The 113,688-nt window shown below is 40.2% G+C and overlaps 3 protein-coding genes across 3 annotated transcripts; 2 read left to right on the top strand and 1 right to left on the bottom strand.

Annotated features, from left to right (window-relative positions):
- The first annotated feature begins 3,365 nt into the window (after positions 1-3,365).
- On the top strand, positions 3,366-7,338 carry LOC139459900 (gamma-interferon-inducible lysosomal thiol reductase-like). Its single transcript, XM_071241624.1, has 5 exons — positions 3,366-3,454; positions 4,369-4,536; positions 4,708-4,782; positions 4,983-5,090; positions 7,011-7,338. Exons 1-5 carry the CDS (start codon positions 3,383-3,385, stop codon positions 7,272-7,274), a joined length of 687 nt encoding a protein of 228 aa, XP_071097725.1. The 5' UTR covers positions 3,366-3,382; the 3' UTR covers positions 7,275-7,338.
- A 4,974-nt stretch (positions 7,339-12,312) lies between these two features.
- LOC139472896 (dyslexia-associated protein KIAA0319-like protein) lies at positions 12,313-105,444 on the top strand. The gene is made up of 25 exons (XM_071255362.1): positions 12,313-12,357; positions 20,608-20,814; positions 21,425-21,727; positions 45,413-45,658; positions 48,235-48,269; positions 48,476-48,536; positions 61,123-61,221; positions 73,237-73,340; positions 76,683-76,770; positions 77,541-77,630; positions 78,147-78,279; positions 80,293-80,357; positions 80,789-80,949; positions 81,709-81,832; positions 82,400-82,532; positions 85,109-85,260; positions 85,878-86,029; positions 86,478-86,616; positions 87,739-87,809; positions 88,257-88,360; positions 89,244-89,389; positions 89,731-89,853; positions 90,422-90,518; positions 95,434-95,528; positions 95,755-105,444. The coding sequence occupies exons 2-25, from the start codon at positions 20,724-20,726 to the stop codon at positions 95,907-95,909; spliced, it is 2,967 nt and encodes a 988-aa protein (XP_071111463.1). The 5' UTR covers positions 12,313-12,357; positions 20,608-20,723; the 3' UTR covers positions 95,910-105,444.
- A 1,511-nt stretch (positions 105,445-106,955) lies between these two features.
- Positions 106,956-108,688, bottom strand: LOC139459908 (uncharacterized). Its single transcript, XM_071241636.1, has 2 exons — positions 107,782-108,688; positions 106,956-107,227 (listed from the first exon to the last, which is right to left on the bottom strand). The coding sequence occupies exons 1-2, from the start codon at positions 108,686-108,688 to the stop codon at positions 106,956-106,958; spliced, it is 1,179 nt and encodes a 392-aa protein (XP_071097737.1).
- Positions 108,689-113,688: the final 5,000 nt, after the last annotated feature.

Consider the following 113,688-nt stretch of genomic DNA (forward strand, 5'->3'; position numbering starts at 1 on the left):
ATCATTTATGATCTTCTTCAATGCAAGACCCTTTTTGAGAAGTTGTCCACAGCCAATATTTGCATGTAAAAAGAGCACATGCTCACATACATCACTGCCCAGCAGCCGCTTTGATTGCTTCATGCACCAAATCCTGTTCCTTCTTGGGGCTTGCTTGGGTTCTGGTGCCAGGAACAAGTCATGTGCTCCTTTTTCAACATGATGAGGAAGGAGGATAAGCAAATCTGTGTCGTCTCCCACCAGGACAGTGTCTGTTTTTTCTAGCAGATGTCACAGCGTCTTTTTTTGCCAGCTCTCTCCAGTTTGTCAACTAGATAGGCAATAAAGCGCTGTTTATTTTTTGCTTTGTTCAAGAATTCTTCCTTCTGCAATTGAATGACCATTTCCCCCGTGCATCATCATTTTGGGCATTGAAGACAATGTTAGCAGCAGCAATAGTTCAAATACGTGATATAACGTAGAACCTCTTGGTCGGGGTAGCCGATGAAGTATAGCACTACCATCAAGAATGTACTGGACATTTCCAGGTTCTTGTTGTTTCACTTGGAGGGTGTTCCAGATAGCATCAGCAAGGGTTGCTTTCCTCACTTGAAAATAATTCAAACAATGCTGGTGGGTGACTACAGAGTTCATACTTGAACACTGCTGGTAGATAGATCTTGTAGTCTACTGGTGTGACAGTTTATTTCACAGGGAAATGGTCATTCCCTGATTCCTTGATCGAAGAAGAAGCACAAAACTGCAAAAAAACACAAAAAACAAACAACACTGTATTGCCCGTCTGGGTGATAAACTGGAGAGATTTGGGTGCAGTTCGGTACATACAAAACAGGGGAAAATAAACTTGTGTCTTCATGGTGGATGTAAGGAGGAAGGACTGGAAAACTTAAGGCACAAGTGATTTTGTGAGAAGGTGACGAAGAACCTAATACATGTCAGCCACCAACTCTGCCGCCATTGCAACCTCCGCTGCAAGATACCACAGCCCCCATGTCCACTACCAGATAATGGAGTGGAAAGGGTTCAGTATGAATCCATTTGTGGGGATGGCACAGGATAGATGGACGTTGCTTACCAATACAGTGACATCAGCTTGCAACACCTTCAGCACTCCTTGATATCTACTGTAATTTTGAAAAAAAAGACTGTAACACTCAAAGATGCTCTCGGCGGAAATATGGTCTAACTTGCAGTGCAGGGAATACCATGGTACAAGCTGTACCAATAAACAGTTACCAGACTTCTCAGGGGGTGACAAAGACTTTGAGGTGCGTGTGCGTGCGTGTGTGTGTGTGTGTGTGTGTGTGCGTGCGTGCGTGCGTGTGCGTGTGTTTGTTTGTGTGTGTGTGTGTGTGTGTCTGTGTGTATGTGTGTGCGTGTGCGTGTGCGTGCGTGTGTGTGTGTGTATACATATACATATACATATATAATGACCCGGCAACGTCAAGCTACAGCGTTCACCATGTCATTTGTTTCTCTGTTCATGGATCACACAATTATGTAACGGAATGAGCAGTGGATAAAAAGTTTCAGATTTATATCCAAATATTGGTATTTGGTGGCGATATTGAATTTCCGCAAATGAACTACAAGGGAGATAACTCATCAACTTCTTGTGAAACAACTGGTTTGGGTTAATTCTGAGAGGACCTCACATAGGTCATAATTGTTTCCAACATGTATTTACATGAATGAAAACGAAATTTGTTATGGCGTTTATTGTCATGTTGATAAGTAGATTCAGACAATAACAATCAACATTGATATCTAAACTCGCTAAAACGTCATTCTAGAGACACATATTGCTATTTGGTGGTTGTTTTGGATTTATGCAAATGACTGAGTATTCTACATGCATCCTTGGGTCTGTTTACCCCAATATAGAAGTTCAACAATGTATTAATATTCTACGTCTAGCCATCAAACTCTTGGCGGCCGTCTTGGAATGTTTGGTCACCAAGGGCTCTGGTGACGGAGTTTCTATCTAAAAGTGTTAACTATACCTCAGTGAGTTAGTGTGCCAAGTTATTTGCATATAAGTCCTAGCACACTGTTTTAGAGTTAAAAGATTCAACAGTGTAAACACACATTTAGAAAACTTGTCGGACATCTTGAAATTGGCGTCCATCTTGATTTTTTGCAGTATACTCAATAGTCGAAAACGATCAGTAGTTGTGAATATCTTTTTAGAATTATAACATGGCTATTTCGCAATACAACACATGCTTTTTTATCAAAACATTGAACCTCATCTGAAATATGGAAGTTTTATTGATAATTGGTGGCCATATTGGATTATGCAAATTAGACATATTTCTCAAACTAGGACTGCTTGGGACTTTTAGTATGTTGTTTCTACGGCCTTGTAGAAATGCATCGTGGTGAAATAAATTCTGTTGCAATTTGTTCCAAGTGAAACCTTATTTTGCCTGGACTAGATGAGGTTCATCACATCTTCAAAGGAAGCTACGTTAACCAAGAAGGGCGTTTGCCTAAAGAAACGCGAAGGCGAACCCAATCCCAGTCTCTGATATGTAATGAGTGAGTGAGCTTTGGTTTAACGCCAGTTTTATATTTGTAACACAGCATATTAGCTTGGTGAGTGAAGAATGCCCGAATCGATGCAGGCTTCGGTGAAACCCACGAGCTAACAAACTGAATAGTGCTGACAAACTTCGAACCCACAATCATAGGTTTCTAGCATGGCCAAAGGACGAAACTCTGCCCTATGTTATGAGAGTTGGCGAGGGGTCATTCCATCTTCAAATGTAGCAACGTGAACCAAGAAGAACATGTGTATATCCCAAAGCGCTACACACAAAAAAACGGTTCAAAAACGGTTTTATCCAACACCTATCCTTTAAACTACTCCCTAGGGTATTCATGAACTGCTAGATTAATATACATGATAAGATTTGAGCATACATTTTAAGTTTTGAACTATACTACTGAAAAGAAGTTAGAAAACACCCGATTCTTTCATATTGCTAAAATTAATCTGTCACGGCACGTGAATGAATCGGGTGCTCCTTAACTTCTTTTGAGTGGTATATTTAATTCAAAGTTAATTGGGCTGCCAATAAACCAAGCAGGTAAGAATCATGAACATTTTAGCAAACAAATAAATGATTAAATAGATAGTGCCTCATGCTTGCAACCACGAGAGTGATTTTTTTCTGTTAACATTATCATTTTGGAAAACGTAAACTCTGCATAGTTGTCTTGTAATGTCATCATGTCTCATCTTATGACTTGTCAAGACGAACTAAGATAGTCGAAGTTAACTGTGACGACCAAGTCTGAGATAGCCACGGGAACAACCAGGTGCCACGTTATACTTCACCTGCAAGTCTTTACATATCTCAGTACATCAGTGTTTGTCATGATGGCGTGTCGAGGCATTGCAGCGTTATTGGTTTGTGTCGTGGGCGTCACTGCTGCTGATCTGTGTGTGGTAAGTGAATCCTACAAACACTACATTCAGTAGAAGGTTGGAAGCTAGTCACCACATGGAGTCCTATTTACCAGCAATGTCTTCCGCCGCATTCGGCAAGACCCGTGTATACCTATGCCTATCTAAAAATGAAACAATTACGGTGAAACCTTTAACTTGAACATCTTTAAAGGTATTCATCGAATCGTATTAAAAGACTGGAAGACCTGAAGTAACACGTTGCCTGAATATGTCACAGTGGAATCCCCTTTCCCCTTTCTGCACTAAAGGAACCTGTTAAGATCTGGGGTGGAATAGGTCTTCAGCAACCCATGCTTACCGATTAAAGGCCACTATTCTTGTCGTAGAAGGCGACTGACGGGATCGGATGGTCAGGCTCGACGACTTAGTTGATGCATGTCACCGTATCCCAATTATGTGTGGGTACAATGTGTGAAGCCCATTTCTGGTGTCCCCCGCCGTGATATAGCTAGAATATTGCTAAAAGGGGCGTAAACCGCATTCACTCACTCACTCGCTCCCAATTGCGTGGATCGATGCTCATGATGTCAATCACTGGACTGTCTGGTCCAGACTCGATTATTCACAGACCGCCGTCATATAGCTGGAATATTGTTTTGTACCCATGTCGGGAATCGAACCCGAGTTTTCGGCGTGAATAGCACACGCTTTAACCACTAGGCTATCCGGCCGCCCTTATTTAGAAAGAATGAGAAGTACCCAATTTGAAGAGAATTACCTATGTTCTCTGTAAACACAAAAATAACTTCTTAAGTGTCTGAATATTAACGTGATACCAAGGTGGCATTAATTATTCACACTCTGTATTGAATTGTGCATCCGTCAGTGGCTATTTGCATTTTCTGTAAGAGACGTTTGTCTAGCGATAACAGTACATGAACTCTCTGTTTCAGGATTGTCAAGAGGACACTACCACTGCTGAGCCAGTAGACCTTGTTCTGTATTATGAGTCTATGTGCCCCTACTGTCGCGCGTTCATCACCACCCAACTCTACCCTACCTTCACCGCTCTGCCTTCTCGTGTTCTCAATGTCACAATTGTGCCTAACGGCTTTGCCAGGGTAGGTATTTTGTCTTCTTGTGTTCTTGGGGTCACAATAGTTCCCAGCGGTAACGCCAAGGTAGGTATTATGTGACAATAGTATGTGGCAATAAGTTACTAGAATAGTGATGACACTTACAGACAGAAAAATAGCCGAATAACTGCTACTTTACATATTAAACTGTTTCAGGACAGGCATCATAACGGCATCTGGGAGTTCACCTGTCAGCACGGCTCCGAGGAGTGTCTTGGTAACATAATCGCCGTGAGTTGAGAATCTTAATTTTAGATGTCGAATTTCCAAAACGCACGTTTTGTAACTCCTCAATTTTCGATGACATCCTGTGACATTGACATTGTGAAAGAGTAAACCTGGAGGTCAGAATGCATCGTGACATCAGCGTTAATTGGATTTTTTTTTATAGATCTCTTTGGACAAACGGTAACTTTGTATTTTCTTTTCAGTCGTGTGCCCTGAAGCATACCTCGTATAAAGCCAGAGACTACATGCCGTTCATCAACTGTATAGAGGCCAGCACGGTTCATGGTCACGAGTTGACCGCCTTACACAAGGTACCCGTCTTTATCTTTTGGGGCAGAAGGCTTCAACATAGTTTCACCTTGGATAGGTCAAGACCAGCCTGATCTCCTGGTGATGGATCTGTCGTTGCGCCTCTTCTCCACTAGTGGGCCTTAGAATAATACTACGTGATGGCTGAATCTGTGGTTGCCGTGAGGTGCAATCATTAACGTGACTATGCAATGGCTGCGTCCGTAATGTCTTGCCGTAAATACCCGTGCATTGAACTCCGTCAAAGTAGCGGTGAAGGTTGCTCGTAAGAGTGCACGTGACTACAGACCGTACGTGAAGGTTGCAATCGTTCGTGAATGGGACCGCCGTGTATGGTAGCTGCGTCCGTGGTTGCAATTAGGGGAATGGGGTGGATGGTGGTGTTGTACAGATCTACCTTCTTTCTATGGATCGTACATGCCGTTATGACGTACATGTCGAAATATGTCCTCTTTAAGTAGCACATGACGTTATCAGATGGGGGTCAGTTGCAATTTCGTCAAATGGAGGTTTTTCAATAACCTTGGATAGACCAGCCTTATCTCATAGTTCTGTTAAATCGGTTGTTCCCCTTCTCCAGTAGCATCTACTATGGCATGCCTGGACAGACAATCCAGTGATTAATATCAGGAGCATCGATCCATGCAATTGGGATCGATGACATGCATCAACCTAGTCAGCGAGCCTGACCATCCGATCCCGTTAGTCGCCTTTTATGACAAGCATTGTCGCCTTTTACTGCAAGCATGGGTGGCTGAAGACCTATTCTACCCCAGATGTTCAGGGTCCTGTGCAGTCACTGTGGTTGATTCAACAGCTGCAACATAGTTGCAATGAGGAACGGGGTGGGTGGTAGTGGTAGTTGCGTCCGTGGTTGCAATGAGGGGTGAGTGGTGGTGGCTGCAATGAGGAACAAGGTGGGTGGTAGTGGTAGTTGCGTCCGTGGTTGCAATGAGGGGTGAGTGGTGGTGGCTGCAATGAGGAACGGGGTGGGTGGTAGTGGTAGTTGCGTCCGTGGTTGCAATGAGGATTGAGTGGTGGTGGCTGCAATGAGGAACGAGGTGGGTGGTAGTGGTAGTTGCGTCCGTGGTTGCAATGAGGGGTGAGTGGTGGTGGCTGCAATGAGGAACGGGGTGGGTGGTAGTGGTAGTTGCGTCCGTGGTTGCAATGAGGGGTGAGTGGTGGTGGCTGCAATGAGGAACGGGGTGGGTGGTAGTGGTAGTTGCGTCCGTGGTTGCAATGAGGGGTGAGTGGTGGTGGCTGCAATGAGGAACGGGGTGGGTGGTAGTGGTAGTTGCGTCCGTGGTTGCAATGAGGGGTTAGTGGTGGTGGCTGCAATGAGGTGAGGTTACATGGGTTTAGCCTCCTGCTCAAAATTATTGCACCGTGCATGCAGTGTGTTGTGTGGCTGCTTGTACTAGTCTGGACTGATGCCGATTTTAAAGTGCTAGCCCACTGAGATACCATGTCGCAGTTTAACATGAATACTCCACTCAGACATAGTATACTGACCAGTCCTTGTTTTACCCACTAATGCCGATCACCAAACAGGGTAACAAGAAGTACCTTTTAACATTCGATCAACCCGGGCCTTCTGCTCTCCAGGTGGACGCTCTACCACTAGACCACTGAAGCGGTCGATGAAGAGAATTGGGTGAGTGGTTGGGGGTGCATCCATGGTTGCAAAAAGGGGAATGGGCTGGGTGGTGACAACCTAACTGGGGTACCTTGATTAATCCCCATGGTCACTTGTAAGTTAAGCTGAACAATCGTTGTTAGCGAACTATAGCCTGAATGCTATTTTGTGTCATTTTACAGTTGCATCTTTTTCACTCTGGCACAACAAGGCTTAACTTCCCACTAGACGCACTCACTCACTCACTAGCTATTCGACATAGTGACCCTCCTCATCGCCATTTCAGTGTGCAGCTGCAAACAAGATTTCAGAGGCCGACATATCTACTTGTTTGAAAAATAAAGATGGCAAAGAGTTGTTGCACCAGATGGCGCTGACCACACAGAGAGCGAAAATCAACTATGTCCCTTGGATTGTCGTGAATGGCCATCACACCACAAGCATACAGAACAGCGCCCAAACAGGGTTAATGAGTTTTATTTGCAAGAAGTACACTGGGGTACAGCCCACTGCCTGTAAAGGCGGTTCACATGCATCAGTCATAGGGTGATGTCCTCCACAACACTATCTTTCAATCTTTGGCATGAAGCACTGACATTGGGGATATTAAAATATCTGTGTCTTTTGCGTTTTTTTGTACAAAGATACTTTTGTTTGTTTGTTTGATGCTTAATGCCTCACTCAGCAATATTCCAGCTGTATGACTGCGGTCTGTAAATAAATGAGTCTGGACCAGACAATCCAGTGATTGAACCCATGAGCATTGATTTAAGCAATTGGGATACGATGACATGCATCAACCAAGTCAGAGAGACTGACAACCCGATCCTGTTAGTTGCCTCTTATGACAAGCATAGGCGCCTTTAATGGCAAGATTGGGTTGCTGAAGACCTATTCTACCCCGGAATCTTCACGGGTATTGATTTTGCAGTATCAAATTACAGTGCCTGCAAAACATACTGACTTTCTCAAACAACTATTACCTTCATGGTGAGGTGAAATGTGGTTTAACGACCATGGTCAAGATAATGGCACTCATCTTGCTACATGCAGTGCATGCGTATGTGTTAGCTGTTTGTACTAGTCTAGACTAATGCCGATTTTTTAGGGCTAGCCCACTGAGATACCATGCCGCAGTTTAACATGAGTTCCCCACTCAGACACAGTATACTGACTCCGAGCTGTCCTTGTATTAGCCCCTTAATGCTGAGCGTCATGCAGGGAAACAACAAAAACTAACGTCTTTTGGTATGACGCGGCTGGGGGTCGCACTCTTGACCTTCCGCTCTTTTGGCAGATGCTCTACCAAAATACCATAAAACATAAAAATATGATATTTTGAAATTGCAAAAGTCACCAGTTAAGCTGATGGGAAATGCATATGCCAAGTTTCGTTGAAAAATATTGAAAGGTTTTCATGTAATGGCTACCTTCATTTGTGACTAAGTTGAAAGTGTTTCCATGGAAACAACAAAGAAGAAAGGATTTAAAAAAACAAACGGCACCAGTTAAAATGATGAGCAATGCATATTCCAAGTTTCGTTGAACAATATTGTAGGACACAATTAACCAGCAGTCATGATGAAAATGCACACTGAAGTTCTGAAGATCACAAAATTACACAATAAAGATAGGGTTATTGATACCGAATTTGATAGCTGTATATATCACTTCCGGCTTTCCTCGCACATTAAGCTGACACACCGTGATATAACTGGAGTACTGTTAAAAGCGGCTTAAAACCCAACTCACTCACTCACTGATAGCTGTATAATCAGTCATATCAGATTTCAGGCTCTTACACTATGATCAAGGTAACAAGGGATCCTAAAATATACATTTATCACTCTTAAGAGTGTTTTTCATTTCTGAATTTGTTAAGTTTGGGAAACATTTCAAACAAGTGTCATCTGAAGATGTCAAATCCACCCCGGTCCCCACAAATCTAACAGAACAATTCATCAGACTGTTACTTTAGGTCCAACTTTCTGAGAGAATTTCTATCATATCTGTCAGTCTGTATACAAGAGTAGTTATTGAGCTATCAAACCAATACCATGTAATTGGGCTTCAGAACTTTGTATTTCTGTCAAGTACACACCACTATGAACAGAGTCAAATTCAAACCTGTTGCTATGGACAAATACAAATAAAAATGCTAAAAATCACCAAATAGCAAAAGGCACCATTTGATAACCTGGTCCGTGTGTGCACAGTTTGAAGCAAGAGTACCCCCCGCATTACATGCCTAGGGGATAATAAACATAAAAGCTTATTTGTGCAAAAAGTTGTTCTTTTGATGGGCAAACACAATCCCCTCACTTGCAGAAATTCTGATAGAATACCCAAAATCACTTGGAAGAAATTTGCATATTCTGCCAACTATTCAAATTAGTTTGAAATGGGATTACTGAAGGAATTGGAAAAGAGATATGTATAATAATTTTTTATGCACTACTGAAGAAACTGAAAACAGGTGTAATGAGAACTGCAGTGACTTCATTATTGATGTTCTGTCACACCAGGTGAGCTAAATGGCTATATCCATTTTGCAAATAATAGAAATAGTTTGAAAAGTCTTTACATAGAAACAGCATCATTTTGTGTATACATGTACACCCTATCTATTAAAAAAATTAAAGAAATGCTACTTACTGAATGGAAAACAAGAAGTATTTTTCAGTAAATCATATTTTGCCTACATGTACTTTTTGGCTTTGAACAAAATTAACCTGGACAAACCATATAGGTTGTGTCATATAGTATGAACCAGCATCACTATATTCCACATCCTAACGTCAAAGGAGCTGCTGCATATGCCATTATCATACTCCATACTTCACTGTCTTCATCATCTCATCATAGTCATGATAGGAAGGACATTTCTTCACTTACATATTTGAGAGACAATTTGCAAACATACATATACATGAAAATAAAGTTATTTGCATCCTGAAGAATCCCAGTTTATTTTTTATAAAAATAATGAAGCAAACAAGTCTTTGATGCTTTTCCCAGGGAAGAATAATCCTGAGCGCCACAGGAAGATACAATGATCTATCCCTAATCGTTCTTACAACATATGCTTATATCTCATTCTGACAGCAGAGCTACAGATAAGCAGCGTACTTGCATAAAATACCCCCAACAATATTAATTCAAAACCCAATTACTTTCAATTGACTTGCGTAGAGAAACCTATGCATTATATGAAAAACTCAAACGTACAAAAACAGAATGCGTAAATACCCAATGAAGCTTTTTCAGCATGTACATGGAGCTAATTTCCGAAACACAAATACGAGCTAATATACTTTCCGAGTCAAGCCTATATATTTAGAACAGTTATCATGGTTATGTACATCTAAAACATTCTTTCTTTTTTTTAAAATCTTAAAGTGTTCACTCTTTTGGAGGAAACCCCAATAGAGTGATGAACAGATGAGTGAAAAAATATGGGTTACCCGATGAAAAATGTAATAACCCAATCAAAATAGAAACACAAGAGTAAAAATTCAATTGCTCAAAAAGTCATATGGAGCTCTGTGACAGTTAAATACATTGAATCTTGATGCAAGCAACAAATATCTCTGAGATTGTAATGTTACATTATCTTGTAACTTGAAGGAATATTAAGCACTATTTGAACAGTTTGAATTTCTTGAAATATTTCTGCACCTCCTGTTTTTTGTAGGGCTTAGCTGCCACACATGTTGCAATGTCCTCTGGTTGCTCCATCCACAGTTTGTGCTGGATTCCATCTTGTGTCAAACTCTCCGATAATTCTCGGAGACTCTCTTCATTTTTAGCCTGAAAAAGAATTTTCATGTATTTTTAGGAGCATTACAACAGAAGATGGCAACTGTCACATACATGAGCTAGATGCATCACAGTTCAAGCTGGCTTCAGAGCATCTTTCAATGTTCAGTGGAAAACATGTAGCTGTAACTGGAGTTATCTCCCATGTATCACACATCATTTGTTAACATGGTTAAACACCATCGAGCTTGACCTACTGCAACAAATAATATAACAAACCTTGCTGGTGTAGCGGCCATAGAATTTCTGAGTCCTGTGATGGGGTTCGAACCACTGACCTTCTGATGAGGTCGGACGCCTTGTCCACACGACCAAAGAGGTTAACCCCCCTTCAGCAAGCTGACAAGGTAAGGATGTCATCTGTGGGATAACTCCAAGCCCTGCTACATACTCCCCCGTCAACAGAAGGCACGTCCCTAGCCGCATAGTAGGTTACTGAGACTTAGTTTGTTTAAATTTAATATGAACGTGCTCAGCCCCGCGTTGGGCGCCAATGTAGCAGCCATAAAATTTCTGAGTCCTGTGAAGGGATTCGAACCATGGACCTTCTGATCAGAGGTCAGACGCCTTGTCCACATGACCAAAGAGGTTAACCCCATCAGCAAGCTGACAAGGTAAGGATGTCATCTGTAGGATGACTCCGTGCTCTGCTAGACTGGGTTAGACAGACAAGATTGAGTAGCTTATTATGCTTATAAAGGATCTGCCACAAAGCTGGAATATTGCTGAGTGCAGTGTTATACAACAAATAAACAAAACAAATATAAATAGGAGCTAAGCTTAGTCCCAGCAAATTTTTCATTCAAAACTCACTTTATTTGTAAACATTGTTTATTGCAGATCAGTATTGCAGTTAATGATCACCCAGTTTGACAAAAGACACTAAATACAATGGTTAGGCCTTGACTGGAAATGGGCGCCACACCATAAGGTTCCTCGATAAACAAGTTTATTATTTATCGTACTATTATTACCCATACTTATCCGAACAAATTTGAGAAAATTTGGCAACGATGCAGTTTACCGGGTGCAGCTTACATAGCGCTAATTGGTTTAGGCTGCCAGCTTGGGCTCAGCTGTGGCTCCAGCTTCACAGATCTTGCGTGCCTCTTGGATGCTTAGTTGAGTGAGTGAGTGAAGGAGTGAGTGAGTGAGTATGGTTTTACGCCGCTTTTAGCAATGTTTCAGCAACGATGGGGGACGCCAAAAATGGGCCCATATCGGGAATCGAACTCGGGTCTTTGGTGTGGCGAGCGAACGCTTTAACCACTAGGCTATCCGACCGCCCCAGGGTTAGTTGAGTAGTTACTCCCAACTCCTTAGCCCTTGGTTCCTCTATCCAATCAAGCACCCCATTACGATCATCATTGTTAATGATTACATACTAGACTTGTTTGATGTTACATGAAATGTAATTTACCTCCAGAATGACTTTATGCATGCTATCAAGATCGGATAAATACTGTTGAGTCACTTCATCTTGGTAAAACGTGTGAATTGCTGCAGTGCAAGCATGACATGCTTGTGCGATTAGGGCACCAGTTGGCCATTTTAATGCACTAATCAAGTCACCCCTTACAACAACATACTGCACGATAGTCGAAGACATTTTTTAGTCTCTATGTACATCAATGTGACCGACCAAGTTTGATTAGCGTACAACGATCCACGTTTCTTGTGGAAGCTGCCATTATCATTCCGCAGAAATTGCCGGTCTTTGATTTGATTGGTTCAAACCGTATACTGTACTGGACAACATAAAGTGGTGACGTTCTTCGCAGAAGTGTATATGAAAATAAGCAGGTTGTGTTAAGGTAGGTCACATCTGGAACTTTACGATGCCGTAAGAGCCGTGTGCGCATCCAATCGTAGACGAAGGCATGTCTATACACCTTTGTCTCAGACTGGCCGGTGTTGTTTGAATTCTTTCCTATTGATAAATATTTGACACGCAGTGGAAAACACCGTGGTATCAGTCCATAAACACCCAACAGTCAACCTCTGCAGGTTATGGTAACATTGGTTTATTAGTAATCAGTATGAGTGTATTGTTTACAGTAGCATAGCACCATTGCAGCGTATTTTTTATATGACAGTTCTGTTAAGAGGTGTGCCACGGACTCTTTTTTTAGGTATTTTACTTATTTGTGTCTATTATTTTGAGATATACCCTTTTAGACTAATTTGAAAGGAGACCTCAGTAACATATGGTCATTAGATATTTAGACCCCAAGCAATGTTTACAATGTGTAATGATGTACCTGGTTTGACTTGATGCACACCCTGTGTTCATAGTATCAGTTGTTATCAATTTAGTATTATCAGTGATCATTGAACTTACATCTACTGTTGATAAGGTGATTTTAGATAGGCCTATATGTATGATATAGCAACAATAACGACATGTTTGCACATTCACAGAAATTATTTCCTGGTATTTCCTTTTTTTGTATCATGTGTTTTTAAATGTTGAAAGTAATAATTGGAATGTTTTTGTCTTTTACATGTTTTTGGCTTGTTCAGCATGTCAACATGTTCCCATTGATAAATTTACTTGAAGCCCAGTGTCAGGTATTACTTACAGCCCCAGCTGTGGTATATACCATGCATACTCATTACTGACATGATTGCTGAATAAAGATCAGCTTATATGCATCTTTTATTGCAACAGCTATTGTTGTGTGTGTTTCTTGCAAAGGAGACATGTCCTTGGATACCAGCTTTACAGATAAGCTGCGTATTTGCATAAAAATATCGAGTGAAATACCATGTTTCTCTCATCGAGTGATGGGGTAAAGGAGATATTTTCATGTGTGGTGTAACCACAAGTGAATCTATCTCCATTTTCCCCATCACGAAATGAGAGAAACATGTTGTTTCACAAGACACACAGAATATCCTGTTTATCATATACTTTTTGTGTGGTTGTCTGCCAGAAAATTAGATTATTTCATTACAAATGTAGAACCTTTAAACCTAAATCTCCCAACCTTACACACAGACATTTCACCACTCCTTGAGTTAATTTGTGACTTTAAAAGTAGTTCCGTGTTTGCAAAATCTTAAAACATATAAACAAAAGTAACAAAAAATATTGAGGGTCACAAAAAATCTTTATCATACTATTTACATATGATCTTATACAAAATCAACTTCAACAAAATATATTCTTGAAATCTACGAGATCGCTGTTAGAAGCGAAAGAATACACACTGGTCAAGCTACAAAAATGGCACTTTGTGAAAAGACCAGTCTCGACTGACGAGTTAAATGAGAAATTTACATCTTTTTACGAAATTTTTTTAAGAGAATAACAAATGTCAGGAAGTGATATTTACTGAAATTATTTTGCCTTAATGTGGAACTAATGTGAACATGAAGTCAAGAGTTTGTGTACAGGCAAGACACTTACAAGCTCCTCACAGCAATATCGCGGAGCTCACTATACTATCGCTGCCAGCAGTGAAAGCTCCCCACTGTGATAGGTGGCTACAATCATGCTTGGAGTTGAACTTGCAACTTATTGACCGTTATGTTTACAAACAAGTGGTGACGCAGAATACTCTTACCCCTGCCAATTTATTTTCTTAGTTTGACAAATTGAATTACTGTTTCATTACAACTATCATGTAATTGGTATAGTAAGAATGTAAGGGGGAAGTTGGTTGATTTTTCTTTCGCATACAATCTCGAACCAATCTGATCAAACAAACAAAAAGGTAAATTCATCTGGGAAATATTGTCAGTTGTAAATCTTTGCAAAATTAACTGTGATCGCTTTTCCAAATACATAAACAAAAGTATAAACATTACTTTATATGGGGCCAGAGGACAAATTTCAAGATTCCTGTTATGGCCACACCCACAATGGTGGCAGCAATTTCACAGAGAGTGTAATGAATGTGTCACACGCTGGGAATGAGCTAGAGACACTTACAATAGAGGGAGACAATTTGCAGGGAGGTAACTCTTGTATGACAAAAGTTCTGTCAAATTGTCATGTTCACAACAGTGAAATATCAAGTGTTATGTTCACTGCAATGAAATACCAGGTGTTAAGTTCACTGCAGTGAAATATCAAGTGTTATGTTGATATACATTCAGAGCTCCAGATAACTTTTTGAGCAATTGAGTTTTTACTCTAGGGTTTCTATTTTAATTGGGTTACATTTTTCATTAATATTATTCATCACTCTGTTGGGTATTTCCCCAAAAGAGTGAACACTTTAAGTTTAAAAAAAATAAAATGATATTTTAGATGTATATAACTCTTCTAAATATATAGGCTTGACTCGGAAAGTAAATTATCTCGTAACTGTGTTTTGGAAATTAGCTCCTTTGTAGGCATGCTGAAAATGCTTCATTGGGTATTTATGCGAGCTGTTTTTATACATTTGAGTTTTTCATTTAATGCATGCGTTTCTGTACACAAATTAATTGAAAGTAATTGGGTTTTGAATATTTGAATATAAATATATATTTTTTTTTGGGGGGGGGGGGGGGGGGGGGGGGCGGCGGGTACTTTAGGCAAATCTGCTGCTATCTGTAGCTCTGTACATTTTCATGTGTTGTACTCGGTTTGACCCAGACACTGATTAAAAATGTAGGGTGATGATCATGATGCACTGTGTTTCATTATATAAAATATGTCTGATATAAAATAACATACCCTTCTGTCAACAATGGTCGTCTTTGAAATTAAGAATGAAAGTCTTAGGGTCTTAGGGTCATTTTTGACATAATTCTAATGGTTTAAATTAATTTTGTGGAGTCAATAAGTATTTTTACAGGACATCACAATTATATTTGATAATGTGCCTCCAAATCATGACTACAATAAACGGATCATGTTAATATTAATTAATTAAAGACATTGTGTGTTGTATTTCAATCTTAATTGTAGAGGGTTGTTCATTTAGTCCAAATAGTAAACTCACAATTTATTTCCTGATAACTCAATATGATATAAACTTATGGGTCACATCTAGAATTATGGGTGATATTGTTTCAGTTTGGGGTCATACAATGAACATGAGGTACTATATTGTTAATCATTTGGTTAGTCTTTATTAGTCCACAGTAGTTCCAGTTGTATTGGCAGCCTCATGTCAAGCTATTGTCACGGCACTTGATGAAGTCAAAAATAACTACCTAGCATGAAGATCACTAATCTCTTTACAGTCTCTGAAACAAATATATCCAATACAGCCCATACAAGTCTATAATATTTGGCAAGTCTAGATTACTGCAGTATCTGAAAATGAAGATAGTCTCTGGACTCCTTTTTATTACATTTTATAACTCTAATTTAAAAACTGTAATAAATCAGAGACTAGATGTTAGTCAAGAAGATCACTTAAGTCTGTGAGAACCCAAAGTGTGTACATATTTATATCATATGTATATGCATTGTTATAGATTACCCTTCAAGGTATCAAAATGAATGAATTAGAGTTAGTTTTAATTAACTCTAGGAATTTTCTGACATGGACCCTCTATCGTCTATGTGAACATTTTAAATATTCCAGAGGTATGCCCATACAACACAATGTTAAAATGCCCCATTGTATTTGAAAATGTGGGAGCAAAAAGCACAAGGCCCCACCCTAGAATTATCCCTGCAAATAAATGACGTGGTTCTTATTTATTACCTAAAAACATTTTGCGGAGGTAAGACTGCGAGTGACTAAACTAAGAGCTCACATACCACTAAGTATATTAGGTATGGGCCATATACAGCTACCATGAAGTGTGACATGTCTAATAGAAATAACAATGCAATAGTGCACCGCTAGACATGCTAGAGAAACTGCCATGTGAACACATGTCTTGTAAGTGCATCAAATCCTGATAATGTCATTACGAGGAAGGAGATCCCATGGGGGTCCAGACATGCAACACATGCAGCTAATGAAACAGTCGTTATTCTCATTGACTCGGTGAAGATGGGTCTTCTATCACTTTTGTGGAAGGTTTTGCTGTAATTTATTGGACGAAACAGAGAATTGGTTTATTTTCAATGTTTTTAATGGTGTGATACTGTCACGATTGATGCAACTTAGTAGAATAAAACTGACAATAGCATATGTATCAAACAGGTATACTGTATTCAACGTAATTAGCGCCCACGGTGATATTTGCTAATATATTGGCTAGTGAACAATCCCAATTAGCACCCCTTCCGATTGATCAATGTACATAAGACTTCTTTATTCGCGTATAATATGCACTCGTGTGTTCTAAGCAACCTTAATTATGGGCAATTCTGGAAAGATATATTTGTCGGATATAAACATTTCAAGCTGTCAGCACAAAGCATGAAATGTATCTTTCTACTCTCTTTTTTCCACCAAAATAATATTCTAATAAGAGCCCCCTAATTCTACTTTTGAGAGCGCCCTGGGCGCTTATTACGCGAATATGGTATATGAAATATATATTTGTCTTTTTATATGCCCCATTAGAATACTGGTTCTTGCTGCATAATGTTTGGTAATTTGAGCCAGACATTTGCATGAATATAATCAGCTGATAATCATGATGATAAGAACGCACCTCAGCATTACCATGATTGCTCAACATGCTCAACGTATATGATGTATTGAAATACAATTCATTCTACTGAATACATGAAAATGTAGTGTCCTATTGTCCCTGGTTTCAAGAATTTGTTGTCCGTCTCTTCAAATTACTATCCGTGGTGCTGATCAGTCGTAGCCCTTTACAGCTGCTATAGGCAGTGATTGAGTCCAGGGGTCCTTGACAGCTTAAGGATGCTCCTGTTATAAGCTGAATCTAAGACTCTTTCAATCTGTAACATTCAATGTTTGAGTTATGACAAGCACCCTTTGACTCTCTTCCTATCCAGTAGTCGAGGGGGCCGCAGATTGCTGTGCAGAGTTGTCTTCCTTGGCCACGCCAGAAGCCTATCATTGTGATTTTGAATCCAGATTTGCCTCAATAATGTGATAATGTGCTTGGTTTGTGAGCACAATACTCATGTTTGTGGGTTCACCAAAGTGTTAAATGTTTCAGACCTGAATCACTTCAGGCTTTCTTCCCACATTAAGCTGACATGCTGTGGTATAACTGGAATACTGTTCAAAAGCAGCGTTAAACCCAACTAAATCACTCATCCTTAATTTTAAACACTGATGACCCCAAGGTTTATTATGTTTAAAGCAGCTTGCTTGATGAATTTTTGAAAGTTCGATGCATTGAAGCTGATATCCCTCAAGTGATATGTCTCATTTATTCAGATTTGTGGTATTAAGGACATAAGAAAACAGGGAAAATGTTCCTGTAGATTTATTTTTTTAGATTGTCTTAAGCATTCAGATGGAGCTGGATAAGTTGTGTTCAAAAGGATAGGAGTAATAAGTGGTGTAATGTTGATGGGCTATATATTGGAGTTGTCCATACCGCGATGGCAATACATGAATGGCATGTGAATGTGTTTGAGATAGCAACAGTTAAAATCTCAGCCATGTTACACTATTGATAGTAATGACTATCAATTGATGTAGTGAAATCAGAAATAAATAGTGTTAATTCAATAATTGTTTACTTTCCCATTGAGTTTGATTCAAAATACACTCATCTTCCTGAGGCAAGGAAGTTAACTGACTTTAAAAGTCCAGTTTCCACCCTTGCCGAACTAGGCTGGAATTTCTGGACTTGATGGTAGCACCAATAGTGGCTATTGCGAGTTATGTCCCTTCTATGGCCCTCCTACTAACCAATCAGAGTCCACCTCTCATATCACTTGCATTTGCTACAAACAAAATGGCTGCACACAGTGAAGAAGGTCTGATCGATAATCAAGATCTATTTTATAATGAAATGGGTCTTACTTCTCAAAGTGCATCAAATCACGTGAGCAACTTGATCAAAAACATGAAAAGATTTGGAATATATCTGTTTATGCTAATTTGACAGTACACATGCTTTGCAAATCCTTCTGTCGAAATCTACACTGCAGTTTACGAACCGGAGGCCTATTAAGGTACCCGATTTTGATTGGATTATGTATAGACTCGTTAGTCCAGCCAAAATATAACTCCATAATTCCAGCCAAGATTGGCAAAAATGGAAGTTGGACTTTTATAGTCAGTTAAGTCCCTTGCCTTGGGAAGATGAAATACACTTGGCTTGAACACAGTTGAAGAGTATTTAAATACTTTCAGAAAACATAACTTTGCAGCAGACAATGATCAGGTATCTCTATTAACTCCAAAGCAACTGGATACATTCATGATTTTGATGACGTGTTAGGCTTCGTCATCATGTTGAATAATGCATCAACACTGGCAAGATAGTCTACTTCTGAAGCTATCTCATACATGATATAGGTACAACTTTTGCAAAAGTATCACAATAATACAAAAAAAAAAAAAGGCTGGATTTTTATTGGTGAGCCTCTGAGATATGTGAAAGCAGAGATGAACACTGTATAGTTATATAGACTAATCATAATAATTATTGATGTGTATTATGAAACTGAAGAAAACCCAGCCCTCATTAAAACATGGATTTGTCTCCATGGGCATGCTAGCCATTAATCAAGATATATATTCATGATCAGTAGTGGCTGACTAAAATAGACCAAAAGATCTTTAATCTTTCATCTTAATCCTAATACTTATGCTATCATTTAGTAACCACTTAACCATGTTAGATACATGTTATGCTCTAGAGGACATCTTTCATTCATCTACAGTACATCTTTGTAATAACATCAAACAAGAGATAAAGGGAACAGCCTATGTAACATATACTGGTAAGCTTCATAAACTGCTACTCCAAACCATGTATTTCAAAATAATAACAGTCATCTATGCCACAATTTCAACTAATCTCTGTGCTTCAATGCTCTCATTCCTCAAACATGACAAAGTTATCTTAGCGCTACAACTATCTGAAGCTTAGGTGATCTTAACACTACAAATATCTTGGGGTATGTAGGTGATAACGATAAGATCACTTTTGGGGACCTTGGACTGATCTCTTCTAAGTCCACCCATGAAAATCCGGGTTACAATAGGTCTTCAGCAACCCATGCTTTCTATAAAAGATGACGATGCTTGTCATAAGAGGTGACTAAAGGGATCGGGAGGTCAGGCTTGCTGACTTGGTTGGCATGCCATCATATCCCAATTGCGTGGATCGATGCTCATGATGTTAATCACTGGATTGTCTGATCCAGACTCGATTTTTTACAGATCGCCTTCATTTAGTTAGAATATTGCTGAGTTTGGCCTTATACAACAAACACTCACTCTTTACCAGTAATTGCTGGTAAATGGAAACAAGGGCATTAAAGAGAGACTTTGGTAGGGGAATAGGCAGCCCCAGCCAGTTCCATTCAGCTTGTTTCAAGTTGTTCATGCTCCTATGTTTTGTCTGCTTAGTCACATTTGGACACGGGGCGGTCGGGTAGCCTAGTGGTTAAAGCGTTTGCTCGTTACGCCGAAGACCGGGGTTCGATTTCCAACATGGGTACAATGTGTGAAGCCCATTTCTGTTGTCCCCCGCCATGATATTGCTGGAATATTGCTATAAAACGGCGTAAAACCAAACTCACCCACTCACTTTTGGACACACATATCATCATCACAGACAAAACCTTTGCGTCTAGCCCGAACTTGATGCAAAGCACCATTATCAGTGGATTATATATGGATTATTTTTATCTCAGCTTACCATGCTTACTAGACTGAACCCAGTTTGCCGGACTTGGGCTAGACTAGTTGCTGTCCTAGACTGTTATCAGTTAATGTCTGTCCCAATCATTGTTAACTACAGTAATATTTACACTGAGACAATGTCTGAACCTAGACCATGATGACATGGTAGACTGAAAATGGACCAACTAGAAAAGAGGAGCATGGGACATGTTTAGATGACATAAAAATCAACAAATGAAATCTGAAAGGTTTTATATGACATGCAAATAACGACCCCTTCCATGCTTACAGGCTCAGTGAAGTAGTGGTAATTACTGAGTATTGTTCAAAGCATCAAAAGCCTTGAAATTTTTATTTGAATGTGTTATTTTCTTGCAGCATGTTTTGTTTGGCGATGTTGGGATTGTGACAATGTAAAGAAATGCAAGAGGATGAAAACCCATGCATAATGACTAGTACGAAACAGTGACTTCATCAGCGGTAGTAGCCTCAGTATGTTCAGGTGCTGGTCGGGGAATGGGAAGCGATGTTTCAATAAGCACCAACAGAAGATAATTCTCCTTCTCATCGGTGCTTTCATCTATGGTGAGTGGCAGCAGGAGGTTTCCATACTATCTAAACAATACTGTAAAACAGAACTTAGCTGTGAATTTTTCACAGGTATGCATTTTTGCGAAAAATTGTGAAGTTTGTTTGACAATTTACTGGTACAGAAGATACATGTTTAGATTGTCAGTGGCAGTGCTGTAGAGAATAGGATTACATGGATTACAGCAATGTTGTTCCTTAGAATAAATGAATTAAAGTGGTTAAGATTTGTGTATCAGGCGAAGCTCTGTGGTGTACAGCAGTGGATTAGATGAATGATGACAGGTGATGTCGTACAGTGTGTGTAGATGAATTAATATAATGTTTTACCGTACTGAAAGTGGATAAATAGTGGTGGTTTGTTATTGTGAATTAGATGGATTTTGATGTGTCTTCTAGTGGATTACATGAATTAGAATGGTGTACCATAGTAAATTCACAAGCGGATAGCAGGAATTATGATGGTGGAGAAGAGATGAATGACAATTATTCATTAGATGTATTTGTATGTCTACAATACAGTTTCTTAATAAGTTAATGCAAAATATGGTTGATTTCTGTCTGTATTGTGACCAGGACATTGACTGAAGTTCCTTTTCACTTTCAGGAGTGTCTGCAGATATCTGCAGTTCCACCATCAATGAGAGTGAAGCCCGAGATGCGATTCACAGGGGATTCAAGCCCAGGTTAGGATCCAACGCCGGACGCTACACCAAGGACATCAACGCTGCCGCTGTGTTGGACTGTGTAGTGAGCTGCTGTAATGAAGGGTCCTGTGACTCTGTCTTCTTCCATCAGAATACATGCTATCAGCTAGAATGCAATCGCTCCATTCCCGGTGCTTGTGACCCTCTCAAGGCAGACGATCCCAAGTTTAACAATACTTTCTACATCAGCGTTCGAACTGTGGGTGAGTAGCGATCTGTGTTTTTAGCAGCCTGCAGATAATGTGTTTCAAGGAGTTAGAGCTCGGTGAAGAGTGTATTTCATGGCATGGTGTTAGGCCAATTAGTTCTTTTGGCAGTCTCTTGCACAGCTGAGACCCGTGAAGATTCGGGGTAGAATAGGCCTTCAGCAACCCATGCTTGCCGTAAAAGGCGACTGTGCTTGTCGTAAGAGGCGACTAACGAGATCAGGTGGTCAGACTCGCTGACCTTAGAGTACAGTGCACTAAAAAATCTTATTACTTTACAGGAGGTTAGAATGGGTCTTCAGCAACCCATGCTTACTGAAAAGGCGACTGCTTGTTGTAAAGGGCAACTAGCGGGATTGGGGGGTCAGACTCGCTGACTTGGTTGATGCATGTCATTGATCCCAATTGCGTGGATCAATGCTCATGATGTGAATGACTGGATTGTCTGGTCCAGACTTGATTGTCCAGACTTGATTATTTACAGACCGCCGTCATGTAGCTGGAATATTGCTGAGTGCGACCTTTAACAACAAACAATCAAACAAACAAACACAGATGACAGCTGATGATCATTTAGTCATCCTTCAGTCATTATTTAACATGCTTAAGGCGGTAAAAGCTTTCATAGTCAGAAGTTGTAGCTCTTTAAGAGGGGGCTGGTATCCTTTACACAGAAGTGAGAGAGTTGGGTTTCAACAGTATTTAAGATATATCAAGGCCTGTAAGGTATATACCCCTTAGGTAAAGCCCATGAGCATAAACAACTGTGGGTATCAGGCTGTAAAACTAGGTAGAAATGTGAGTCCAGTACACACAAATATATAAAATGGAGGCCGAAAATGAACATGTTGTGTTCTGAGGGGCAGACAATAATATTCATGGCACCGAATTCTTGTCAAGGAATATAAAGTTCTTGTAATTGAAGTAATTATCAAACGCACTCTAGTGTGCACAACACCATTTCATTACTTTACCATGTTTACAGGACCCTCGTATTTCACCCTTGAAATTAATCATTAGGCGTCCTGTGGACCCCCAGTTTTTAAGTCGAGGTAAAACCCTGGGTATGTTGTTGACATTAAGAAGGAATATGTGCCTCTACTACTTGCCCATGTCCAGTGTCTAGCAAAACTTTGTGTTGAACTTGCAAACTTCAGAATAAGCCACTAACAGGACTGTATCACTGTTTGTCTGTGATTGTAAGTTCAGTTGAGTGGAGGAGGGGGTCAAGACTTGGGTTCCCGAGAAATACTTCATTCGGGACCAAAACTGTGAGGTAAATTTTACTGAAAAAAAAGAAAAATGTGATTATGAATATTTTTGTGATATTTTTATGGATTTGTGTGCTCAGTCTTCATGACATAAAATATCAGAAATATTCATGATCCCTAACGCTTTTGGTCTATTTATTATAATTCATCATGAATTTGTCTCATTGTAATATTATGTTTGATGCTTAAATATTGCTGTAAGACCGCCTCCGTGGTCTAGTGGTAGAGCGTCCGCCCGGAGAGCGGAAGGTCCGGTGTTCGATCCCCGACCGTGTCATACCAAAAGACGTTAAAAGATGGTACTTGTTGTTACCCTGTCTGGGGCTCGGCATTAAGGGGCTAAAACAAGGACGTTAAACCCCATTTCACCTCACCTAAATATTGCTGTAGGCAAGCTAGAGGAGCACGGAGAGACAGAGTGCTCCCTTGAGAAACATTCTTTGTTATGTCAGCAAGTTCCCAATGTTGTAACAAAGCAAGTTGAATGTATTGCATGTATATCTGATAAAAACAACAAATAGAATACATATATGACTTGTGCCCCTTCGAGCAAATGGCTATGGGCGATATACGGACATGCTTCAGTGAATACCAGCTGGTACTGTAGCTGATTGCTGTGACTCATAACCACATAACCACATAACTTTATATTACATTGCATCAGCATGTTATATTGGATCGATTAAAGCGTCTCTAATAGGTATACAATTAAGTTTGTGTTACACATGTAGCTTATTTGGAAATTGCACTGCTTTAATGGATGGATCCTTTTCTTATTTAATGATTGAGAGAACAGTATGGCCATATTCATTGTGAAAATAAGATATTTTCTCCAGGTCACAGTAGTGAAGATATGAATGATATTTGCAGTGATCCACCTTCCAAGTTTTCAATGTTTACTGGAACTTCTTTTGAAGTGTCAAAGTCAACTATATTTCTCAAACACACACTTTCAAGGCCTTTGACATGGCTATACTACTCAATATTTACTAAGGATCAAAATAGTCACGTTTAGTCAAAGGTGTGTTCCTTAGCAAATGTTGAGTAGTATATTGCAGTAGTAATGGAATCATGCTCAAGAATGCAACCTATGACCTTTTGTTTCACACACCAACCAGCTTGTCTTGTGCAACTTTTGGAATAGTTTGACAATCTTTTTGTAGAGGTGTTTGGTTGTTCAGGATGTATTTTACCTGGAACAAATACAGACTTATAACAATAGGATGACACAATAATTATTATGATAGTTAAAAGTAACGTTGAAAATGTTGCAGTGGATGAACATCTTGTCATTTTCATTATTTTTCTCATTTCATTCGATGATTAGTGGCTACTTAAACATACTACATATCTCATTCAATTATGTTTTTGATTATATTTTTATTTCTGGAGTCCAGTTACAGATTGGAGCTCCTGCCCAGGAAAGCCTGAAGCTTGTTGGAAGGAAATTTGAGAGATGAAATACACATTCATTTATTTTACCAGATGACCACTTTTGAGATTAGAATTCAGCTTGGCAAGTTAACCTGAAACATATTTTATCCTGTATAGTGATAATATGCATGGACATCCCCTTAAACCTCTATAATTCTACTAGTCTTTGGATACCTTTAACATTAGACAAATTGACTTGAATGTACAGGCTAGTCCCATTCTACATCCTGAGGATGATCCATCAGTAGCATGTTCGATACAAGGGACATTAGTTGTCTTGGGATGTAGTGTCTTGTGAATGTTCATATGAGCAATAGTTGTAGTTGTGAAAAAAAGATTGTCAAAAATGTATCCATGTTAGTTTGTATCCATGTATAAACATACAACAATGTACAATATGTGACTGATATGACCAAATTAAGACTTACTGTCTCTGATTAAAATTTTACATTATGGTCATGATCATGATGTGCAAATTTGGATATCTTTGTGTAGAAGTATGTAGCTGCAAGTTACAAGAAATATGTTCAAGCAATGTTCAAAATAAGCGCCTGCCTGTAAGCCTGTGGCAGGTTGATCTCGTGTCGGGCCCGTAGTTTCGGATTTGTATGGGTCCTTAGGGCCGGCTGTAAATGTGTGTTTTCATTTATTTGTCACATAAGCTGCAGGGCTTTTTCTTAAATGAGGCCTGAAGAGTTAGGTCGGGGCCTGCAGCTTCTACAGTCTGTGGGTTCTGATGGCAGCCTGGAATGTTGGCAGTCTGTAAGTAATTGAGTCTGGACCAGACAATCCAGTGATCCACGCAGTTGGGATACGATGACATGCATCAACCAAGTCAGCGAGTCTGACCCCCCAATCCCGCTAGTTGCCCTTTACAACAAGCAGTTGCCTTTTCAGCAAGCATGGGTTGCTGAAGACCCATTCTAACCTCCTGTAAAGTAATAAGATTTTTTAGTGTACTGTACTCTAAGACTTGATAATTACTTTAGTTACAGGACCTTCATATTTCTTGTCACAAAGTTAGTACAATAAATATTTCTGAGGGACTCACTATATATATTTTTCTGCCTCCATTCTGCACATGTGTTCATACATGACACACATTTCTGTGTCTTTCAAAACCTGAATTGTTGATGTCTTCTTGACACTGGTCCTTCAACACAATTCCTTACAGCGAGACACTACTTCATCAATACAGCAAATTAAACATGTTAAAGATATATGTTATGAAGACATTAGAACTCTGTGGTGTAGTGGATAGAGTGTCTTCTCTGAGAACTGATGGTTGTCAGTTCGATCCCCTCTCCATGTTATACCAGGGGCCACGGATGGCCCAGTCGTCTAAGGCGCCGCGATTCGCTGTGCAGAGTTGCGTCCCTTCGGCATGCCAGAAACCTATGATTGTGGGTTCGAATCCTGGTTCGCCCCAATTATGTTTCTAGGTTTGTCAGCACCATACCCGTGCTCGTGGGTTTCACCTAAGTGGTAAACGTCTGAGACCTGCATCACTTCGGGCTTTCCTCCCACATTAAGCTGACACGCCACGATATAACTGGAATACTGTTTAAAGCGGCGTTAAACCCAACTCACTCACTTACTCACTCATGTTATACCAGTTTAAAAGATGGTTCCTACCCTGCCTGGCTCCCAGTGTTACAGGGATAAAACAAGGGCTGATAGTACAAGCAGCCACACACGCACATGCGTACATGTAAGTGAAATAATCTTGAACACGATGTTAACCCCATTTCACCTCACATAATTGCATAAATTCTACACTTGTGTGTAACTGTTTTTACACACATGAAATCTCTGTATCTCTAGTCTCTCACCATACAGCATGTACATGATCTTATTGATCTTTTACTCTTTACTGACACAAAAGGATGTTTAAAATATTAAAGGGGGTGGTCGGGTAGCCTAGTGGTTAAAGCGTTCGCTCGTCATGCCAAAAACCCGGGTTCGATTCCCGACATGGGTACAATGTGTGAAGCCCATTTCCGGTGTCCCCCGCCGTGATATTGCTGGAATATTGCTAAAAGCGGCGTAAAACCATGCTCACTCACTCACTCATTAAGATATTAAAGTGCTGAATAAGACATCAACCTTGATCTATCATCAGCGCTATACATTTAAACTGTTATAAGTGGTCCCCTTGAGGACCAGTAATCTTGAATGCAGTATTTCCTGATAAAGGTTTTCTAGCCTTCCAAGAAAGAACGTTATCAAGAGTCTCAAGACATCCATCTACTTGACCCTGCTTCGTCTGATACAAAGTCGCAATGATATCATTTTGATATCATTTTAGAACCTCTAGTGACACCTCTTGTTTTCCAAAAGGGGTATATCTCAAAACAGATACCCCTAGCACAAAATCTCGGGGAAAGTATTTTAAATCCTGAAGATGTTATGATATCTGAAGGATGTTATCTTCACATTAAGTGTTCTTAAAATATTTCCTGTTACATGGATTTGAATCTTTTCACTTTGCATGACAGCTTGTAGATGGTTCTCAATTTGCTACCAGCTTCAAGGGCCATAGTAAGTAACAGTAGGGATTTTTTGTTGTTGAAGTCATACTTTGGTGGCTATTAATCATTGTTTGTAGTATGTACCGGATATATCATATTTGTTTTGTTCTTAATAATTCTAACAGATATACATTGCCATCAAAATATTTTTATGCAATATCTGAGAACTCCAAGAAAGTTATGTTGCACATGCAAAATGGACATGGCACAGGTCCGGGCTTCTGTGCTGGGTACGAACATCTCATGCAACTCCACTCTCTTTGAATTTCCACCATTTTGGATTTCAGGCCACTTTTCGTATACATATCATTCACAGTTTAGTTATGCAAAACTTGGAGTGAATAGATGATTATGCCATTTATTTGATCACTGAAGGAACTATGAATAATGGCTCAAGTTCAACATGTATTTGACATGCGAGAGTTTGTGGACATATTGGGTATTTTTTATCATTAGTTACTATACAGAATTACTTTGGAAAGCTAAGAAAATGTTGCATCACTAAAATTCTGCAGAAATAGTGTTAGCTATGTTTTCCTCAATAACATGGAAAAAGGTTATGTGTGGGTTGCTAACAGTAAGCTGTGACAATGTGGATGTGGCACCAGTCCAGCTGGTGTGAGTGTTGATTTCCCACTGATAACTAATTACACTAAGCAAGGTTCAATAATCTATAAGTGTCCTGTCTTAACAATGAGATTATCACATGTAAGTTGTCTGATTCAACTCTGATGAGGACTGACACTGACTGAGTTTGAACATTTCATATTTTCGCATAAGGAAATATTTTTTGGGGTGAAAAATCAGTTTGCTGTAACTGAAATTTGTTCTCAAATATATTATACAGTTTTTGGGACTTTGGAAATAGTTTATTATAACTATGTTCTACTGTACATTGCACATTACTACACTGATCGTGGGCATGCAGTATCTTATACTTGTCATTGTTTGTTTGTTTGTTGTTTAAGCCGCACTCAGCAATATTCCAGCTATATGACTGCGGTCTGTAAATAATCAAGTCTGTACTAGACATTCCAGTGATTGACATCATGAGCATTGATCCACGCACTTGGGATACGATGACATGCATCAACCAAGTTAGTGAGCCTGACCACCCAATCTTGTTATTTGCCTCTTATGACAAGCATAGTCGTCTTTTACAGCAAGCATGGGTTGTCCTAAGAGGCGACGTAATGGATTGGGTGATTGTTTGCGTGTCATTTCTTCTTGACTGCATGGATTGTTGCTTGTAATATCAATCACTGGATTGTCTTGCCCAGACTTGATTATTTACAGGCCACCATCATATAGTTGAAATATTGGCAGTGTGGCCTTTAAAAAAACAACAAAAAAACAAAACAATGCTAGATCACTTGTGGATTAAATTTCTGGCCAAATGTCCCCACATTTTAACAGTCCCTATTCATGTGTTCATAAAACTATGCTGTGCAGTGTGCAAGAACACATTGAATTCTTATCCAGATTTATGTCTCTGATCATGTAGGGCAGTCATTAGATACACGCACACTGACTTTTCACTTGGGTTGGATATTGCATGTTCATTTTGGTTTATGATTCTGGAGATAATGTCTTGGTTTTGGTAACCTGACCTGCCTTAATTTCCCTGTACCAGTCCCTAAAAACTTTATCTTCCTTTTAATCAAACAAATAAGTAATGAACGAAGATTCTGTTCATAATTAGACATCTACGTAATTTAATCAGACCTTAAAAGTTTTGATAAATTTTCAGTTTTTTTAACATGTTCCCGATACGAAGAAAAAGTATGATTTTTTAAGTTTGTTTTTTACCTTTAGTGTATTTGATGTTGAGAAAACAAATTCCAAAATATGGCATTTAGACACCACCCAGTGAAAAAGATATGAGGTGTTAATTAAACAAAAGGGCAGGCATGACATGCATATTGTTTAAAAATACATTCATCTGACTACAGACCTGTCATTTAGGTCTGTGATCGGAGTAAATGCTGGTACTAATACACACTTAATACATGCAAATTCAACCTGCAGGCAGTCTGTGTGAGGGGATCCAAGGCAATGCATGCAAGACATTCATTGTGGTATCGATAGGGAAATATTTGACATACTGATGAATGGAGTTCCCAAGCTGATTGGTAGCATGTCAGTGAATGAGGACGGGTGTGTTTTAAGGTAAATTAAAAATTTAGGTGTACTCGGTTTTTGGGCATCATGAAAATATTAAAGTGTAGATGATATATTTCTCTGTCAGACTTTGCAAAAGATACAGAAGGCATCGAATACTTATACCAGTTCTTATGCAAGGCTAGCTAATACCAGTTGTTATGCAAGGCTAGTTTTTCAGGTGAAATCCCATGGCATATCAATTATCATTGACAGAAACTTGCAATAACATATCAGCTGTCACTCCTTGTAATTATTCCTAATCCATTCATTGAATTAACAAAATGTGTACAAAACAATTCCCCCTCTCCCACATCATGCATATATTTAAATTTTCTACATAACAGGAAGCAACTATTGCATCAACACATCCACTGAAGTAAGAATTGAGACATCAGAAATGTGGACGCCAGACATATTTGTCCGAAGGTGTGGAGGGGAACTCCCATGTAGATAGCGTGATGTGTACTATCATTCCTGTTGGTGCATGCAGTGCTTGTCCTCTGGAGGACTCACAGATATAGAAGCTGAGCGTTGTTTGTCTAAAGTGATTAACAGTCATATCCTTCAAATGGTGGTATGGGGTTTGAGATTTGTTTTAACTCTAATCTGAAGTCCCAGATGAGTGTCAGATCTGTTCTCTTGCCTAATTGATTACTTAAGAAATGTCTGCAAGATTTTGTAACAGGGTGCATAATTGTTTACCATGCTTGTCTTGAACAATAATATATATGACTATGATTTGTTGGTGAATGGTGGGGCCCTTGGGACAATGTGGGAAGGGTTATTCATAAGATTATTCATTATTCTTTGAATGATGACAAATGCTCAAGCATTATTATGCATCTGTTTCATGTTTCAGCAACCCAAAATATTTTTTGGTTTCTTAGGTTAGTGGCTAACATTGCTGATGGATCAGATAACATGCTGTACTGACCGGTCAAACTAATGTCACATGCTGTACTGACAGGTCAAACTAATGTTACATGCAGTATTGACAGGTAAAACTAATGTTACATGCAGTATTGACAGGTCAAACTAATGTTACATGCTGCACTGACAGGTCAAACTAATGTTACATGCAGTATTGACAGGTCAAACTAATGTTACATGCTGTACTGACAGGTCAAACTAATGTTACATGCTGTACTGACAGGTCAAACTGATGTTACATTCAGTACTGACAGGTCAAACTAATGTTACATGCAGTATTGACAGGTCAAACTGATGTTACATGCAGTACTGACAGGTCAAACTAATGTTACATGCTGTACTGACAGGTCAAACTAATGTTACATGCTGTACTGACAGGTCTAACTAATGTCACATGCTGTACTGACAGGTCAAACTAATAAAGCAGTATTGACAGGTCAAACTTATGTTACATCAGTATTGACAGGTCAAAATTATGTTACATGCAGCATTGACAGGTCAAACTAATGTTACATGCAGTATTGACAGGTCAAACTAATGTTACATGCTCTACTGACAGGTCAAACTAATGTTACATGCAGTATTGACAGGTCAAACTAATGTTACATGCTGTACTGACAGGTCAAACTAATGTTACATGCTGTACTGACAGGTCAAACTAATGTTACATGCAGTATTGACAGGTAAAACTAATGTTACATGCAGTATTGACAGGTCAAACTAATGTTACATGCTGTACTGACAAGTCAAACTAATGTTACATGCAGTATTGACAGGTCAAACTAATGTTACATGCTGTACTGACCGGTCAAACTAATGTTACATGCAGTACTGAGAGAAGGTCAAACTATAATACACCCTAATCCTTGACAGATGCATTTGTTGTTATGCAAGTCTTTGAAAGAAATAACAAGTATGATGATTATGGAAAGCTGTTTTAAGTGTCATGACCATGTAAGGTTTAAAAAACCTGCAGTTACTGCTAGAAATGTGATGTAGGCAAAGACATTTTTCAGGAAAAATAGACGTCCTGATGTTGAATGTTGAAGAAAGTGACACATGAGAGAGTTTAGGAATAACCTCTGACGCGTCTGTTGGTGAGATAGTTTGTGTGAATTGCTAGCTAATATCCAGCATAGTTAATGTGTTAATGTGTAAACTGTGTAAACACTGCAGGCTAGTGGAGCTTACACAAGGCTGGTTCTCATAATAACTCTGTTAAATTCCCAGCTTCTAAAGGGTTACGCAAATATAAAGAGTATTGATTCATAACAGTTGTCAAACATGTGGGCCTGGCGCACTGCTGTTTTATGTGTCTCACGTGCATCCAGTGCCTGCTGATGTCCAGGGTGTATGCTGGATGCTTACACTGACATATTTGAAAATAGGTCACTGTTATTTTGGATTGATGATTGAGAGTAGGGAGGAACATATTGTATTTGAGAGAGTCAATGGGCTCTTATGCCACAGTCACCTGTATTTTGCTTAAACTGTATCTGTGTTACACCTATTTTACATTTATGTATATTAAGATCGATATTACTTTGGTAATGGGTTGTGGTGGAATGAATTGAAGAAGCATGTTGGTTGGTTGGTTTGTTGTTTAACGCCGCACTCAGCAATATTCCAGCTATATGACGGCGGTCTGTAAATAATCGAGTCTGGACCAGACAATCCAGTGATTAATATCATGAGCATCGATCCACGCTATTGGGATCGATGACATACATCAACCAAGTCAGCGAGCCTGACCACCCGATCCCGTTAGTCGCCTTTAGAAGCATGTGTTTGAGTGAGATGATCTGCCATGATCACCTGTAAATGGCAAAATAAAAAATAAAACCAATTCAGTCAATCTCGTTAATAAGACACTTGTTTATCTGACTATCAGCCTTATCCAACCCTAATGATGGGAACTGATAAAATAAGTGCAATTCAGACCTGTTCATCTGACTGTCTTTCACTCCGAAACTGACACACGTAATTTGCAACGAATTGCTCAAATCACTCATTATTCAGTCTCGTTCATCCGACAGAGTTATCAGTGGTACTTCCTGGTCTTCTTTTCCCCCTCGAGTACACCGCGAGTACACATGCAAAATAAGTCGGCGAGTAGCTGCATATTACAATGGCTGCATAGAAATTTGCTTAACAACAAATGACTCCTATAGATAAACAAGACAGGATTATAATCACATGACGATGTCTAGATTACCTCAATCTCATTAAAGTTCTTGCTACCACTTATGACATCCCATTACAGGTCAAGTCAGAGAGACCTTTCAGTCAGAATGACCGACCAATGAACTAGAACTGGAAGTTGATATTAGCCAATCCGAAAGCAGCTAACAATATAACATACCATTTTAATATTTCCTTTTTGATTATTTTTTTACAACATGCATGTTTCTTTATCTATCTTGTAACTGTCCGATTTTTTATCTACTTAATTGCGTTTTTTCAACATACTCGCTAATCTGATATGATCATATGCAACCAACCATGTCAAGTTATTGGGACTTGACTGTACCAATGCATTGTCAAATGACCAGAGTTCGTTCAAAGTAAATCGCCCGATTAAGTTAAGTCATCAAAGTGAGTTAGCTTTCATTCATTGAATGTTATATATTGTAGTAAGACTTCCAAATAGGGGGCGGTGGGGTAGCCTAGTGGTTAAAGCGTTCGCTCGTCATGCCGAAGACCCACGTTCGATTCCCCACATTGGTACAATGTATGAAGCCCATTTCTGGTGTCCCCCGCCGTGATATTTCTGGAATGTTGATAAAAAAAGCGGCTTAAAAGCATACTCACTCACTCCCAATAGGACAGGGGCACGGATGGCCCCGCCGTCTAAGGCATCGCAATGTGGCCATGCATTTCGCCATGCAGAGTTGTTTCCCATGGCACACTAGAAATGTATGATTGTGCGTTTGAATCCAAGTCAGCCCCGATTATCTTTCAAGGTTTGTCAGCACAATACCTGTGCTCATGGGTTTCAAGTCTTCAAGGACTTTCCTCCCACATTAAGCTGACATGCCGTGATATAACTCCATTACTGTTCAATCAGCATTAAACCCAATTCCCTCCCTCAATCCAAACAACTCATTTCAAGAATCTGAATGACAAGCATCGTTTATGTTCACACACATCTTTCATATGAGTCAAGTTGATTTATGTCACATCCATACAGAAAATAAGCCAATACATATCCTCCAGGGCTTAATGTGAAATAAATCATTCTGGTTTGGACAGATGTTCCTGCACTGCACATGTTTTGAATATTTTGATGCAGTGAAAATTGTTAATGGGATACGAAACAGCTTCAGTAAGACAAGTAACCGGTTAAAGATAAATTTCAAACCGCGACCCTACTGAAGTTTTTGTCAATCAGAAAATAGAATATAGTTTTCAATGAGATTTACTTGGCTAGCAGGGTATCTTTCTACATCCCACTAGCTGTTTGAAACTGTTACCGTTACATACCAACCATGCTAACAGAATAATGTTATTTGTGATGCTGAAATACGTTCATACTCAGGTGCCATTTTGGCTACCGGATCTCATCTTAATAATAGGTTCTTGCACAAGACATGTGGTGCAAGGGATATTGTCTGCCCTGGACTCCCCAAGGAGTAATTGATTTAAGCACGGATATTGATTAGAATCTAGTCAGGGTCCATGCCCTGCATGTATTATTTCAGGTCTTTTCAGGGAACCCGTATTCTGGTATTAGCAGGGATATGAAGCATCTCGATCTTCAAACAAATCTAAATGCTGAAAATTTTACTCAATTTGACTGAAATATCAGCAGAGCGATTCCAAGAATTCGAAAGTTGTGGACACAATTGGACACATAAATTTCTATTGAATGACTGCACTTGGGCGAGCCTTGGTAAATTCCATAAGTAATCAAGACATTCAAGCTTGTATACCTCATGTTAACTCAAGCAAGTTAAAATTAGAAAACTGAAATGGAAATTTGCCTAATTTATTTTAAATATTCTTTCAAATTGTGTATACATAGACTAAGGACACATTGATTTTGCAGTTTCTATTACCAAGTTGCTTAGAAATACCTCATCGATTTTATGCTACAATAATGATATTTATATGCAGTGTTTAGTTGGAGGGCTGTGATGCTGAGTGTTCCCTGTGGGACCAGCAAGTGTCAGATTGCATCAAACAGCCATTAGGTTAGTGCTTCATGGTAATACTGCACTCTTGACAATGACACAGTTTGTCATCAGAACTACTGGTAATTGTAAAATAAATTGAAGTATGTTTCATATCTGATTGTTTGAGAAATGTTAGATTGAAATTGGTTTGTTTCTTTGTTTGTTGTTTAATGTCGCACTCAGCAATCTTCTAGCTATATAACGGACAAACAAATAATCAAGCCTGGACTGGTTGATCCAGTGATTGATATTATGAGCAATGGTCCATGCAGTTGGAGTAAAATGACACTTTATGAACCTGTTGAATTAACTGAGCCTGAAAAGCTAATCACAGACTAACGCTTTGTCTCTGAAAATATATAATATTGATAGACACAGTCACTTTTAGTTATTTCATTTGAGAAGGTGCATCAACGAGATTTCGGAACTTGCGCAGAATCTAGACTTGCTTCATTTAGAGCTAAAACATTACCACCATATTACCATGATTACAGTCCGGGCTTGGCGAGACGGATAATAATATGGTTCAGGGACTGGGAGACAGACTGACCGGAACCATAACGTTGCCTCTTACAAAGCTGGGGCCAATTCTAACCTGGAATCTCCGAGGGTCCTTACACCATCTGGATTTTTAACTTTATATGTGAATACCTTTCTTTGTAGATACTTTTCTTTTAGATATTAAATAATTATGTCCCAAATGTGAAAAAGGTGTAATCACTGCACTTTTTGTATTTTGTGTTTGCCAATATTCATGAGAAACCTTTCATTATTGGATCTTCTAAACATGGCTGAGGCGAGTCATGGAAGAATGCGATGCCACCTATTGTGTGGCGTTGTCACAGCATTCAAGTTACACCATGTTTAAAGCTGTATGAGTGTATATTGATAGAGTTCTGTGGAAAATTACTAGTAACTTTTATGTTCCTTATGAAATTTCCAGGCTGTAAAAGCTAAAAAAAACCAACCCCAAATCTGAAAAGTTTTCCTTAATGAATGGATTTGCTGTTAAGTTTTCTTCATATTCCAATAATCTAACAAGTTGCACCCATAGTTTGAAACAACTTTTTTATTGTGACAGCTGATGTGACACAGAAATATAACTATTGATAATAAGTGCTCTTGTAGTGAATGAATGGTGATAAATTGCAATTCATTGTGTCTGTGTCTACATTGCCTCAGTGGAGTTAGATGTGTTATTCACTCCCCTTCAGATGGCCATGCTGATAGCCAGCTACAGCTATAGTAGTTGTGATCAACTTTGATTGTAGTGCTGACTACACCAGAAAGTGCATTGACTCTTCTGAGTAATGGTGTGTTTTGCCATGTCCAAGGATTATCTAGATGTGTTCAGGGGCTGATATTCTGAAGCAATCCGTGCCCTTTTGTGTCTACTAGCAGGAACTGGTCACTTGACATCACTTTTGGTAGATTTAACAGCGTTAGAAATTGGCACTAGTCCTATAGTCCTTGCCAAACTGCCCAATGGTAAAGGTATCATAAGGACCAGTAGAAATTTGCCCTTTTTAAGGGTTTTGCTACATGTTATCATTATGAGGACTAGTGGACAAAAGCTGTTAGTTTCTAACCCTGTTTTTAAAGTGTTAATGTTTCCACTATTGTCAGATGATACTAGACTGGTGGACAGTCTACCAGACAATTTGGGCTGTGTGTATTGCCTAATATCACAATGTGCTCAAGTCTGCAGCAAATGTTGGTCAAATTCCCAGTCGGAAATTGGGATTAGAAATTGGAATTAGAAATTGTCATGATAATCAACTTTTGTTATGGGTTCCAAGACTGAGTTGAATTTATTTGATAACAAGACTATTATTAGTATTAACATGATCAAGAAGAAAAGGCTACTTTACTTACTTCTGTATGACTAGATTGACTGCAATGTTAGGACAAAATAAAGCATTTTCCCATTTTGCCTGCCACAGACACTTAGTTTTGTATCTGAGCTAAATCCCCGGTTATTGAAAGTGCTGGTGGCGTGGAGCATGGTGATGGAGGAGATTCCGATGAGGCTGCGTCGACTGCATACCTGCCATGTCCCAGTGGCTTACGTGAGCCATGTTCCATGCATTCCAAATGTCAAGTGTCCACCCTAACTGTAGTTGTAAGATTTCCCTTGATCAGACATTCCAGTCATGTGGCCACTTCTGCTCACGTAAAGTCTCCTTGGCCCCTGCACCTCTCATACACTGCTGTCAGGAGACTTGCAGATGCAAGAAAGTCTCACAATATTGAATAGAATCAGACCAATTTTGTTCACTGATTTACAACAGCAGAGACAATAATGCTTTTTTTCAATGTTTATGTAATTTCTTAAAATCCCCTTGAAATATAATAAACTATAAACACTGATGCTGATACTAACATGTTTATTAAACATATTTTATGTCAAACATATATTTATTTCCTTTTGCAAAACTTAGGGTAGTCTCATATATAAATGTGGAAAGGAATTTTTCTGACATAAGATTGATATTTAGGCACAAAATTTGATATTTTCTTACTCCAGCCCTTGCTATATTTTTAAGTCTTGCACATCTAGTGCTTATTTCAGGGTTTGAAGAAAAGGATGTCTCATATTGTCCAGTTTTTGTTTAATTTACCCTTTGAACACTTAAAATTCACAACAATAGTTTGATAGTTTTCTCAGAAACCTCTTGAAATATTATAAACTAAGAACATTTATTGTTTATGGGAGTATTTCTTGTCATTTATGACAACTTGAGTGCTAGCAGAAAATGTGTAGTGCCTGTGACAGTGATAAGTACCAGCCGTGCTGTTTGCCTAATGTCAAGATGCTCAAGGTATCCTGAGGCCAAAAGATAAAGACTTATGTTTCTGACTTTTTGGTTTAATCTTAATTGATGAGATGGTGCAAATTCGAGTATTTTTACATTTTATTTTTCAGCAAAGCATACTAACATGGTTTAAATTGTGTAAACAGGTTTAGAGATTGTTAACATTGTGCTTTCCGGTTGGTAGATTAGAGTTATCTGCCCTTTGGTTAAATGCCCAGGCAACGATGCATGCACGGTTTGACATGAACACAAGACTATTCAAACTAATGAAAATGAAGATGTTACAATTAATGTCATACCTGTGAATTCATTCATCTGATAATATCAATGAATCTGAAGTTTCACCTCTGACATTGTATCACATTTATCAGGTTGTCGGGTTGAAGAAACATGATAATAACATCGAAAGGCTGGGAGGTATATGAGAAACAAGACTCAATCTAATTACCAGGACATGAGGAGTATGGTTTGATTTTCTTCAGTGGGTCAACATGGCCTATGAGCAATGTCAAGTCTCTCCTAATTAGGGATTCCCACAAATCCATTTAAACGTCTCATATTTCAGAAGTTTATTGATTTTCATCAATTCTGAAATCATATGGAAATAACGATGTTTCCTATGACAACAAATATGTTTATGTTGACCCAGTTGTTCTGTGAAGGAAAACAAGACGAAATCCCAGATGTGGCCAAGGAGGTTTTACCATAACCACCTGACGTCTCCGCTAGTCAATGGGGCTCTGGTATACTCGAGATCTGATCTCATAATCAATAAGACCTGTTGTCCAACCCTGCACCACAGTTACAGCATCCTTAGGGCTGAATGGGAACATGTAGAACCGAGCTGATTTATGACCAGCGGCCCCATCTGTCAGTGTAATTGTGTTATGACTGTTTTCAATTTTGGTGATATGCTTGGCTTTTGAAGTCTTTTTGTTCTATGTCATGCTAATGGAGTTTTAATATTTGCAGTGTGCATAGCTGCTTTAAAGGCGCAAGGTCTTGCATTTCAAGTAAATTATTTGCTACTGGATTTTGAAAATCAAATTTTGATATATGGTAGGTTTACTTGTCAGAAGTAACAGAGTATTCCCTTCACAGGTATCAGCTAAAATTAGATTGGCATTGAATTCCAGGTAGTTCTGTTATGACACCAAAATAAGCTTCAGTTTCTTTTTGAAACTTTCTTTGAACCTGGTATTGCATCTTTAATATTTTCTTGAACTTATTTATCAAAAGATTCCATCGTCAAAAACAATTTGTTTTGAATTTCAGTGATATTTACATATTTAATTGTGACAACCCAGTACCAGTACCCATGAAGATCTGGGGTATAATAGGTCTTCAGCAACCCTTGCTTGTCGTAAGGGGCAACTAACGGGATTGGGTGGTCAGGCTTGCTTGATGCATGTCATCGTACCCCAATTGCACTGGATTGTCTGGTCCAGAGTCGATTGTATCCAGACCGCCATCATGTAGCTGGAATATTCTGAGTGCTGAATTAAACAACAAACATACAAACAACATTGCAAAAAGTGTGTATTGTGTTTAAGCTTTCATGTTTTCCTATTCAGTCCGGTGTGGGAATGTCAGTGATAAATGATCTGTTACATTGCCTCATTAGGGTTTCGTCTAGGCCATGGGGGGTGGTCAGGTAGCCTAGGGGTTAAAGCGTTCGCTCGTCACGCTGAAGACCCAGGTTCGATTCCCGACATGGGTACAATGTGTGAAGCCCATTTCTGGTGTCCCCCGCCGTGATATTGCTGGAATATTGCTAAAAGCGGCGTAAAACCAACCTTACTCACTCACTCACTAGGCCATGGAAACTGTCCAGTGTCACTGCTGAGTTTGAGATACAACCTCAATTTTCAGAGCACGTGTTACATGAGTTCTTAGTCTACAAGATATTGATATGAAAATAACTTCAACTAAAATGATTCTATTTCAGCCTTGAAGAGATTAGAAATGTACTTTATTGTCAACATCATGAACATTCTGTTCGTTGAAAGCAAGGATGCCAGTCCTTTGGGTGATTTTGTAGGCACTACAAGTGACAGAAAAAATATCCTTAGGCGTAATATGTATAAAAAGTGTGTCAAATAAACAGGACCTCTATGTTATGTGAATCCTTGGTCCATCCATCTTTCAATTATTATTTTTTGTGGTCATATAATTGCATCATTTCTTATGAGTTATGACAAAATATAAGAGAATGTTGTTTCATTATTGATATTTCTGCCATAACAGTTTGGAAGCTCGTGAATAAAACACAACACAGACATGATAGATGTATTTTGCTGGAATCCTTATTGAATTACGCAACATCAACAGAATTGCAATGGCCTACATTCAAGTGATGCAGAGTTATGCCCCTTATATATATTTATGTTTACTGGGCATCTGCAGTGTTTTGACATTAGAGAGGAAATTCAGATTTTGTGTTAGGGTGATTTACAGGTTCTGCATAACATGAGTAATTTAATACATCATACAAATGAGTTATACCATGTATAAGGCAGGTCAGATATGAACCAGTGTTTTGTTTGCTCATGGATAGAGAAGCATGCTCACTATCATAAACATGTTTATTGAGGTCTGTTCAAAATCATTAAAATGGTTCTTTTCCTACCATGTCTATGCAAAACAAAACCTTCAACAACATTCAGCACCAGGGGTCCGGAAACCGTTATATGCGCCGGACATGTCCGATTGGGAATCTCAAATGTCCGGTTTAAAATATTGCTTACTGGACATTTAAATTTTTCTGCCCGGACATTTTATGCAAATGTCCGATTGGGATTTTAAATTTTCCGGACCCCTGTTCAGCACTGTCTGCTTTTTATGTACCGGGTAGTCAAATCTTTACGATCAGTTTGAACCCTTGAGGTAGGGAGTTCTTTATTCTACCACTGTGTAATTCTCTAGATTATAGGTAGACCCAGTGTAGCATAACCACAATTCTCACATATTGTTCACTTTGCTCTTTTCAACTTTGAGCATAAAAATAATTGGGGAGTATAGATGTTTAGTGTCTTTACGATAATAGATAAGATTTATGAGATTGGAGATTTTTTATTACAGTGTCATGTATTGTACAACGTAAAAATATAACATGTTATTTATGCAATAAAATATGCACTATCCAGACTGGTAAAGTCTTTCAAGAGACCTCTTAAACATGAATGTTGTTTTTTTCGGGATAATTTTCTTGTATTAATAATATTGCACAAGGAATGAATGTGGTCAATGAAGTTGCACGTCTAAACTTACTTTGTTCATTAGCCAGTTTCTTATTAGTGAGTGAGTGAGTGAGTGAGGTTTTACGCCGCTTTTAGCAATATTCCAGTAATATCACGGCGGGGGACACCAGAAATGGGCTTCACATATTGTACCCATGTCGGGAATCGAACCTGGGTCTTCGGTGTAACAAGTGAACACTTTAACCATTATGCTACCCGACTGTCTAAGTTTCTTATCAACTTTCAACCCGTGACTCTACTCTACGATTAAGAATGTCTGTGTACGCTTTACTGGGTATCGACAGCAGAGTCATGCCTCTGTGACTCAGTGGGTCAAAAGAGTCAGATGAGACCATCATTCCTTTTCCTTGGCAATACAGTGTTATTAAGATGGTAGGGCTGGGACGGGTAACTCGGGTACTCGGGTCGGGTGGGTCGTGAGTAGGACGAACAGTACTACCTGGACCCCAGGTGGTCACGTGATATATTGTTTAATGACAAAAACTCACTAGAGCTCAGTGGTTACACTACAAGTCACTTATGTTAGCATTTCTTTATGATGATGCACACATTCCTTTTGACTTGTATACTGTAAAACAGGAAATTAATGCGAGCAGAATATTAATGCAAAAAATGCGTGTGACGGAAGGTCGTATTAATGTTATGCTCATTAATTTTGTACCATCAAAATAAGGAAACAATCAACAAACAAAATAAATCACTTCAGTATTATTTACTAGTATTACATAAAAAAACAATGATATCAGATCATTACAAGTTGATAGCAGCCACTGACAACAATCAGTCACAAAGGTAATAGATAAATAAATTACTAGACAAAATAACAAAGTCACCTACACAAAGTGAAGTTGAATAGTGGTCAGTTCACATCCTGTCAAGTAGCCCAGATTGGCGCCAGCCATGAATTATCCCATCAGTGTCCGTTACAAGCTTGTCAAGAGCAGACACGAGCCAACGTGCATGAATGGGTTTCATGACACTAATACACTGATCTCATGTTTCAAAGGGCCAAACGTATATACTAGTACCAACAGACTGTCAACTAAAACAACACTAACACAATGATAGCTGCAAGGAAAGCATTCTCACGCTTGGCCATCAATTAGCTTAAATAATATTAAAATAAGGAAGGAATCTCACACTGAAAAAACATGGACAGGGGATTTAATGTGCACAGTTATTTTATTTATTCATGTCTACTCACAGTTCCTGCTCAAAATGTCATTTATTTACATAGGTTACATTAATTAAAATAACAGAACATAAATCCAGCGCATAAATTTTTTAGGAAAGGGTATGGGCACTCGCATTTTTAAAATGCGCATTTATGTCTAAAATCAAGAGCTCGCATTATTTACATGTCGCATTAAATTCCTGTTTTACAGTATGTTTGAGTAAAGATAAAGCTTCAGTCAACTTTAGTGTATGCATGATTTGATCGTTTCATAAGAGACCATATATCTTTTATATAGTCTCTGGTTTCATACATGTATGTAAACAGTTTTTGCCAGCGCTACAGTTAAACTATTCCCAATTAGACATTGTGTTCCCAACTCTTGAGACCTACAGTGGGTACCTGTGTAGGGTCGGGTAGCCAGGTAGTAAATTTGGATTCATCCCAGCCCTATAAGATGGTATGCTTTGTTCTGGTGCAACAGGGTTTTTTGCAGTTGTCAGGGGAAATGTTATCAATACCTGTAGCAATAGCTTTGTTCCTTCGTTGTTGCAAAACAGCTGTCTCCACTTCTGTGAATGGTTTCAGATTACATGTATTCAGTATAGAAACATGAGAAATGTTAACATCTCACTCCAGCTCTTTCTGTCATGGTAGCTGATCAATAACATCTTGGTGGAAATCTTTATCAAACGTTGAGTGTGGAGTATCAGATGTGTAGGAGTTTTCCAATGCTGTAAAACTTGTTCGTTGTCAGTGACAATATTGTCTTTTTCATTTTCAGTAGAATTTCCTCTTTTCTGTCGTTGTCTAATCCCATTTTTCCACATGTCCCTGAAAAATCTTTACTTTTTATGTATAAGCTGTTTTGCTTGATACGTTCTTGTTTCACGATTTGTTATCTTGATTTTAGAAAGTTTTTTTCATGCCTATCTTTTCAATTCTGAGTGAGTGAGTATGGTTTTAAGCCGCTTTTAGCAATATTCCAGCAATATCAAGGGGGGTGGGAGGGGGTGGGGGGGCGACACCAGAAATGGGCTTCACACATTGTGCCCATGTCGGGAATCGAACCCGGATCTTCGGCGTGACGAGCGAACGCTTTAACCAATAGGCTACCCGACCACCCCCTTTTAAATTCTGAATTTCCTTTAACTGACAGTGACCTTTTCTCATTGTCGCAAGCAATGTCCCATTCATTCTGCAACTCATCTGCCCAATATTGTTTATAGCCTGACATGTTTCTTCTGTACAGTTCTCCCCATTCCCTGTTTTTTTCAGTTTTTATTCCTTTTCTTCTGTGGATCTAAAACAGAACAGAATTTGTATTCAGTAATTTGAGTTTCAAAGTACATCAATGCCACACGTTGCAGATACAGGCAGATGAATCTGATGCTGTTGATCCCCACTTTAACACCCTAGTATTGCATGCTGGGACAGCTGAGAGTTTCGCTGCTGCATTATTGGTCTCCTTCAGTTATTGCACCTGTGACTAGTGTTAGGTATTAATAGAGAAAATAGAGGATCACATTAAAATGGATGGTCTGTTGATGAGAAATCTTTTATTGCCGTTTGATTTCTTTTGGTAAACACACGTTCATTAAAACGAACTGGATTGATGAAACCATATGTTATCTGCAATAATGAAAGACAGCAAATTATTCTTGGGGACCCATATGTTGTTGTCCACCAGCTTTGGAAGAGAAGAGAGATGGCACCTGTTGACACAGAAACTAGGTGATTTAGTGGAGATGAATGGTTAGTTCTCCGGGGGATACCGGGTTAGGATTAGTGCTCAGGAACCTATGGTGGTCATAAAAGGCCACTGAATGAATCAGGTGGTCAGACTTGGTGACTTTGGTGATAACATGTCACAGTCTCCTGATGGCGTGGATTGTTGCTCAACAAATGGAGTGTCTGATCCTGACTTGATTTTTACAGGCCGCATAATATATATAACATGGCCGATTTCAGCCAGGTCCAGATATTGGTTCTTGTGATTCAGTCAAGTAAACCAACTTGAACAAGGCATTGCTTTTGGTTGGTCCTTCTTTGTTTCTAAGATAAACAGAGTTGTGTAAATGGAAAATACTGCTGTGGTGTATAAGGCCAACAATTAATAGGTACTTGGGCTGGAGAGAATGTAGAGGATAGCCAATAGGGGATGAGGGATTATCCAGCGTTAGAAATTGGCACTAGTCCTGTAGTCCTGGCCAAACTGCCCAGTACTTAAGGTATCATAAGGACTAGTAGAAATTTCCCATTTTTAAGGGTTTTGCATTATGTTATCATTATGGGGACTAGTAGACTAAACATGTTAGTTTCTACTGCTGGTATCTGTCCTGAGTGAATGAATGGTTTGTCTCAAGATATAAGCAAGTTAAAGAGACAGCACATATATAATGATGATTTCCATCATTGAACCAAGCTTCTTTGATAACCAAACTCCTTATTGGCAGTACAGACGTCATTGTTAAAATGTAGTGATGATGTCATCATAGTAATAATCTCATAGCATGTCTCTGTTGACATATCAACATTGTTAGCTACTGGACATGGTGTTCAAATGGACAGGATGGGCATACAGTTTAGCCCTCACCCTTCACTCCTGGATCACTCCTGGATCACTCCTGGCTCACTCTTTGTTCACTCCTGGCTCACTCCTGGCTCACTCCTGTCTCACTCTTTGTTTACTCCTGGCTCACTCTTTGTTCACTCCTGGCTCACTCCTGGCTCACTCCTGTCTCACTCTTTGTTTACTCCTGACTCACTCTTTGTTTACTCCTGGCTCACTCTTTGTTTACTCTTGGCTCACTCCTGGCTCACTCTCTGTTCACTCCTGGGTCACTCCTGGCTCACTCTTGGGTCACTCTTGGGTCACTCCTGGCTCACACCTGGCTCACTCCTGGCTCACTCTTTGTTCACTCCTGGCTCATTCCTGGCTCACTCTTTGTAAACTCCTGGCTCACTCTTTGTTCACTCCTGGGTCACTCCTGGGTCACTCTTGGGTCACTCCTGGCTCACTCTTTGTTTACTCCTGGATCACTCCTGGATCACTCCTGGATCACTCCTGGGTCACTCATGGGTCATTCATGGGTCGCTCCTGGTTCACGCTAATAAACTCACACAAATTGAAAGTTATTTATTTAGTAATTCAGTTTACTTCTAACCAAGTATCAACTTGTACCAAAGATTTTATCCTGTCTTTGAGAAGAATGATGTGGCAGGATCACGAGGGGTACATGGGATTTTATGCCTCCCACGTTTGGTTTTATACCCCTCGTGATCCTGCTACAACAAATTTATCTTACCAACATGTTTTACAATGACAATGTAAAAGAATTCAAACAAATTCAAAATTGATAGAAAACAGCTGTTCGCTTGAGCTGAGGTTAGCTTGTGCTATGTCATGTGACTTCCATTGACTTGAAAAAAGCATGTGATTTTTTACTTTGAAGCGGGGCAGAGATTTAGTCTGCCTTTTAGAATCCATGTGCAGCCTAACTTGCTCATGGCGGGGTATAAGTGATTTGTTCCCCGGTTGAGAAATTTATTCCCCTCCAAGGCGGGATACATAGTACTTTATCACGATCACGTGGACCAATCAGATCTCAGCATTTTGACGTGGATGTATGATAAGGACTATTATTAGGTGTGCCTCTGACATTGTATAAGCCCAAAAGAAGTCTTTTCTGATTTTGGCTTTCAGAACTTGTAGACTGAAGAATGGGAATTTAGGTAGCCCAGTTTTTAAGGTGTTTGCTCATCACACCGAAAACCCAAGTTCAATGCCCAGTGTTTGTAGAATGTATTCATGAATGTATCATGAATTCTTTTGTTTTCCCAGCTGTGATATTGCTCCAATATTGTTAAGGTGTAAAAAGTTCCCTCATTGTAGACTGAGGTATTAACTATTGACTCCTTTTTTCAGAGTACACCAGCAGCAGCATCAGCAGCAGCAGCATCAGCAGCAGCAGCACAACGCCACCATCACTGCATCAGCAAACATCGTGTGAGTTCGGGATCGTGGGCGAATGTATGCATGAACACGAGGAGTGTGTACTGCGGGAGGGCTCCAAGTCTCGCATGGGGCTTTGTAAGTGTGAGCAGGACTACCATCGGGACGACAGCTTCAATTGTGTGCCGGCTGACCTGGTCCCTGGGAACAAGCCTAAAGGTAACCATGTTTCTTTGCCATACTTACCAGTATTGTTTGGCTAGTCTTAATTGTGCAATATTTGCAGTATTTATAAACAAAATACATTGTGTTGTGTGACATGTACTCATGAACTCTATGGAGATTCCGGGTTAGAATTGGTCTCCTGCAGCCTATGCTGGTCATAAGAGGTGACCAAATTAAATGTGTGGTCAGACTCGATGACTTGGTTGATTGTGTGTTATCATATGGCGTGGATCAATGCTCACAATTTCAGTCACTGGATTGTCTGGTCCAGATTTGATTATTTACAGGCTGCCGTCATATAGCTGGAATATTGCTGTGTTGTGTTAAACAACAAAGAAACAATTTACTCGAGAGTGGTACCCTGATATGCTATCATTTAGTGCTGAAGGAACCTAAAACTTACGTCACCTATAACTTGCAAAATATAATGTAAAACGTATTGTAATGGAAGTCAATACAGTGTTCATGGTATATCAAGCTATTGGTTTACTCGAATCCTTGGAGGCACCAGGGACTGATGGATTTTACTGATAGAGTAAAATAACTCAAGGACATTATTGTAAAGATTGGTCTAAATTTGATCGTGAAAGTGTAATATGAAGTACTGAATAATGTGAAATGTAAACTTACTGCTTCAAGTAAAAGTGAAACAATCAAACTAGTGACTGAAAATAGAATCTGTCTTATAATTGGCCTCACTTGCGCTTTACCCTACAATGTTATTAATAGCTTTGATAAACAGAAAATGAAAGCAGAGTAAAGAATAGAGGCTTCCACCAATGGCTCATTTGTGTTGATTTGACTGGTCAAGCTAAATAATTTACTGACTATCATTATCAATCACTGGATTGTCTGGTCCAGACTCCAATTTACAGGATGACATCATATAGCTGGAATATTCATAAGTGCACCCTTAAACAACAAACACAATTTCTGACTCACAATTAACCATCACCACCCAGATCCACCTTAATGGATAAAATTTGCTTTTTAAAAACTGTTATTTGAAGTCCTGGTATCTACAATGGTTCCCTTTCCATATGCTAAATATCATAATGATTGGAGAATTGACAAAATCTGCAGAATGCAAGATTGTTTACCATCACGATTTATGACATTTTTAAATGAAGTGTTATAATTGTGAAGTGAAAGAGTTATGCCCCTTTTATCATTGCTCAGACTATGGAGGCTCTATGTTACAATATAAACTAAACTAGGTTAATGGCATGTAACTTTTGTTTGAATTTTGAGCATTTATGTCTGTTTTATTTCATTTTTGATAAACTAAAGAATATACTTTGTATGTGTTATGGTTAGAGTATAAGGCCAAACAATATAATGTCTTGCTTCTCGTCACTGAACAAACCTAAAAATCCTACATAAGTCCCTTTTCTTGTGATGCTGAATTCGGTTCTAGTTCCAAGGTTGTACTTTTTATGCACCCCATCATGATGGTCAACAATGCCATTGTTGCTATTGCTGCTGCTGCTGCAAGTTTTGAAGCAGTGGAGGGAATGTTTTGGTAGAATTGTGAATTCGGTTGGAATGGCTGGGAAATTAATATCTGAATAATTATATGATGCATTATATAATATGATGAGAAGCAAGATTTTTTTAATATGAACTTATATATAGCTTTAGGTGATGAGTCACTAACTGCTGACAGTCTGATTTTATGAGATTCGTATTCTTGCATTCCTTGTTATGCATCAGCCTCCCATCATCTGTTAACAATGATGAATATTCACCGTAGAGGGTCTGACCAGAGGGTGGAAAGTTCTATCCCCTTGCCACATCATGCTAAAACACGTTAAAAAGATGGTACTTGTTGTTACCCTGCCTTGGGCCCAACATTAAGGGGCTAAAACAAGGACTGGTTGGCTAGGGAGTCAGTATGCTGTGTCTGAGTGGGGTATTCATGGTTAAACTGCGGCATGGTGTTTTAGCATGTTTAGTGATACTGGCATAAGTCTAGACCAGTACAAGCAGCCACACACACACGTGCATGGATGTTGCTGTACAAGTGAAATAAGCTTCAGCGTGAAGTTAATCCCTTGACACCTGTCCTTATCATCAATTACCTTACCGTATTTTCTTGAGTATAGTGCGCACCCATGTATAATGCGCACCCCCCTCTAGCGGATTCAGTATTTTGGAGAAAAAAATTCGAATGTGAAGCGCAGAAAAAACTTACACCATAGATCTACCCCTTCAGCAAATTCCGGTAAACGAACGGGTGATGAGAAACTTCATCAGTACACATTCAAAATTTGAGATAAAAAATCACCAGACATGTTTATTTACCGTTTAAATTGTATTTTTTGTTCTGCTAGGCATTGTTTTACATCCAGGGATTAAGATTACCTTGTGTATTTTCTCGTAAACTAAGCCGGAATAGCTATCAGCTGTACACACGTTTTCTTGGAATCTACCGGTGATACTCAAGAAAATACGCTACTCTATTTATCATAACCAGCAAGATGGCCAAAACACAGTTGTCCGTGTGAAGCAAAAACTAATTCTATTGTGGTACTTTAAAAGATACTTCATGTCCATCTAATGTGTTTCAGATAAAAAGACATCCGACGAGAACACTGATGCACCAGTAAGTAGTTCTAATTAATTTAAAAAAATAGAAATGTGTGAAAGGAAAATGTTCTGATTATTTTAGCTCTCTTGCAAAGAGATTAATAAATATCCAACAAATAGATTATTTCGCATCAGTTAATTATTCCCCATATGTTGATTTAGATATTGGTTTGAATGTGAAAATGTGTCTGTCCTGTTTAACATGAGTCCTCTATCCCCCAGACTGGGACCACAAAGGCCCCGACTAGTGGAGAGGAGAAGTCAGGGGACGGTGGAAAGAAAGGTGGGTGGAGAGATGTGTTACAGTAGCTCTTACCAGGCCCCTTGGACATTGAGGGACAGTATACGTCCCCTGTATGCACGCTTGTCATGAAATGCATTAATATTTATCAGAACAACCTCCGTTTAGTTGTTGTTTTCCACATTCTGCTAACCAGGTGGGTTCAGTTATCACAGAAGCACATAACATCATCCACTGTATCATGACATTCCAGAGAAACATCATGTCTGTCTCACAGCCAGAGTAGGTATAGGGAGAGAGTTCCTTAGTACATTACCGATAAATTTTGTATTTTACAGTGTTGATAAACATTAAGTGCAAGTTTGAAAAAAATCCCTGCAAATCTGAAAACACATGATGTTTATCACTTAATTTGGACCTATTTCCAACAAGTGTCTTGTAGTCTTCTGCCAAGACAGTGAATGCCTAGGGACAGACCCCCTTAAACTCCAAAATATTGGGACATTTTAAAAATAATGGGGTCGCTGTCAATGACAACGTTACTCATACTCAATCGACTCATGATATACAGATTTTTCTCATGTTTTATACTTAGACAGCATCTCAGAGAGTTTGTCTTGGAATGAAATTGTAACCAAACGAAATCTAGAGCCACCTTTGTTGGAAATTTGTGTGTTTATATTTCTCAGTGTCATGGGGCCAGATTCGATTTAGTCTCTGAAATTCAGTTGCTATTGTTATCCGTTGAGTATATATAAGTTGTTGGCTTTGTGGCTGAAGAGTCATGGTCTCTGTAAACCTTTGCCTGTTTGCCAGTAAAAAATCTTAGAAGTTTACACTGTCGTTTGCGGCCATCTACTTTGTTGACCATCATTCTCAATATAGACTTTTTCCTGTCTTTTTGTGCATGTGCTGTACGCAGCAGAACCAATGAATTAGGGCAGAGGAAGCCACTCTCTCAGTGTACCGGCTCTTTCACTTTCATCAGTGAATGAAAACTGCCAAGATAGCGTACAACATTCAACAAAACTTATTACAGCCATTTACATTATTACCCATTACTAACACGGACGCTTTTAAAAAAAAAAAAGACAGGAAGTCGGTATACTTACGTAGACAGACGATCTTGATGACAAATCAACAACTTTTCAAGAAATTTATGTATCATATTTGTGAGACTATAGCTATATTACAGAATTTGGATCGCCTGGTGACCCCCCGATTGTAAGATGTTATTTGTTAGCGGGGATACCGCGAGCCAGTTGCCTCGGCAGAACCTTGGACTTGAAATCATATGTATCAGTATGGCGTTGGCAACATATAGACACTATAATGAGATGGCTACATACCAGAAACAACTGCTTATCAGAACACTAATCTGTTCTGACTTGTACACAGATAAATAAAGAAGCCAGAATGTAGTGTTCATCAGTGTTTCAAGTCAGTGTACAGTACATGCAAAATCCTATATTTCATTGTGTTCATTGAAATTTGTGCATTCCAATTAGCTTAATTGGTCACATGTTATTGCATTCATTTCAAATTGAGACCGAAAGCCGAGAAGGAATGGAACAGCAAACGTGCATTCTCACTCGCCTGTTTTTTCCCCCTCGCCTCGGTTCCACAACTCTCATGTCTTCGTGTTTCATGTCTTCCCGCTCTCAGGGAAGTAATGTTTGAATCTGGCGGTAACTGACCATGTCATTTAAAACAGCCGCCTTCTCCTGGACATATTTGTTCCGGTTCGTTACAGTCTGACTGTTGCAGTTCTTTGCGCCTCTTGCCTTGATTGACAGGGCCTGTGAACACTGTTTTGACTTTATTCTCCGTTGATTGGCTCCCGACTTTTTGTAGGCGTGTCAAGGTATGTGCACGAATTAAACAATCCCCTGTTGAATGTCACGCCACAGTATTGTATATCAATGGAATGTTTATCAATCTCGTCATTTTTTTCTGCTTTGATATATACAACTGCTTTTGGTTAAACTATTGTAAATAAAACATGTTTTCATTGTTGAATTTAATTACAAGCATTGACTGTGTATTTTTTTGGTTCATTGAGGTATGAATCGAAAGACCGATGTGCAAACTTTTGTAAGAATCCGCTACACAGATTCATAAAGTGTTTTTTTCATACCTCAATGAACTGGAAAAAATACAGTCAATGCTTAAATATCTAAAAACAGTCACACAAGTGGTTGATAGCATGAGAAACAAGCCACAATGTTAGGATATGACACAATCAATAAGTCACATAATTGTCAACTTACTTACCAGTCTTATGACAAGCATGTTGCAGTGCAAGCCTATTCAGACTAGGAATCCCCATTTGGTCAGAAGTATACACTTCACAATGTTAAGACCTTAATTACTGCCTTACCTTCCTCATTCGCTATCTGCTGAATCATGAAGCAGAACATAGTTGGGCCCATTTTGTCCAATGTCCAAGGCCAATGGCGCCATGTCATTATGATGTTATGATATTATAGCATAATTGGTGCCAGCCTTCACACATACTCAAAATACCCAATTGTTTTGTTTTTGCTTGTTTTGTAATGCCACACTCGGCAATATTCCAAAATACCTAAAGCAAACAACAGTTGTGATTGTTGCTTTATATTCACTAATAGTAGCAACATCTGTCCTGTTATTGGTGATCTGGTTGACATGGAGACAGGTTGGTGTAGATCATAGTCCACCTACATTCCTGCTCATCAATATATGCTGATGTAGACCCTGCAGCAGGTTGACTGTGGCATAGAGGCCTAGAGGTAGTCTAGTGGTGACAGTTTGCCTGTCCTCCTGGCCTCCACCAAAGTGGTTATTGTTGGAGGAATGCATCACTTTTGGCTTTCTCCCCATTCACACACTGTGATTTCACTGGAATACTGTTAAACGTGGTGTTAGTACCAAACTCACTCACTCAACCAGTTTTCCCATCCATCCTGAAGACATGGGTTCAATTATCAATATCGGGCAATATTTAGGCCCATTCTAACATTTGGATCAGACCCGTGAAGATTCTGGGGTAGGATAGGTCTTCAGCAACCAATGCTTGCCATAAAAGGCGACTATGCTTGTCGTAAAAGGCGACTAACGGGATCGGGTGGTCAGGCTTGCTGACTTGGTTGATACATGTCATCAATCCCAATTGTGTGGATCGATGCTCATGATGTCAATCACTGGATTGTCTGGTCAAGACTCGATTATTTTATAGACCGCTGTCATATAGCTGGAATATTGCTGAGTGCAGCGTTAAACAACAAACCAACCAACCAACCAACCAACATTGGGATCTATTTGTAATAGGTCCCCAACACTCTTTTGATTTTTCTTAGGGCAACTAGAACTGGATTGGGTGTCATTGCACCTCTGTTGGATGTTGCTCATAGTATCAATCACTGGTTTGTCTGAGATGGTTGTTTTCTCAGACACAGGCTACACACCTGATATACCTCCGATATACCCCTTAGGAATTGTTCTAAAACATGATTGAATGGCCTTGGTCAAGGTCACTCAGTATGAACTAGACGTAAAAAAAGCTTGTGCATACGATAAGTCGTATTTAAGAATGGAATTTGATGAAGCTGGCTATATTCAGTATGCTGTCAAGCCGGTCTCCTCTGTATATTTTTAGATTCATGGACATGCTAGGAATATAGATACCTGGTAGCTGTGATAAATAGTCTCATACATCATTGTGGATGTGGTCTGAATAATACAGCAATGTATAGTTTACAAGGCAACTGCCTGAGTGTATATCATCAGTATATTGTGATGCTATCCGACAGAAACTAAGAACAGTATGATCGATGTAAACTGTGGACCTCGTCACAGATGTAGAAGCAGCCGATGCATCAATAGTTCGCTCTATGGTTATAGCACCCCCCAAGTTGTCCCCCTTGCAGTCTCAGGTAGAAACTAAATTTTTAGTCCACTAGTCCTGTAAGTGATATCATATAGCAACACCTTTAAAAATGGCAAATTTCTACTACCGGTAGTCCTTATGAGACCTTAACTGTTGGGCAGTTTGGCAAGGACTACAGGACTAGTGCCAGTTTCTAACTCTGCTTTGTAGTGTTAATGTTTTCTATGGGCAATCTGAACCTTGGCATTTGGACATCTGAAGGTCCCGTTGTGTTTCGTGGGCTGTAGCTTGGTTTATAGGCACATTTGTTACCCAAGGTAATGTTTAACCTGGTGTTTATTGTGACCCGGAGTCAGTTTTGAGGGTAAATATTCTGACATGGTTACGAGACAAATCAAATATCATGCAATCTGTGATTACAAGTTACCGTCACCTACAAATCCCATAATTGTTCAAACAATGACTCAAGGCAGACCATTGCAAGAGGAGAGGAGATTTGTCATGGTATTTGCTGCAAGCATATACTGCTGCCCTTCACAGAGAACCTTCTTGTGTGGATGCAGGACAGGAGCAGATTCTGATGGAATTGTATCAAACTTGGGGTGGCCTAGTGGTTAAAGCATTCGCTTGTCATGCCGAAGACCCGGTTCAGTTCCCCACATGGATACCATGTGTGAAACCAATTCCTCGTGTCCGCCGCCATGATATTGCTGGAATATTGCTAAAAGCGGTGTGAAACCATACACACTCAAATATTCAAACATTAAACGTTGTTCAAGGAAAAGACAATTTTCAAATGTCAGTGAGACTGCTGCAGTGAGACCTTGTCTGTCCGCAGCGCAAAGTAGCAGTTACCTTATATGTTTTAGCATCTCATGAAGAATATCGATCAGTACCGTTTGTACAGTATTGTTTGAAACATGACCTTTTTCACTTAAATTGTCCCAGGGGTTAAATCCAGCCCCAGGGTTATGTCAGTTTGACCCAGTTCAAAACTTGGGCTACATTTGACTATATTTAACCCCAGGGTGTCAAATAGAACCTAGGTGTGAAAAAAACAAAACAGGATCAAACCATTGCATATAAACCAGACTTAGGTTGTATTGGGCAACTGTCTTCTCCCCAGTTATTGGCTGCCATTTGCAGAATTTTGTGATGTAGGATATGTGACAGATGTTTTATCTTATACTTATAGGTGACCGCAGGTTCTTTAATAGATCAATATATCAATTTTATGATGGGCAACATGTTCAGATTTGAAAGGTGTTACTGAGTATTTCATGCCAGGGAAATCATTGTCACTGGACAATCAGTAGTCTTAGACGTTCATAAGGTAAACCACCAATAGCCCCAAGCCAAAGTCCAGTTTGTTTGTTTGCTTGTTGTTTAATGCCGCACTCAGCATTATTCCAGCTATATGACGGCGGTCAAAGTCGAGTAAAAGTCTGTAGAGCTCAGCAAATAGTTACCAGGTAGACGTTTTGTTAATACTAAAATCCACTCAAAAGAAAACCACAAGAGACCAGTTGGGGGTTTTAGACTCAAAGTTTTGGGGCACAGACTGCTAAAAAAAAAATCTGCTTATATCTGAAGAAAGATGATTATCGATATTGTAAATAAAGTTGTGAGTGTCACTAGGGTTGCATCTGCTTCTGTGTATACTCAAACAGCTGTATGTGCAACGGAAGTGGATCAGAGTGATGTTCATCATCAGTTTACCATACTTTCACTCTGATTGATCAGTCAGAGGTTTCAAATGATAATAACATACCTCTGATTCAAGAGTACCAGTAACTATATTTTATACATCAGTACATTAACATATTTGATATATGAAAAGTCTGCTTTTCTGATTCCTGTCTGTTTGGCTGATTCAAATAAGCATTAGCAAATAAAGGTTACAAGATTTACTATATGCTGAGTTGTGGTTTGTAGATTATGATTTGTGTTACATACATTTTGGGTAAAAATGAAGAACTAGTAAGGAACTGTAGTGAAACTTAAATGAACACCAATGTTTCTCCGTCATGGACTGGGAAGTCGAATTTGTTTCTTCACAATTCTAAGGCTCCCATGATAGCAGCTACAAGTTACAACCTTGCAGAGATAACATAATTTTATTTAAGTGCATGTCCACTTATTGTTTGCTTACATTTGACAACCATTACTTTCAGGTCCTTTCAAGTCCAACTGAGATTAATGTGTATGGAGAAAAGATGTGTTTCTATAAAACATCTGTAATGTTTGCAGTTTGTTTGTTTGTTGTTTAACGCCCCACACAGCAATATTCCATCTATATGACAGCGGTCTGTAAAAAATCGAGTCTTGACCAGACAATCCAGTGATTGACATCATAAGCATCGATCCACGCAATTGGGATATGATAGTCTGACCCCCCGATTCCGTTGGTCGCCTTTTACAGCAAGCATGGGTTGCTGAAGACCTATGCTACCAGAAAATACAGTGTGTCATATAAATTTTTGTTCTTAGTCGAGGGTGCTAACAGAATACTCACAGATTGGTTTAGAAGTTGTTCAGTGGGCACTTACTGGTGAAGGGCACTTAATACGACAAATACAGTACTCATACTGAATATTGAAACCGAAATAGATTATCTAATGGCATGGTTTGTATCTGTTCCTTGGCAATAGTTATCTGACAAGCTCTTTGACTGCTTCTGCTGCATCACATGATATAACTAAGTACTTGTGACCATCTGGAGAAACAAGTGTGTCCTTGTTCCAACTGTTCGGTTGACGTCTCAGACATTCGTCAAGATCAAAGTCACATGTAGATATAAACAAAAGATACATGGAAGATTAGGATATATGAAAATATAAAATGGATGGTGGTTTACTTTTTCATGTTTATGTCAGTGGCAATTTGTTGATTCACTTGCATGAGGTTCAGTCTTTGAACTGAAGCCTTTGAGTCTTCCTTCCTTAACAGGCTCCTTGTAGGTTCTAGGGTAAGAATTAGTCCCCAGCTACCTATGCTTACAAGGTGACTAAATGGATCGAGTAACCCCACTTGCTATGGCTAGACTTTGTAGACCATTGCCCACAATATCAATCACTGGTTCGTCTGACACAATTATTTACAAGCTGCAGTTGTGTAGCTTGAATATTTCTGACTGTAGAGTTCAGCAACAAAGAAACAAATGCTTGACAAGGATTTTGTGTTTCTGAATGCACCAGATTATGAAGCCTTGTGTGTCTTTCTCCCCTATGCAGGGTTTTGTTCAATACACAAGGGATTCTCAGAAGTGAAGCCTCGTGTGTCTTTCTCCCCTATGCAGGGGTTTTGTTCAATACACAAGGGATTCTCAAATTGCACATTATATGAAATGTCCACTCCATCTGGAAAAATCTGATACTCCATTCAGCATGTTCAGTAAAGGTTATGGCAGGTTTGATGTCATTCATAAGTTCTCGAAATGTTAAGATATGAAAGAGAAATTCTTGGTGTCTGAAACAGACAGTAGCTAGGTGGGGTTTTATTGATGGGTTACAGATAGACACATGCTGACATTTCTGAAAAAACTCATTCCCTGAAAATCATTTATCAAGTGCTCAATGCGACTCTCAGTGTCAGATACGTTGAAGGTCAGATGGATCTGCATTCATAAGAACGCTGCACGGGATACCATCACTCTGTTCCCCTTGATGTATAGCTGCTTCTGACCTTTATTGGGTGCTCCATCATAGAAGTGAGACAATTCCATCTCTCACACTACCTGTATCTGTGATATGCCCTGGATTCATTTGGATTCGTTTTTATGTTGATCAATTTCATATGTCATTGATATATTCCAGTTTCTAACCAAGCAATCAGTTATGAAATCTGGGATTGATTGCTTTCCAATCACATTTGTTGCAGGGTCATGGGTTAGGCATACACTCGTCACGCTAAAGATCCTGGTCCAATCCTCCACATGGGTACAATATGTGTAGCCGATTGCTGGTGTCCCCCTGCCATGATATTGCTGAAATATTGCTAATGGTGGTGTAAAACCAATGACCCACTCACCAGTTGTTGCATTTAAAGGAATTTATGTAAGAGTGCACATGGTATAAAGGATAGACAGTCTGATGATGGACATGGCCCACGTGCCATTGTTTCTCAGTTTGTCTTCATCATACAGAGAATAGTGAAATAATATTTTGTAGATTTGATGTTTTTATAGTTTGTTCTTATCAAATATCCTGTTCTTATCAAATATCCTGGGGCAGAATCCTGAAAGTTTATGATACTATTTCTGTGATCATTTATCATTGATCATTAGGAGCTAATTCATCAATAATTTATTGCTTTCAATAGTGATATATCTGCTTTTGGGATACAAAATGAAAAACTTTGTCAAATAGCATTGTCGAGAACCAATTTCTCAGATCAAATTGAGGTGTAAAGACAATGCTCATATGCAGATTCAGACATGTATATAAAATATCCACAACATAAAAACATGGCCTTTATTTTTTTGCATCCAGAACTGCCTGTACATGTAAAGTACAGAAATCAGAGTTGGCTCATCAAGTTGGCTGATCATCAAGCATCATGCATGTTTTTAAGTGGTTGGTGCCTTTTATAGTCAGAAAAGGGATGTTATGTTATGAATGAATTTGTTCGTTTCAAATTAGCACTTTTGTGTAACGATGCACATTGATCAATGTGTTTTGTATAGCATGAATTTAAACTATGCCTGATATCTGAATAGTGGAATCAATCCCACTCACTGATAGAATCTGCTTGTCATGGATTCTGTCCTTGATTCTTGTCATGGATGTCTGCCCAGGTCTATATTCAGAGTATTTAACTGTATACATTTAACTGTAAGATAGGAATTTTTTAATTGAAGACAATTTTATCCAACCTCCCAATTGAAAAATAAAGAGTGTTGGTGTGCATTCTATTAAACTGGATGGACTAATTAGCTATCGTGCCAAATTTATACGTTGTGTTAGCGCCATATAAGGTAATCACCTGCAGTCTTATTTAAAGTTTTGTATGAAAGAAAGATTAATTGTGTCTAACTCTAAAATAGTTTAACAACATCTGGGTTAAACGTTCATCTATAATTACAGAAACATGATGTCTATATGTTAGCGTAAATATTTTTAAGCAAATGGATAAATATGTGCATATGTATGTATGATTTCACACTACTTGTAACGTGCAGTGTCATTCCATTGATAGCATACAGTGAGCTTACAATGCAGTGACGTTACAGTTTTAGTGAACATCGTAGTGTTACTCTCACACACTTTTCCCATAAGGAATACAAGGCCGGTCATAAAAAGGGAATTATTTAAATTTTGTACGGTATATTACATGGTATATTTTACTGTTTGACTTTGGTCTGGGAATTCTCTGATGCTCCACTTCATATTGGTGATAGACTGACCTAAGATATGTTGTTGAGGACAGTTTGAGTTCATGGTCAACATCCTTATGTAAAACCGGCTCAACTAGGGATTGTGTGGCCATTATGTGTGACCATGCTGAGTTTGTTGCTCATGCTATCAGACACTGGTTTGCTCGGTCCAGACTTCATAAACCCCCTTCATTCTCTCATATACTCTAGAATGAAATACCCGTGATCGACCCGTGAAGATTCCGGAGTAGAATAGGTCTTCAGCAACCCATGCTTGTCGTAAAAGGCGACTAACGGGATCGGGTGGTCAGGCTCGCTGACTTGGTTGATACATGTCATCGATCCCAATTGCGTGGATCGATGCTCATGATATGGATCACTGGATTGTCTGATCCAGACTCGATTATTTACAGACCGCCCTCATATAGCTGGAATATTGCTGAGTGCAGCGTAAAACAACAAACCAACAACAACTTAGTGATCATTGGACAAAACATATTTTGGAAAATTCTATTTCCTGATATTGCAATACTCAACATCTGTTTATCCTGTGAGCACGTGAGTTTAAAATATATCGAGTGGATCTAGAATAACTCTGTGGAGCAGATGAATTATGAATATATGAAATTGATATTCTGAAAATGTCAATATTTACCCAAATACTTGATTTTGTTGTCATTTTTGGAACAAGATTCAGATAGTGTAAAATATCCTGACAGGCTGTCAGATTGATTTGGGGCTAGCAGGTTAGCATTAACCTATTTCTCTTCAAGCCTGCATATTAATACCGTTCATGTCTGCACCTACCATTGATTGCCCTGATTAAATCGCACATCTGTTAATTACCTCTAGAATCTGCATCATGTAATGGCATTACAGCCTATAGATTGCCTTTGACACTGGGTGCATTTGAATCACGAATTTAATAAATAATATTAAATATTGATGCAGATAACCAGAAATCCCATAATTTCCAGATGTGGTGCATAGTGATTGTGTTTCAGTTTAAAAAAAAAAATTCAAGGTGTTTTTTTTATTTGTCAGTTTCAGAAAAATAGCCAAATCTATATACTTGGCCAGGGGTGTGCTTTGCTTATTCAAGTGTAAGAATGTTTATTATCATATTTATTTTCATCAAAATCCTGTAGCCTCAAGGCATGAGATGAATTATAATAATATGATTATGGGAACAAGCTATTTAAAAGTTATATTTGTAAATATTACTGCAGTAAATATCTTCATTCCATCATCAGTATTCTGCCCATTGTGTATGTGACAGACTGGCAATGTATTAGCATTGCTGCATCTCGTATCATCATATCAGAATATGTAGACAGCACCTATCCCATGCAGAATTCATCCCAGTGGAACACCCATGTGTTGGAAGTTGTCGTGGCCACCCGCGCTTAGTCAGATTTATTGATCACTCGGCAACACAGCCGCAGAGTATTGGATCCATGCTGTGATAGCATATACTGGGGCTGTCTACATGTGTACACTTGGCTCTTTGTCACTATCAATGATGCTCATGTGCTTGGGTGTACATTGATGTGTAGGAAACAAGCATGCATGTATCTGATTACCGTCCTCGTCGTCAGTCTGATAGCTACTCTGTCACAGGCGCAAGGTGGGTACTGCCAGGTGCTGTCGGGGGGTATCTGTCAACTTCTGTGGGGTTACTGCCACATACTGTCTGGGGGTACTGAGATTTTCCAGTCCCAAGCAAGGTGGTTTCTGGAGGGGGGTGAGCTCATGGTGCTCCCCAGTGTGGAGGTAGGGTGTCAGAGGTATAGCATTACAAATCTGAGTGCTGTGTGTTAAGGGTATAGTATTGTCACTCGCAGCAAGTCAACATTACTGAAGTAACTAAACCTCACATACATGTACATATCCATTTTCTCATAATGAAGTGACAGGTACAAGGATCGATTATGTTGTTTGGTCTTAGGATTTTTGTGTATATAAGTGCACGGAATTGTGGCAAGACATCTGTTGTTCCTTGATTGGAAGATGCATTATGTGATTAGTTTCTTCAGTGTTGTATGATGGAATGAGTGAATAAACTAACTAGATATAGCCAGCAGTAGTTAAAATGCCAGATTTATGATTAGTTTAGCTACAGTCTTGGGTTGATAGTTAGTATTCAGGCTATAATGTATTTTTACTTGGTGTATGTATGTTGTTATAGTTTACAAGTTCCCCATATTTGTAATTCTTTTCCAACATTGTAATGTCACACAGTAAGTGATGACGTCACATGGAACTCTGGTAACGTCATCAGTAAGATTCTCTTGTGAGGCCACAAATGGCTTAGACGTGCATTGCCAGCACTGGATTTATGTTTTTTTGATGTTAGGATTATATATTATGAGGTTGGCTTAGTTCATTATAGACTTGGTAAAAGGTGGGCACTGTGGCCCACTTAATCCCCCAAATATGGGCCAGTCAGGAAACCTTATGGGCCATGAAGTCAAACGCATTTCGTCTAACAATCTAAGCTGTGGATAAAGTTTGGGGCCAATTCCTTTGAAACACACAAGGTGCATACTTAGTTTCGGGTTCCTCAATTGGCTTGTTTGCCAAATATCGTCTGGCATGTCCTTCGATTTATCTGTTGCATCATGATCATCATTTGCCTTTTGTAACTTTGAAAACAAGGAAACTATGATTGCCTCCCCTTTGACCTTTGAGAGCTCGGCCATGCTTTACCAATGTCATGAAATATACATCTTGAAATATGATTGGGTACTACTAGCGCTATGGACCTATCACAGAGCTCGATATGAAATGTTTTGGTGCACTTGTCTGACAGCATTTCATGGGCATCACATTGTGTAATTATATAGTGTGAAGATTCCAAAACAGTGATATATCTCAATGCAAAAAATAGTTTCACAGGGAGCGCTCTAAACATGCTTAATGTATTGCAGTATGTGTGAGTGCATGATTTGAAGTTTGAACAAGATTACATAAAAAGAAAACATTTTTCAGTATCTGGATACTTAATTTGTTTTATTTGGTTAGAATTAATTCAAACACAGTCCACCATTTTGTCCCCTCCATTTTCCAATGTGTCAGCATTTGAAAGTAGAATGCGTCAATAGCGCGGTCCAGAATGAATAGGTAGGTCTTATAGCTTATGTTCCCTTGACTTAACAGTGTGTATCATGTGAACCCGCATCACCAGGCGCGGTCATTTGACGGCAGGTCACTGCTGGGAGCAGTATTGTTCAACTATCCAGTGGTCATGATTTCATCCAAGTTCATGACATACCAATCAAATAGTAGGAACAGGAGTTCAGGAGGACATCTGATGCGATATGATGCAACCTGAGACCATATTGTCATGTTTGAACTGTTAAAGATGTAATTGTGTTGTATTTCAGTCATACAGTTGACAGTGTCAGCTGGGGATAACAAGATCATCACACTCCCTGAAAACACAGTCACTCTCTCAGCCTTCGTCCTGCCCAAGCCAGTGGAAGGTAAGTAATAATAGTTACCAAGTCCTCGTGACTCCACTGCAGAAGCAAACTGGGTATTTCCTATCCTGTCTATGAAAGTGCTTGGAATAGTTGTACACGAAAGTGCTTAGAATGGTTGTACACAAAAGTGCTTAGAATGGTTGTACATGAAAGTGCCTCGAGTGGTTGAAAATGAATGTGCTTAGAATGGTTGCACATGAAAGTGCCTAGAGTGGTTGAAAATGAATGTGCTTAGAATGGTTGTACATGAAAGTGCCTAGAGTGGTTGAAAATGAACATGCTTAGAATGGTTGCGCATGAAAGTGCCTAGAGTGGTTGAAAATGAACGTGCTTAGAATGGTTGTACATGAAAGTGGTTAGAATGGTTGTACATGAAAGTGCCTAGAGTGGTTGAAAATGAACATGCTTAGAATGGTTGCGCATGAAAGTGCCTAGAGTGGTTGAAAATGAAATTGCTTAGAGTGGTTGTACATGAAAGTGCCTAGAGTGGTTGTACATGAAAGTGCCTAGAGTGGTTGTACATGAAAGTGCTTAGAGTGGTTGTACATGAAAGTGCCTAGAGTGGTTGTACATGAAAGTGCCTAGAGTGGTTGTACATGAAAGTGCCTAGAGTGGTTGTACATGAAAGTGCCTAGAGTGGTTGTACATGAAATTGCCTAGAGTGGTTGTACATGAAAGTGCCTAGAGTGGTTGTACATGAAAGTGCCTAGAGTGGTTGTACATGAAAGTGCCTAGAGTGGTTGTACATGAAAGTGCCTAGAGTGGTTGTACATGAAAGTGCCTAGAGTGGTTGTACATGAAAGTGCTTAGAGTGGTTGTACATGAAAGTGCTTAGAATGGTTGTACATGAAAGTGCTTAGAGTGGTTGTAAATGAATGTGCTTGGATTAGTTGTACACAAACATGCTTGGATTAGTTGTGCACAAACATGCTTGGATTGGTTGTACATGAACATGCTTGGATTGGTTGTACATGAACATGCTTGGATTGGTTGTACATGAACATGCTTGGATTGGTTGTACACAAACATGCTTGGATTAGTTGTACACAAACATGCTTGGATTGGTTGTACACAAACATGCTTGGATTAGTTGTACACAAACATGCTTGGATTGGTTGTACACAAACATGCTTGGATTAGTTGTACACAAACATGCTTGGATTGGTTGTACACAAACATGCTTGGATTAGTTGTACACAAACATGCTTGGATTGGTTGTACACAAACATGCTTGGATTAGTTGTACACAAACATGCTTGGATTGGTTGTACATGAACATGCTTGGATTGGTTGTACATGAACATGCTTGGATTGGTTGTACATGAACGTGCTTGGATTGGTTGTACATGAACGTGCTTAGAGTGGCTGTACTGTTGGTTCGAGTGGTTTCATTGGTATGTGGACCTACTGGCTGTGGGAAACCTACAATTTGTTTGGGGAAATTGATGTGCTTTGTTTTTGGAAAAGTCCAAAATCTGAAGGACAGCTTGATGTTTGAAAATAGTATTTGTGTGTTGTCATGGTATGCATTAAGCCACAATGACAAGACATTCAAGTTAAATAGTAATTGATGCTGGGGGAAAAGAGAGAATGTTGTTATGTGTCATTGTTTGACTTGTTCTCCTCTACCTAGCTAGGAGTGACACTAATGCTACAGGCTGTCACTCCACCCACAGAGAATGAGTCCCCACCCCACCCCACTAAAGACTGTCGCTCCATCCACAGAGAATGAGTCCCCACCCCACCCAACTAAAGACTGTCACTCCACCCCACAGAGAATGGGTCCCCACCCCACCCCACTAAAGACTGTCACTCCACCCACAGAGAATGAGTCCCCACCCCACTGGAGATTGACTCCACATCCCACCCCACTAAAGACTGTCACTCTACCCCACAGAGAATGAGTCCCCACCCCACTGGAGATTGACTCCACATCCCACCCCACTAAAGACTGTCACTCTACCCCACAGAGAATGAGTCCCCACCCCACTGGAGATTGACTCCACATCCCACCCCACTAAAGACTGATGCTCCACCCCACAGAGAATGAGTCCCCATCCCACTGGAGATTGACTCCACATCCCAACCCACTAAAGACTGATGCTCCACCCCACAGAGAATGAGTCCCCATCCCACTGGAGATTGACTCCACATCCCACCCCACTAAAGACTGATGCTCCACCCCACAGAGAATGAGTCCCCACCCCACTGGAGATTGACTCCACATCCAACTGGAGATTGACTCCACATCCCACCCCACTAAAGACTGATGCTCCACCCCACAGAGAATGAGTCCCCATCCCACTGGAGATTAACTCCACATCCCACCCCACTGGAGAATATGACATGCAGGGAATAATTGAGACCCTGATCTACCTGTGATATACTTGTAATCTACCCCTGATCTGTTTGTGATCTACCTGTGATATATCCATGATCTGTTTGTGATCTACCTGTGATCTATCCATGATCTGTTTGTGATCTACCTGTGATCTATCTATGATCTGTTTGTGATCTACCAGTGATCTACATGTGATCTACCAAGGATCTAACTGCGACCTACCTGTAACCTACCCATGATCTTCCTTCATTGACACACTGTCATGTGGCACAAGCACCTAATGACAATGACATATAACAAGCTGGTCATGATTCCCTATGCAGCATGTACACCAATCAATTTGGGTTATTTTATTGTGTTTGTATAGAATATCATTACAAAATGTCCATGGTCAAGTATATATTTTTTTATACCACTTTTGTTTTATTACACGCAATGTTATTGTGTCAAAACATTCATGATAATGAACACACCTTGCATGAATGATGCCAGTTTCACACCCAATCAGCAATAGAGCCCCATGCCTGTTAACAGCAACAGGTGTCACCACTTGTCAAATCAAAGATGGTGACGCATGTAGCACTTACAACATAGGTAATGCCTGCCTTCGTCCAGCTGTCTCAAACAGGTAGCAATGCCTGATCAATCATTTCTCAGGTCGACATGTAACATCTTCATTTTATAGCTAGTATCAAGCTGACGAAGTCTTAACAATTCATTCCAGATTAATATTGTGGTGGGATATTTCAACGAATGTTCAACTCTTACTTTGCAAGTTTGAGAACATAATTATATATTCCTGCTTGTACCATATGAGTATTTAGTTATACTTGTTGATATTATAAAAGTTTATTACATGGGATATATATTTAATCCAAGTTATTGCATACTGGACTGTAAATGTTTTTTTGTTTTTTTGTTTTTTTGTTTGTTGTTTAATGCCGCACTCAGCAAAATTCCAGCTATATGATGGCGGTCTGTAAGTGTGGACCAGACCATCCAGTGATTGACATCATGAGCATCGATCCACACAATTGGGATAGGATGACATGCATCAACCAAGTCAGCGAGCCTGACCTCCCGATCCCCTTAGTTGCCTCTTACGACAAGCTTAGTCACCTTTTACGGCAAGCATGGGTTGCTGAAGGCCTATTCTACCCCGCAACTTCACAGGTCGACTGTGAATGATATGAATGGTAATGAAAATTCAAAATGGTGAAACATGATCGCAAGTAGTGAACAATGGATACTGTAAATCTTTAAATTAACGAGAGCGTGAATTAAATGCAAAAAATGCGTGTAGTCTTTGCTCGCATTATTAACAACAATATTATATCAACAATAAGACATTTTGAATAGCCGAAATACCCAACTTAGACATACGCTGAAAACAAACAACTATGTATTCCACATCACTGGATTTACATATTGTGAATTATCACTGCTTTGGTCAAGACAAGACAGACGCCACCCACGCAACACAGTGTCTTTGTTCTTGGCCACTACGTCAAAGGCTACTCAGGGCTAATAAGCTGTGCTATTTGGTGTATGATTGGATTGATGTAAGGTTGGATTAAGGTGATGATTCTCCTGTAAACCTGACAGAGGACATTTTGTTTAGATATAAATCCACTGATGCTTGAGAGGAGGGGGTGTCGCATTCATATTGAGTCGCATTCTTTTGGAGACGCATTAATTTCACAATTTACAGTATATAAAACAAATTTCAACTGTCCCTTGGAATAGGTTATAACCATAGAGTAAAATGCCAATTCTGAATTGTGTAAATTAGCTGAAAGATGAACAAGATGGCCTGCAGCAGGTGTTTATTCTGAAACATTGCCCAGTATCTCGGGTCACATATCTACAGTAGAAGTCCTCATGGACTAGTGGCATTTGAAGCCTATAATTCTGAGACCGCCTCCGTGGTCTAGTGGTAGAGCATCCGCCCGGAGAGCGGAAGGTCCGGGCTTCGATCCCTGGCCGCGTCATACCAAAAGACGTTAAAAGATGGAACTTGTTGTTACCCTGTCTGGCGCTTGGCATAAAGGGGCTAAAACAAGGACTGGTCTGCTCGGAGTCAGTATACTGTGTCTGAGTGGGGTATTCATGTTAAACTGCGGCATGGTATCTCAGAGAGCTAGCACTATAAATCGGTATCAGTCCGGACGAGTACAAGCAGCCACACAAACACACACGTACATGCACATCGCTATATAAGTGCTATAATCTTGGACGCGACGTTAAACCCCATTTCACCTCACCTCACCTATTATTCTGAATCATTCTCAGTGATTCAGTTTTGTTACAAATTGGGACTGAATAAGACTGACAGAGTATGGAAACATCATAGACATATTTATCTTGTTCAAGCAGGACCAGTGTATCCTGCAGGTATTTATCTGGATCTGACCAGAGGCTCATATTCATCCCAAGTCTGTAGCAAACATCAGTATAAATTCCCAAATTGGAATTAAAAATGTTAAACATTTTGAACATAGTTATAACTTAGATGCCATGTCCTTCACTGATAACAGGGTCTGTAGAGATGTAGAGGCTTTAAGCCTTGGCTTAACATGATTACATTCATTGTATGCAATGCTAAACTACAATGTTAAAGTACGAGGGGTGTTCATTAAAGATTTCCCCTAAACCACTTAGGGTTATCATATTTGGTTGAAATTTTACATGTGTAATGATACATGTATCTATGGGTTATGTCTGAATTTGCAGCACCGAACTATTAATCTTATCACTTTTACAGGTGTTATGATCGAGTAGGGTGTGACAATGGAGCCAGTAGAATACCGAGCAGTGATGAGGTTTTTATATTTGAAAGGTCGCACACCAAAAAAAAAATTCGATGAAATGAAAGCAACTTATGGGGAAGATGCCCTATCATATGACGTTGTTAAACACTGGCATCGCCAGTTCAAGTGTGGTCGGACATCTGTGGAAACAGCTGCCATTCCTGGTCGCCCCCATTCAGCCATTGATGAGGACACTATCCATCAAGTGGAGACTGCCATTTTGGCAGACAAACGTATAACTGTTCGCCAGTTAGCACAAGATGTCAAGATCAGTGTAGGGTCTGTGGAAAAAAACATCCATGACAATTTGAACATGCATAAGGTGTCTGCACGATGGATTCCCAGGTTGCTCACACCTTTCCAAAAGCAGGAATGAGTCAATTGCTCAAAGGATCTTTTGGACATGTGCCAAAAAAAACCAGGCAAACTTTTTTGACAGATTTATCACACAGGATGAAACATGGGTCCATCACTATGATCCTGAGACTAAAGTTCAGTCGATGCAATGGAAGCATGTGGAGTCACCACCCCCAAAGAAGGCACGTGTCCAACCCTCTGCAGGCAAGTTCATGCTCACGGTGTTTTGGGACCAGCACGGAGTAGTGATGATGGATTTCTTGGCAAAGGGTACCACAATTACAGGAGCTTATTATGCTTCACTTCTGCGGAAATTGCGGGACACTATCAAGCTTAAAAAGCGTGGCATGCTGACCAAGGGTGTCCATCTCCTGCAAGACAATGCTCCAGTACACAACTCTCATGTTGCCAAGACAGAAGCGCGGTCCTGTGGCCATGAAATCCTTCCACATCCTCCTTACTCTCCTGACCTTGCACCATCTGACTTCCACCTCTTTCCAACAATGAAGTCATTTTTGAAGGGAAAACGTTTCACAGATGATGAAACACTGATTTCTGAAGTCAAGTCCTGGTTTGAGACGCAAAATGAGGGCTTTTACAAGCGAGGTCTCCATAGTTGCATAAAAAGATGGGAGAAGTGTGTAACTCTTGGTGGTTCCTATGTGGAGAAAGACTAATACCTATGCCAAGTTTCATTCCACTAGGTCCATCGGAAGTGGGTCAGGGAAAATCTTTAATGAACACCCCTCGTACCTCTGAAATTAAGGAAATAAGAACTTTTTTTAAAATAAAGATTTTGAACAAATTAAGTTCTCCCTATTTGCTTACTTTGTTTGGAATCACGAATAAATCTGTGTCCTGGCACAGCCTGTCATGTAGCTGGAATATTGCTGAGTGGGGCTTAAACAACAAACAAATAAACATGCCTTATTGGAGTGAGTGAATGAGTGAGTTCAGTTTGACTTGTAGCAATATTCAAACAATACCACCTGGCCTAGATTTAGAGCCAAGATTCACCTTGTTTATTACCCTTGCTTTGGGAGAGCCATGTCCATGCTCCCAGGTGTCACATTAATCAAACAGATTCACTCACTTGTTGATAACTTATATGGAGATACAGTCAGAGAATGCATAGATTATACAGAGGTGCAGTCAGAGAGTGCATACCTTACATAGACATGCAGTCAGAGAGTGCATACCTTACATAGACATGCAGTCAGAGAGTGCATACCTTACATAGACATGCAGTCAGAGAGTGCATACCTTACACAGACATGCAGTCAGAGAGTGCATACCTTACATAGACATGCAGTCAGAGAGTGCATACCTTACATAGACATGCAGTCAGAGAGTGCATACCTTACACAGACATGCAGTCAGAGAGTGCATACCTTACATAGACATGCAGTCAGTGAGTGCATACCTTACACAGACATGCAGTCAGAGAGTGCATGTGGGAGTCAATGTGCTTGGACTGTTAATCATGTTAGCATTTCCAATGTTTTAATCAATCACAACATTTGAAAGCATTTCAATTACCTGATGTTCATATAAGAGCTGGTAGCAAATTCTGAACTTAAACCAAGATGAATAGACCAAATCTGTTAAATTTTGTTTTCATGTGTGGACCTATCACTGTCATGACTAAGACACTGCCTAGCCTAGTGGTTAAAGCTTCCATTCGTCATGCCAGACCCTGGTTAGATTTCCCCAAATGAGTACAACTTTTGAAGCCCATTTTTCTGCCACAGAAGGCTTACTTGAATCTCTTTTACTGTTGCAGATTCAGCTAATGTCTTAATGGCAGTTACACTTGTAATTTTAAGTGTCTTATTTGTTTAATATTTTAGTCACAGCTTGAAGTTGAAACCAATTATTCAAAGGGGGCCCAGGGGGCCCAGTGCTGAATTGTGTTCCTTGAGCATGCGAGAGAACCTATGATTGTGGGTTCAAATCAGGGTTAACCCAATTATGTTTCTAGGTTTGTCAGCACCATACCCATGCTCTTGGGTGTCACCAAAGTGGTAAATGTCTGAGACCTGCATCACTTCAGGCTTTCCTCCCACATTAAGCTGACACCATGCTATAGCTAGAATACTGTTAGGTCCAACTCACTCCCATTATTCACATGTTTGGGAGTTTAGACAACAGGTGTCTATGGATTTCTTGACTTGCAGAGTCAGCAACAAAATGATGGCTGTGTTGCAGCTAGTCCCTACAAGGTGCTGCAGAGAGTATAGTTTCATGGACCAACATAGAAACACCACTTGTCACTCGGAATATACCAGACAAATATAAACCCACAGACGCACCATGAAATATATTACAAAAGCAATAGCTTTCTCTGAATGCGACCTTAATGAATGCTGTCAATATGAACCATGCTGAATAGAAACATTACATACATAGAACAAGAACTTGAATCAATTTCACTTGCTCATATTTTGCCAAGTTCTGTCTTTTCATACTGTGAAAAGTATGTATTGTTTCCAACAGCCAAATGACCATTTTGATTTATGAGGTGTTTGTCTTGATTCCTAGAAATGTTTGCTGGTATTTGGCTAGTGGTCGGGCCACCCTATTTGTCAAACTCTGTAGTACAGACCCGTAAAGATCCAGGGTGGAATAGATCTTCAGCAACCCATGCTTGCCGTAAAAGTTGACTATCCTTGTCGTAAGAGGCGACTAACAGGATCAACCGAAGTGGTAAACGTCTGAGACCTTTATCACTTCGGGCTTTCCTCCCACATTAAGCTGACACGCCGTGATATAATTGGAATAATGTTAAAAGCGGCGTTCACTCACTCACTCACTAACAGGATCAGGTGGTCAGGCTCGCTGACTTGGTTGATACATGCTCAAGATGTCAATCACTGGATTGTCTGGTCCAAACTTGATTGTTTGCAGACCGCCATCATATAGCTTGAATATTGCTGAGTGCAGCGTTAAACAACAAACAAACAAACTAATTGACTTAAACAGGATAACAGTTCAACTGGGTCGGAAGCCTTGTAGCCTTCATGAAGTCATATTGACATCAAGGATAAGAAAAAGTAGTTTTTGATGGTTCCTGCCAACAGAGTTGTGACTGATTTCAAGCTCATTTGACTGAATGTCATGAGAAGTGATGTTATGGCATGCAGTGATGATGTAATCCTCAGAAACCACTGGACCAATGACGCTGAAGCTTCACATGCTTGCTCCCACCAATAATTGCACCTCAATTTGTCCAAGAGGGTTGAATCCGATTTTCAGTATATATTGTGAAAATTGAAATTGGTCTTCAGAAACCCATGCTCGTGGGATTGGATGGTCAGGCTCCCTGACTTGGTTGATGCATGTCATTGATTCCAACTGCATAGATTGATGCTCATGATGTGAATCACTGGATTGTCTGGTCCAACCTTGATTATATACAGACAACCGTCATATACCTTGGATATTGTTGCGTGTGGCATTAACCAACCAACCAACAAACAAATTGTTCTTACAGTTTATGCAGAAAATATTTGATTTTCACTGTGACAGTGAAGTTCTTGGCTAGAATAGGTCTTCAGCAACCCATGCTTGTCATAAAAGGTGACTTACGGGATTGGGCATCATCAGGCTCAGTGACTTGGTTGATGGATGTCTGTCTTTGTTGACAGTTTTAGTTGACTAAATATCTAGATTAGCTGCAGTGCAGTGGCTCCATTTTTGTCACATCTTAAGCATGGAGCAAGTGATTTTAAAAAGGTAGTAAATGTTGAATTGGGAATTTGGGTAAATTCTTTTGGGTGGAACATTAAATTTAGGTTTTACCATTGGATCTTTTTGTGACATTTGATTTCATCTCTGGCATAATTTAATTTGTGGTAAGTGAACTCACATGGAATACAGTCTGTGTGACTGTTGATGCCTGATAGATAATGTTAGCATATGTGTCATGTGTGCATGTGTCAGGTCTCAATGTATCATGTGTGGATGTGTGGATGTGTCATGTGTGAGAGTGTCATGTGTGGGTGTGCCATGTGTGGGTGTGCCATCTGTGAGTATGTCATGAGGGAGTGTGCCATGTGTGGATGTGTCATGTTTTGTTGTGTCATGTGTGGCTGTGTCATGTATGGCTGTGTCATGTGGGAGCGTGCTATGTGTGGGCGTGTCATGTGTGGGTGTGCCATGTGTGGGTGTGTCATGTGTGGGTGTGTCATGTATGGCTGTGTCATGTGGGAGCATGCTATGTGTGGGCGTGTCATGTGTGGGTGTTTCATGTGTGAGTGTGCCATGTGTGAGTGTGCCATGTGTGAGTGTGCCATGTGTGAGTGTGCCATGTGTGGATGTGTCATGTGTGGTCATGTGTGGATGTGTCATGTGGGCGGGTGCTATGATTGGGCGTGTCATGTGTGAGTGTGCCATGTGTGAGTGTGCCATGCGTGAGTGTGTCATGTGTGGATGTGTCATGTGTGGTCATGTGTGGATGTGTCATGTGGGCGGGTGCTATGATTGGATGTGTCATGTGTGAGTGGGCACATTTGTGAGTGTGCCATGTGTGGGTGTGTCATGTGTGGATGTGTCATGTGGGCACATGTGTGAGTGTGCCGTGTGTGAGTGTGTCGTGTGGATGTGTCATGTGGATGTGTCATGTGGGCACATGTCTGAGTGTGCCGTGTGTGAGTGTGCCATGTGTGGATGTGTCATGTGGGCACATGTGTGAGTGTGCCATGTGTGGGTGTGTCATGCATGGATTTGTTGTGTAGGTGTGAATGTGCCATGTGTTGGTGTCATCTTGTAGTACTCCTTTATAAAAAATGATGTTACAATGTCAGCTAAAACATCTGAATCATAAATGTTGTAAAGCAGGTATCATTATCTTCAAACATAAATGCATTATGTATTTATTCAGAGAGAATTAATCAACTGGGAATTTGAACATAGGCAGCTCAGATACTGTTAGGGATGATAGTCCATGTTGGGAGGACAAGCTGTTGGTCCGTCCGTGTTGCATCAGTGGCAGTTCCAGGCTGGTTCATGCTGACATTAATGAATGTACAATTAGGAACAGTGTTATAAGGAAGATGTGTAGGTATTTGATCCTGGAGGTGGGGAATCCTCTCAATATGTGGGATGGAAGATTAGTACAGCTGTAATAATTAACTACAATTAATAATTAAATGATGTAACAGGATGCTACAATTAACTGTCGAATCTTGTTCATTGGTAGTCAACATGTACTGTGGAAATGTTTTGAATTTGATGACTTTTTAGGTTGTAATAGATGTATAGGGTGTCATGAGTTTGTAGTCATAAACCACAGGCCTTCCTTTTTAATCACTTGGTTTACACATTTTGGTTTCTCATAACCATTGGGCGGTAGGCAAAATATAAGTAAAATAAAATGAGAGCCTTTAATTTCTAATTTATTTAATTTAAGGTAGGGTTGATAGGATGATTAAAGTAATATCACACTGTCTAAGTTCATGTGGCATTTAAGTGATATAATGTTGGAAAAGCCTACCACTGAGCACTAGTCAGGCCATGACTGTACTCATCATGGCTGCATCTCATGCTTTCAGTGAACATTTACGGGTCATTAGACATGTATCATCATTTTGCAATTTGTCTTTCGGTACAATCATTATCAGACCCAGAAGTAATAAAAGAGCTGTAAACTGGCATTTTTCCACAATCCTGAATGTTATGGTCAGCAGATCATCCCACTAAGTAACAAGGGGCGGTCGGGTAGCCTCGTGGTTAAAGCGTTCGCTCGTCATGCCAAAGACCCGGGTTCGATTCCCGACATGGGTACAATGTGTGAAGCCCATTTCTGGTGTCCCCCGCCGTGATATTACTGGAATATTGCTAAAAGCGGTGTAAAACCATACTCACTAACTAACTAACTAAGTAACAAACAGTAACATGCCTTATGAAGTATGATCATAGATTCATGTGGGCAAGTGTTCATGCTGACGTGAAACACAACTCCCTCACTCACCATTATCTCACTTGCTCATCCACTCATTATGTGGAAACTTGTTTTGCTCACTAACAAAACTATTGTGTGGCATCAGTTCCCCTTTTGAAAGACATATTAGTACCCGTCTCTAATACATGTGTGTGGGTGAATATGGTTTTAGGCCACTTTTAGCAGTATCACAGTGGGGGCACCGGAAATGGGCTTCACACATTGTACCCATTTGGGGAATCGACCAGAGGCACACAGACTTTCTGGATGATGTGTGAACACTTTAACCACTAGGCTACCCCATTGCCCATGTATCATGATGATGAGTTGACTCTAACCTGGCACTTAGTCATTGTGAGATCTTCCTATGAGATTATCAATGTGAGAGCATACAGCATGGTTGAATGAGTCCCCACAGCTTTCATAAAGGGTTACCCGGGAGCTCAGTGGTCGAAGTGTTAGCTTGCTTTGATGTTGACCCTGGTTGAATTCAATTGTTTTGTGAGCGGACCCATAAACTTCTGCTTTGTTCCTGATTTGCTGATCTACAACTGGTTGTGTTGTAGATGAGGACCCCTATCACTATGACTGGTCACTGGTTACCTTCCCTGAGGGAGCGGAGACCGGAACCATGGAGGGCAAGAACACAGACACACTTAAACTGTCCAAAGTAAGTATTTAGAACACAGTCACACTTAAACTGTCCAAAGTAAGTATTTAGAACACGGTCACACTTAAACTGTCCAAAGTAAGTATTTAGAACACAGTCACACTTAACCTCTCCAAAGTAAGTATTTAGAACACAGTCACACTTAAACTGTCAAAAGTAAGTATTTAGAACACAGTCACACTTAAACTGTCAAAAGTACGTATTTAGAACACAGTCATACTTAAACTGTCCAAAGTAAGTATTTAGAAGAACACAGTCACACTTAAACTGTCAAAAGTAAGTATTTAGAACACAGTCACACTTAAACTCGCCAAGTAAGTATTTAGAAAACAGTCACACTTAAACTGTCTAAAGTAAGTATTTAGAACACAGTCACACTTAAACTGTCTAAAGTAGGTATTTAGAACAATACACACTTAACCTGTCTAAAGTAAGTATTTAGAACACAGTCACACTTAACCTCTCCAAAGTAAGTATTTAGAACACAGTCACACTTAAACTGTCCAAAGTAAGTATTTAGAACACAGTCACACTTAACCTGTCTAAAGTAATTATTTAGAACACAGACACACTTAACATGTCTAAAGTAGGTATTTAGAACACAGTCACAATTAAACTCTCTGAAGTAAATATTTAGAACACAGTCACACTTAAACAGTCTAAAGTAGGTATTTAGAACACAGACACACTTAACCTGTCCAAAGTAGGTATTTAGAACACAGTCACACTTAAACTCTCTAAGGTAGATATTTAGAACACAGTCACTGGCAGTAATTCAACTCGCTGATGTGGTTGTCAATTTTGTCAACTAGAAGTCACTTGGGACTTAACAATTGACCAGTTATTCAAATATCTTTCACAGGCATTATCGAAGCTGCAATATCACTTAAGATATGGCTTTGTAGTGAAGTGATTTTGCAAGAGGTGAATTTCATTGGGACATTGTCATGATTTGGGCAAATTTTGGTGGAAAATCCTTCAATATTATAGCCAAAATTAAAAATTATCTTTTGGACATATTTGATGACAATATGTTGCCATTATTGCTTTACAGTGAAGTGATTTTGCAAGAGACAAATGTCATTGGGACATTGTCATGATTTGGGCACAAACTTTGGTGGAAAATCCTTCAATATTGTTGCCAAAATTGAAAATTATCTTGAGGACATATATGATGACAATCTGTTACCAATGTCCTAGGAAATGAACCTGTCTGAAACCCTGTTAATGAGGTATACATCAATGATTGCCATGTGTTATGTGACAGCCATAATTAACCTCTCAACTGTATATAGCATTATGGATTAACTGCCATAATTCCCTCTGTCAATAAGTATGTATGCAGTGCTGAGTGTATGACCTTTTATTATCCCTGTCAAGGATTAAAGTGTGTTCAAATTACATTCTCAACTCCTCCGGGATATTCAGTCCACACTGCCTGTTGCGTGCAAGATGGTTTCGATTTCACTTTAGAATCTCCTCTAAACAAGTTCCCTTTTCCTTCTGGGTGAACGGAGACAACCTTTGAGCAGGGTCACCTGCCGAGGAGACACACTTGTGTGTGTAAATGTATTCATAAATTATGTGCACAAAGAAATCAGAAACTTCAGTGTCACATCAGACTAGGTTGTCATGAACTCAACAATAAGAGATTCGTACATTCTGAATTGACACAGAACATTATTTTATCTTTTCAGTTGTATATTTATTGAGAATTTGGCATGAATGTCAAGAGGTCATTGTCATGACTCCAATAATTAAAGTCAAAGATTTACGTAGTCTCTTGATCCCAATGCAACAGAAGCAAACCTTTGGGGGACCCAAGGATTCTCTCCCACCATCTTTTGTCTTAACTCTGGCCATGACATGAAAACAGTTAAGTGTGGTTATAAAAAACAATCTGATGACATTTATAAAAAATTAACACTCTCCTACCTATAACTGTGTATTGTGTTAGTATGTGTTTATGACCTTTCACATATTGATATATCAGGTTCTTACGTGATGTTATTATATTCTATCACTGTCACGAATGTATACTTCTCATGGTGTCTGCTACAGTAAATTATTCAATCTAGACCAAGAGAGCTGTGTGTCCTGTTTATAGGTTTGGGGCTTGTGTACATATTTTCAAGCCACTTTCAATTATGATAACATTCTGGACAGATTGGATGACTGGCCTAGTTGAATATTCATATGAATTTACATAAATTTATAGATGGCTGCCACATTGTCAATTGATAACCTGAAATAAGACCAGGTTTGGGTGGCACAGCTGGCTTAAAACACAATTCCTTTGGCAACTGTTTGGTACAGGAATATTTTTTATTAAAGGGGAAAGTTCAAACTTAATTTTGATGAAGTGTTTTCCATGAAACACATAGACATAATACAGGAATTTATGTGACACATTCATTCCTTCTGAATTATTTTGAGGCAGCAACGTATAACATAATACAGGAATATATGTGACACATTCATTTCTTCTGAATTATTTTGAGGCAGCAAAGTATAACATAATACAGGAATATATGTGACACATTCATTCCTTCTGAATTATTTTGAGGCAGCAAAGTATGTTTAGATAATGCTAACACATACACCTCATTCAATACAGATCATGTGTAACTATGGTGACAGATTTGCCTAGTGTCCATACTCTGATCTCTTGTTGCTATAGACAAAACAACAAATGTGTCACACACTGCAGAGCCGTCTGATGTCTGCTATATTTGCTTTGCGTCATATTGTGTGGAATCTTCCTGTGATGTAATTTGATCTGTTTATATTGGAAATTCTGTCATCACCTTTTTTCTGTCACCAGCACATTGATGAATCTCTAGATTGTTTTCATGGAATTTATTTATTTGGAAATGGAATATATAATAGAAGAATATTTTTGCGTTTGTTCCATGAACCAAAAAGAGATTAGGCCACTACCTCTAATGGAATACGGTTTCCTCAGCAGTCTGCTAAGTTATTGTTGTTGACTTATCTATTTCTAAGAATTGATTTCAATATGTGTTTGCGTTTATGGAGTTATAAATGTAAAAAAACAGTGTTCACATTTTGTGTAATTTCACTTCACTACTACTTCACTACCTTCCATGTCATGTTCATTTCTGCATTTTGACAGTGTACACACATTTGTTTACATTTATGCTTCCATAAACACTAAAACTATTGAAGTCGATTCTTAAGTCCATGTACTTTTAACAACAGTTGTGTCTTGAATACCCGATCAATCACTGGTTTGCCTGGCCCAAATTTTGTTATGTACAGGCTGCTGTAATGTAGCTGGAATATTGCCAACAATATTCACTCCGCCACTCTCTGTTTCAGCTGATAGCAGGGCTGTATACACTGAAGATCACGGTGACAGGAGGGAACAAGTATGGCGACGCTGTCGTCAATGTCACAGTGCAACCTCGTATGTAGACTCCAGTCTCTGTCATAGTCTCCTCAGTGTGTTAAATAAGGGAGCAGTGATCAATTTGAAATAAGTCTGTGCATAATGATATATTGTTCAGTTATAGTTGCCACTGCATGTGATGTGGGAGGGTTGTGAACTGGTCACACTGTTCAGCATCACCCATATCTGTCGCTTACCCTGTTTGAAGATGCCGGAATATTGCTTAATATCAGTGTATAAAATTCCTCCAAATTTCAGTCAGACAACCGGACTGGCAACATTGCAAAGTTACCAGACCAGATAAAATGTTGCCAGTCCCAAATTTCTAGGCAAATAAAAGTAACAAAAGGGTAAACATAAAAATAATACTGTTTAATGTTAGTACTCAGAAAATAACAGTAAACTGGTGGATTGTCAACTTTAACCCCCGATCATCGGGTGTGCAACTTTCAAAACTGATTGTCCATCCGCAAAATAGATGGTTTAGACTGACAGGCAGGCAGGTATTTTAAACACTGGTAATATATGGTATAAAACTTTTCTCACTAACTACTTCCTATGTCATTGCTACTTGAGAGAGTGAGTTGGGTTTAATGCCGCCTTGAACAGTATGTCAGTTATATTATGGCGTGTCAGCTTGATGTGCGAGGAAACCCCTAAGTGGTGCCGGCCTTAGACCAAGGGTATCCTACTTTAGATATGTTACACTGAATACAAAATTGAATTCTCCTTTAGTTTCAATGTTCTTGTGATAATGGTGTCTCACATGGAGATTTCTTAATGTTCAGCTGCACGTACGAACACCCACCCAGTGGCCATTATCAAGCCAAAGTCTCAGGTTGTCAAGACGTCCAACTCCGCCATCTTGGATGGTTCAGGTTTGTGGTCTTTGAACAGCATGTGGCATGAAAATAAAGTCATGATGCTAGAAGTTATTTTTACACATTTTATTACTGGAAAGTTTGGTTCGTAGTTCATAATAAATCAATCAAATGTTTTCAACGGTATTTTTTGTTGGCTTTGAGATTTATTTGAGTCAGTAGGTGGAAATATATATACAGAAGTCGGGTACTCTGATAATAATTGGAATTTGAAACCAGTCTTTAAAATTCTTGCTTCTGACTTTAGTATGAAGATTAACACTAAAAACAGTTTCGTTTCAGTTGATGCCAAATATGTTTAGGTTAATTTTACTATCCAAACAATTTTTCTGTCTGCGGCATAGAAACAAACTTTTCCATTTTTAAGGTCAGCTACTCCTTAAAACATTTAACAAAGATTTTAGGCCTAACGGGAATTCTGTGATTTCATTTCTGGAGGATGAGAGTTATGCAGTAAATATGTAACTGTGATGATGAAACATTGCTAACCAACGATGTGGTTGTTGCATGCAGACAGCACGGATGATGACCGCATAGTCAGCTACCACTGGGATGAGGTGATCGGCCCCCTGCAGGACCAGAGTGGGCAGGGAGAGGAGGCCATGATCACACTGAAGAACATGGCGCCAGGCAACTACACCTTCAAGTGAGTACAAGCCAAATGCTATAGACTGACTGAAGTACAGATACAGCTTTGTGAAAAAGGAGGGGTGCATTTTGTGATCACAAGTTGCCCTTAACACTCTCAAGTGATTGAGGGGCGGTCAGGTAGGCTGGTGGTTAAAGCGTTCGCTCATCACGCCGAAGACCCGGGTTCGATTCCCGACACGGGTACAATGTGTGAAACCCATTTCTAGTGTCCCCTGCCGTGCTATTGCTGGAATATTGCTAAAAGTGGCTTAAAACCATATTCACTCACTCACTCAAGTGATTGATGAATGTAAATAATCCGGGAATAAATTGTTTGATGAAAACATTCAAAATGATTAAATTGCTGTGTTGTAAGCTACCTATATAATCAAAATGTAGAATTGTTTGTAAGCTTAAAAGAGGTAGGATTATCCAAGATGCAATAATCCACAATGATAACTACTCAGCCTGGCTTAACCTTGCTGCCCCTCACGAACACACTGCTGAAGCTAATAGCGTAATACCATCAGAACAAGACCCTATTAACACTGTTGAGGCAGTTGTCGTTACTACAGAAATGTACATCAGGGACCTTTCTGTTTACATGTACCCTAGCTTGGCAATATGTATGTACTGCACTGTACATTGTCACAATGCATAAGACTGGTTCATTTTGGCTGTAACATAACTCCGTCATGTGTGCCATATGCCACAAGTGTGCTGTTTACCTTGGTACCTAGATTCCTTCATTCCTAACTTCAGTAGGGTACATTTGTACCACTGTACCGATAACGATGCCAACAGCTAAATACACGTAGCTAAGTCAACCCGTCAAGTTAAAGTTTGTTAAACACATGCTGGGTGATATAGAGCATGGAGAATGTCACACAAGAGCATTGTGAATTATGTTAAGCTCTATGTATCATATAGTCACTAATATGTATCAATACATGATGTAGCCTTACATTTACACCATCCAGCACTGGTGGATGTATCTAAACCTCACAGACACATAGATCATTCTGCTGTAGTATCTGTACCTTAGATTATGATGGTGATAGTGTCACGATTACTTAGTGGATGGATCTAAACCTCACAGACACATAGATCATTCTGCTGTAGTATCTGTACCTTAGATTATGATGGTGATAGTGTCACGATTACTTAGTGGATGGATCTAAACCTCACAGACACATAGATCTTTCTGCTGTAGTATCTGTACCTTAGATTATGATGGTGATAGTGTCACGATTACTTGGTGGATAGATCTAAATCTCACAGACATATAGATCATTCTGCTGTAGTATCTGTACCTTAGATTATGATGGTGATAGTGCCACGATTACTTGGTGGATAGATCTAAACCTCACAGACACATAGATCTTTCTGCTGTAGTATCTGTACCTTAGATTATGATGGTGATAGTGTCACGATTACTTAGTGGATGGATCTAAACCTCACAGACACATAAATCATTCTGCTGTAGTATCTGTACCTTAGATTATGATGGTGATAGTGTCACGATTACTTAGTGGATGGATCTAAACCTCACAGACACATAGATCTTTCTGCTGTAGTATCTGTACCTTAGATTATGATGGTGATAGTGCCACGATTACTTGGTGGATAGATCTAAACCTCACAGACACATAGATCTTTCTGCTGTAGTATCTGTACCTTAGATTATGATGGTGATAGTGTCACGATTACTTAGTGGATGGATCTAAACCTCACAGACACATAGATCATTCTGCTGTAGTATCTGTACCTTAGATTATGAAGGTGATAGTGTCACGATTACTTGGTGGATAGATCTAAATCTCACAGACAAATAGACCTTTCTTCTGTAGTATCTGTACCTTAGCGTATAATGGTGGAACCAAAAAACTTAGTGGAACATTTTGATTGGATTTGCATAGTAAGTGCCATGCATATTGTCACTGATTAGTTAGCCCTGTTTATGTAACTGTTGTTTGTATCAGATTCCTTGGGTGATTTTGATTCTTAAAATTGCTTTCTCTTTTTGCAGATTAACTGTGACAGACTCTGATGGAGTAACAAATTCCACAACAGCTAATGTAACATTTATCAAGGGTAGGTGAATAAGTAACGTCCTTATAGTACATATATGATTACAATATGAGAATGCCTTGAAAAGTATGCTATGCACGATCATTGTGATAAATCCTGTTTGAATAGGATCTAAGAAATGAATCACATTGGACTACTGAAGAGCAAAATATAATTTGAGTTTAAGGACAAACATGGTTTTTGAATGGTTTGGCTTGGATCATATAGCTTTAGATCAGTTCACCATCAGCCATGAAAGAAAAGATTAATTTGATTGGACATGTACATATAGCTTCATGTCATTTAAACCGGACTAGATACAAAGCTATGGTGCTGAGTGGGCAATAATAGAATGGACTTATGATACACTGGTAAATCGAGGATGTGAATGATAGTGCTAAATATTTCAAGACAGCATCTCCATGAATTTGAAGTCGGAGTGTTGTACATTCCAGAGACGGACTACCCACCTAAGGCTAACGCAGGGTCTGATGTGGTGATCCACCTCCCCCAGTCCTCCGTCACGCTCTACGGGAACGCCAGCACCGATGATAGGGGAATCACTAGCTATGAGTGGATCAAGAAGGCGGACGATAAACTTGCTGTAGACATGACGGTAAGAGTCTGTGAGTGAGGGAGTCTGGGTTAATGCCACATACAAGCTGGTGGTGGACTCCTAGGAACAACTTGACACACTGTGACACTGTGTCCATGAGGGGATCAAACCTCGGTATTTCCCGTGACAGGCCACAGCTACCCCTAGTGGTGGAACAATACATAGATGCATAGGTGGATTGTAGTTTTTTACTTCTCGATACAAGTATTGATCACAATCGCACATTAAGTAAGAAATATCGATTCAAACCTTAAATGTTTACTGTAATAAATATTATATCAAACACTAATTTGAAGTGAAAATTAATAGTGAAAATGTAAATATTTTCATCTATTGTGCCATATTTGACACTGCCAACTGTAAATTGTTAGTGTGCCAGGTATTTGGCCATCCTGTCTTTGAAAAAGAATGCTTACGCACCATAGATGAGAGCACATGCAAGTATGGTGATATGTATCGGATCGTGAGCAAGGTATCATGATATGTTTCAGATCTCACACTTAGTGTATCTCTTCATTATGAAATAAGTTAATCCTTTTCTCAGTTTTTTCGCTAAATATATTGATAGATAATGTTATATTTTCTGACTTTGATCACATCATGACATTCACAATTCGAAGTGGGATAGGTATTCACCACACATGTTTAGTTTTTTCCACACTTCTATTAACGTTAGTATGCATACATATCATTTGTGTTGTGTTGTGTTGTGTTGTGTTGTGTTGTGTTGTGTTTTATGTTTGTGTTTGTTTCCTGCAGGGTACACGGACAGCATATCTCCACCTCAACAATCTGGAGAAGGGGGACTACACATTCACCCTCAAGGTGACGGACAGTGCAGGCAATGTGGCCACGGCCGATGTACATGTCTTCGTCAAAGCAGGTAACAGACACACAGACACAGGGTACTGTTCGACATTTGTGGGACAACATATTTACTTTTAGGAACTCAGATTCTTTTTTATGCTTCTTCTCCAGGTTATAAGTAGAGTACACCACACTCCACACTCTCAAAATCTTTATTCCAATTACCTTGTTAACAGTTATATATTTGGATGGGTTGTGGTTGAAAAACATATGAGCAGAAATTGTAAAAACATTTGTTTTCTAGAAAATTCTGAATGAATTAAGCTTATGAAATATGTATGTTTATGGCAATGACAGGTTTCAGGGTTACTTTTTGCATATACTGAAGTTTTGAAGTTTCTTTTATTACCCAAAGATTAATGGAATCAGCCGAGAGATTAAAAGACTTCTCCAATGTCTTATGTTTTTCTCAAATTTGTAAAATATTTGGTTGGTGGTACCGTTCCGTTCAGGTTAGGATTTAATGCAGTGTTTGGGGGTTGATGAACTTCCTCCTACACACCACTGCTGACAGTGTAACCATGTTGCTTTAATGTTTCAAACACGTACCCGGTGTGTTCTCATGCTCATGTGTCTCCTGTAGAAACAAACAGAGCCCCAGAAGCAAGGACGGCGAAGCAGGTGACGGTCAGTCTCCCCGCGGACAACCTCATACTGGACGGCAGCAGCAGCACAGATGACCAGAAGATAGCTACCTACGCCTGGACACAGAAAGGGTGAGTTCACATTGACTGCTGGGTTCATTGGTTGGTGTGTTAGTGGGTGGTGAGGCATTGTGATATGGGGGTGAGTAGGAGGGCTCATTGATAGGTGGGTGAGTAGGTGGGTGGGTAGGTGGACTCATTGATAGGTGGGTGAGTAGGTGGACTCATTGATAGGTGGGTGAGTAGGTGGGTGGGTAGGTGGACTCATTGATAGGTGGGTGAGTAGATGGGTGAGTAGGTGGACTCATTGATAGGTGGGTGAGTGGGTGGGTGAGCAGACGGGTGGGTAGGTGGGCTCATTGATAGATGGGTGAGGAGGTGGACTCATTGATAGGTGGGTGGGTGGGTAGGTGGGCTCAGTGATAAGTGGGTGAGCAGGTGGGCTCATTGATAGATGGGTGAGTAGGTGGGTGGGTTGGTGGGCTCATTGATAGGTGGGTGAGTAGGTAGGCTCTCTGATAGGTGGGCTCATTGATAGGTGGGTGAGAAGGTGGGCTAATTGATAGGTGGGCTCATCGATAGGTGGGTGAGTAGGTGGGCTCATCGATAGGTGGGTGGGTAGGTGGGCTCATCGATAGATGGGTGAGTAGGTAGGCTCTCTGATAGGTGGGCTCATTGATAGGTGGGTGAGTAGGTGGGCTCATTGATAGGTTGGTGAGCAGGTGGGCTCATTGATAGGTGGGTGAGAAGGTGGGCTTATTGATAAGTGGGTGAGCAGGTGGGCTCATTGATAGATGGGTGAGTAGGTGGACTCATTGATAGGTGGGTGGGTAGGTGGGTGGGTAGGTGGGCTCATTGATAGGTGGATGAGTAGGTAGGCTCTCTGATAGGTGGGCTCATTGATAGGTGGGTGAGAAGGTGGGCTTATTGATAGGTGGGTGAGTAGGTGGGCTCATTGATAGGTTGGTGAGCAGGTGGGCTCATTGATAAGTGGGTGAGTAGGTGGGATTATTGATAGGTGGATGAGTAGGTGGGCTCATTGATAGGTTGGTGAGCAGGTGGGCTCATTGATAGGTGGGTGAGAAGGTGGGATTATTGATAGGTTGGTGAGTAGGTGGGCTCATTGATAGGTGGGTGAGCAGGTGGGTGAGCAGGTGGGTGAGCAGGTGGGTGAGTAGGTGGGCACATTGATAGGTGGGTGAGTAGATGGGCTCATTGATAGGTGGGTGAGCAGGTGGGTGAGCAGGTGGGTGAGTAGGTGGGCACATTGATAGGTGAGTGAGTAGGTGGGCTCATTGATAGGTGGGTGAGTAGGTGGGTGAGTAGGTGGGCACATTGATAGGTTGGTGAGCAGGTGGGCTCATTGATGGGTGGGTGAGCAGGTGGGTGAGTAGGTGGGTGAGTAGGTGGGCTCATTGATGGGTGGGTGAGTAGGTGGGCTCATTGATAGGTGAGTAAGTAGGTGGGCTCATTGATAGGTGGGTGAGTAGGTGGGTGAGCAGGTGGGTGAGTAGGTGGGCTCATTGATAGGTGAGTAAGTAGGTAGGCTCATTGATAGATGGGTGAGTAGGTGGGCTCATTGATAGGTGGGGAAGTAGGTGGGCTCATAGATAGGTGGGTGAGTTGGTGGGCTCATTGATAGGTGGGGAAGTAGGTGGGCTCATTGATAGGTTGGTGAGCAGGTGGGCTCATTGATAAGTGGGTGAGTAGGTGGGATTATTGATAGGTGGATGAGTAGGTGGGCTCATTGATAGGTTGGTGAGCAGGTGGGCTCATTGATAGGTGGGTGAGAAGGTGGGATTATTGATAGGTTGGTGAGTAGGTGGGCTCATTGATAGGTGGGTGAGTAGGTGGGTGAGCAGGTGGGTGAGTAGGTGGGCACATTGGTAGGTGAGTGAGTAGGTGGGCTCATTGATAGGTGGGTGAGCAGGTGGGTGAGTAGGTGGGCACATTGATAGGTTGGTGAGTAGGTGGGCTCATTGATGGGTGGGTGAGTAGGTGGGTGAGCAGGTGGGTGAGCAGGTGGGCACATTGATAGGTGAGTGTGTAGGTGGGCTCATTGATAGGTTGGTGAGCAGGTGGGTGAGTAGGTGGGCACATTGATAGGTGGGTGAGTAGGTGGGCTCATTGATAGGTGCGGAAGTAGGTGGGCTCAGATAGGTGGGTGAGTTGGTGGGTGAGCAGGTGGGTGAGTAGGTGGGCTCATTGATAGGTGGGGAAGTAGGTGGGCTCATTGATAGGTGGGTGAGTAGGTGGGCTCATAGATAGGTGGGTGAGTAGGTGGGCTCATTGATAGGTGAGTAAGTAGGTGGGCTCATTGATAGGTGGGGAAGTAGGTGGGCTCATTGATAGGTGGGTGAGTAGGTGGGCTCATTGATAAGTGGGTGAGCAGGTGGGCTCATTTGTAAGCGAGTCTCATATGTAAATTGCATGTATCCAGTGCTTCAAGTCAAATGGTGTAATTAGAATGATGTCGTCAAGACAGGCAATATTTCTAGATGGCTGCTCTGAAAGCCACACCAGCCACTTGTAAGTGTGTGATATGCAGCTAAACTAACAGCATTCATAAATTAAATCCAAGAGGTTTCAAAATCTTTGTCCATGTGCATCAGTTTTCAAATGTTATGTGTTCTTGTGGCGTATTTCAGAGGGCCTTCTACACTCTCCATCCAGAATGGTGATCGCGCTGTTGCCATGGGGACAGGGAAGATAGTGGTTGGCGGGTACACCTTCTCCCTGACTGTGACGGATGAGGAGGGGGCCAGCAGCTCGGCAGATCTCACTGTGACTGTACATGAAAGTAAGGATATGTCTGGATATCTGAAGCAGCTCGCACAGTGAACAGTAAAACTGGTATAAAGGCCTTCCAGGATTCTGTTTTCATCTATGGTTCTAAAACCATGTAATATGCTCCTTAAACCAGACTCTTACCAGGCTTGGCATCCAATTTAAGAACTTCGAGTCATATCAGTATACACAGCTGGCACAAGTAAACTGGACAGGGATTTCCACACAGAATGCATAGGCATGCATGCTCATAAACTTAGGACTAAATATTTTGTTGATTTGTCATTCTCACTTAATCACTAAAACATTTCAACCTTGAAATATTGGCATTCATGTATCAGATGAACATTTCATGGCATAGAAGAGGAGGCACCCAAAGGGATGGCACCCTCCTCCTCCTGCCCGATCTACTGGAATTGAAGCTTAACACTCTCAGTATACTGCTAGATAATTTATTTTGATATATGAAAATAGAGCTCAAGGAAGCAGCTAGATCTCACCTTGATAATTGTGTGTGTGCGTGTATCAAACATGGTAGCAAGTGAACTGCATGACATAATTTTGCCCTCCTAATCAGGATTCTTTTCTCATCTGTGGTTCTTAAACTATGTAATATTCTCTCTATACCAGACTCGAACCAGGCTCCAGTAGCTAATGCAGGAGGAGACAAGGTGGTTTATCTCCCCTTGCCGACCGTGACACTAGATGGCTCCAAGTCTCACGATGATGGTGGTATCAAATCTTACAGCTGGGTGCGAGATGAGAAGAGTCTGGCTGCGGGAGTGAGTACACCTTTCATCAATATACAAGCAGAAATATGGGTGATCATCTGCTTGATAAAAATAGAAGCATCTGTACCGAGACATAGCATTGAAAGAAGTTATCATCAATAAATCATCTATGGCTTCATTGATACTAGAGTTTCAAAATGCCACTTGAGGACATAACACTGAATGAGGCAGTCACATTGGAAATACTTGATTCCAGGGCCATCATGTCCTGTATCCAAGGCACTATACTCCATTAAAAGTCTATATTGAGAAGCTGTAAATAGATTTGTCTGGAACTGAGACATTGTGCCGATATGATTGAAATGCTTTGTGAAACTTTAGTTATGACTTTACTTGAGTTCTGAACATGCAGAATTAGTTAAACCAAATTTGTTAGAACTGCCAATTGCCTCAAGTCTAGTGCCCTTTAACTGTAAGTATGTATCTTGCCTTTCTTCAGGATATAGTGAACGGGTCCAACCATCTGGCTGTGCTGCAGTTGAGCAATGTCGTGGCTGGTCGCTACATGTTCAAATTGTCTGTGGTGGACGCGGCAGGGCTGTCCAGCTCAGACTCAGCTTCCGTCATCGTGAAGGAAGGTTGGTACCAGAGTGAGTGAGTTGGGTTTAACGCCGCTTTTAACAGTATTCCAGTCATATCACGGCGTGTCAGCTTAATGTGGGAGGAAAGCCCGAGGTGATGCAGGTCTCAGACGTTTACCACTTCGGTGAAACCCACGAGCACGGGAATGGTGCTGACAAACCTAGAAATATAATCGGGGCGAACCAGGAGTTGAACCCACAATCATAGGTTTCTGGCATGCCTAAGGAACGCAACTCTGCACAGCGAATCACGGTGCCTTAGACGACAGGGCCACCTGTGCCCCCGTTGGTACCAGAGGTTCAACACACGTTGCAAGTGTTGCAGTCAGTCCAATGAAATTACAGAATGGAAAGGATTTCATTTTGGTTATGTTAACATAGATCTCATATATCTAACCATTACACTAGATATCATGCTTAATAGTTACTGGTTGAAGTATTTTCTACCGTTCATAATTCTTCAACAGCGACTCAGATTGAGCCCTTAACTAAAGGACTGAAATATACAAAGAAGAGACACAATATATTATTTATTTATATTAATATATTTGGCCTGCGGTTCAAACACAAACCAGCATATAGCGATACTGTACTTGATGTAATATGCGACTAAATGGAGCCAGTGGTCATGCTCCCTGACTTGGTTGATGCATGTCATCGTATATCAATTGTGTAGATTGATGCTTATGATGTCATTCACTGGATTGTCTGGTCCAGACTTAATTATTTACAGATAAACGTAATATTGCTGAAATGTTGCTGGGTATGCCATTAAAGTACATGAAAACAAAATGGAGTGATCTCCCCTTAGCTAAAATTCAGGTCATCAGTAACGGTCTCAAGTCTTGCTGAAATAGACTCTTCCCTGAATACTCAAATACCAATTCAAGCCCTAGATGATACAGACACAGTTAGGGCAGCCACAACCAAACAGGACAGACACAAGATCTGTTGTCAGTATTGATAATATTTGTCCGAGACCATATACCGTATATAGTCCCTGTATTCATGCACACCATGGGTCTTTTTGCACACTTGATAGGTAACTTAACGTGACAAATATACTCCTCTAACATGGTGTCAGTGTGATATTGTAGCTCATGCTGCTGTGTTTGTCAGATCCTCACAAAGGTGATCTCATCGAGCTGCTGCTTGATGTGGACATCCAACACTTCACCCAGGAGAACAAGGTGAGTTTGATGTCCCCAGTAGGTCGATTGTCTTTCCGAACTTTTTCAAAGTGCATGCATGATTACAGGTTTTGATTAGGACTCACTTTCAGATGTATTGATTTTAGAATGATTTTGTGACTGCTCACAGACGACCCGTCGAGTAATTCACATTTTGTCATTCATTCTTTGCCATTTGCCATCTGTCCTACGGGTGCGTTGGAAAGCGCCAATTGCTTGCAAGCAATGTACAGCGATTCGCCTTACAACGGGGTGCTAACTTTCAGCAACTTGCAATCATACCAATCGCTGACTGAGGTCGCTTCATTCTGAAACCAAAATGGCGTCTGAACAAAAGAATCATGACTAAAATTAAACTAACCCGCCATGATAAAGTTCAAATACTATTCAAAACTGAATTAATCCCAACTCACTCACTCACTCACTCATGTCCTGTGTCGCCTGCAGAACAACCTGGTCAACCAGTTGCAGCTGCTGCTCCACAAGTCATCCCAAGATGGCGACACAGTCATCAGCATCCAGCACCTGGGGCGGGACTATACATCGGGACAGTGAGTAAACACCTGCTTCAACACTCCGCCTCATCTAGGTCCTACTTTGTCTCCACCAACATCTCCATCTACACATGCAGGCAGTAAGGCGGTCGGGTAGCCTAGTGGTTAAAGCGTTCGCTTGTCACGCCAAAGACCTGGGTTCGATTCCCGACATGGGTACAATGTGTGAAGCCCATTTCTGGTGTCCCCCGCCGTGATATTGCTGGAATATTGCTAATATCGGCGTAAAATCATACTCACTCACATGCAGGCAGTGTTAGTGTCTGAAAGTCAAACCTGCCGTAAGATGAAATATGTCGTCACAAATGGATAAATAGTAAATTGTCATGAAAGGTTACCCATCGTGTTGTCACTAGTCTGTGACTGGTATGGTGACCAAATTCCAACACCAATCTCAGGTATGAAACAATATATTGGTCTGAAAAATGTTCTTTATGCACTTAGGAACGAGCTTAAATTGAAAGGCATTATTTTTTACACATATCAGCCACCACATTTTGCCAAATTGGCATCATAAGAAGTAATTCAAACAACACTTGTCTGCTAACTCAAATTTAGTGATGACGTTTAATGATTTCCCTAATTTTAAGGATACAATGTCTAGTTTTCATGTATGGCATTATTAGGACTGACTGTTTAATATTCTTGGGGAGGGCCTGAGATTTTTGTTTGATACAACATATTTTCGATGGTTGCTGCTTCAAAATGTACAGTGTCTTTTTCTATATAATGGAGTGTTTCTGTTCACTTGAAACAACTGGTCATACCACTGGTACATACCATTAGAGCTGTCATTTTCTATATTTGAACAAAGCCACTCCTCACCATGACTTGAAACATTGGTGTGTCGGGGCCAATAGGTGTTGTGTTGTCCTTCCAGCCTCCACATAACATTCCTGGTCAAGTCGAAGCTGGGCAGCAAGGAGGTAGTGCGGTCGGGGGCGGAGATGTTGCATGTGTTGAAGAGGAAGTTGGTGTCAGAGTCCTCAGTATTAGACTACAGAGTCATAAGTTTAGATACAGTTGGTAAGAAACAAGGGGTTATTTCCCCTTTTTTCTGACAGGTGTTTTTATGCTAGAGTATTCTCCCTTCACAGTTTTGCTGTCATTTGTGCCAAGTTGATCAAATTTATAATCAAATGTGGACTGTTCTCAAAAGCATGCCTAAAATAATTTTGAACTTATTCACAACAAATTACTTTTGCTTTGAGAATATGATTTGTGAAAATTGTCTGTTCACTGTTCCTAAAGGAAAGCTTTGATCTGATCTTTAATAGAATGAATTTCAATAGGTTTTCTGATTTATGCTTTGATGCATTGTTTGCAGATCCGTGTTGAGAATGAATGATGAATTGTTTGTGTTCCAGTCTGCCAAAACAACTGTTCAGGTCATGGTCACTGCGACCTGCACACCAAGAAGTGCATCTGTGAAGCATTCTGGATGCAGAATTTCTTCAAGTTATATTTTTTGGAAACAGAAAGCAATTGTGGTAAGTGTTGGTCTGTTAATACTCATCTATAGCAAAAATACTGGTAGAGGCAACCGTCTGACAAGATGTAACTCACACTTTCGTCATAAGTAGAGCAATATACTGGACCATTCCTCTTACTCCCTGATTCAGATTCAGTTCCATCTCAATGTGCGTTCCTGTTGAGCTTGCTTAACGATTGTGGACAGTATATCACAGTACTCACTGATCCAGGAGTCTGAGGCTAAAGAACTGCATTGCATGGTTCTGAAACACTACCAATTCACTGAAGCATCCAACACAGAAGCATCTGTCAGTTATTTCTTAAGGCTGATCTTCTTGATCCAGAGGGGCGAGACTAAGGACTGGTTGGCTCGGAGTCAGTTTTCTGTGTGCTGTGCTTGTTGCTTTATAAATGCAATAATCTTGAACGTGACGTTGTACCACATTTCACATCACCTCACCTCACTCTTAAGTGAGATTATTTCATGAATGTCATCAAAAATGAGATTGACTGACAATCGTCATTAAAGCAGTCATTTGTTTGATGTAACTTGTAATTAAAATTGTAATGTTTTGTGTGTTGCAGATTGGAGCATACTTTACGTGGTGATTGTATGCTTTGTTATAGTCGTTAGTATTGCCGGGGGGACGTGGGGCGTTGTTTGCTGCTTACGATCAAAACGGTAAGTAAAGGGAGATACGAATGTACTTTGTCTGTGTATGTAAGTGTAGATTCACGTGTCTGGTATTTAGGAAACAGTAACTGTTGATGCATGCTACTAGTGTCAAAGGACTACAATCCATATCCTGTAATGAACTGACTTTTCCTTGAAGAGAATTGCAGCTAACTTCAGTGGTAACACTTGATACTCATCGTGCTATGAGACATAGTTTCAAATACATTGAAACCACATTAACTTCAGCTCTTTGACTCAGTATCTCACTTCAAATGAGTCAGGGGCGGTCAGGTAGCCTATTGGTTGAAGCGTTCGCTCGTCAGGCCAAAGACCTGGGTTCGATTCCCGACATGGGTACAATGTGTGAAGCCCATTTCTAATGACCACCGCCGTGATATTGCTGGAATATTGCTAAAAGCGGCGTAAAACCATACTCACTCACTCACTCACTCACTCAAATGAGTCACTTCATAGGACTGTTTCGTTCTTTATGCGTTACTATTTAACCCAAATTAAGTTCATGGTGCAGGGATTTACATGGACCACCTCAGAGGCTGGTATTCAGCCCAATGTCAAATTCAGAGAAAAATCCCTAATTGGAATAACAAATTATGCTGTTATGATGATAACTAATGTTAAGCTTCTCTAGAGGTTACTCGAAGGGGAGGGCAGCTTTAATACTTTATCATACATTACTGCATTGAATTCAATTTTAGAATACAATGCTAAAATACCTATGAAATTAAGGAAAATATCATCTTTGAACAAAATAAGTTGTCCCCAATTTGCCACTTAAGTTATGTATTTTGGATTAATCCATGTATCTGGGCCTTTTTTAGGGGGGATGACTTATTGGTAGTTTGTTTTCTTCTTTTCACGCAACTGTGAAGTAATATAGTTATATGAAGTTAATAAGGTTTAACTGAATTGATATGGTATTAACGCTGTATCCACTTGTTATATGATCTGTTACTAACTGACTGAAAAAAAATAGATGCAGATATCAAACTGATCATTTAGAAAGTTTATGATGAGAGCTTTGCAGTATGAGGAATTATTTTAAAGTAATGCAGCGACAACATGAAACATGATCTTACCTGATTTACACAATAACCAAATTGACATGTGTGGCATTACTGGTAACTGATTGTTGACTAGATTGACAAAATATCCGGACAGACATTTGACAGAAAGTACATGCTTGACATGGGACAGAATATATCCTGGTTTACATATTTTACCACAATAACGTTCTTGACACGGGCAATGAAAATAATAAATTAATATATATATGAAATAGCCTAATTTCCATATGACTGAAAACACTGGTTATCATTTGACAAAATTACCTCATTGCCATTTGCAACAAAAATAACATCTCACAACAACAACAACATCAACAAAAATAACACCTCACAACAACAACAACAACAGCAGCAGCTGCAGCAGCAGCAGTAGTAGTTTTATATAGTGCTTCATTTCCATCATAAGGTGCCCAATTGTGCTCATATGCTTGACATACCTGACCCAAACTTGACTTGGTATTGGAGGAAATAGGAACCAGGGTACCGCTACACAAAGCGACTAGCCTATGTTAAAGTATGGGAGTTATGTAGTTTATAAGTATGGATGACGGTTTGATTGAACCAGTGTTTCCATGTTTGCATTGGAGTTCCAGTGTGTTGTTGGTGGAGGTGTTTTCCCAGTTTGCTACCAGTGTTTAGTTTGCTAAGATGGTGACTGTTGTTTACAGGACATACAGGTACTCTCCAGTCCCAGTTCATCTGTACGTTCAGCCTTGTTTTTTATCTGCTCAGCATTCTCTTGTTCTCACTCACTGTGTAATGTAATCAGTGTGATGTAGCCCATGTACAGGATGTTGTCATGGAGGATTAAACCCACACGATGCTCATTTAGTATGAAATCCTATATGATATGTGAAGAGACTTCCAAAAGGGTATAATAGCTGGAAACTAGTGTTATGCCCCTTGGTATGATACTATCTATTCCTGCATTCTACATTTCCATGTTAATTGTGAGGAATTTGAGTTCAAATCAGTGGTTAGAATTTTATTTTTTTAAATTTCTTTGTTTCATTTTTGAATCAATTTGCAACGAAAAAATTAACCCAGGGACTACAGGAAACATGTTAATGAAAAATAACAATTGATCTGATTTCTTTGTTGTTGTTCTGAATATCCATGAAAAGCAGACACTGATTACATTATGAACTTCGACTAGTTATGTGAAGTAAGAACAATCTGGATCTGGATTTATGTTTCTTTGGGCAGTCTTGGCACTCCATGCATGTTGGTCATGGGTTCATGGGCTTCTTCCTCACTCCCTACCCATTGCCCTCACACCAAGTTGCCCCCTTACTCCATCCATTTCCCTCACACCAAGGTGCCCCCTCACCTCCACCCATTTCCCTCACACAAAGGTGCCCCCTTACTCCACCCATTTCCCTCACGCCAAGGTGCCCCCTTACTCCACCCATTTCCCTCACACCAAGGTGCCCCCTTACCTCCACCCATTTCCCTCACACCAAGGTGCCCCCTTACCTCCATCCATTTCCCTCACACCAATGTGCCCCCTTACCTCCATCCATTTCCCTCACACCAATGTGTCCCCTTACCTCCATCCATTTCCCTCACACCAAGGTGCCCCCTTACCTCCACCCATTGCCCTCACACCAAGGTGCCCCCTTACCTCCACCCATTTCCCTCACACCAATGTGCCCCCTTACTCCACCCATTTCCCTCACGCCAAGGTGCCCCCTTACTCCACCCATTTCCCTCACACCAATGTGCCCCCTTACTCCACCCTTTTCTCTCACACCAATGTCCCCCCTTACTCCACCCATTTCCCTCACACCAATGTCCTCCCTTACTCCACCCATTTTCCTCACACCAATGTGTCCCCCCTTACTCCACCCATTTCCCTCACACCAATGTGTCCCCCCTTACTCCACCCATTTCCCTCACACCAATGTCCCCCCTTACTCCACCCATTTTCCTCACACCAATGTGTCCCCCCTTACTCCACCCATTTTCCTCACACCAATGTGTCCCCCCTTACTCCACCCATTTCCCTCACACCAAGGTGCCCCCTTACTCCACCCATTTCCCTCACACCAAGGTGCCCCCTTACCTCCACCCATTTCCCTCACACCAATGTGCCCCCCTTTCCCCCAGCCATTTCTTCATCCCACTGGCCCTCCCTGACCCCTCGCCATCTCCATCATTGCAATGTGCCCCCCTTAAACCCCCCACTTTCCCTCTCCCCAAACCACCCAGCTCTGTCACCTATTCCCCATCCTGCTTCATCCAGACTCTTACTGTGGGCAATGAAGGGTGCTGTATTTCTGGCCTGTTGGGTTACACTGGCCACAGGCTGGTGTATGCGTGGTACGCTGGTCTGTCAGTCTGCACTGGTGAATGGGAAAAGACCAGGTAGTGGTTTGTTTGTGATGTGAAAAACACTTCCTAAGTGTAACAATTAAAAAAATTCTTATTTTTGTTGGTACATGTGTATGAGCAAGTCTGTGACCTGAAATGAAGTGTGTGCCATGTGTTTGTAATGGTTTTATCTACCATCTCCCAGAAAGTCAGCTTTGTCCAAGGACTTTGTCATCTTGAAATATTTGAAAACGCTTCCTGAAAACCTTGCATTTAGTGTAAAGATTTTCCTCATGATGGGCCCTTATGCTGCCTTGTCCTGTACTCAACTTCTTCAGATGATTCTAAGTTGCTCTGTTCATTGGGTCAGTGCATCTGGTCCCTGAAGATGTTAAACTGTAGGTTGGTGGGAGTTGATGGGTGTATTCTATGTTAAACTGGTACTTGATGGGTGATTTCTATGTTAAACTTGGAGTTGGTGGTTGTATTCTGTGATAAACTGGGAGTTGATGGGTGTATTCCATGTTAAACTTGGAGTAGATGGGTGTATTCCGTGTTCAAGTGGGAGTTGATGGGTGTATCCATGTTAAACTGTGAGTAGATGGGTGTATTCCATGTTCAGCTGGGAGTTGATGGGTGTATTCCATGTTCAACTGGGAGTAGATGGGTGTATTCCATGTTCAACTGGGAGTTGATGGGTGTATTCCATGTTCAACTAGGAGTAGATGGGTGTATTCCATGTTCAACTGGGAGTAGATGGGTGTATTCCATACTAAAATGGGAGTAGATGGGTGTATTCCATGTTCAACTGGGAGTTGATGGGTGTATTCCATGTTCAACTGGGAGTAGATGGGTGTATTCCATGTTCAACTGGGAGTAGATGGGTGTATTCCATGTTCAACTGGGAGTAGATGGGTGTATTCCATGTTCAACTGGGAGTAGATGGGTGTATTCCATGTTCAACTGGGAGTAGATGGGTGTATTCCATACTAAAATGGGAGTAGATGGGTGTATTCCATGTTCAACTGGGAGTAGATGGGTGTATTCCATGTTCAACTGGGAGTTGATGGGTGTATTCCATGTTCAACTGTGAGTAGATGGGTGTATTCCATGTTCAACTGGGAGTAGATGGGTGTATTCCATGTTCAACTGGGAGTAGATGGGTGTATTCCATGTTCAACTGGGAGTAGATGGGTGTATTCCATGTTCAACTGGGAGTAGATGGGTGTATTCCATGTTCAACTGGGAGTTGATGGGTGTATTCCATGTTCAACTGGGAGTAGATGGGTGTATTCCATGTTCAACTGGGAGTAGATGGGTGTATTCCATACTAAAATGGGAGTAGATGGGTGTATTCCATGTTCAACTGGGAGTTGATGGGTGTATTCCATGTTCAACTGGGATTAGATGGGTGTATTCCATGTTAAACTGTGACTTGATGTGTGTATTCCATTTTAAACTATGAGTTGATGGGTGTATTCCATGTTAAACTGGGAGTTGATGGGTGTATTGTGTGTTGCCAGGTGTCGGTGGAAGTCACGTAAGCGACACAGATATTCCCTACTGAGAGAGGTAGATGATGAGGAAGATAAGAATAAGCTAGAACTGATGCCAAAAGGTGAGTGCCCTGGATTGCCACAAGGACAGTATGACAGAGGGATTGGAAGGTCGTTGTACCTACATTCCTTCTGTCTGAGTTGAGGATATTATTTTCATTAAGATGATATTTTTATCACCATATAAGAGGACATTCTGCTGGAATTGCTTTTCTTGGAATAAGTTAAGAAAGTCAAGACGATAGCCACATATTCATTACACATGTCAATGCCTTGATGTGATTGTAGGTAAGATCCAGAATAGCAGTGTGATGATCTCGGAATCTGACTTCTCCAGTGAGGAGGAAACCCTGTTTGTGAACAGCAAGAAACCAAATGGACACATACAGAAGCCCCTGAATGGCATCTCCAAACAGCATTATAAAGCCAAGCTGAAGGCATAGTGCCAGGCAGGGGAACCAGGGGCCGATGATGTGCATTGAGGGGACAGGTGCCTCATGAACAATACATCTTATCACCTTAAACCAATGGAACCTGGATGAAGATAGGAGGACCATCAGATCCATCAATACTATTGGAGGACCATCAGATCAATCAATACTACTGGCGGACCATCAGATCCATCAATACTACTGGAGGACCATCAGATCCATCAATACTATTAGAGGACCATCAGATCCATCAATACTATTGGAGGACCATCAGATCCATCAATACTACTGGAGGACCGTCAGATCCATCATTACAATTGGAGGACCATCAGTGTTTGTGTCTAGGTGTGGTATATGAGCATCTGTTGGTTTCCCTAAAAGCTCTGTGAAATGATTTTGGAAAGGATCCTTTCCATCATGATCAAGACAGATTTGAGTGCTGACACACTGGCCATGTGTTCATCTGGTGTCCATCATGGATTGTTTCTGCCAACACTGACTTGTTGCAATACTGTCAACCTTGTGATGTATTCCTGGTGCAAACAGAAATCCATAGAAGACTATCTCATGATAAACCAAGTATCATCTCTAGTATTGCCATGTACAACCAAGGGGATTTTATGTTTTTATGCAATATTTTGCAGCATTGGGTTACATTCTTTGCACTGGGACCAACATTAGTGCAAAGATTGGTCTTTGGGTTAATTTCATTTGAGAGGGAGCTAGTCACTATAGAGTTATTCTGTAGTGAATGCAACATTCCGATACTGGTGATGGTGAAAAATAAACTGTCTCAATCCATGCAGCAAGACAGAGCTACCATGATAACAACCTAAACAGTCATCACAGTACCTTCAAGAGGCATTTAGAAGCCAGTGTAATACCAGTGAAGACAGCAGTGACTTGTATTCATTTACAAAGCAGCTTCTTGGTACAAGCACTAGTACTTTAATGAAGCACTTGCTACTTGTACTTGTACTGAAACACCTTCTGTCTACATAAGGATGCAGGTATATAACAGTTGTTTAATTGCAATATTGCCAGAAGTTGTGTTGTCAATATATTATTAGATAAAAAAAGTCTCATGAAATCAGATAAGATTGTTCAAATTAACAACTTATGTTGAAACACTCCAGTGTTATTAAAAAAAAGAAATTTTGTAGTTCATTTTGATCAACGATATCCTTCTCCTCACACATTCATGTGATTGGTTTCTACATCCGTCGTGAGATATGTACTCCCAATGAGAGGAACGCCTGACATAATACTATGTGCCTGACTGGCTAGGTGTAAGTGTAATAACCATCCCTGCTGTATCCAGTGAAATCCTGGTAACCTGGACAGAGTTCTGGAGTTCCTGGAGTCCAGGGTTCCTGGTAACTACTTACAGAGTTCTCATTTGGAAACCATTAGTAATGGATCTTTCATTATGGATAGATCTTCTCAACAGTAATCATATGGAAGGGTTGTGGATAAACAGGTTCCTGCCTACCAGGGTTTCACTGTATGTCTTTATGCATTTACTTGTTAATTCCTAATGCTGTATGAACCTGTTTTATGTATATATGCCTTGTCATAATCTCTGTACGACTGGTGAATTTCTCTATCCATAGAGTGTGTAGAAACCACTATTCCAGACATGTACAGGAAGTGTTTTAGTATTAAGAATACATTGTAGCTTGTGTTGTGTAGGCCCTATCAGTAGAGAATACTATCTGACCAACCGTTTTTAATATTTGCATTCCATTTACCTTGTATTCTTCTGTCTTTCAACTGATTCCTATTCATTAGAAGAGATTTAATATTTTGTGTGACAATGGACTTTGTCTGTGACAAGCTGTGGAACTGACTGTATTTCATTTCGAGACAACTGATTGTCTTTGAGACATATAGCAGATCTTTGAAAACAAGGCTGTCACCTGTGACCGTGTGTGACATAGTCTTGATGTTTGTGTGACAGCAAGATCGACCATGAAATATTCAGTGCCGTCACCATCCATGAGAACTGATGTGAATGGAGTGTCATCACTAGCATATGTGACTAGTAGATTGTCTGTGACTGAAGACAGCAGTGATATATATAGGCCTTCATGGAAGGAAAACACTTTCAATATCCCTGATAATAATTATATTACCTGTGACAAGCAGTTGGTTGTTTATATATGTGATTGCAGTTTTAATCTGTGACTGTTTCGTGTACAGTACATAGCCATGTAGAGCAGGCAGTGTATATATGTGTGGACACTACAGATGGTATGTATATTGTGTGAGCAATTGTATAGAATATAGCATGTATTGGATCTAATATGGTATTCTGAAATTTTAACATGTTGAGATTAGTTACGTATTGACATGTTTGAAAAAACCCTTAAAAGAACCCATTTATACAATACTCAACCAATCCCGATCTTTGGATGTCAGAAATTGTTCAATAGCACCATTGTCCAGCTCTTTATCATTGATTTAAAGGATGGCTGTGAAACAATAATTTTTGAGTGAATCTTAAGGAAAATAATTCAAATGTTGACATGAGACCATACCTTTGATCTAGGGATGACATGGTGTCCGTGTCCGTGACTGATAAGTAGAATGTAGACTGAAGGTTCTCCAGGATCTATCATCTTCTTCATCTTGTACAGGATGCAGCAATTGCACCATCACTCTCCACAAACAAACGCTGTCCTTGTTATGTCCTTGTGGAAACTAGTGGCCAGGTCGACCAATGGTACTGTCTTCATACACTCCGTCTGTGGAAACTAGTGGCCAGGTCGACCAATGGTACTGTCTTCATACACTCCTTCTGTGGAAACTAGTGGCCAGGTCGACCAATGGTACTGTCTTCATACACTCCGTCTGTGGAAACTAGTGGCCAGGTCGACCAATGGTACTGTCTTCATACACTCCGTCTGTGGAAACTAGTGGCCAGGTCGACCAATGGTACTGTCTTCATACACTCCATCTGTGGAAACTAGTGGCCAGGTCGACCAATGGTACTGTCTTCATACACTCCGTCTGTGGAAACTAGTGGCCAGGTCGACCAATGGTACTGTCTTCATACACTCCGTCTGTGGAAACTAGTGGCCAGGTCGACCAATGGTACTGTCTTCATACACTCAGTCTGTGGAAACTAGTGGCCAGGTCGACCAATGGTACTGTCTTCATTCACTCAGTCTGTGGAAACTAGTGGCCAGGTCGACCAATGGTACTGTCTTCATACACTCCGTCTGTGGAAACTAGTGGCCAGGTCGACCAATGGTACTGTCTTCATACACTCCGTCTGTGGAAACTAGTGGCCAGGTCGACCAATGGTACTGTCTTCATACACTCCGTCTGTGGAAACTAGTGGCCAGGTCGACCAATGGTACTGTCTTCATACACTCAGTCTGTCACCTAGATCACTTGCGCAAAGTCTGAATTTTCAACAAAAAAAACATTTTCGTACAAGTAAGCTCAGCTAATGTATTGGTGAAATCTACTGAAAATGACACTTTGGTCTAATAGATTCAAAAGCTTTTGGCACAGACTCTACCTGTGTAAGGCTATTCTATTGCTGAATATGTTGCTGCACATTTCAAAATATGCCTGGACTGGCATCTATGGGCAAGACACACAAACAACAGAAAAACAGTGGTATAGAGAGCCATTATTTTGTACCTTGGTTAAAGCCACACAGGGCACGCAGACATGTTTTAGCCCCAACAGTCTCTCTAGCCACTGATTCCGAGGTAGCAAACTGGCTTCTCTCATTGAGTAGTTTCAGAGACCAAAGATGTCAAAGATTTCTTTTATGTTGAATTCACATCACTACAAAAAAAAAGATGATACTTTGACTGATCCATGATAACATACTAAGTGATGGTGCAGCATGATCTGGATGGGTGCTCCTTGGAATACAAGGAATCGTAGTGGCATGGCAACCAGTCGGTTAACATTTAGAGCTATGATAGTCTCTGACCATGGCAAGTGGACCTTGCTTGAAATAAGTGATGGTGTTTGTCATGAATCCTGGATATCAAGGTGTCACAGCAGATGATGGTTCCTGGAGGACGTGAGGATGGTATGTAGACGAACTGCAATAATAGAGTATAAATTGCCTCATGTCTTGTGATGACTTGTACATAACAAATTTCTATCTTTTTACTGTAAATAACCCTATTTTGGGAAGATATATTTTGTACACATTCCTCTCAGTACAGTATCAAATGGAGATTAGTTTTTAACCCTATTTTGTCCACGTATTGGTCTATTTTGGAAATATTTAGTATGTTGATTTTTGGTGTTATTTCGGTTATGTTTGGTTCCACATGAATGTCCTGGGTTATGTATGGTATGTCTTCTACTACCTTGGTCCTATTTTGATGTTTTTGCAACAAATTATTGTTATTCTGTTAATATGTTGTTTTCAGTCAAGGGGTTTGTCAAAGGTTCAGTGAAAGTTTCCATGATAGGTTAATTTAGTTTCTGTTTTCACAATATTCCCTAGTCCGATCTGAATGAACTCCAAACCTACAGCTCTCCTTTCAACTACTTCAAAATGTCCCTCAACCATGCATTGTGAGGTATGTTTGACAGCAGTGTTTAACATAGACTTTATTACAGGAAAGCACTTGTACTTTTTTAAAGCGTGTTTCAAAGCTCATTTTATAGACAATACAAACATCAAGTCTACATAGTCACAATTGCCGAAACTGTTCAGCAAGCCTTTTCAATGTCAATAAATTAAATGTGAACTGTAACAAAGCTTTCAAACTTGAAACAAAAGGAGCCCATCTCATCAACCCTAGACAACCCTTATACCACATTTGGTTCCACTGCACAATTGCTGCTTCTTCTGAGTAGCCAATGGATTTACTGCGTAAGTGTGTTGGAAGCTGTACACGTCTGAAATACTCAACAGCATTGTGTCAGTTTGTAGAGTTCAATGAAACCCTTTATATCAGTGTGTGGTGACATTCCTTGATGAATAAGTCAGTAATATGGTGCTTCATGTCCATCAACCCATATATTTTGAAGAATCTGATATATGTAAATGTTTTAGAAATCCGCTGATGAACTTGGAGAAATATGTCCTTGATGCATTGATGCTTTAAATGACATTTGAAATTCTTTTTCGTTCTCTGACAGTGTTTTTAGTACAAATGTATTTGTATTCTGTGTGGGTAGCTGAACAAATACCTTATCTTGTGCTACAGGATATAAATAAAAGCTGCAGTCCTGAAAGCTATGCTTCTTGCAAGGAATATGAAGGTATATTTACTGTTTTACTAGGGACGTGGTGGGCTTGGATATGGCCAATATGTGCCAAGGTAACAGAGCAACTAAGCCAGGCAACAATTACTTATTAATAAGCTACCGGTAATGAACACAAGTATTTGTTTGTGAATGGTTGGTTTCTCTTGTTCATCGATTTTGCAGTTACACAGTATAAACACACAGAACACAATACATACTTTTAACCACACCATATATCAACAGCGAACATTTCATTGTGTTTGGATTAGTTTTTATTATTTTTAATTGTTCATTAGATGAAGGAGGGGTATAGGTTCCTTAGCTCCTGTCCCTAGTACCCCCATCTCCCCCATGAAATACCCATGTAACCATTCCCAGACTCATTCCATACATCAATGTTGGGTGGCACAGTGGTTAAAGTGTTAACTTGCAACACCTAGATTCCGTCATATATTTTTTTACATGTCAATGTTTCAAATATAGAATAAGCTACTTGGTACTCAAAATTAAGGATTACCTTTCCCTCGTGAAAGAATATTGTACGTTTATTACCAAAGCCTCATGGCTTGCACAGGTCATTGAGATAATCCGTTATTCCTCGTAACTTGTTGGTTAGTTACTGACTCACCTTAGTCACAGTCCCTAGATTGTGCAGGGCATCGGTTCCGACAGAAGCCAGTTACTGCAATGCTTGCTCAAGCTAGTTCAATATTAACTCAACTTATGACACACTCATATGGCCAATGTAATGGCGAAATCATGAGCATCTGTTGATTCTACTCTGGAATCAACAGATCTGAGTGACTTCTCCGATTTAAGCCATGTTAGGGTTGATACATAACTTCTCTATGATTTTGCATAATGACCTATAGTTGCATCAGTTTTACATGCTTAAAATGCACATCCGAAATGTCTAGTGAATTCCTGGCTCTGTATCAATCACAAAGCCAATAATGATACATCACCATGATGGTTTAAGAATGGTGAACTAATGAGGTTTAAAGGTTTTTAATCATAACAGGAAAATGAAAAATGTTTTTGTCAAGTGGCTGTAAAAATGTCTTGGCTATAGTTCTTGTGTGTGATTGAAGTTCGCAAGAAAATTTCTGTGTTTGCTTCTTTGTAAGTGATGCCTTCTTGTTGCTGACAGTAGTTTGAATAAGTTTACAGCTTCTTATTAACTGCATAATATATTTACTGTAGTCTGAATTTTTCATAATGGTTTGTGATGCTGGAGGCAGATTTAGAAGGGACATTCTTCAGAAATTTCACCATTCTTAAGATTGAAGTGCATTTTATGTCATGACGATATGTCCATGTTATGAAAAATAACAGATTGAAACATAATTAAGATTCTGCAAATATGATATTATTACATGAGTTGGGCATCTCAGATAATGAAAACCAATCCATAATAATACTGACCTAAGATGTGCTCAACATTGTGTAGTTCTTCCACACATAATGCTTGTTACTACAAGGTATTACTGATGCCATAATGCAACATTCAAACATGGAGGCATGCATCATCCATATGTTTTGTAGAACTATAAATAGGATTAGACCACTGTCAGTGTTGTTACTACCTATTCCTATACCAAGTTTCATGAGATTAACGGTGGGTGTAACACAAGAACTGGTGGAAGATTTGTATTGTCTGACCTTCACAATAACAACATATCGGTAGTTATCACTATACAATGAACTTCATTTGTTGACATGAATATGTAAAGGCCTTACATTGTAAAGACCTTACACTACGTCAGAGCTAGTATAGCAGTCCATGGCTGCCTCAAGTTTTAAGTTGACTTAAATAGTCCAGTACATATCATTTTTTAATTTTTTATTTAATCCTCAAATCAAAATGAATTGTTAAATGTCTCCATCCCTTAACCAATAGTAGATCCGCTTGTTGTGTTCATAAGATGAAGTTGCCAAGAGCTGTAAGTAGCCTGTTTATTCTGTGATGGGGGGGCACGGGTGGCCCAGTCTAACGCGCCGCGATTCGCTGTGCTGAGTTGCGTCCCTTGGGCACGCCAGAAACCTATGATTGTGGGTTCGAATCCCAGTTCGCCCTGATTATGTCTCTAGGTTTGTCAGCACCATACCCCTGCTCGTGGGTTTCACCGAAGTGGTATAACGTCTGTGACCTGCATCACTTCGGGCTTTCCTCCCACATGAAGCTGACCCACCGTGATATAACTGGAAAACTGTTACAAGCGGCGTTAAACCCAACTCACTCACTCACTATTCTGTGATGGCATAAGTTTGAAAGTATGAGATGGAGGTTTACCAGATCTTATATTTTCACAAATATGCATGTTTTATTTTTAGTTGTACAACTCGATGTTGATATAATCTGCAATGTAAATATTATAAGTGTGGCTGTATTAGTTTTTGCATAGCTATAAATAAGTAGTGGAGTATAAAGTCCTTGGCCCCATTCCACAAAGTGATCTTAGCGCTAAGTCGATCGTAACTCCCATTCTTTAACACTGACTTACGACAATCGTAGTGCTAAGATCACTTTGTGGAACGGGGCCCTGGTGGTAATATTGCATTTGTCAAAGAACCAGTCACCATTCTGAATAATCTGTACACAACACTGCACATCGTAATATATCTCACAGATAACAGATTCAGTTCTGACAAAATCTAACATTATGTACTTAATAAATCAGACCTGCACTTTAGATACATCCTACCAAAGAAGCCTTTGACTGGGAGGTACTGACCATTTGATTTTCTGAGGAGGACAGGTCTTTATAGTCAGAGACAGTATATCTTTTCAGTCACTAGTTCAAGACCAACAGCTTTCTTTCTGTTATGCAAGTATGTTCTTCATGTTTTTGTTCAAGATGTACAGCATGTTCAGTAAACAATTTTCTTTTGTCATAAAATCTGGGGCAAAATTGTTTTGTTCAGGGTTTTCTGGAACAATTGGTTTTTTTCACACAAAAAAAACACTAGACCTTGCTTTCCTCAGCTTAACCTATGTTATACAAGAGTTGATGTGAGTTTGGTCAGCTTAGTTCTAGTAATGAATATAGGATGGTAATCTACATGGATGAAAGTAAAATTATCTATAAGTGGTAGGTGTGCTAGTGTTGAAGGAGGTAGAGTGGGGTTACTAATGGGCGTATACATGTGTGTGTGGCTCGTACACAGGAGAGAACTAAATAAGAATACTGTTGAGTTTATATGATGATTGTATTTATTTTTATTCTATTATAAATGTTTGATTACTAATCCATTGTGTAGCATCTAATCAGTATACCAAATGGCTCGTTTCTATACAGAAATTGAACGTTTATCTATGTTAACTTTACTAATGTTATGTAGTTAGAAAATGTTTGTGTTCATTTACTAATAATAGTTGTAGATAAATATATATTGATTAAAAATATTTACACTAAATTCCACTATCAAAGAGTCTACAGAAAATCTTGATTTGTATATTTTCACCTTATTTGTTATTTGATGCATAATGTCAAGGAAAGGGGTGAAACATACTCCACATTCACATCTTATTATTTAGTTGCTGTACAAATGATAGACCTATGAAATATGTATTATTGCCGGACATGTATCAAGCATGCCAGAGCCAAAATCAGACTGGTTCCTACCCTTGAAGAAACACCAAAGGTTTCTTCTTTATTGTCTTGATCTTGTGTCATTTCAAAGAACTAGAGGTGGTCGGGTAGCCTAGTGGTTAAAGCGTTCGCTCATCACACCGAAGACCCGGGTTCGATTCCCGACATGGGTACAATCTGTGAAGCCCATTTATGGTGTCCCCCGACATGATATTGCTGGAATATTGCCAAAAGCGGCGTAATACCATCTCACTCACTCACTCAAAGAACTAAGGGGGCAGTTCAACAGTTTGATATGGGGTAAAATCTTGAATTCCTTAAATTGGTTGGTAGTTGGTCTACAGCATTTTCATCTGACAAAATAAACTTTTCAGGGATGTACATGCAGTTCACGTCCACAACTAACTAACTGTAATGGTTTTATCCTAACGTAAACATCATCTTCATGGAAGGTGTAAAAACAGTGAAACAGCTCAGTGAAAAGTAGCATGACATACCCAAATCCGCTATGTTATTAATCCTTGCGAAGTGGACTTGATGAAAGAATCTCTTCGAGGATGTGAACATTATTTGAACTGCTCTTTTAGAAAGTTGTGCTATTAATACCGTTTTCTGCACATTATTATATTTATTACATTCCCATGACAAATTTAACGAACATGTTTTGTAGGATCTAGTTACAACGATAGCATCAGTCTTGCCCTGAAGTAGTATCTAAACTCTAAATGACACAGGATAAGAATGTACAGATGATACACGCAGTCAGCATCCTAGTGCGTAATCTACGATGTTTATTAACGATTCATTCAGGCATCCTTAAACAGTCTGACTTTTGTTGAAGGTACTGCCATGAAAAGCATTCCATTGATTTGACATTACACTCAGTTTGATCTGTCACAGAACAATCCGCCTGTGTACCCTGCGTGTGTCGTGCTTGTCGTTCCTCGACAATCTGCTTGCTGCATACTGTGCTGCTTCATTATTGTGTTGCTCAAACGTTGTGCTCCAGTTTGTTTTTACCTGTATCAATTCCATATAATGTGTATGTGTTGTTTGATTTCCACTGTACAGATGTTTGGACTATAAATAAATCAGGGACCAAATAAACTCTTAATCTCCATCTAGGAAAGACTTGATTTCATATTTTCTGTTGCTGTTTTAAGAACTTAAGACCTGACTATTTGTATGCTTTAGTAGAACTTATTTCTGCACTACCATTGGACATTTTGGTAAGCCCAGGAACATATATGATTGTGATAAAACAAGTGAGTGAAATGCCAGAGAAATTTGTAAGATGAGATTCAGAATTTGAATCGCGAATCTGGTGTTCCCCGCCGTGATATTACTAAATGGTATATTACTAAATGCGGCGTACAACCTAACTCACTAACTCACAAGCCGTTAAATCCAATTCATTCCCTTTGACACACCAATGTCCACATATTGCTGATTCAAAAATGAATGTCTGTCCCATGTCTGAGACTATACTGAATGGCATCACCCCTCAGCGCGACAGTTTTTACGGTACTGCACATTTAACAAGAGTGGAAACGTAAAAAATACAAATTTCTAAAATTTCTAAATAGCAAAAGGCACCAGTTCAGCATGTACTTGACAGACCTGCAAAGTTTGATGAAAAAATATTGAACGGTTTCTGAGTTATGCTCCGGAAACGAAACGTGACGGGCGGACGTAAGGACGGACGGACGGAGCCCGTTTCTATATCCCCCGCCAACTTTGTTGGGCGGGGGATAATAAGGGAACTGGAATGTGAACATACATGATTAGTCATACATGATAGACATAAAAAAGCCACCGGAGATATACCTGTTAAGGATGGATCAATTGTTAGTGTTTAACACAACATCTTTGTACTAATACATCGCTAAGGAAGAGAGTCTTACTGGTATATCAGGAAGGTCACCGGAACTCCAACAAGTTGATATCTGAAAAAACTATATCGGATTGTAAGTAGCTGAAATACAAATATAGTGCTTCAGAAATGTCTGTAAAACGAAATTGAAGAATGCTGAGATGAATACAATTAGTTGAGCTTTCCTTTTTTGGTCAGCACTGTATTGCCTAAAAAGCAAAAACATTCAATCGAAGTCGGGTACTTGTACACACTACATGTCGTCTTCTGGTGCTGAAGATTCACATTTTCCCTTCCCTGAAACCATAATGTCTTGACAATAAGTGTTAGTCCTGCTATGTATATAAAACCTGATTACATCTAATATCTTAGATGCCTGTCATTGTGAAAGTGTCTCTGTTTAAAGAAGCCTGCAAGATAGGAGTAGTGAAATGAGACTGACGACCCACCTGGAACACAGTGCAGTGGTTCTGGAGTCCACGTCGCATCCCAGCACTGTACAGTGAGGTTGCTCTGTCCCTCAGGAAACCCCCAGCCGACTTTGCAGGTGAGGACGACTGATGCTCCCGAGGAGGCGTGGCAGCTGGAGGCTACAGCGTTAGTCAGCATCCTCAGACAGGGGCAACTGCTTGCTGTCGACACGGCACACAGGCATCACCACCAAACCAACTTTAGACTTCATTAAAACGTTCCAAAATTTGTTCATGCTTATCCTGTTTTATACCATGTTCTATTAAAGTAGTTATCGGTTTCTATACATTATCATACGTTCGTAACATTGGTTAAGGCAGCCAAGAATGGGATTATTTTCAAGATGCTATTAATAGCCCCCATTGTTGTTTGCATGTATTTAATATTTGTTGTAAATGAAACTCAAATTGGCTGTTGGTATATGTTTGATGCATTTTAAAAACACCTTTTTTAAAAAAGTTATTCTTAAATTGTTGACATCATATTACTAAAATATATATTTGACTCATCACACTTCCAATTCAGATTATACAGGGGGGGCGGTCGGGTAGCCTAGTGGTTAAAGCGTTCGCCCGTCACGCCGAAGACCCGGGTTCGATTTCCGACATGGGTTCAATGTGTGAAGCCCATTTCCGGTGTCCCCCGCCGTAATATTGCTAAAAGCGGCGTAAAAACCATACCCACTCACTCAGATTATAAAAATGTATAAAGTTACCTTCGTTTTCGGAATAGTAGGAGCTGCATGTATATATGTAGGAGCTGTTAGTTATTGAGGACATCACGGCTTCAGAAGGAGCTGCTGCTATCATAGGAGCAGTCGTTGTATCAGAGGGAGGCTGGCGTTTGGTGGACGATGGGATGACTGATTCTGATGTTGGGTGGAGCAGGTCACCATTGTCTGTTGTACTGGAACCGATTGTCTCAGACTCGACTCCAGTGATTCCAGAGTCGCCATCTGTTGCAAGGCCTTGGTCAAAGGTGGCTGTCTCTTGGGTTGAGATCAATGCAGATGTGGATATTGAGTATAGCATGTCTGGGTGGTTTGTGGGGTGACTAGATTCTAAGATTCGACTACGCATTGATGTAAATATCAAAGGCGTTTCAGTACCCTTTACGATGACAGATCGTGAACTTGCAGACTGCTCCAGAAAATCCCCGACGACAGTACTGTCCATCTCTTGACTTGTTATTAGAGAACTGAAGCCTACACTAGAAACACTGGAACGAAATGGAGACTGTAGGTATGTTGGTCCACTACTGCTTGGATCTGACCAAACCGGACTTTGTACTTTCAGGCCAGAGAGACCACGGATCGTATCTGATGATGATTCAGAACCTGGAGACGGTGTGGAGTCCATGCTACTTGGCGTCAGTGTTGAAGTAGGTAGTACAGGTGTTGTTGAGATATACCGCGAAATCGAAACATCCCGTGATGCATACCAAACAGACCTCGATGGTGATTCCCAGACATCTTGGATGACGGGAGCACTACTAATAACTGATCCTTGCTGCTTCGATAAAGACAGCAATGTCAGACTCAGGGTTTGAGATGTGCTTGGTGTTAGTGTCCGCTCAAGGTCGGTGTCGATACCTACAGAAACAAATAATGATTTTGGTATCATTTCGGTGGCATGTCAATTCGAGTCAAGTATTGAGTCAATGATAAGTGGCGAAAAACGGAATGTTCGATGTTCGACTACAAGTGTATGTGCCTATTATTTATCATCTGTTTTCCAAAAAAATGTACTTGCCGCAAGCAGATTGTGTTAGAATTTCTTGTCCGTTGTCGGCTGTCACCCGCAGCAGAAGTGTGTTGGAGGTGGTGATACCATTGTAAAGAAACTGGTCACAGTCTGTCGCAAGCTCCACAGATTCCACCTTATCTTTGTCTGCAGATGGAAGAGGAATGTTTACAGTTGCATGTTTGAACACACTACTATCTGACACGGGGGGATCATTCCACTGAATCGTTGACGATGTCATTATGCAACTACAACCATCATGGTCTACCAGTGGGTGAGTTGGGTTTAACTCGTTTAGTTATATCAGGGCTTGCCAACTTAATCCGGGAGGAGAGCTCTGCGTAACAACCCGTGGATGATTACAACTTTGGCCAATTCCACCAGCATCGGTACTTTATTGACAAACGGGTGATCATAATCTGGGTTCTTGAGAGCCACGACCTGTTGTGAGAGCTATGGCCCTTATGTGAGAGCTATGGCCTGCTGTAAGAGCCATGACCTGTTTTGAGAGCCATGGCGTGTTGTGAGAGCCATGACCTGTTGTGAGAGCCACGACCTGTTGTGAGAGCTACGGCCTGTTGTGAGAGCTATGGCCTGTTGTGAGAGCTATGACCTGTTGTGAGAGCTATAGCGTGTTGTGAGATCTATGATCTGTTGTGAGAGACATGATCTGTTGTGAGAGACATGATCTGTTGTGAGAGCCATGACCTGTTGTGAGAGCTAAGACCTGGTGTGAGAGCCATGACCTGTTGTGAGAGCGATGACCTGTTGTATGCTGTAATATCCAGACCGACAGAAGCATCAAATCCTGAACGAGTGGGGACAGACCAAAATTTGTACCCCATAAAACAATTCACCAGAAATTGTGCGATGTTTAGCTAGCTCTTACGACTGTATCTGCTCACTCACCCACATTGTACCACAGCGCCAAGCCCCCTCCTGCACACATCTGGTCTGCGTGACCAGAACATGGAATGTCGCAGTGGTCAGGCGTCATCAACTCCGTCGAGGAAGGGATCTCTGTGACACAGTAGCAGTCCTCACCAGACACCACAGCAAGCTCACTCAGGTTCCCCCGACACAGTTCCTTACATAACAAGGCTGTCATGTCTCCTGAGTCGGCAATATGGAGGAATTCCATCGAGGTGAGATGAAGCCTCCTGCAGCCTCTGAAACCTAAAGAAGAATGTTTGTATACTGGCGAAAAAAGTTGTGTAAATGCTGTGTGCCAACCAAATTCTTGCTAGCCAACATTTGATTTTGCACATGCGAATAATTTACCTCTTTTGCCATTCGTAATCTTCTAAAAAGGGATAGGATCAAGCAAATCACAATATGAGCAATCAAACACAATTTATATGTAACACAACAAAGTTATTGTCTTTTGTTTGGTATTAGGATCCTTACCACGTTCCTGTTTACAGATGTATCCCCAGGTGGTGTTTGGCGTCATGTAGCAGTCTCTGAGAATGACACTGTCATCAGTCCGGACAACGCAGCACAGTGTAGCAGCTGTACACTGGTTAGAGAAGGGCGGGTTGTTGTCAAACAGTACTGGGCCAGCCCAACGTAGGGAGCCTGACAGTGTGACATCCGTCAGACCAACTAGCCATTGGTCAACGGGAGCAAAGAGCGGAGATCCTGAAGCAGGATAGTTGCATTTGTATTGATTATAAACAAAACATATGCATTTGTTTCGACCCTTAAGATACAGAAAACTATGTCTATAGTGAACACGCTTATAATGAAATGGCGGATATAACGAACTGTTTTTCTTGTTCCGGTCATTTGCTGTGTATATGTTGTGTATATGCTTATAACGAACAACGGTTATTACGAACTAACATAAGTGGTCCCTTTGAGTGCGTTTAATGTATATGTTTTTTAATGGAGTGAACACATAATGCTGTCACATCAGCAAAATGTCAAATAATTGGGTATATGCATATACAACAAAACATATTGCGTCTGATAATTTCAATACACGTCAATATACTTCGGCTAGATGTGACAGATATTTTAGCGGTGTTCAAGGACTAAGAACCTCGTATTGTTGTAACAATGAAGTCTAGTTCATCCTGGGAGAGTACAGACGTCAGGTAACCGCCTCCCTCTTTGAAACAGTCGGCGTTGTCAACGCTGAAGACGTTTTGTGACGCCACCACGAACTGGTAGAAGTTGCCCCTCCAATACTTCCAGTCCTCGGGAGCGAGCTCCAGACGGGGAACAGCGTTCACTCGCAACTCTGAATAGAAGAATGTGTTGATAGGGTTGTAGTTTTGATATATGCAAGAATTTGCAAAACGACACATGCCATCTCGAAAAGGCTCAATACCTTATGTTGGTCTCACAATCAGTACCTGTATAGAAGCAGTTCTGGACGATCGGAGAACTGTCCTCATCACGATCCAGTAGGTAATGTCCGGGGATGCGTACCCCCTGCCTGTACAGATCTGCACAGGTACCAGCAACATCTTCGTACTGTCCTGGAGACACGTATTCATAATAATTCAGAATTAGAAATCCCAGTGCGTTCTATCCTTGTACTCTCATGTTGACACTCCCCAACTTATTTTAGAGATACAAATATAATTATTATTTTAGCACATTTAGACAAACATAAGAACTACACAAAACCTCTTTCTTAGTTTCACCTGTCCTAATCCTACAACCAATTTCAACGTACAAGTTACATTTATATTAGGAATATTATAAAGTGTACAATGCGTAAGTGTTACTTGTAATAATAAAAAAGGGTTTTCGTCTGATTTCTCCTTCCATATTTGGTGGAACGAAATTCTGAATTATATAGGAAGGAGAACGGACATCGATAAGACACTTCGGTTTGTCCATTATGAGTGAGTGAGCGAGTATGGTTCTACGCCGCTTTTAGCAATATTCCAGCTATATCACGGTGGGGGACACCAGAAACCACACATTGTACCCATGTCGGGAATCGAACCCGGGTCTTCGGTGGGACGAGCGAACGCTTTAACCACTGGGTTACCCGACCGCCCATGTGCATTATGTAACTTAGATGTAATTGAACATAGAACTCAATTTGTTTGGATATGCCACGTATATCTTAATATTCGTTCAAAATATTTCCCATTTTCAGTGTCCATACTTATGCTAACCCAAGGGATAATGTGATAACAACTCTACAGTCCTCTGATGTAAGCGTTCCAAAATATTTAGCAAATTACATTAAAGATGCCAACAATATCCGATTTTCACAATTGTAAATACTCGATGTTGCACTTATTTTTCAAAATATCGTCATTGTATTAATTGTACTTGGGCCGGAGGCCTTATTACTGAAGAAAATGATTGATTGGTTTTAAACGTTTATCTGTTTTTTTCCATTAAAGCAAAATTCAAATCTTAGGGATAAATAACCCCTCTACCTCTGTGCTGACTTACGCATATCCAGTAAATTTAGATACTGGCCAAACTCGTCCCCACATCTCTGATCGTTGTCTCCGGGACACGCGGTGTCACATCGTCTGATTTCAGTTCTAGACGTCAACGACATCTGGATGTTACTGAAACAGTAACACTTCCCCCTCCACGCAGCTGCCACGTCGACGTGCCTGCCCCGACACGCCTGCACACACACCTGCAGGGTCAGGACGTCCGTCTCCAAGGGAGCCACGCTGCTCAGATACATGCCGAAGTCCCAAGCATTGTAGCAGCCGGTGACACCTGTCAGAAGAGATCAGGAGAGTGACGAACAACGTTGATCAACTGAAGGGTTCTCGACAGTTCCGCAAAACATTTTAATGATAAAATATTCTCTTAAAATGAATGTGTAAATGAATGTAGTGAATTCTTCGGTATAAACTATTTCAGCCAGAAAATGGTGAAAAAGAAATTGTGTTAAATCTTTTCACTTGTTTCACTGACAAAATGTCCCGTTCATAAAGCGCTGTACTTACGTCTACGCCTAGATGGGTAGTCGTGATAATAGGATCCCGATCGAGGGACATTGTCTTTCCATTTCATTTAACACTGACGTCGCTCATATGTACTGCGACGATATGACAAACAGGCCTATGCATTCTATGGTCTAGAGTCTTAGGATATGTCGCATTCATCGAGGAGACATATCATCACACAAAAAACACACGTCATTCATTCATGGTGTTGAAGTATCACCTTGCACAAACCTAGACATTTTAGACAAACATGTCGGTCCAGAGAAAGAAATATTGTTACACACCTCTATTCTTCTGGCAGATGAATGCATTATTGTCTGTGCAATGGATATTGACCAGATCTCGTTCTTCAGTTCTGAAGACAGCACATCGGCCGCCAGAAGGTTTGGGGTAGTGATCTGCCCACACGGAGTCATCAAACAGCGAGCCGTCTAGCCACAGGAACACACCTGTGCCCCAGGGGTCTGTCACGCCCAGTAGTAGCTGGGACACGGCCACAGATGTGGCAATAGGGGAGATGTAGTCTTGTAACTCGTCCAACTCTTGACCAGCAGACAGCAGTTCTGACTCAAAGAGTCTGCAGATATCGGCAGCTTCTTTGAGTGTCTTCCTTAGAGGAAACACTCTCACGCATCTCTCGTTAGGGATCGACCACCAGTTTAGCGGGCAGGTGTCAAAATCTGCAAAAGAGTTAACAGTATTTCAGTTATATCACGGCGTGTCAGCTTGATGTGGGAGGCATTATAAAACGTCAATGCCAGAGTGAGTGAGTGAGTGAGTATGGTTTTACGCCGCTTTTTAGCAATATTCCAGCAATATCACGGCGGGAGACACCAGAAATGGGCTTCACACATTGTACCCATGTCGGGAATCGAACCCGGCGTGACGAGCAAACGCTTTAACTACGAGGCTACCCGGCTGCCCCAACGCCAGAGAATAGAT

Source organism: Haliotis cracherodii, unplaced genomic scaffold, assembly GCF_022045235.1.
Source record: "Haliotis cracherodii isolate W230 unplaced genomic scaffold, xgHalCrac1.p SCAF_1, whole genome shotgun sequence".
NCBI lineage: Eukaryota > Metazoa > Mollusca > Gastropoda > Lepetellida > Haliotidae > Haliotis > Haliotis cracherodii.

Excerpts from the sequence above, each read along its gene's own strand:
- LOC139472896 (XM_071255362.1), top strand. The coding sequence starts at position 20,724 with ATGTTCAGGTGCTGGTCGGGGAATGGGAAGCGATGTTTCAATAAGCAC. Across the intron at positions 73,341-76,682 it reads ACACACTTAAACTGTCCAAA|CTGATAGCAGGGCTGTATAC; the intron begins GTAAGTATTTAG and ends TCTCTGTTTCAG. Across the intron at positions 87,810-88,256 it reads ACTTCACCCAGGAGAACAAG|AACAACCTGGTCAACCAGTT; the intron begins GTGAGTTTGATG and ends TGTCGCCTGCAG.
- LOC139459900 (XM_071241624.1), top strand. The coding sequence starts at position 3,383 with ATGATGGCGTGTCGAGGCATTGCAGCGTTATTGGTTTGTGTCGTGGGC. Across the intron at positions 3,455-4,368 it reads CTGCTGCTGATCTGTGTGTG|GATTGTCAAGAGGACACTAC; the intron begins GTAAGTGAATCC and ends TCTCTGTTTCAG. Across the intron at positions 4,537-4,707 it reads TGCCTAACGGCTTTGCCAGG|GACAGGCATCATAACGGCAT; the intron begins GTAGGTATTTTG and ends AAACTGTTTCAG.
- LOC139459908 (XM_071241636.1), bottom strand. The coding sequence starts at position 108,688 with ATGATACCAAAATCATTATTTGTTTCTGTAGGTATCGACACCGACCTT. Across the intron at positions 107,228-107,781 it reads CTACTATTCCGAAAACGAAG|CAAGCAGTTGCCCCTGTCTG; the intron begins GTAACTTTATAC and ends CCGTGTCGACAG.